Source organism: Peromyscus californicus, unplaced genomic scaffold (assembly GCF_007827085.1).
Source record: "Peromyscus californicus insignis strain IS unplaced genomic scaffold, ASM782708v3 Scaffold_5__1_contigs__length_169319896, whole genome shotgun sequence".
NCBI classification, from domain to species: Eukaryota; Metazoa; Chordata; class Mammalia; order Rodentia; family Cricetidae; genus Peromyscus; species Peromyscus californicus.
In genome coordinates this window covers 141,991,238-142,096,514 of record NW_026294573.1, presented here as the reverse complement: position 1 = coordinate 142,096,514, position 105,277 = coordinate 141,991,238, and the positions used below count along the sequence as shown (strand labels likewise).

Below are 105,277 nucleotides of genomic sequence, written 5' to 3'. Positions count from 1 at the left end.
ACTTCTTGCTGTGTAATTGAAAAGCCAGGAAGATACAACAGAGACAAGAAGGCCAAAGAGCTCAACATTTCAGAAACCAGTTTCTTCACAGAAAAAACAAACAAAAAGCCAACAACAAAACAAGACCACCACCTCCCCACCCCACCCCCCGCAAAAAATATCAAAGACAAAAACTCCCATGTATCTGCCAATTCAACTGTATAACAAACCCCTGCTTGGTACTTTTAATTGATAACTTTATTAACTTAAAAATGTACTAGTACCTGGAAAAATTTAAAGAACACGAGGGGGAATTCATTTAAAAACCTCTGGAAACAATTTTATCTGAAATAATCTTAATTTAGGAATTAAAGACTACACTTTTCAATTTAGAAAAAAAATTTATTTGAAAAAGGCATCTACATTAAAAAACAGTTCTGTCCATTGTATATGTATGTGTTAAAATATCATAGTAAATCCTGTTTTATACCAACTAAATATAATTGATAACAATATTATAATAGCCTAATGTAGGGTAAAATGGGCATGAGACAAACCAATGTGAACCTTTTCAAAAATTGCTGTAATCCAGTGTAGACTCTACATTTCTACATGACACAAGTGTTGTCTCTGAGTCTCCACACTGAGGTCCATGCTCCTATCTCCTCTGTATTTCACAAGAGAAGGAGACTCTAGGAAGGTAAGTCATTGGCCCTCCATCCCAATGTTATGACAAATGGCAGAGCTGTGAGAATTAGAAACCAGGTTACTATGCTTCAAAGCCATGATTTGTAGGAGGCCCAAATGGCAGACTGTCTTAATTCAAATCAGTGAAAAGATAAGCCACAATAAACACAATCTCTGAGACTTCCTGTTCCCAGGTCTGCACTGGCTGGGAACATCACTCAGTCAGAGTATGGGCACTTCAGTCTGGGTTTAAGCTGGTCAAGGGGGCCAGAGAGGTGGCTGAGGGCTCTGAGCACCAACGCAGGCTGCCACATATCAACTGCATCTTGTCCTCACCTCACCTCAGACGACAAAGTGTCTCTTCAACCACTGACAGAACAACGTGAATTGCTTCTTGTGCAGTCTTGTGATGTTCTTAGGGTTGTGGTTTATATGTCTTTAAAGCATTTAAAGGAAAATTAAGGCTTTAGCTTTGGTCTCAGTAATGGATGGGATCAGTTATGCAGTTTCTCTCCAAAGCTTTCTCCACCCATACTAATGGTTAGCAATCAGTCCAACTCTATTCCATGAGAAGGCAGTGGTACCAATTCCTTAGACCATCTCGCTCCATTGGTAGTCATGTAGTCCAGATCTCACTTTAGTTAGAAGCTGACATTTGGTAAACAGAAAAGTGATTTTGTTTAAAAATTTTCACAGTGCAAAAATAGGGCATGTGGGGCTTTAGAAATCATTTATTTGTCCATTACATGGTGTTTGTGCTGAGCTAATTGTACATTTCCCATTACGTAGCCCACCCTCCAAATCACAGGCTTTATACTTCCAATGATCCGCTTATCTATAAAGGTATCTATGAAAAATAAAATAACTAAAAACAGGTAATGGCTGAAAATGTTTCCATTACTCACATAAAAGCTCTCACCTTTGGTGTAGGGCATCGGATGCTGGACCCCACTCGTACTAAATAAGGCAAATGCTTTGTCACTGGGTTCCACGTCCAGCCTCCAATGCTCACTTTTGCTAAAATAAGTAAGTACACACAGTCTATGGTGTAAACTCCATTTCAAAGAGCCTTGTATCCTTCAGTGCTATCTAGTGAGCATTAGTAAACTGATTAGAACACAGATTTGACAACAGTTATCATAGATCAAACAAGTGGCCTTTAGAATCATGATTACTTATGTGACTCTGATAGAGAAAATTAACTTGGAAAAAAAGTGAAAAAACACAATGAGCCCCCACTTTCATCTGGATTGACCAATTGTATGTGTTTCCTTTCCTTCTTTTGGTCATACTTGCTTTTTCGTTCAGATGGTTTGAAAAGTGATGCTGGTGATATTTTCTTTGATGATTTTTGTGATTTCAAGTTTCCAATTTGTCATTTTGAATCTGGCTACTTGGACCCTTTGGAGCAAGCAGGGGTGGGGGGTTCTCAAGAGAGCTGGTTTGACTATCATATTCCTCACCAGAATCAACATGGCAATGGAAGCTCATCCCTCTGCTCTCTGCTCTTCTGCCAAGAAAAGCAGTGAAATTTATTTAAACTCAGAAGGACTAGAACCTTGTCTTACCAGCTTGAAATAAAGAGTGGGTGGGAGAGTGTGTTCCTTTGCCTGTGTGTGTGTGTGTGTGTGTGTGTGTGTGTGTGTGTGTGTGTACATGTATACATTTCATATGCTTACTTGACAGAGAAAAAGTGGACAACATTTCCCTGAACAATTTTGAGAAAAATTTCTGTCTCTGAAATGAGACACTTTTCCATGACCACTAGCTAGGGAAGGGGCTGTCAATCATCCTGGAGTTCAGTCCTGCCCTTGACCACTGGTCACATGGTCAGCCACATTTTTAGTACTTGACATGTCTACTGTCATCTCTCAGTATCATTCCTTGACTCTTCCCACATTCTGAGGTGTTTGGGCTTAGGCACTTTCTGAATCACTGAATTATGTTTGTTTCTGTTGGTATCAAACTTGTACTCCTCAGGAGCATTGAGGCAGGGAGTAGGGCTAATACAGATCAAATTTACCATTAACAGTGTGTGCACGTTCAGCGAGTGATGATAAGTTGGTGCTGGTTTCTTTATGGTATGGAGTACAAGCAAGTCTTTATAACACACATCTCTCCTCTTTGCTATTATTTAGAATCCTATGCATCAAAGCAATAAAATTAATTTTAGTCTTTTTCTCAAAAACTTAACAAAGATGTAGGGAAATGTACACTAGAAGTTTTAAATTATATTTTAATTAATTATTTATTATGCTGGAGTCAAACCTAGGGTCTTATACATGTCAGGCAGGTACTCCATCACATAGTTGTATTGCTAGCCTTGGTATTCATCTTCTTTCCTGGAATGTGTCAGTGGGAAGATGGTTAGGGGAACTATCAGGAACACAGTGACAGCACCAGAGTATATGTACTGAGGCTACCATGGTGTATGACAAGCGCCATTTAGGTATTTCTCAGATAGAGGGTAAGTGTTTCTTACCTGCACTGTGGTCATGGAAAAGTGTCCACCACTCAAAGTCAGCTATCTCTCTGGTCTTAAGTGCCTTTACTTCTTTACATTTTTGGAGGCATTGCAAAGAATTCCAGTTTCTCAGAGACTGTAATCATATTTCATTGCACAGCCCATAAAGGCTCCTATTCATATCAGACACGCATTACGAATTTAAGCACTGAAGACCAGGACAGAATGAACAAATGATTTGTGTGGAGGCGTTCTGTCCTGTTTTTTCTCTGTCGTCCAAGCTCCATCAAGCACAGCACTGCTTGGTGGCGTTACTAGGAAGCCTTTGCTTCTTTCTATTGATCTCCAATCCTAGTAAAATATTGGGAAAGAGTTACACACAGAACTGAGCACGCAGCTGGCAGGTGCCCACAATGCCTGACTAGATGGGTTTACTACTAACTGAAGGCTGGTGGATACACAGAGGGCTCTGTAGTGTGAAGAGATTGCTGGGGGCTTTTGGAGAAAGAGAAGAAGGCTAGAATAGCATTGTTACACCAGTGACCTGCTTTTTCCAGTTAGGCCCCACCTCCCAAAGGTTCTATAATCCCCCAAAATAGTGCTGCCAGCTAGGGACTGAGTGTTCAAACACACCAGCATAACATCGATGTTATAATGTCCCCAATTACCAAATAACCTGTCACTGGAGAAAATTATACTCCATACTAATTTTTTTTTTAGGAATATCTGAACAGTTCTTTTGCATGAAAGCAGAAATGAGACTTCCAAGAAGAATATTCTGGTAATTACATTGCTTTCTAAAGTAGAAAGACCTTCCACAAGACCTGGGCTGAGATGCTCAGGAATGAATGGGAGAGGAATCGTGACCAGTCAGTGCTTGGTCCTGCCACAGGTACACATGCAACAGGTTGACTTAGCCTGAATCCCATTATTCTTCTGTCAAAATGGATTGTCTATACTCACAGCAGTTGGGGGAAAAGTTAAATTGTTGGAACTGGAGATAAAATCAGGAGCATACGTTATAGGACTCATTCTGATCAGGTTCTAGAGATATTCAAATATGTGGGAAACCTTCTACTTTTGGAAATGTATTGGTCATTTATTGTACTTGAACTATTAAATTCTAGGTATGAATTTGATGAGGGCTATACCATGTTCAATTCATTCAGTATTTCTTAAAATACTGAAGAAAGGCCTGTCTTTTTTTTTCCTTTCACAAACACTGAGGGTAAGGGTAGCCAAGCTGTTACCAAAGCTGAGTGTTCCACAGTCACCAAGAATACAGCACAACCAACTGTATTGGACTCTTTGTTACTGTGATAAAATGTCCAACACATGCATGGGAGGAATGCTTTGTTGTGGTTTAGGGTTTCAGAGGTTGCTGTTCAGTCCTTGGCTCCACTCTTCCCAGGACAGCGTAGAGGCAGTAGGAATGTATGTTAGACTCTGCTCACTGCATGGTAGACAGAAAGAGAAGGGACAGGGACCACAGGAGGCCATATATAAACTTAAAGACATGTTCTGGTGACCTACGTACTCCAGCTAATCCCTAAGTACTAAAGTTCCTATTACTTCCCTAGATAGTGTCACCAGCTGAGGGACAAACATTTAAAAACAGAAACGTGGGGACATCTTATATTTGAAGTGTAATATGAGCATAATTCACTACTCCACTACTAGTGAGCCTAGTGCCTGGATGGCTGCTAGGGATAACTTCTGTAAGAACACTCCTGGCACAATTTATAAACTGACTTAGATATTCAACCACACCTGCTAAGCTGTCATGACAAAAGAATTGACTGAAGCCAGGTGGTGGTGGTGCACCCCTTTAATCCCAGCACTTGCAAGGTAGAGGCAGACAGATCTCTGTGAGTTCAAGGCCAGCCTAGTCTATAGAGTGAGTTCCAGGACAGTCAAGGCTACATAGAGAAACCATGGAAAGAGGAGAGAGAGAGAGAGAGAGAGAGAGAGAGAGAGAGAGAGAGAGAGAGAGAGAGAGGGAGAGGGAGAGGGAGAGGGAGAGGGAGAGGGAGAGAGGAGGGAGAGGGAGAGGGAGAGGGAGAGGGAGAGGGAGAGGGAGAGGGAGAGGGAGGAGAGGAGAGAGAGAGAGAAGAGAGAGAGAGAGAGAGAGAGAGAGAGAGAGAGAGAGAGAGAGATAGAGAGAGAGAATTGACTGAAATGATTTGATTTTTGGACATGCACCTTTAGATAATTCAACCTGAAAATCATGAAACATTGGTGAAATAAATTGAAACTAATAAAATAATCCAGATACAGGGGGTGGAAGAATAAATTTCATCAAATTAATGACCATATTACTCAACACAGTGCAATACAGTGCCTTTCCAAAGCCCAACAACAATTTTTACAAGCATAGGAAAAAATCTGAAACTTCACTAAGAACCACTAAAAACCTACTCAATATAATTTTATGAAAAATAATGCAGCTGTAAACATCACATTTTCTGATTTCAAACTGTATCACAATGCTATAATAATTAAAATTACAAGGTACTGGGCATAAAAGTAGACAACAGACCAATAAAACAGAATAAAGAACATAGAAATAAATGTTTGTATATATGGTTAACCAATTTTAAGCAGGGGCACTATAAACACACAATGGAGAAAGGAAAGTCTCTTCAATAAATTATGTCATGAGAAGTGAATATCCACATGTAAAAGTATAAAGGTGCACCCTTGTCTCACATCCTTACATGGAGAACCGCTTAAAATATATTAGAGACTTGGGGCAAGTTCTGAAACTTAGAACTCCTAGAAGCAAACACACGGGAGCTTCTTGGCAATGATTTCTTTTATATGATACCAACACTATAGCCAACAAAAACCAATGCAAGGAAGCAGAACTACAGCAAGTTAAAAAGCTTTCCACTAAGAAAGGGAACAGTCAGGGCTGGAGAGATGCCTCGGTGGTTAAGAGCCCTGACAGCTTGTCCAGAGGTTCCAGGTTCAATTGCCAGCAATTGACAGGGCAATTGCACTAATTAGTTTTAACTGTCAACTTGACATAACCCACATTCTCCTGGGAAAAGTCTTACTGAGGTATTATCTAGATCAGGTTGGCCTGTGGTCACATCTGTAGCATTTGTCTTGATTGTGAGTTGATATAGGAAGACCCAACCTATGTCACGGGCATGTGTAAGAGTAGAGAAGTCCAGCTGAGTACTAAGCAAGCTGGTGAGCGTGCCTGTGTTCACTTCTCTCTGCTCTTGACTGTGGTTATGATGTGAGTGTTTTAAATTCCTGCTATCATGACTTCCCCACATGATGAACTGTAACCTAGAATCTTAAGCTAGAATAAACCTTATGTTTAAAAAAATAAGAAGGATTTAGGTTATTTTCTGTATTTGTATATGTGTAGGTGCCCAGAGAAGCCAGAATAGAGCATTGGATATCATGGAGCGGAGTTGCAGGTGGTTGTGAACCACCAACATGGTGCTAAGGGCAGAACTTGTGTCCTCTGCAAGAGCAACAAATGCTCTTAACCACTGACCCATTTCTCCATCCCATTAGGGCTCTTCTTTCTTCTTCTTCTTCTTCTTCTTCTTCTTCTTCTTCTTCTTCTTCTTCTTCTTCTTCTTCTTCTTCTTCTCTCTCCTCCTCCTCCTCCTCCTCCTCCTCCTCCTCCTCCTCCTCCTCCTCCTCTTCCTTCCTTCTCCTTCTCCTTCTTCTCTTCCTTTTCCTTCTCCCTCTCTCTCTCCTTCTCCTTCTCCATCTTAGGGTATTTTATCATAGAAACAGAAATGAAAGTAGAATAGTAACCTACAGGATAGGAGAAAATATTTATAAACCACATATTTGAGAAAGGGTTAAAACCGAATATTTATCAGAATTTATATGATTCAATCTCAAAATACCTTAAAACCTGGCAAAGCACCTGAACAGATATTTCTCTGAAGAAGATACAGAGATTGCCAATAGATATCTGAAATACTGATCAACACCATTAGCCACTAGAGAAATAAGTTTCAAATTGCAATGAGATATTATAGTATACCTATGAGAATCATTTCTATTTTAAAAAGGTAAGAGATAACAGACATTGGAGAATGTGGAGGAAAGAGGCCCTGCATACCATTGATATGAACGTAAACAATGCATTCACAATAAGCATATCTATATGGATAACAACACAGGAATTCTTCAAGAGTTGAAAATGTACCTACTATATGACATAGCAATGCCACTTTTGGGCATATGTATTCTCACATTCACTACAGTGTTACTCACCATATCCAAGGTACGGAAATGTTTAAGTTTCCACTGATGGCTAATTAAGGGAAATGTGGTCCATACATGAAATGGAATATTGTTGGGTCACTAATGGGACATTCTACTATTTGGTACAACATCAACAAAACTGAAGGACATTATGCGATGTGCAGTTAGGCAGCTTTAGGAAGACAACATATGCATGATTTATACTTGAAAACTAAAAAGTCTAACTCATAGCAGCAGTGAGTAGAAAAGTGATAACCAGGGGCCAAGGAGAGGTGGAATCAAGAAATGTGAACCAAAGGGCATGAAGTAAGATTCTGGGTAATGATTAGAAAAAGCAAGCACAGGGATCTCTCCCAGGGACTTTGGCTTATATGGTGGTAGTGGGGCCTTTAGAAGTTAATAGAAAATGACAACCTAAGTACCCAACACCTATAGCACTCATGCAACCAGAATAACCCACATTGTGTAGCTGAGTTAATCTCATATTATTTTAACCTGATCCTCAGAAATGAAGAGCATGAGCATGAAGTATGCTGCTTTGATACTCTATTCTCAGTTCATGCAGTCCACCATTTGTTCAGGAAAGAGTTGAGGGCCAGTGAGTGGGCAGGACATACAGCCTTAGTATTGGCAGAAGCATTTCATAGAGGTGTACTCAGTCCCTGCTGCAGTACTCACAGTCTAGTCTGATCAATTAACACGCATAGAAGTAGCTAATTCTAACTCCTTGTGTAAGTAGAGCTGAGTCTTAAATATGCTGTTCCTTTGTGGGTGTACTGGATGTTTCAATGGGCAGATTGTTGGTAGAAACTGCTCTTTGAGAAGTGACTAAAGACGACTCCTTCCATCCTGCAGTCAGACCTAGAGGGACCTGTTCTTTGAAAGCCAGCTCCTCTCAGGGACAGCTAATTGCCATTTAAATGACTACTCACAAAATGTCATGGCTGTTTTTGTTTTGAAGATGTTTGTTTTACTCATCTACTCTCTTTAGCCCTTATCAACCTCTGCTTACCATAGTGATTCTGAAAAACAACCCTGGGACTCAGTGCTCCAAACTAAAACCTCTCACTGGATGTCTTCCAATGCTGTCTCACGGTGTTTGAAAATTTGGCACAAGATCTAGAGAGTCCCTAGTAGTTTACACAGTGTTCACATTTGTTATCTTTGTGAAATGGTGTAACCACTGCTATATCATTGGTAAATCAAAAGCTTTTAAATCTAAAGTCACTTAAGGACACTGTGAAAGATGACTGATTGGTAGGAATGTACAAAACTAAAACTAGAGCCTAGTCCAAATGTGCCGTGATTGAAACACAAACACACACACACACACACAAAAGCATTCTGTATTCATAGAAGAGCAGAGATAAAGCATTATTATCCCAGTGTTAGATGACAAATTAAAAGTGAAGCAGGACAAAGGACTTGGAGAAGTAGAGCACAATAACAAAAAGATCAAGTAGCTCCTTTTTATTCAGAGATGTACTTCTAAGACCATCTACACTTGTAATATCACTCAAATACCGATTCCTCTCTAAAACACATCTTCCACAAAGAGCTAAGATAAGATGCTGATTTGTAGTGGCCAGGTGCCTTCAAGGCTTGGACCCAATTCATGTACATAAACCTCTTAACTGCCACTACCACAAATTACTATACTATGTAATGGGTGCTGAGGACCTTTCTGAGTAATAAGAACTGTGTACAATCAATATGAAAAGAAAGATTCTATGGAGTTGTTCCATACATGTGAGACAAGGGCTTAGAGGAAGAAAGAAAGAAAGAAAGAAAGAAAGAAAGAAAGAAAGAAAGAAAGAAAGAAAGAAAGAAAGAAAGAAAGAAAGAAAGAAAGGGAAAGGAAGGAAGGAAGGAAGGAAGGAAGGAAGGAAGGAAGGAAGGAAGGAAGGAAAAGTCAGGTTGGTGGTTGTAGAGATTGCTCAGTGGTTAAGAACACTCACTGTTCTTCTAGAGGACCCAGGTTTGATTCTTAGCACCCACAAGGCAGCTCTCAACTATTGGTAACTCCAGTTCTAGGGAATTCAACACCCTTTCTGGACTTCCCAGGCACAAGGGGCATGTACCTGGTGGACATATATTCATGTAAGCAAAATACTCATACACATTTTTAAGAAAAGCAACCCAGGGGAATGACTCACAGAATTTTCAAGCTTTTATTTAGGAATACTTCAGCATTCCTATGTTAAAATTTAACAGAAAATATTCAGGTTAAATGTACAAGGTCATATTATACTCCCTCAGAACTTCTAAGATACATTAAAAAACAATAATGAATTCACTTGAATAGTTTGATAACTATAGGGGAAAATCAATGTTTTTTATTTATTTTTCTCATTTTGTTAGTTATTTGAGAGTTTCATGGTATAGTTAGATTATATTCACCTTCCTCTTCAGTACCTCCTAGATCCCCACCCACTCAAAATTTTATCTTAAAAAAATCCTATCAAGTCAAAACTATGCTGCCCATATTACTCTTGGATGTGTGACCTTCCTCTGGAATATGTTGCTCTACCAGGGGTTAAACTGTTAAAGAAAGCTCACACTCCATCTTCTAGCAGCAATCAATTGTCAATAGCTCCTCAGCTAGCAGTAGATCTTCATCATCTCCCCTCTCCTTGCTAGGATTTGGTTTGGCTTGGGTTTGCAAAGGTCCTGTGCATGTTATAACTACAGCTATCAGTTCATATGTACATCTGCCCAGCTCTAGCTCCAAAGTACTGTTTCTTTGTAGTTACCCACTTCCTCTGGTTCTTAAAATCTTTCTACTCCCCTCTTCTGAAATGATTTCTGAGCCTTCAGAGAAGGTGGTGTGATGTCGATTTCTCATTTAGGGCTGAACACTCTACAGTCTACCATTCTCTGCATGCTGACCAGCATAGGTCTATTAATTAACATCAACTGAATATAGAAGCCTATCTGACAATAGTCGAGAGATGCATTGGTCTATAGGTATAATGGCAAGTCATTGTGAGTGGATTTAATGCATGTCCATGCAGCAGAATAATAGCAGGGTTCCCCCTAGTGCTTGTGACCACATGTTCTTATACTAATAATCATGACAGACAGGGTTGCAATTCCATGGGAAGGGCTGTAGATCCAATCACAGAATGGTTGGTCATTCCCATAACATTGTGCCACTACTGCACCGGTGGGAATATCTTTCCTGGCCAGTCATTATTGGAGTTTGAAGGCTCATGTCTGTGTAAGATTAAGGATTGCTTTTCTCTTTCAGTAACATGCATAGCACTTTCTAGCACCATGAAAGTAGGGATGAAGCCTCTAGATTCTTTGTACAAGCTTGATTTCTCCATGTTCTATGACTCAAGTATGAGGGATCTTCAGGAATATGATTTTACTGTCAAGTTCCAGAGGCTAACTGTCTTAAGTTATTTTTCTATTGCTATGAGAAAGCACCATGACCAAGGCAGCTTACAAAAGAAAGCATTGGGCTTATGGTTTCTGGGGGTTAGAGGCCATGATGGTGGTAAAGGCATGGTGGTAAGAATGACTGAGAGTTCACATCTTGATTTGCAAGCAGGAGCCATAGAGACATTGAGAATGGAGCAAGATTTTTGAAACCTCAAAGTCGCCCGCAGTGACACATCTCCTCCAATAAGGCCATCCTTCTAATCTTTCCTAAGAGTTTGACCAAGTATTCGACCAAGGAAACAAGTATTTAAACAAATGAATCTATGGGGTCATTCTCATTCAAACCACCATAGTAACCAAGAGCACCGCCTTAATAATTTCACCAATAGACAATAGCCTATGATGTTTGGCACTATGTGATCTCAGTGGCTAACAACTCCAAGAGGTAACCTTTTCCTGACACAGGGCTTATTGTTAGCCTATGGTATCTAGTAGGAGCATTAATACCTCATAATAAGGTAAGTTCATTTTAACTCTTTTTACACATGTGCATGTATATATTTTAAGAAACATCTACAGTGGTAGGTTTTGTACGACTTTTGTGAAAGATATTTAGTGTTATTTATCCTTTTCTATTGTGATGACCAGTCTTGGTTATCAACTTAACTATATTTGCAATCAATTAAAATCCAAACTGCTGGGTGCTCTTGTGAGTTTTTTTTAATTAAAATTATTATTATTTATTTATTTTTTTAAAATTTATTTATTTTTCTATTATCAGCTTGATACAGTATAAATTCTTATCCTAATAGTGAAATGTTTGATTGAGGCTTGCCCAGTAATTGAGTAAAACCAAAACTTATTATAAGCCACAGTCATCCTAGGGTCTCCCCTGTTCTATAGCCTCCCTGGCTCTGTGGGTTGCAGTCTGATTGTTCTTTGCTTTATATCTAGAATCCACTTATGAGTGAGTACATACCATGTTTGTTCTTTCTGGGTTTGGGTTACCTCACTCAGGATGATATTTTCTAGTTCCATCCATTTGCCTGCAAATTTCATGCTGTCATTGTTTTTCTCTGCTGAGTAGTACTCCATTGTATATATGTATCACATTTTCTTAATCCATTCTTCAGTTGACGGGCATCTAGGTTGTTTCCAGGTTCTGGCTATTACAAATAGTGCTGCTATGAACATAGTTGAGCATGTATCTTTGTGATATGATTGAGCATTCCTTGGGTATATGCCCAAGAGTGGTATGGCTGGGTCCTGAGGTAGATCGATTCCCAATTTTCTGAGAAACCGCCATACTATTTCCATAGTGGTTGTACAAGTTTGTATTCCCACCAACAGTGGAGGAGTGTTCCCCTAGCTCCACATCCTCTCCAACATTGACTGTCATTAGTGTTTTTGATCTTAGCCATTCTGACAGGTGTAAGGTGGTATCTCAGAGTCATTTTGATTTGCATTTCTCTGATGATTAAGGATGTTGAGCATTTCTTTAAATGTCTTTCAGCCATTTGTGATTCTTCTTTTGAGAATTCTCTGTTTAGCTCTTTAGCCCATTTTTAAATTGGATTGTTCAGTATTTTGATGTCTAGTTTCTTGAGTTCTTTATATACTTTGGAGATCAGTCCTCTGTCAGATGTGGGGTTGGTGAAGGTATTTTCCCATTCTGTAATCCATATCTGTCACCATGTACAAAACTCAAGTCCAAGTGTATCAAAGACCTCAACATAAATCCAGTTACACTAAACTTAATAGAAGAGAAAGTAGGAAGTACTCTTGAACGCATTGGCACAGGAGATCACTCCCTAAATATAACACCAGCAGCACAGACACTGAGCACAACAATTAATAAATGGGACCTCTTGAAACTGAGAAGCTTTTGTAGGGTAAAAGACATGGTCAAAAAGACAAAAAGACAGCCTACAGAATGTGAGTTTTTTTTTAAATCAGATTATTTGAAGCAGGAAGACCCACCATAAATCCTGGCCACTCATCTGGTGGCAGCCCAAAGAAAAGGACATGGAAAAAGGGAACTTTGTTTTTTGCCTGCTTATTCTCATTCTTGCTGGCAAGTTCATCTATCCTTTTGCTGCATCCAGGATTAATCCAATTTCTCAATGACTCCAGCACAGATTGAAGATCAGCATATATCCAAAAACCCTCTAGAACCACAATACCAGCCTTGTGTACTGAACAACTTGGGTTTTCAGTCTTTCCATTGTGAAATAGACATTTTGGGACTAACCAGACCACATTCTGTAAGCCACTCTAGTAACTCCCCCTTTAATACATATGTTTATTCTGTCAGCTCTCTTCCTTTAGAGAACCCTGACTAATACACCCAGTCCATCCTCTGCTGAAATCCCCTAGAGGACTCGGTAAGCCTCGCAGAAGTTAGTGTTGTTATTGACAGAGTTTGTCTAATGGAACACATTTCTGAGCATTGTGGAAATGGCATGGGAACTTTCTGTGCTAGCTCATATCATGGGAAATTAATGTTAAACATGTTATCTGTATGAATGGCACTGAAAGAAGAAATAAATGGCTCAATATCAGTAACAATACAATTATAAATGTTAGTTCAGGCAGAGTGGCACTGGTCCCCTCACAGCACAGGCCTCAGTGGAAAGAGGATGCAGGATCAGGTGAGTCATCATTCCTCCATGAGGAGACTTACAGCCCCAAAGCAGCAGCTGTGATCCACTTTTCAGGTCCCACCCTATCCCTGAGGACAAACTAGGGTATAGGGAACCTCTTCACTTTGCCCTTTAGAAAGATTGTATTTGAGAACTGTTCATTTTAGTACAAGGTTACAGAATTCCAATAGAACTAAAGTCAAAGTAAACATGCCACCTCAAGTCATTATTGATTTTAGAGGACAGCTCTCCCTTCTCACTAGAGCCAAAACCTCATGCAACTGCCAGTAAAGAAAACTCATGACTCAGGAAAGAGCACCTCCTAATAATTACATAGTAGTCACTACACCCAGAACTTTCATGATGTCCACTGTTTTTTTTTGTGCCCTATAGATGATGTAATATTACAGACAAGGAGACTGTAGTTTAAAGTGACATAATATGTGATCAAGCAATGCTCTGAACCCAGGAAGGCTGACTTCAAATCACATGGTCTTTACAACAATGTTAATAGCTGAGAAGAAAACAGAGTTCTATAATTATTAGATGATGTTTGCATGTGTGTGCATGGGATGCTTCTTTTCAAACTCTTGACTACATTCTTAGTAATAATAGGTGAGGAGAGAACACTGCTTGAGTAGACCATCACTGCCCTATGTCTTCCCCTTCCCTAGTAAATCCCGGGGCACAGCCTCATAGACAAGAGGGGAAAGGCAAAGGATAGTTAATCCCAGATTTCGGGCCCAGTGCCCCCCTAGAAGCATTCTATCTTTCTTGAAAATGTACTGTTTATTCTGATTGTCTAGAATCACTGTAGGGTCTGATTCCTAAGGAACAGTATTAACAGGCTGAGGAAACTGGAAAACCAAAAGCTACATCTGACTTTTCAGCCAACATTCACGGTGAAAAATGCTGCAAATACCTGATCTGAGGAGCAGTCTGTGGGATACTTGACACACAGAGGCTAAGGGAAGGGAGAATGGTGCTTTTCTTTTTGTCTTGAGCCTTCCTTGAGCAGAGATGGGATAGAGCTGTCAAAACCCAAAGAGCTTTGGAGACTAGACTGATGAGGCCACAGGTGAGAACACAGTGAAGCAATGTATGCACTTATCACTGCCATAAGAGCTCCTTTCAACTGGCAGAAAAAGAAGAAAACAATCTCATTTAAAATCACATGTAAAACACCAGGGAGTAAACTTTACCACGACAGTGAAAGATCTGTTCAATTAAATATTTATGGAAGACAATAAAGAAGACACAATTGTAAGGAAAGATAACATGTTTGTGCATTGAAGAATCAATATTGTAAGAATTATTATACCGCCCAAACTGATTTGGAGATTAAATAGTTCCTACTGAAACTCTATTAACACTTTTCACTTAAATAGAGAAAGAGTCCTAAAATTTATATGGATTCACTAAGCTTCCTAAACAGAAAAAGTGATCTTAAATTAAATAACAAAGTGGGAGACATCCTATTTGCAGGGCTCCAATAAAACTGCAAATCACAACAGCTGAGCACTGGACAGACACTTGTATAGAGCAGCAGAACAGAAGACCGGCCAGAGCCAGAAACACTGACCCCTCTGAAGAAACAAACTTCAGCAAAGGTGCCAATGTGCATTCAAGAAAAGAAATCTCTCTCGCAACCAGTTTATTAAAAATTGGAGATCCACATGTAGAAGAGGGAAACTGGACTCTAATCTTGCCTCACACATAAAAATCAATTCAAAATTGATAAAGATTTAATTAAGGCCTAAAACTAAAAAAGCGACTAGAGGAAAGAATAGGGAAGAAAATTTGGCAATGGCTTTGGTAAGACACACACACACACACACACACACACACACACACACACACACACACACACACACATCTGTAGAAACACATAACAAAAGAGAAAAAAAAAAGAGTCGGGGCAGTGAAGACTGCACTGAATTATAAAGCTCCATACAAGAAAGGACACAATAAGAGTAAAGGGGCACTTTAAAGATGAAAGAAAATATTTGGAAATCATACTTCTGAAAAAGGAGAAATACTCTAAATATTGTCAGGAATGCAAACAACTCAGTAGGAAGAAAATAAAAAATTTTGCTGGACATGGTGGAACATGCTATAATCCTAGTGCTTGGGAGGCATAGAATTTTAAATTTCAGGCTAACCTGGTCTACATAGTGTCAGACAGCACAGGCTACGGAAGAGTTTGTGTAAATAAATGAATGAATGAATAAATAATAAATAAATGAATGAATAAAATGAATAAATAAATAAATCTGACAATAAGGAACCCAAGCAGAAAATGGACAATGTTCCTGAAATACAGATTTCTCAAAGAAGACCTACAACAGGCCAGATATATGGACAAGTGCTCAGTAGCAACTTTCATCAAGGAAACACCACCAAACTACATATAAGAATGGTCCTCTCAAAAAGCAAATGGTAAATTTTGGTGAGTATGTTGAGAAAAGGGACTATTGTGTATTGTTGGGAAGATAAGGTAAACTAATAGAGCTGTTACAGAAAACTGTATGGAGGGTGTTGAAAACTTAGGACAGTTCTCTGGCCCAGCAATCTGCCTTCTGGGTATCTATCCAAAGGAAATGTGATCAGTATGTCAAGGAGACAGCTGCACTCCTATATTCATTTTACCATTGTTTACATTATCAAAGACATGGAGATAATGTGAATGCCCATCAACAGATGAATAGGCAAAGGTAGTGTGGCATGCATATATAATAGAAGTCTGAAAAAAAAAGGGCTTTATGCTCAGTTGACTAAGCCAAGAATAGAAAGATTAGCATTACATGATCTCACTTTAGGCTGGTCCATGATTGGGGCCCTGGCTACTCTAGTACAAACCTGCTTGCCAACTGCTGACTCTCTCTGCCCTGTAGTCACCTATTCTGGGCACAATACCCAGAAGCTCCCACCCACAGGGTCTATTCACCTCATACTTAAGTTACCCCAGTCAGTGGCTTGATTCCAATGCTGACAAAGTGAGTTTGTGTTAGCTATAGCTCCTCAAAGACCAAGATGCTTGCTCGTGTTGTTTTGGAATCTCTTGTTATTATCTACAAAACTTTGAACATCACAAGCAAAGGTGAACCTAAAATCAACTGATTAACCTCGAATTACTGGCCTTCATATTAACTGACATAAACTAGACTGAAGATGAGAATAAATATTAGCTGTACATTAAAGTAGATAAAAGACTGCCAGAGGGTGTGAGAGACTATTTTTAACATTAATATTTATCTTGGATACACATGTAAATATTAATTTGTTCAGAATAATTATTTCTTTCCATTCAAGTGCCCACAATTCGCCACAGAATAGCTCATGCTAACCCTGAACTCTTTGCTTTGCCAGCCAGCTTGCTCTGCCATCTGTAACTTCTGAGTGATGGGATCACAATCAGGTGGTCAGGCCCACACAGATTTTTTTGCAGATTCTGGGAATCTAAATTCCAGTCCTTATGCACGTATGCAAGCACTTCATCTATCAAGTAATCTCCGAATCCCCAAATTGGTGCTTTTAAAGCCATATAAAAAGGGGGAATGGGTCCACAACAAAGGGAAATAGTATTGTGCTGATATTTGGGTACACTTAATTCCAAAATAAAATAAGACAATTTCCTGCTGTGCTAGCTACCACAATGTCTGTATCTTAGATCCAATTTTGTGACTCACTCTCAGAATGCACCCCAGCTTTTAGAATTGTTCACTGAGGTCTAAATGTTTAAGAGTGATGCAAAGTTAAGAGGAAACAAAGTTGTAGCAGACTAAAGGTGATATTTTTATGGAGCAGCATAGTTAAGTTTCCTGTCTCCTCTTGCATGGGTATTGCTGTGACTCCTTTGAACAGAAGTGAGGCAATTTTGTAAAATTTTAGGTTATGGAAGAAACCTCATGATCATAAAGATCTCATTTTCTGAGTACAGAGTCAAGTTCACTCATATGCTCAGTTGTGTCTCAAAATGGTACTACTAAACACCAAGAAGTTTGTTTGCACTTCAAAACTGAAGATTGAAAGACAGATTTCAAACATTTCTAGAATGGAAACACTGTACATAGAACTAACTTAAGTTAACCACAGAAAAGTAATTTAATCAAAGAAAAGGCACCACATGCCATTTAATTAAAGACATAGAAGAATAAGTAAAATATATTGTCTATAGTTGTTTTATCTCTTGATGTATTGGTCACAATTCTCATGAAATCTCAAAACATTATAACATTGAAATCAGCTTTAAGAGGTCAAATCAACATCCTTTCTGTTTTAAGAGACAAATGTAGGCTTTCTAGCTCATACACTATAATGGTTGAATATTGATAGGAGTATGGGGAAATGTCTCTGAGATCATGGTAATTGCTAGTAAGTGACTTAATTATTTTTAACAACGTTCCAAGTTATTTCAAAATGCTAATCCATTAAGAAGTAAATAGTTTGAAAAAAGAAAAAAAAGATGAAAATAGGAGGACTTGGGAAGAAGGGGTTTGTTCAGTAGGAGTGAAGGGGGATGAGAGGATAATGGGAGAGGAATATGATCATAGTACCTTATATATGTATGAAATTGTTAAAGAATAAGTAAACAAAAAAACCCAAGAGAAATGTCTCCTATTTTGCAGATAGTAGAGGACAAATTAAAGGACCAAATGCAGTAGACAGCAGACACATGGACATTGACTATGCTGTTCAAGATTTCACAGAGGAAAAGGGTTTGCCTGAGGTTTCACTGATAGCTAACCATGGACTAAACACCAGGACTTGGGTTATACTTATATTCTTTCCCCAATTCATGCCATTTTTGCCTACTGCATTGTTTCTACTGAAGCTTTCATGAAATACAGACATTAAGAAGTAAATAAGTTCAAGTATGTAATTTGATGAGCTAAGCTTAGGTTGCTGATCTAGTGAAATTTAACCCAGAAACTGGTTTAAGCATCTGGCCAAGGAACATGCTGTTCTTCTTGGTTGCTCAACTGATTCTAGCCACAAAGAAGTTCAAGGAAGAGCAACATGAATGCTTTCATACTCTGGCCTCCATTTCATATTGGTATATGTTTTTCTGGTGACAGCTAAGTTCTACAGAAGGTTTGAAAAATAAATCCCAAAGAAATCATTGGTTGTACGCAGATAGGTTGTTGACTGAACTGACAATACCATTTTCCCCTTTGTTGTAATCACTTCTTAGAAATTCTTCATACAACAGGCTTATAAATGGGTGAATTCATGACTCATATCTATCAGAACAAAGAAATATCCGAAGTAAGGTGTGCATGTGGGTACTAGACAGTGTAGAGATGCCAAGAGTTTGGTAACAAAAGAGCCAGCTGTGGCATTTCCAAAGTCAATATAGCACTGTGTCACATACAGACCCAGACCCAAGATCAAGGCCATTTACTGATAAGAGTAGACCTTGAACTGGGTTTAACAAGAGCATTGGCCCAGGACTAAACTTACATGTAGCTTTGATCCTTTGGGTACTCAATGTTTATATTAAGATAATTTTATATTCTTAGGCTTACAAGCTCTAATCAGATGAAATGCCAAACCAAACCAAAGAACCCAGTAATGCTACAGATACATCTTAAGAAGAAGAAAAAAACCACTATGACCTGGTGGAGCAAATGCTATTTACTTCAACTTCTAAAAACGGCAAATTGCTTTCTACAGAATTGCCCATGTGCCATCATTCCTACTGGGGATATCAATGTATTTGGTTAAGGGCTTAGTTTATTAGTAGGGATAGAAAAGAATAAATTGATCTAATATTGATTTTGGAATTCTTAGAAGCATGTAACTTCTAAACTGGGATTTTTAAACTCAGACATGATGGCAGAGGTCTGGGAGTATGGTAAGGAGTAAGGTAGACAAAGTGATATCCCTAGGCATGGCCTGAAAGGATTTTAAAAGTACAAATGTCTTGAGCATTACTGCAGTTGTTTCTACTGATACAGTGCTTCTCCTTTCCTTGTAGCCTACCTTTAGCAAAGGTAGATACCGAGAAAAAAAAGGAAAATGTTGTTTATTTCCAAGGCTTTGTTTTTTCAGAGAGAGAGAGTGCATGTGAAAACCACAGAAATTGCCAAGTTCAGTATCTGTGTAAATCAAGTATGAGTATGAACCATATATTAAGGACAGCAAGATAGTGTTACATAAATCAAATTGGTCAATGATGCTCATGAAAATGAAGTCAGCTGGAAATGTTGGAGAATGCTGGGAAAGGCTCGGGACTCCTCAAGACATGGAGTGGGATTCAGGTTCTATCTTATGAAGGAATTAAAGGGAAGGGAACTGGAGCCACATCTGGCCTACCAGGTCCATTTCTCTCTCTCCTCCTCCTTCTTTCCTATCACCCTACCACCACTGTACCATGGGGGATGAGTGTGGTTAACAAATGTACAGCCATCTCCATATTATTTCCTCACTCTCAGAATATACTATTAGCTGCTGTTCATCTTGCAATCGAGGACAGAGTTTTGAGTCACTTTTCCAGAGACACACAAGAAGTACCAGCAATGGGAATTATTGGTCTTTCTCAATCTGAACAATGTTTATTCTACCAGGCTACCCAGAACTGAGATGAACAATTGCACTGGGAGTTAGGGGGACCCCTAATTACTTATCTAAAAGCTGATAGACATGTATTAGTGACTGTAAATATTGATCACTACTTTCAGATTGCTAAAAAAATAAGTAGAATTACTTTTTCTGTATCATTTTATTTTCTGTCAATATTGGTTCTTCAACAGAATTTTCTTGGATGAGTTTGGATATTAGTTACTTTTTTATTGCTATGGTAAAATATCATGACCAAAAGCAACTTATAGAAGAACATTTTAGTTTGGATTATAGTTCCCGAGGGAGAGTCCATGATGGCAGGGGAGGGATGATGGTAGGTAGCTGGTGCAGGAGGCTGAGAGGTCACATCTCAACCATACACAAGAAGCAGAATGAGACAAGGGTGTGGGGTAGAGCTATAAAACTTTAAATCCTGTCAAAGGTAGTGACATCTCCTCCAGCAAAGCACCTTCTAAAGGTTCCATAACCTCTCCAAACAGAGTCCCCGGGGGACCAAGTGCTCAAATACCTGATCCTGTAGGGAGCATCCCTTACTCAAACCATAAATTTGTTAAACAAAACAGAATGTTTTTGTATTTTTCAGCAGAAATTAGAGGAACCTGAAATAAATTACAATGGAATATGGAGAAATATCCATTATTAACAAGTGAGTGGCGAGGCAGCAGAGCCACAGCTATGCAGTTCCAGAGCTGAGTTATTTGGAAACAAAGCCAGTTAGATGGCAGGTACTACCAAAGATTAGACTTTTCTGTAAGAAGGAAGAGTTTATTTGGACCTATGGTTACAGAGGGACGAGAATCTATTATGGCCAGGAGGCATAGCAGCAAAGTTGCAGGCATGGTGGCAGGAGAATAGACCAGATTAAAAAAAAATGATTATCCTCTCACCCATTATACCCCAACTGCAGTTTCCCTGCCTCCCTCCCCGAGTCTCTCCTCCCATCTCCCCTATCCCTCAGATCCATGTCCCCTCTGTTTCCCCTCAGAAAACAGCAGCCTTCCCAGGGACATCCACCAAACACAGCATGACAAGCTACAACAAGACCAGGCACATCCTATCACATCAAGGCTGGACGAAGCAATCCAGTAGGAGAAGGGTTACACAAGCAGGCTAAAGAGTCAGAGACAGCCCTGGCTCCCACTGTCAGGAGTCTCACAAGAACTCCAAGATACTCAGCCGTAACACATATGCAGAGGACATGGGTCAGACCCACACAGGCTCCCTGATTCCTGTGAGCCCTCATGAATCCCGGTCAGTTGATTCTGTGTGCTGTTTTCTCATGGTGTTCCTGACCCCTCTGATTCCTCTGGCCTAGAGATAAAGTGTATTTTTTTCTTTTTGGACTTTTCAAGACAAGGTTTCCCTGTGTAGCCCTGGCTGTCCTGGAACTCACTCTGTAGACCAGTCTGGCCTTAAACTCACAAAGATTGGCCTGCCTCTGCCTCCTGAGTACTTGGATTAAAGATGTGCACCACCACCACCACCTGGCTAAGAAGACCAGATCTTAACTACACCACATATTCCTGAAATATTGAAGATTAAAGATCATGATGATTTTGGATTTAATAATGATTTAAATTTAAAGATGTTGCTAAGGCTGTTTCTGACAACAGACAGTTGTGGAACCCTAATGTCTAGACTGGATAGCTGAGGCAATTCACGTGTTTATACAGGGCACCTTTGGGGGAAACTTGGGCCCAGAAGCTACTGCGAAGCAAGACAAAGAAAATTTGAAGACATCAGAGATGTAGGCACACACAAGGGCATATTTTACCCTTGGTTTTAAGAAGTCAAATGCTAAGGGGTTATGAAGAGTTAGTAAGAAAAAAACTTATTGTCTTAAAAAGTTACAAAGTGAGAAAGTATTAGAAATTATTGAATTTTTAAATGCCTTTGAGAAATGTGTAATTATATAATAGATTCCTACATCTCTGATGTCTTCAAATTTTCTTTGTCTTGCTTCTCAGTAGCTTCTGGACCCAAGTTTCCCCCAAAGGTGCCCTGTATAAACACGTGAATTGCCTCAGCTATCCAGTCTAGACATCAGGGTTCCACTCCTGTTGTCAGAAACAGCCATATGTAACATGTAATAGGAATGTTTAATATCACAAACAGATAAAGGATAATTTTGCCAGTTTACAGAGATGGGGAGAGAGAGAGAGAGAAAACACAAGAACCAAAAGTGGAAATAAAAATGAACTAAACTGAAACTGTAACATATCAAGGAACAAATTAGAAGTAAGAGCAGGAGAAAGTAGATGAATTAATGGGTGGGGCATTAGTGGGAAAGGCCAGCAGTTGTTAGTTCTTATTTCTCAGAAAGTTAACTTTCTGCAAGGTAGGACAGTAAGATGAGGTACAAAGAGTTTGCAAGTCCTACAGAGGTCACCAGCTAGGAAGTAAGCCAAGGTATCAAGTCCTTGCCTGTATCCAAAGCTTAGACTCTACTACCACCATTTTGCATTAATAAAAGGTAACTATTTTGCTTGCTTGTTTCTGTTTTTTGAGACAGGTTCTCTCTGTGTAGCTCTGGCTGTCCTGGAACTTGCTCTGTAGACCAGGCTGGCCTTTAACTCAAGAGATCTGCCTGCCTCTGCCTCCTGAGCACTGTGTGCCACCACAGCTCAGCAACAGTCAACATTTAAAAGAACACTTTTGTTACTTTAATTTTTGTTACACTTTTTTGTGTATGTTGAGATGGAGAGTGCTCTTAGAATGATGTGCTTGTGGCAGTCAGAGGACAACTCATGAAGTCAGTTTTCTCCTTCTGCCAGATGTGTCCCAGAGATCAAACAGTTTGTCAGGCTTGGTGGCAGGGGCTTTTACCCATTTCACCACCTCACTAGTCTGAAATTTTTACTGTACAGTTCAAAGAAACAAATTTTGGGGTGTAGGAGAGCTGTCTCAGCAGTTAAGAGGATGGTGCTTCTTTCCAGCATCCATAGCAAATGGCTTAGAACTGCCTGTAACTGCCACTCCAGGGGATCCAACACCTTTTTCTGGCTCCTGTAGGCACTGAAACACACACACACACACACACACACACACACACACACACACACACACACACACACACACACACTAAAAAACTGAAAAGGTATCTTTTAAAAAACTTTCTACATAGCCAAAATATCACTTCACAAAATTATTTGTGGTTTTCAACATACCTTGTCCATATTCAAATTGCAGAGAAGCTTCTTAAGTCAAGTAAGGTAAACAGCTCCAATAGCTCCAGGAAGACCCTGAAACTGATCAGATTCATTAGCCCCCTCCCTCCCTAGAGTAAACAGTAAAAGCTTCTGAGAATCACTCTGAGACAAGATGCAAAGAGGATTCTGAGATTAGAGCAGCTGTCTAGAAGAGGTTTAGACAAACTGAGGCACCTGGAAGGGACACACTCCAACCTGTTGAGCTGCCTGCAGGCCGTGCAGCGTGCTTCAGGATTCCAGCATTTGTGAGCTGTCACCTATGCTGGGGTGGGCTTTGTGTTGCTTCTGTCTTTGAGTCATTTCTGCTCCTGTAAATAACCACTCACCCAAGTTCCTGTCAGTAACCCCAATAAAACTCATTGTTCACCAAGTTGGACTTTGATGATATATGTACTTCGGTCTGTCATGGGGTCCTTATTTGGGTTCTAGATGTGCGTGTTGTGTTTCCCCAGAAAATGTTTTTTCACATAAATATGTGTGGTTTTTTTTTCACTTATGTGTACATATATAAGGCATATGTGGAAGATAAGTGAATTTTGTTTTATGTTTGGAGACATACACACACAATCTTTCTTCCATTTTCATGTGCTATATGTATATATTTTTACAATTTACATTCTGCATATTAGAAAGAACACATGACATTTGTCTTCCTGAGTGTTTCTAATGTTCTATAACATGCTATCCATCAGTTCCATTATTGTCTTGCAGATGATGTCATTTCACTCCTCTTTATGGCTGCAAGTTTCGAGTTGGATGTGGGGGCACACAGCTGCAATCCCAGGGCTACACAGCAAGACTTTGCCAAAAGCAAGCAAGCAAGCAAGCAGGTGATGTATACATACAACAGGCTGCGCAGTACAGCAGGAAGTGGGCAATAGCTGTTCATCACACCATTAGACTTGCTCAGTGAATTATAGTAATAATGACTTTATTTTTCACTGTACAATTTTATCTTCATTTTTCCTTGCCATTGTCTAGTGATAAGAATGTAATATTTTTTATATTAATTGGGCAAATCACACCAAATTTATTTCCCTATCAATCCATCACATAGTAATTTTAATACCGACTAATAATCACTGCCTCAATTTCCTTTAGGGGCTTCAAAATGGTGATTTTATGATTTCATCTATTATTTATATCATATTTTTATAGTCACCTGTGGATTCTAACATACTTTAACCCATTGAGGTTCAGAAAAACTGTAGTGGTTCTGAAAATTTTTCATTGACTATATATATGAATGCTACTCTTTACCAGATATCCCACACATGTAACCAGACTCTCTCTCTCTCTCTCTCTCTCTCTCTCTCTCTCTCTCTCTCTCTCTCTCTCTCTCTCTCTCTCTCTCTCTCTGTGGTTAGGGACTGAACTCAGGCCTTTGTATGTGCTAAAAAGGCACTTTACCATTATGGTACATCTCCCCATTAAAATGTTTTCAATAAGACTTGTCAAATTTTCTTACCAGAAAACTAGCTTACAAGGAAGAGAACAGTACAAGCTGTATTTTCCTAAATTCACTTATTAGTTCTCTCATTTGTTTATCTTTAAATCCATCATAGCATCATTGGGCACATTTTGAATGCTTATGAAATAAGTTTATGAAATAGAAGCAGAAGCAAAGGACTGAGTTTTAATCTTCCAGCTTCAATAAAACTGTATGTTTTAGTGCATTGTGACGTCTTGACAGACACACATAGCTGCAATGATTACCGCAGTCAAGGAAATTAGTATACCAACTTACACAAGCTCTGTGGTGAAAACACTGAGACCCACTCACAAGTTTTCAAGTATATGCTTAGTACTACACTGCTCTTCAGAGCTCATTCATCTAACTCAGTCTGTGCAGATGATCTCCCTTTCATAGCCTGACTTCTAATAACTGTTCTATTGTTACAATGAACTCATGTTCTTCATTCCTACACATATAACATCATGTATGTAGTATTTGTCTTTGGCTTATTTCCCTTAGCATGGTATCTCTCAGTTTTGAACATGTTATCACAAATGTCAAGGGTTCCTTCTATCTAAAGGCTAATAGTCTGTCACATGTATACATCAACTTATCTGTTAGTCTCTTGTAGGACACTTAGGTTGATAATTTATCTTGGCTATTAGAAACACACTGAATTAAACAAGGGATGACTATACTTTAAGGTAGTGTTCTATTTCCTTTGGCCAAATACTGGGTAATGGCAGCTGAGGATACTCTTTTCTACAATGGCTGTACAAAACAATGGTGTTGATAGCCTCATTCTGAAGAGAAGAAAATTGGAACTTAAGAGCTGATGGCAACAATTAATCTTGTTTATTAACTTCACCAGGATGAGATGCCCAGGAAACTGGTAAAGCACATTCCTGAATATGTCTGTGAGGGAATTTGCAGAGACAACTGGCATGTGGGTTAATGAAGTGACCCACTCTAAAGGCATCGTCCAATAAGTTCCTAGAAGGCTGGATGGAATAAAACGTCACCGAATCCTTCCAGAGTGGGCATATTTTCTCTACTGCCACTGCCCACAGACATGACAGTCTAGAGTTATCCTTTGAATGGAGATGTACACTTACTCCTCAGGCGGCCTCGAGTCCTTCAGCATTGGTCTATGGCTGCATCACTGGTTTCTCTTGTTCTGAGAATTCCTGCTTCCATGAATGAGCACCTACTAGGTTCACTGGTTTTCTAGGCTATAGAAAGCCCCAGTAGTACTATTCAGTTTATGATTTTGTAAGCCAGTTTAATAAATCTAAATGTGTGTGTGCATACTCATGTTAATTGTGTTCTCTGAAGGACCCTAATAGATTGGTGGTATGAGGAATTTAGGATATTCAACTCCTATGCCAATCCTCACTGATTTTCCAATTCTCCCACTCAAGTCTGTTACTGGCCTTGGTGATTATAATTTGCATCATTATTTCGTTTTGAGAGACACAGATCAAAGTAACTGACCATGGTGAGAACTGATGACTGCAATGGTGAAAGAGAATCAAGAACTGAAATTCAAGAAACAAGAAGGGATATAGTATCAATTTGAAAAGGAAACAATACTAAATTTTATGGTGGTTCATTTAAATGGATAATGTATTGAGGAAACTGAACACAGTGAGGCAAATTACATGATTTCCAGGGAGAATGGTTTGTAAGCAATTCACTCAAGTGATGTTCACACTGAAAAGAACCCAGGGCACACCGCAGTGACAGCAGCAATGTTCTTATAAACTATTATTACATTACTGAAATGTTAATCACATTTGGCTATCACATCACTAGGGAGAACAAGGACAATGCAAGTGACAAATGGCATTGCTAAATGAGTATTTGTCACTGGGTTAATCCTAGTAACTAACAAGTACTTTTGATCCCATCTGTATAATACAGTAGCTAAGGGAATGATACTGATGAAATTCTTTCCTAGTATCTACACACCCCCTGGTGGAGAAAATAAGTAACCACATACCCATAATGCTTTACTATCAGCAGTGCCTGAACAAGGGCCTAGAATAAGACCCTTGGTCCTAAGGACTCATTGCCAGATGATATTGAAAACTGTGACCATTGCTTCACTCATTGTTGCCTCAGGCAACTCCTCTCCTACACATATTGGCAGTAGACATGCAGTTTTTGTCTCATGTCTTGTGCTGTCATTTTGTGAAAGTGAAACACAGTAAACACTTTTAAAAATGTGGGGATGATGCGTGTATGGTACGTGCATGTGTGTGCTGCCATGCTAGAATGTGGAGATCAGAGGACAAACTCAATGTTGGTCCCATCTTACTTGAGACTGGTTCTCTGTGCTGTTCATGGCTATGTAGCCCAGGCTAGCTGGCCCATGAGTTTCAGGAATCCTCCATCTTGGCCCTCCAAACTTGTCAGAGGAGTTGCAAGATGAGACACAAGAGACCTTGCCCAGCTTTAGGTGGGTTTTAGAGATTTGAACTTACAGTTGCATGGCAAGCACTTGACCAACTGAGCTACTTTTACCACCTAAGTTTTCTTTTCAACTCCTCAACCACACCTTTTTTTAATATAAAAAATTGCTAAGTTGGAAAAAAACAAAATAAACATTGAGGAAAAATATAACAAAAATTTGAAATGCACTAGAATAGCACACATGAATTAACAGAACCAAATTACAGTGAATCTAGCAGTTATCGTATTTGCTCAAACAGTAATATAACAAAATAAAAGTTTGGCATTTCTATTAGGTACACTGTAGACTAGTACTAAGAAATGAAAGCTAAGCGTGGTAGCACACACCTGTAATGCCAGTATTCTAGAGGCAGAGGGGGGAGGACTTCAAATTCAAGATCAGCTTGAGCCACACAGTGAGTTCAAGGCTGGACTGGGCTACATTATCACCTACAAAAAGAGGTGGAGGCTCTGAGCACAAGGCACGGCACTTTGGCATGCAAAGAACCTCAGAGGAAGCTGCAAGGTCCAAGAAGCAGGCTCAAGCTAAGTCTCTGGTTCCTGATTCACCTTCCTCCTTCCAGATCTGGTTCCAGAGGGGTGCTGGCTTACACAAGGAGAGCCACCTGAACCCCTAGGCCTTGCTGAACTTCCTGCTTCTGCGATGACCATTTGTCCAGTCCTGTTAGCACATCTGTCCATTCCTCATGGAACCTAAGCATAAAGACCCGTGGGAGGCTGGGTCTTCTTCGTATTTACAAAGTCCTGTCATAGAAAACTTCCAGGAAACATGCTCTGTCTTTTGCTTTAGGAGTCAGCTGTGAGTCTTGTGTTGGGGATAACTCATCTTTCCATCTCCAGTTACCCTAAATTGTAGAGCAATGGACAAACCACACCCAGGATAGGGTAACTGCTGACACCCACTTAGTGTTTCTAAAAGTCATTTAGCTTTTCTCCCATGAAAATCTTAGGGATATTTATTTACCTTACCTTTCAGGGTGCTCAGAAAGGCTATATGAAATAATGTATGGAGAAAGGATTTTAAGTTACTATTATTTGAAGATACATCTCCATTTAAAAATTAGATGCACTTGGTGCTTTTAGCATACACCAGTTTGCATAATTGAGCTATTCAGAATATACTTACTGGTAATCTTTAGAGATTCACTCATCTAACACATATTTGTCAGTTGGACTGGCTCCAACGTGAGCCTAATTTTATATGTGGAACTGTTGTTGACAGAGGGCATGCCTGTCACACAGCTTTGTAACCCTCAGTGAGTGGCTTATTAGAGCCAACTATGCCATCTTGTCCCTGCTGTTGGCACAGCTCTGCCCACATCTGGCTCCTCTCCTTACACATCTTAGGATGAAGAACTTACCGTTCTAAGCAAAGTTTCCAGGAACCTAAAGGCCCAGGGAAGCCATATTTAGAAGTATAGGAAGGGCTTGTGATAGAGCTCGGTGACAGCACATGCCCAGCATGCACCAGGTGACTGACTGCACATGATCAGCATGTGCCAGGTTAGGGTTTAATTCCCAGTTCTGAAAACAGAGAACAGGGCACCCCAAAATGCTTTCAATAGGCAGAAGAAAGAATGAGTGGAAGTGAAAATTTCTAAGTTGGAGATTTGGAGTTATATGATCAAAACAAAACACCCCAACTTACACATCAATGGGGGTTGGATGTTCAGGCATGTACAGAGTAAAGGCAGGCATCTAATATTATTTGCAGTATAAAGAATGAACATACTTACTTCTCCATATATTTAAGTCATTAAGTAAAACTTAGCTTTGAAGAATCATTCATAAAAGTGAAGTTGAGACTTACTTGCACACATGAAATAAAAATGCAAAAACTAATCAACTTTTAGGAATGTAAACATCTCTTATCATTTTTACTAACAGAGTAAGATGGGCTCTCTTAATTCAAACATTAATTTAAGAGGAGCAAAAAAATAATTTGTGACTGGTCTGGTGGTCCCCTGCAACTGAGTGCAAGTCCAGTGATCTCAGAGCAAGCACTCACCGAGTAGGTACAGGTCCTACCTGGAACTGCATGAGCACAAAGCCATTTTCATTATACCAAAACCAGATTAAAACACAAATAAAAACAAAAAGGGATCCAGATACCTGTGGCTATAGCTGTGTTAAAACTGATTTATTTCAAGTACTGTAGAGCAAATACTTCTTGCAATTAGGAGCTATAGTGCTTGTTTTTTATCAAATATACTTAAAATGCATGTCTATAAATAAAAAGGAATCTATGGAGATTATTATCTACATTGGGATATCAAAGCAGACTTTCACCACATCATCTTTCTCAAAATAATTTCAAGAACACCGAATCCATGCATGTTTGCAGACTTCTTTATCTGGTTATAAAGGTTATTTGGAAATCAGTTAACTCCAGGTCATTTCTGCTGCCTCTGCTTGCGTGGGAGATTGCACAATAGTGTTAACTCAGAGAACAAAAACAATATATAATGAAAGTGAGAAGTTTATAAGTGCAGCCAATTAAGAGTGGAGTCAAAGTCAACAGCTCCTCAAGCTGGATTATCTAAGAGGTCTGAGTGCCATATGATAAGCCTTTACTATCAGCTAATTTTCTGCAGCTTTTTAATTTAAATCATTATTAAATATATTTTAATGCACACTCAATTTACTATGCTTGAATTTTCTTAACTCCTCTTTCATATTTCAGGGTAATCAATAGTTATGTGAAATTAATAAAGTGAATAGATACTACCTTAGCACTGAGGTCTGTATAAAGATATAAACTTAAGTATCAGACTATATGACAGTGACTAGTGCCCCTTTGGTGGCTTTTGAGTAAACAAACACAAGCCATTAAACAGGTTGAGGACTTTCCACTGGATCTGGCTGCAGAGAGCAGAACTTAGTTTATGAACAGAAGGTTTTAATTAACCGACCACCAGGGAGAACAAAGACAAAGAAGTACAGATAGAAACAATCGATAGGAACCTCACAAGTAGCACACTCTCTTATCCTTGAAGGGGAATGTATTGTACAGACCATTTCCCTCTGTTCTTAGTGTATCTCAAGTCAGAGTTACTCTCAGACACAATGCCTTTTTCAGACTAGGTTGTTGGCAGGATCTCCGTATCTCCACATTCTGGAATCACAGTACACACCAACTAGGACTCAGAAATACCCAGGCATTCATGTTCTTAGTTGCCATTAGCTGGGCTTTTTTCATCCATTACCATGGAGAAACCATTGGGTACTTTACTCAAACTATGGTACATATGCAACTAGTCCTGGAAATGAACCAAGATGGCATGTCCAGGATCTTTTCTCCTTCAAAACCTAATAAAACTAACAAACATTTGCTATTACTGGTATTCTTGGTAACATTCTGAATCTGTTTAGAAATATAAATGCATGCATCCATTAACTCATTACTTAGCCATCCAGAGCCACTCTTATGTAAGGTACTACCACAGGATCTAGGGATCTAGTGGATCAAAATCCTTGCATTGTTTGAAATGCTGGGGAATGGCAGCAGTATTAGCAGATGAGAACAGAAGTTCAATTACTAAGACTATCTTGAACAGCTCTTGTAAAAGGGTAAAGAAGCTATGGAGATAGGGATGTCAGGCTGAGGCATGAAAGGAGGATTCACTGAAGAAACTGTATTTATTAAGTAAGCTGAGGCCAGGATAAGCCATACAATACAATGACATTAACTACAACATGCCTGTAAGCCCTCAATAAGTGATAAACCCACACATCTCTAAGATATATATTCCTTATTGAAAATCAATGGCATATATCTTAACATTAAAGAATACAAGATCAGATCAGTTTGAGTTGCTATATAGTACTTGTCTGCACAATATTTCAAATACTACCATCTAATTATAAATATCTATGTTTTCAAGGGGTATTCCTAGACTCAATGTTATTATGCATTTTTATAAACACATGAAAACACTGTATTTGCATACAACTTTATTATATGAATAAAAATACCTCATGCTACAGAATGTTGAACTTAACATTAATCTACAGAAAATATGAACATTTAAGAATTACTTCTCTTACAACGTTCAACTTCAGTAAAAATTTCAGGCTACTGAAAGCTGGTCATCCATTTGCTCTCAACTATGCTCACAATACGATGCTCAAGTCGACCATTTCCTGAAACTCTGTACTGTTTTTTTTTTTGCCACTTTTTAATTAACATATATTGTCATATAACACTAAAAATGAGTTATTATTCTTGATCTTAAAATAAAAGTGGCAAAGTTAGCAAGGAAATAAGACTTTGTCATAGAGGTAAAAATCAAAACTAAAATGAGGAAGATGTTAAATATGAAAACCACACCAATGAACCTTTTGTAATAAGTGTTCTGAAAGACACATTCAAATGTACACTGTGTAGAGAAGGAAAGCACAAACCCCAAGTCAGTCACAAAATACAGGGACATTTAGTTGTCTTTCTGAATGCTCAATACTCAGATACACTACAAGCCAATGCAAACTGCAGGGGAGAAAGGAAGGAGGGTAGAGACTGTTCAACACAGGGGTAGCTGACACCCACCTTTAATCTCCTGGTCCCTTTTTGAGTTTCAAATTAGAATACAATATCTTAACTTGCCAACAGGAAAGGACAGTGTTGATAATTCTGTGCAAGGTCTTTATGTCCATGTACTGAATTACTGGTCATTTATTTGGTCTTGCAGTACAGGGAGTGTTATGATACAACCAGTGGTGACTCACTTGATTTCCTGATGTCTCCCCTTTCAGGAGTCCCCTCTGAAATCAACTGCAGCATCAAGGGAGCTCCTAAGGTGGCTGTGGAGTAAAGTGATTCTGAGTCTTTCTGCTTCCTATGTAAGCATTTATCTAAGGAAAAGAGGTCATCAAGTTCAAACTGTCTAAAGAGCCATCTCCCCATGGCCCCCATGTCACAGCTCTGCATTCTCTAATAGGCAAAACTGCAAAGCTACATGTTATTAGCTGTAGGCCACATAGGTCATTGTACTGGGCTATAAAACACGCACGCGTTTACATATGTATTCTTTTATAAACTCTTTAATTGAAATTAGAGTACACTAAATATTTTACAGATTTATAAAAATTTCTTCAGCTTTCAGCACTATTAGCCAAATATGTACGTGTCAACATGGATACAAACTCTTAAGGGGAAAACTGAATGTACCTTATTATAATAAACTTTATGTTTTCAGAAATACACAGGGGGAAAACAGTCAGGAGGGACCTGAATCTGTTCATGTGGAAGGATAAAAACAGAAACAACCACAGGAAACGGAGACAACACTGTCTTAGCTCAGGCCCTTCTCTGCCCCCAAACAAGGGGCAATTAAATCCTGTGAAGACTCACGTTCAAAGTAACCCAGTCAACCACTGAAATCAAACTGCACATCAAGGATAATTTTAAAAACCTGGTCAACAAGTTTGAATGAAAACACTATTAGCAGGCAGATACTGCCAACTTTTTTTATTACATAATCATTTGGAACAACTGTCCGCAGACACTTGTCTAAGAGGGTGTCATTCTGCTGTCTTGCTTTGTGATGATACATCTGAAAAGTTACAGTACTATAGTATAAATAAATGGGTTCTCAATAAAGCCTATACTGCAGTATCTGTATAAGGACTTGTCATCGTGTGGGCATTCAGTTCTTGTCCTCACACACACTTCTGTCTTTTGGAAGACTATTATACACAAAAATGGCAGTCATTAGCATTTGCATTTGTAGGTACTTAACACAACTGATAAAAAAGCCAAGAGAAAAATTCAAATTATTTTACAAGGGTTGGATTTTTTTTCCCTGTTTTTAAAACAGGTTAATGCCCTTTTATTTACAGTGAATAAGGTATTACTAGTCCTTTTTGTGTGTATGTGTTGTGTGGACACACACACACATGAGTATGCAAGCCCATATGTGTGCCTAGAGGCCTGAAGTTGACATTCTTTATTGAAGCGCGTGCGCGGGGGGGGGGGGGGGGGGGGGGGGGGGGTTCTTGCTGAACCTGGAGCTATCCTGTTTAGTTAGTCTGGTTAGTCCTGTGTTGCAGAGCTCTGCCACATGCTGAGTCTAGAGGAAGCCACTATGCCTGCCAGGCTTTCCATGGATCCTCACCCCTGCTCCATCTGCTGATTTCATCCCTCCAGTCACTGTCTGGTTCATCAGAAAGCTAGATTATCTGTTTTTATTTGTTGGTTTTTTTAAGGCAGTCTTACACTATAGCCCAGGCTGGCCTCTAGGTCACAGTGCTCTTTCCTTAGGTCTGAAGTGGTGGTAACGGGCATGTGTGCCCACAGCTGGCTTTGGTAATCCTTTTGAACTGCAGCTGTTACCCACATTGTGTTTAACATGGGAAAAGGAGTAGGGCTGGGAATGTACTGTGAGGGAAAAGATTCTGAAGTCTTTTTTTCTATGTGATTGAGAAAAATTCTCCATAGAGATCTTGTAGTAACACTTCCAGTATTCAAAATCTTCGCTCTTAGGTGACTCTGGCCTTTAATCCTAGCACTCAGGAGGCAGAGGCAGGCAGATCTTTGTGAGTTTAAGGCCAGCCTGGTCTACATAATGAATGCCAGACCAAACAGGAATATACAGTGAGACCCTGTCTCAAAAAACAAACAAACAAATCCTAGCTCACTTCCTTGCAATAACCAGAGACCTCTAGGTCCCCTACAGCACATTCTAGCCAACCAGGAGGGAGTGGGGTCTGCTGCTGGGACAATCCCAGCTTTGGATTACATATAGGCTCAGTGCAGAGGCTAAGGCAGTTTTGAGGACAGTGACAGAAGGGCCAGCCTGCCTTATTCAGACTATTAGCAGGACAGGCTAGTGCTGGAGAGGATCTGAAGGGAGTTAAGACTTGCTAGGGAAAACATAAATCAGCAGAGAATGTCTACGTGGTTATGAGCAGTCTTTAGAAAATGATGACATTGAAGGCCCTGCTGCTGAGGGCTCAGAGAATGAGGAAGCCATTATTGGAAAACTGAAGCTTAGCTGAGTTGTACAGTTACGTGCAAAGCAGAATTTGTACATGATAAGCTTAAGAGTAAGCTGAAATTTTCAGGTAAACTTTAACCTGTTTTCCTCTTCCTAGTTATAGTGAGTTTTACAGTAAACAGAAACCATGTGAAAAGGTGACATATAAGAAGAAACCAGGGCTTTAGTGGAAGGGATTCTCGGTCTACCTAAACAACAAGCACTTAAGAAAGGTATTTTAAAAGTGACAACACTGTGGAGAAAGCTGGATGTACAGAACCGAGGTGTGGGTGTACAACCCTTAGATAACACGAGAGAGGGAACAAAAGGTCTGAAGGGCTGGGAGCGGCTCAGTAGCTAAAGTGCCTGCCATGCTGAGTGGAGTTAGGGAATCCCTGGAGTAGGCTGCCAGATCAGCTGTACTGGTGAGCTCTGGGTTTACTGAGACCCTGCCTGACTGAATAAAGTGGAAAGAGATTGAGGAAGATTCCCAACATCAACTTCAGGCTTCTCCCAAACACACATCCAGATACACACAAGCATGCACACCACACATGTAATAAAATGGTTTGCATATTCAGTCACACAAAAGGCTCTTGAAGAGATTATGGGTACGACACAGTTCTGTTTTCTCTGAAAAACTAAAAATTAGTGTTCTGTTTTCTCTGAAAAACTAAAAATTAGTGATGGGATTATTTCTGTTAGTAGAAAGATGCTTGGAAGAGCTTCCTGTTTAATGGAGCCAATCTCCATGACACACAGGAGATCCTTAAGTTTCTTGACAGATTGTTGCCATTGTAAAATGAAAGGTACACAGCACAACACGAGAAGAAGAAACAAGCTGTGTGGCTTCTGTGAGAGGAAGATGACCGACACAGTCAACACTCAGAAGACTAAGTTATGAGAGCCACACATTAATGTTGGGCCTTAGATGTTGATGGGATGTCTGGTTGGATTTGCATGCTCCTTGGTAACAGTGGCTCCATTTTTCACTGTTTCCTGTCTTTTACACATCAATGTTCATAGCTTATTCTATAGCTGTCCTGACATTTACCTGTGAGCAAATAATTAGCTTTTAGTGTCATAGGCCGAGATGAAATCTTTACTTAATTTAGCTAATCTTAATGAGATTTGGGACTTCCGAACCAATGAAATGCAGATAAGGTTTTGGACTTTGAGTCGGTTCGATACATTGAGATTTCTGAGCACCTCTGGATGGACGGGGTGAATTATTTGGTAGATGAATCTCTGAGATATTGTGGGCTGTTACCACAGCAACCTTTTCAATGCCCCCAATCCCATGAAGGTGTAACTGAAATGGAAAGAGCAGCTCTGAAGGATGATTAAGGTCACTATAAGTTAACATTTGGCGGCGACCATGGGTTCGTCTGTACATCCTCTCTCGTCTTCTATGTCCTCAAAAGCAGAGAACGGTGTCACTACAGGAGGCTCAAAGGAGGCAAGTGCTGGCTGTCAGATGAGGGAGAGCACCACGGGCAAGGAGCAGAGGTGGCCTCTGGAGGCTCAACAGCCAGAGTTTGTCTAGGGTCCCTCCAACACCCTGATTGTAGCACAGAGGAACTCATTTTCAATTTTTGACCTACATACTTTTAAGATAATAAAATCTGTGCTACTTCAGTCACAAATTCTGTATTTTCTTACATCAACAACAGAAAGTTACCTGGAAATGGTGACTAAGGATAGAATGGTGTCTGAGGGGAAACATGCTTTTCTGTTGTGAATCATTTAAGACATGCCTGGATAAGGAAAACATAAACATCTTGCTGGTAATTTTTGCTCCAGTCTCTCAGACAGAGTTCATACACTGAAAATACCCTCTGTGTTGCATACCTTCAATAGTGTTCCTATGTGTAATAGATCCCTCATTAAAATGTTGAATGAACAAATGAAAGTGGTCCAGGCAGGCTCTGGAAGGGATTATAATTTCTTGATTTTAAAGTGCTGTCTCTCATGTCTTCTCAAGAGCAGATGACTTTTACATCTATTAAAATTTAGTTTATGATACTTGTAATTTTACAAAATACAAGGCCAAAATATATTCTCTGATACTAACATAGTTCAAACAATATGTAAAAAGAATATGCAAAATCTTAGTTATTGTATGATCAAACAGTGTCAAACTCAGAGCAGACATTCTGGTATATATTACAGAAAGGGATCTTTACTAGCTACTGTTCATTGCTGCATTAAAAAACTTGAGTGCAAATTTTACCAAATGCATTTATCAAAAAAGAGTTCTTTTTACTTCATCTGCAAACGTTATTACATTGACACTGAGCACACAGTAAGTTGGTTGACCTAGATGTTTACAGCTATCAATTGAAGCCAACCCTGCAACTAAAAATTCAAACATCAAGATCTATCTGTAGTCTAAATTTATCTAGACAAATACTGGAAGATAGATCAACAGCAAAAACAGAATTTATCTGAATAATAAAAATAATTCAGTTGTTTTTATGCTGGAAGTATTTTTACTAATATGCACATTACCTATTCCTACATGGGTTGGAGCAATACTATTTTAGCTGTTGGAGTATCACGGTATTAAGAATATCTGCTTCTTGTAGGGTCAGACTTTCATCTGTTAGCTCTTTACTTGGAAACGAAGTCACAAGAATAAAGTCAGTTGTTGCAAATTCAGGACGTGATTGTATTATAAAGTCTCGGACATCCAGAATCCTGAAGGAATAAGTAAAAATAGTTTGTTGTAGCAAGGGCATATTTCCATGCAAACTTTTAGCTAAAATCATTCTCACAATAAAAATTATATAACCTAACTTTTGTTTAAAGGTACTATAATTTCTTTAAGTTACATTGTTTTGATGGGAAAGTTCATCAGATTTTGAAAGAAAAGTAATAATTTTGGAGTATACATTTGTAATAAAAACCATATTTATGTGAATTATATACAAAATAAGTATAAATAATATTATTATATTAAAAGTACAAGTCTGATTGTTTTCAAAGTAAAAACTGTTGGCAATCTAAGGCTCTAAGACACTGGGCAGGATAAGCCTAACACTATAAATCACACACACACACACATACACACACACACACACACACACACACACACACACACACACACACACACACGCATGCAGCAGTTCAGCTTTCTACGGCGCCACATTGGGGGCCAAAATGTTGTTGGTTTTTTACTCTCTTGGGGGGCCCAACCACCCAGCTCCCAAATAAATCACACATAAAGACTTATTCTTAATTATAAATGCCCAGCCTTAGCTTGGCTTGTTTCTTGCCAGCTTTTCTTAACCTAAAATAGCCCATCTACCTTTTGCCTCTGGGCTTTTACCTTTCCTTACTTCTGTATACCTTTCTTTCTTACTCCGTTCTGCTTATATAGCTGGGTGGCTGGCCCCTTGCGTCCTCCTCCTCTTGCTCTCCTTTTCCTCCCAGATTTCTCCTTCTATATATTCTCCCTGCCTGCCAGCCCTGCCTATCCCTTCTCCTCCCTCACTATTGGCTGTTCAGTTCTTTATTAGACAATCAGGTGTTTTAGACAAGCACAGTAACACAGCTTCACTGAGTTAAACAAATACAACATAAACAAATGCAACACATACATCTATGCATCATTAAACAAATGTTCCACAGCAAAAACAAATGTAACACGTCTTAAAATAATATTCTACCACACCCACACACACCCCCACACATACCCATACATATAAAAGCTAAGTGTGGTGGTATAGCCCTGTAATTCCACCTGTTGGAAGGCTAAGTCAAGATCACTGATTTTGAGGCTAGCCTAGGCTACATAGTTACACAGCAAAATCCTACCATTAAAAACAGTAACAAAAAAAGAATTTAAAAAATTATTTACATATACCTAGTAACTTAACTAAGATAAATGCACAGCAGGGTCTTATAACCAGTGAAAAATAAAAGCACTACTATGTGCAGGGAAAGTATTTATATTCAAATGAGTATTAAAGAGAATGAAACAGCCTATTCGAGATACTGTACCAACAATATAAACTACTTACACCACGCGTTTACATTACGAAGTTGCTAAACAGAAAGGTCTCATTTGAATTTCATAAACTTTTTGTTTGTTTGAGATAATGTCTTGTTATGTAGTTCAGATTTACTTCAAACTTGTACTTGCTTTGAGCTTCCAAATGATGGGATGGCAGGATGTACCACCATCCTAGCATACAATGATCAATTTTTTAACTGAGAAAGTCCCAATAGGATCTAACTATCTTGAATCTGAGTCCACTTGATATAGTTTTAGTTACAATGCAAAACTACAGCTCCTATCTTTGAGTTGTCTAAACTTAGACAAATAGGATAATTTACAATGATTATTACCATCTATTTCATTTATTGTAGGTAGTTACCATCCTTTTAAATATTCTTCTGTCTAAAGCTTACTTTGAAATGTAAAGAACTCCATCTATTCCTTATGCTTTGTGCAGTATATGAGCAACAGTATATGAATACAAAGACCCCTGGCTGGCTGGTGCAGCAGCTCACCTGTGTGTGCTGTTGAATCTCTGTATCAGACGACTTCCATCTGCCAATCTGATCTGAATTTTTGTGGTGGGCACTGAATCATCAATAAGAACAGCTGCATTAAGTATTGATTTATCCTCTTCTTCTGGGGAGGAAGGAGTACTGACGATTTCAGGTGTAAGGCTAAGAAAGAAGATTTAAGAATCAACACAAACTGAGTATGCAGGACACAGGACACACTGAAAGTAGCTAAGCCTCAGCTCTGCAGTGAGCTGTGCTGTGGTCGGTCAGAGGACTTCCCTAGCAAGACCACAGCTTACTTTTAGTTTTCTCTACTTCTTCTGGCCTCTCTAATTACATTAAAATTTGTCTGTGCTTAAGACTCCTACTAATAAGAGATCCCAGATCTCTCAGAAACCTAGCTGCATTTTCTCCAACTTCATCTCTAAACTTTCCTCACACTGTTTACCACACAGCTCAGGGAGAAATGAGAAACCAGAGACTTAATGTCAGCATGCCCAAGAGTATAAAGAAAAAATATTTCAAATCCCAACTATGTTCTAACTGGATGCACTTGAGGAAAAACCTCAACCTTGTCTAATTCTGTAAGACTGTGTTCTGTAATGCATTTATTAACCCATGAAGTCCTTCAGCATAACGTCTAGAACAAAGAAGTCAAAAGCTATTTTTGCTTATATAATCAAAACTGAACTGTTACTTTAAAACATTGGTAATACTATTTAAAAAACATCTGACTTAAGTAGATATTGCTTTGCAAAAGAGAAACAGCTCCAAGTTATTAGTGAGAAATGAATTCATTTCTCACATAAATTCACACTAGAGCTTACTAGACAAAACACCTTACCATTTGATCTTGTTTACTAGTGACCTGATTGGTTTAATAGTTTCTAATATCATCAGGATGACCAGACATAAACTAAAAGTTATTGTGAAAAAAGAACTCCTTCAAGAGCAAAACAAACTTCACCAAATCTGAAAATCTAACAATTCCTTAGCATCTTAAGGGAGTTTTTACATCTTTGTTTATAAATCTCTTAAATACTAAGATTTTAGAACCTCGTGTATTACTTCATAAAGCTCCTGCTATGAGCACTATGCTTCCATCCAAACTTAAGTTATATGTCAAGATGGTAAAGTTAACTGATCTTTACTGTCAACACTTGCCCCACTTTCTCCTGCTTCCAGATTTACAATCAATCTGAGAAAATATATGATAAAAATACACAAAAGGAAAACACAGTAAATTACTAGATACTGAAGGAAATTCTTTCTCAGGTTCCATGCTACAATCTTAAGCAGTTGCACTGTCAAGCGAGGGCACAGGGGAGAGGGATGAAGATCAGATGAAGAGGTGCCCGAAGACAGGATGGTCTTTCTCCTCACCAGCAACCATGCACACACACCATCAACAGCACCACACATTCATTTCACTCACTTGTCCTGTGACCCCGAGTCAGCCATCCCCACTGGCCTGAGTCCTTGTCTGCTGGGGGAGAACTGCTCTGTTGTACAGATTAACCCCATCAGGCACAAAGGCACTTAGGTTTCTACACTACCTAAAGCAGTGACCTACTGAGAAACGACAAAACTGACTTAGTTCTTTTCTATGACATAGAGCTACTGCATAAAGGTGTTTCCATCATCTAATATCTTCTAAGAAGAACTCTGAGCCGGCAGGAAAGCTTCTTCCCAAACAAGAATGAAGTATGAAGAGGAAGGGAACTCAGTAGAAAGCGTGCTTGTACGAAGCTTGAGTGTAAAAATGTATTCTTTACAAATTGGAATGGATGACTTTCAGAATAGGTGTGGCAGCCATATCAGTGGAACAGCTCTGAGTCAGAGGTGAACCAGAACCCCTTCACATGCTAAGTTCAGTACTAGTGAGCAGGCACTGTGGTGTTATCACTAATTCAGCGCTCACTTCAAAGTTACTTTCCTTTGCTGTTGACAGCTTCCCCACTCGCCCTCCTGTTGAGGCAGTGTCTCACTCTGTAGCTCAGGTTGGCCTTGAACTGATCCTTCTGCCTCAGCCTCATGACTGCTGGACTACAACAATGCACAGCCAACTGCCCCCTTAGTCAACCATCACACTACCGGGACAGTTTTTAAAAGATTGTTCTGTGTACAAGTGTTTTGCCTACATTTATGCATATGCACTATGAGCAGGCCTTGTGCCTGTGCAGGTCAGGGAAGGCATCGGTTCCTTTGAATCTAGAGTTATAGATGGTTGTGCTCTGCCCTAAATGGGTACTGGGAACCAAACCAAGTCCTCTATAAGAGCAGCACATACTCTTAATCACTGAGCCATCTCTGCAGCCCTCTATAGTGACATTTTCATATACTGTTTTTATTTTAAGGTTAATTAAAATCAATTTATTTTTAAAGAGAGAAATTAAGATACAAAGAGACTTTTAAGAAAGCAGGAAGAACCCTGTCTCGAAAAACCAAAAAAAAAAAAAAAAAAAAAAAAAAGAAAGCAGGAAGAAAGGATTTGAACTGAGATTCCCTCAGACATCTGAAAGTAACATGAAAATAATTACCATCAGCTGGAGAAATTCTTTGAAGCCAAAGCAAAGCAATGTGCTTAAGCATGTGACATAGGCATAGAATGAGGGCTGAGCGAGGAAGGGAGGGAGCATCTGGGGTCGGTCCTACAGGATCTAGGGGGCCCACCACTGCCTGCTCCACAGGCTGACACTGTAAGCAGTTCCAGCTGCATGAGGCAGAAGATCCAGGGGCTGTAGAGAGGCAAGGGCTAACGGAGCAGGAGGACTGGCAGGTAACAGAAGGCAGGCCAGAGGCGCTGCTTGGCATCAGACAAGAGCATCCTGAAGACTAGGGACGAACTCGAAACCCATCTCAGATTCAGGGACAGATGACCGAGTGGCAATCAGAATCTTCTCAACTAAACAGCACACAAACAGACACAGAGATTATCTACTCAAGGTGCATCATTTCTCATTATACAAAATGCCCCTGGCAAATGTCACCTCTAGTCCTTCCTGCCAGCAAAAGACTGACATTTTCTACGTCTTTTTGGGCTCAAATCCAGCTCAATTCAAGCTATTCTACCATTTGTAAATGTACAGCTGTCACCCATGACTTCCTTATTTCCATTTACTGGTGTATCACAAGAAAACTCAGATAACTTCTGCCTGTACACCCTTTGTAATTAGACTACTGTCTATGGACAAAAATGGATTCTTTTCTTCTTTGTACCTGTGTTAAGCTCTTGGAAAATGAGAACTGTTAAGCTTCTATATCAATAGTCAATAGTTTTTTAGTTTCAATTTTCCTTTTTTTTTCCCCCTAAGTTTTGGTGCCAGGGATCAAACTTAATACAGTTCTTAATGTAAGTGTCTAATGTAAAATGTGATGAGCAATTCTTCACTTTAGAAAATGTAATATTTGGTTAAATATGAGTTTATGTGTACTGAGTCACATCATATTAACATGCTGGTGTTAATTTTCTGTATATTAAAACTGAACAAATTCCTTTTTCCACATTGAGGCATGGTCAAGCTCTCAAGGTCAGGCTAGCAACAGGGTGAGTAAACCACTGAGACTGGACGCAGACTGGGTAGAAGGCTGAGGGTAACCTTGCAATTCTGCTCTTCCTGCCTCTATCTCCTTAGTGCTAGGATTACAGGTGTGGACCACCAGGTCAGGTTTGTAGTGCTGGAGACTGAACCTAAGGGCTGCTTACAATCCACAGAAAACGACCAACTGAAGCACACTGGCCCTGCTGCCGCATCTCAGTGTTTGTTCATGGCAGACACATCCACAAAAGGTGTGAGGTAACATATCCACTGCTTTTTCCAATCAGCAACACTTTACAGTTTCTCTTTTGAAGCTGTGTAATTGGAAACAGAAATGAAAGAACACACACACAAAGAACAGAAAAACGCATGGAACGAGAACAGGAGAACAAAGGGAGCTCGTAGGAGAGGGGGAGGGCGGTGTGTGCAGGGGATATGTACAAAGCAACGCAAAGCATCATGCATTATACAGTTCCATGAAAACGGCCAAAACTGAACCAGAGAACAAGGCACAGTGGTCAAAAGCACACACCCCAGAGTGCGTGGGTTGGAATTGGTTCCAGTCATTCTCTAGCTCAACCATATCTTGGGCAAATTACTATTATTTCAAAACTGAGTAAAGATTTATTTTCATTTTTCATTATACAGATGTGTGTCTGTGTGGCTAAGTGTGCACATGTGCAGGTGCCCACGGATGCCTGGAACTGGAGTTACAAGTAGGTGCGCGCTGCATGGGATGGGTGTGGGGAACCAAACTCGGTCCTCTGCAAGAGCAGTGTCTGTTTAAAGAGCTGTTATAAAAGGAGCTATTGAGTGCACAGAGGACTGATCTCTGGGTACTTGCTACTAATATTATTATCCAAATTCCTAATTCCAGTAGGAAGGTCTTTATAGCTCATATTTCAGTTTTTACTTCACAAGTCATTTTTATTTCTTATTCTCAAAGAAATATCATTTTGAGCAAAAAGGTGTTTTTCTCACTAGAGGAATTTTACCTTCCAAGTTTTTGCCCTTCTCCACTAAAAGCCTTAAATCGCAATCTGGGTTTTATATACTCTTGGTCTTGATGATCCTCCATATCCAGATTCACTTGGCTGCCATGGACCAGTCGCTGAAGCTCCAGGGGAATCTCTCTTAAAAGGAGGGAGAGAAGGTTTTAGTTAAGATTGTTTAAAAGTACACTACTTCATTGGGGTGACTATAATTAAATCACGAGCTACATGCTAACAAAAATTTCCATGGTGGTTTTGGGGTCCACATAGATTATTCTTTCTTCAAGTTACGTCACACTTTTTTAAGTCTGACTTTACTTTAAATGTATGAGTGTTTTGTCTCTATGTATGTCTATGTACCATGTGCATGCCTGGTGCCCTTGGAGGATAAATATGGCCCTGTGACTGGAGTTACACATAGTTGTAAAGCACCATGTGAATGCTGGTCCCCTGAAAAAGCAGCCAGTGCTGAGTCATCTCATCTAGCTAGTCACACTGTTCTTTAGTGATTCTTAACATAGAAATGTTTTGGATGTCACAACGACCTTCGAGTATCTTTAGAAAGTCAAATTATAAGACAGCAATTGATGTTTAAATTAGCACAAGAGAATTCTTATATGAGTTAAAAGTTAATTCAAATACTTTTGTTTCTTTCTTGAAATAGGGTCTCACATTGTGACTCAGGCTAGGCTGGAATGCAGTGTATAGATCAGGCTAGTTACAAACTCACAGCAATCCTCCTGCTTTAGACTCTCAAGTACTGGAAGTCTGCACGTGTTTATTTCTAATAATAAATTAGAAGTTGTGTAAACTGATGCCAAGGTGTTTCAGTGTCAGATGACTGGTGACACTCCATGTTTCAGCATGAGGGGCGGGGCTGTGAGACATGGCCATGGCGGAGTTATCTTTTTTAAATTAAAAATTGTTTTAGGTCACAGAAGAACAGATGAGTGACCTGGTTGCCAGCTGAACTGCCTCACTCCCTAGATTCTATTCCCAAAGAACCATCCCACATCACACACCCTCCCAGCCTGTTGCCTTTCCCACTTCCAGGCCCTGTCCCCAACCCCAGCAGACTCCCTCTGCTTATGCACAGGCCACACCAGTCAGAAGAACAGAGACCCCCTGTTGCAACAAAAGCCAAGCTGGCCACCAGAAGGTCAGCCCCCAACTTTGCCAGAGACTCTCTACTAGATCAGAGGTCACGCCAGCCACAAGAAATCCAGGCTACAAAGACCAGAAGACTAAAGAGGAACAGAATACAAGAGAAGGAAGAGAGAATCTCAGGCACAGAAAATACGATAGAATAGATTCATCAGTTGAAAATGTTACATCTAAAAAACTAATGCCAAACATCCAGGAAATCTGGGACACTATGAAAAGACCAAACCTGAGAATAATAGGAATAGAAAGAGAAGAATCGCAGCTTGAAAACCCAGAAGATATATTTAACAAAATCATAGAAGAAAATTTTCCTAACCTAAAGAAGGACATGCTTATAAATGTACAAGAAGCATACAAATAGATTTGATCAGAAAAAAAGTCCCCTTGACACATAATAATCAAAACACTAAACATACAGAATACAGAATATTAAAAGCTGCAAAGGAAAAAGACCAAGTAACAAATAAACACAGACCTATTAGAATTATACCGGACTTCTCAATAGAGACTCTAAAATTCAGAAGGGCCTGAATAGATGTCCTGCAGACTCTAAGAGACCATGGATACCAGCCCAGACTAATATAGCCAGTAAAACTTTCAATCACTATAGATGGAGAAACCAAGATATTTCATGACAAAGCCAAATTTAAACAATATCTATCCACAAATCCATCCCTACAGAACGTACTAGAAGGAAAATTCCAACCCAAGGAAGTTAATTACAACTATAAACGCACAGGCAATAAATAATTTCACATCAGCAAAACCCCAAAACAGGGAAACACACATGTACAATACTACTACCACTGCCAACAAAATAATAGGAATTAACAATCACTGGTCTTTAATATCTCTCAATATCAATGGGCTCAATTCCCTAATAGAAAGACACAGGTTAACAGAATGGATACAAAAACAGGATCCATTCTGCTGCTACTTACAAGAAACACACCTCAACATCAAATACCGACATCACCTCAGTGTAAAGGGCCAGAAAAAGATTTTCCAAGCAAATGGACCAAAGAAGCAAAATGGTGTAGCTCTTCTAATATCTAATAGAATAAATTTCAAACCAAAATTAATCAAAGGAGATGGAAAAGGATATTTCATACTCATCAAAGGAAAAAATCCATCAAGATGATGCTTCAATTCTTAATATTTATGCCCCAAATGCAAGTCACCCATATTTGTAAAAGAATTATTACTAAAGCTTAAAACACATTGAACCTCACACATTAATCATGGAGACATCAATACCCCACTCTCACTAATGGACAGTATATCCAGAGAGAAACTAAACCAAGAAATAATGAAGCCAACAAACCTATGATTCAAATGGACCAAACAGATATCTGCAGAACATTTCACACAAACACAAAAGAATATACCTTCTTCTCAGCATCTCAAGGAACATTCTCCAAAATGTACTACATACTCAGTCACAAAACAAGTCTCAAAAGGTACAAGAAAATTTAAATAATCCCCTGTATTCTAGCAGGACACTAAGGATTAAAGCTGGATATCAACAACAACAGAAAGCCTACAAATGCAAAGAAACTGAACAACTCCCTACTGAACAACTATTGTGTCAAGGCAGAATTAAAGAAATAAATGAAAGACTTCCTAGAATTCAATGAAAATGAATGCAAAACTTACCTAAACTTATGGGACAAAATGAAAGTGGGGCTAAGAGGAAAGTTCTTATCACTAACTGCTTTCATAAAGAGATTGCAGAGATCTCATACTAGCAACCTAACAGCATACCTGAAAGCTCTAGAACAAAAAGAAGCAGACACACTCAAGAGGAGTAGACTGGCATGAAACAATCAAACTTAGGGCTGAAGTCAATAAAATAGAAACAAAGAGAACCAAACAAAGAATCAATGAAACAAAAAGTTGGTTCTTAGAGAAAATCAACAAGATAAACAAACCCTTATCCAAACTAACTAAAAGACAAAGAACATCCAAACTAACAAAATCAGAAATGAAAAGGGAGACATAACAACAGACATTGAGGAAATGCAAAGAATCATCAGGTCATACTTCAAAAACCCATACTCCACAAAATTGGAAAATCTAAAAGAAATGAAGCATTTTCTCAATAGATACTACTTACCAAAGTTAAATCAAGATCAGATAAACTATTTAAATAGACCTACAGCCCCTAAGGAAATAGAAGTAGTCATTACAAGTCTCCTGACCAAAAAAGGCCCAAGGCCAAACAGTTTTAGCACAGAATTCTACCAGACTTCTAAAGAAGAGCTAATACTCCTCAAATTATTACCCAAAATCGAAACAAAAGGAACATCGCCAATTCATTTTATGAGGCCGCCGTCACCCTGATACCCAAGCCACTCAAAGATTCAACAAAGAAAGAGAATTACAGACCAATTTTCCTCATGAATATTGATGCAAAAATACTCAATAAAATACGCATAAACACAATCCAAGTACATCAAAAAGATCATCCACCATGATCAAGTAGGCTTGATGCAGGGATAGTTCAACATATGAAAATCTGTCAATGTGCCCAACAGATAAACAAGATGCAGGGATGATTCAACATATGAAAATCTGTCAATGTAATCCACCATATAAACAAGATGCAAGGATGGTTCAACATATGAAAATCTGCCAATGTATTCCATCATAAAAACAAGATGCAGGGATGGTTCAACATATGAAAATCTGTCAATGTAATCCACCATATAAACAAGATGCAAGGATGGTTCAACATATGAAAATCTGCCAATGTATTCCATCATAAAAACAAGATGCAGGGATGGTTCAACATATGAAAATCTGTCAATGTAATCCACCATATAAACAAGATGCAAGGATGGTTCAACATATGAAAATCTGCCAATGTATTCCATCATAAAAACAAGATGCAGGGATGGTTCAACATATGAAAATCTGTCAATGTAATCCACCATATAAACAAGCTGAAAGAAATACACACACACACACACACACACACAATCATCTCACGGGATGCTGAAAAAGCCTATGACAAAATCCAACACTCCATCATGATAAAAGTCTTGGAGAGATTAGGGATACAAGGGACACACCTAAACATAAAAAAAGGCAATTTACAGCAAGCCTGTAGCCAACATCAAATTAAATGGAAACTCAAAACAATTCCACTAAAATCAGGAACAAGACAAGGTTGTCCACTCTCTCAATATATATTCAATATAGTATTTGAAGTTGTAGCTAGAGCAATAAGACAACTAAAGGAGATCAAGGAGATAAAAACTGGAATGGAGTAAGTCAAAGTATTACTATTTGTAGATGATATGATGGTATACATAAGTGACCCCAAAATTTCTACCAGGGAGCTCCTACAGCTGATAAACACCTTTAGTGAAGAGGCTGGAAACAAGATTATCTTAAATAAAAAAATCAGTAGCATTCCTATACACAAATGTCAAATGGACTGAGAAAGAAATCAGGGAAAACAACACTCTTCACAATAGCCAGAAATAATATAAACTATCTTGGGGTAACTCTAACCAAGCAAGCGAAAGACCTGTATGATAAAAACTTCAAGTCTTTGAAGTAGGAAATTAAAGAAGATATCAGAAGGTAGAAAGATCTCCCATGCTCATGGATCGGTAGGATTAGCACAGTAAAAAACGATCATCTTACCAAAAGCAATCTACAGATTCAATGCAATCCCCATTAAAATCCTAACACAATTCTTTACTGACTTTGAAAGAACAATACTCAACTTCATATGGAAAAACAAAAAATCCAGGATAGCTGAAACTATTCTACACAATAAATGAACTTCTGCAGGTATCATCATCTCTGATTTCAAACTGTACTACAGAGCAATGGTAATAAAAACAGCATGGCACTGGCATGAAAGTAGACACATTGACCAATGCAATCAAATCAAAGATCCAGATGTAAATCCACATACTTATGGATATCTGATTTTTGATAAAGAAGCCATATGTAACAGAAAAAAGACAGCATCTTCAACAAAGGGTGCTAGTCTAACTGGATGTCAGCATTGTGTGCACTGGCACAGGAGACAACTTCCTGAACAGAACACCAATAGCGTAGGCAAGGAACTAAGATCAACAATTGATAAATGGGACTTCATGAAACTGAAAAGTTTCTGTAAGGCAAAGGACACCATTAATAGGACAAAAAGGCAGCCTACAGAATGGAAGAAGATTTTCACCAATTCCATATCTGACAGAGGGATGATCTCCAAAATATATAAAGAACTCAAGAAACTAGACATTAACTAAATAATCCAATTAAATGGGGTACAGATCTAAACAGAATTCTCAACAGATGAAACTCAAATAGCCAAGAAACACTTAAAGAAATGTTCAACATCCTTAGTCATCAGAGAAATGTAAATCAAAACGACTGAGATTATCTTACACCTGGCAGGATAGCTAAGATCAAAAACATAAGTGACAGCTCAAAAGTGTCCAGGATCTGGAGCAAGCACTCGCCCCCATTGCTGATAGAGTGTAAACTTGCACAGTCACTTTGGGGATTAATATGGTGGTTTCTTAGAAAACTGGGAATTGAGCTACCTCAAGAACTCAGCCATACCACTCCTGGGCACATACCCAAAAGACATTCCATCCTATCACAAGGGCACTTGCTCACCTATGTTCATAGCAGCTTTACTCATAATTGCCAGAAACTGCAAACAACAGAATGTTTTAGATGTTCCCCAACTGAAGAATGAATACAGAAACTTGATTCATGTGGTACATTTACACAATGGAGTATTACTCATCTGATACAAACAATGACATTATGAAATTTGCAGGCAAATGGATGGAACTGAAAGACAAACATAGTACATACTCACTTATAAGTGGATATTAGCTGTAAAGTAAAGGATAACCATGCTATAATCCATAGACCCAGAGAGGCTAAGTAACAAGGAGGGCTCAAGAGGGGACGCAAGGATCTCCCTAAGGAGAAATAGGACAGCTTTTGCAGGTGGACTGGGGACCAGTAGAAGTTTAGAACAGGAGGATCAACTGTGAGGAGGTGATACTGAGAGAAATAAGTGGAATTGGGGAAAATTTTGGCAGTGAGATGGAAACCTAGTGAAATGGAAACCCCATGCGATCTACAAGAGTAACCCTAGCAAAGATTCTTAGTAATGGGGGACACAGAGCCTGAACCAGCCATCTTCTGCAACCAGGCAAGGCCTCAAATGGCGGGATTGAGACACCAACCCAGCCACAAAAACCTTCAATCTGCAGGTTGTCTGCCTACAGAGTATACTAGGATCAGAGCCTAGCAGTATTGTCATCAAACAGACCATGAGACATCATCCAGCAACTGAATGGGGGCAGATACAAAGTCCTACAGCCAACATTAGGCACAGCCAACATTAGGCACAGTCAGGGGAGTCCTTTGGAGTAGGGGAAGGAAGGATAGCAGGAACCAGAGGGGTGAGGGACCCCAAGAGAACATGGCCCACAGAATCAATTGACCAGGACTCATGGTGCCTCACTGAGTCTCCTGGTCAAATTTCATTAAAAGGGCTCTACCTTCAATTTCTCTGTGGGCTTTTCCTGCTTTGTAACCTCACAACTCACCATCAACCTTATGCTTTTAGTTGCATTTCTACTTAGGAAAAACTCTACAGCAGGAGTGGGGTATTGATATAATAGGCCTGACCATGCAGCACTTTGTTGAGTACTGTAGTGGAACTTAGTGGACCATCCTAGTAGGAACATGGTTGACAGTAAAGCTGAGCACAATGTGGACTATGGAAGCTCAGCTCAAGAGATTTCAGAGAACAACAGTGGTAACTGGGCTAGAACTATCCTGGCAAAGAATATGGCTGGTTTTTGCCTTAGTCCTAAGAATCTGCCTGAGGCTAAGTTGAACAGTTTTGAACTAATCTGGTTGCCAGAGAAGATTTCAAGAGAGCCTAGTATTGACTGTCAAGTGGTTATTAGTGGTCACTCTTATGTAGGTCTACAATGAAGAAGGGCAAGCAGGGCAAAAAGAAAGATAAGATGTACAGTTTGAGAAGAAAGAAAGCAGCGGGAAATTTAATGTTGGAGTCATGCTTTGTGCTGAAGGAGATAAGGAGAAGGGAATAAAGGGAGTGGCACCCTCAGGGAAACTCCACCCAGCTAATCCTGCAGCCTGTGAACAGAAAAGTCCTACAGTGCCACCTGTTCCTAATGAGCAACAACAAATCAAAACTTATGTACACGTAATTCAAGGGAGGAGCTAGATTCCATCCCAGGCAGGCAGCAAAATCTGGCAGCTCTGGCCACAGGGTTCTGGCTCTACAGTTGTAAAGGATACAGGAGAACAGGGTTTAAAAGGAGTTGTTGAGTTGGGCGGTGGTGGCACATGCCTTTAATACCAGCACTCGGGAGGCAGAGGCAGGAAGTTCTCTGTGAGTTCAAGACCAGCCTGGTCTACAGAGCGAGATCCAGGACAGACACCAAAACTACACAAGAGAAACGCTGTCTCAAAAAAACCAAAAAAAAAAAGGAGTTGCTGAGGACAGGTGTGTGGCAGGGGTGTCCCCACATGGAGACCCAGAGAGGCCAACTGGTGAAGCTGTGAAAGTGAAGCTTGGATTATTTTGGAGATCCCAAGATGTTGGAGATGCCAAACCATGGGATATCTGCCAAAGAGAGCTGCAGACAGGGAGAGGAATGAGCCTAAGAGAGAGAAGTGTGTTGTAGTCAACAACGCTGGAAGTATTCAAATCGGAATACTCAGTCCCCAGTTGGTAGAACTTTTGAGAAGGATCAGAATTCATGGCTTTGGAGGAGGTACGTCACTGGGGGTAGGCTTTGAGGTTTTAAAGCTCACACCATTCCTAGCTGGCTCTCTGCCTCATGCCTGTGGATCAGTTCTCAGCTACTGCTTGAGTGGTTCCTATGCCTGCCTGCCTACAGCCATGCTTTCAGTCATAATGAATATGGACTCACCCTCCAAAACTGTATACTCCCATTACATGCTTTCTTTTATAAGTTGCCCCGGTCATGGTACCTTGTCAACAGTAAGCAGGACAGAGGCTTAATGGATAGGCAGATAGAGCTATTCCATTTATTATCATATTTCTTCTTGGAGCAAAGTCCATAGTGTCATGACATTTAAGAGGTACAATCATCCAATGTCCTTTCTCCACAAAGATCCACCTCCCCAAAGTCACTTGTGGGATATGTCATAGCAATTTATTCTTGAAAGCTAGTAGTGTATACAGAACAGTTAAAAGAGAAACAGGGCCTGGGGAGACAAGCTACTTTGTCAAATAGTTGCCACACAAGCATGACGACATGAGCTCAATCTCAAGAGAACCCGTGTAACAAGGCTGGATGTGGTACTATACGCTGGTATTCCAGCAGTGGGCCACAGATCCCTGGGGCTCAGTGACCAGCCAGCCTAGCCTATTTAATAAGTTCTAGGCAAGTGAGAGAATACTACTGAGATTGACCTATGACCTCCACATGCACATGTACATATATGCAGTAACAGGAACATACATGGACATACTCAAAATAGTTCTATTCAACATAATAAAGAGAACACAAATAATTCATCTTACCCTCTCTTAACAGATTCCAAAAACTGAGCATTTGTTGGGTCATTGTAAGGTCTCAATTCTCCATCATCTAAACTAAAACCATTGCTCCACAGCTTCAGCAAAACTTGAACCTTTTGGAGACAGGGCAAAAAAAAAAAAAAAGAATTCATCTCCAAACAATTTTAAGTTTCAATGTTGTCTCTCCTAACTTACTACCTGATTAACTTACCTTAAAATAGAGATATTTGTTTTAGTCAAAGCTAAACATGTGTGTCCATGTGTTTACTTAACAGGTTTATTTTTAGCTTAAAACACTTAAAATAGCTGCAAATATCAAAGTCCCATGGGTGGAGGTTGGCTCTGAGCAATCACTCAGAGCTCACTGAGAAAACAGAAGCAACGAGAAGACAGACTCCATTTGGTACCTGTAATTCAGACCTTTCATCCACACTCTAAATCTCTCTAGTTCTACAGCTTAAATATTCACACCAAGGGGCAAGGGAGACCTTCTAAGATACTGTTAATATCTAAAATAAATCTGTAATTTTAGTACTTCCAAATGCAACAGAAATAATGATTTCACATGTTTTTATAATTTAATTCATGTTGTATTATAAAAATATACAATTCTAAAGAAAAAATTTTAAGAATTATACATTCTGCTGGGCAGTGGTAGCATACGCCTTTAATCCCAGCATTCAAGAGGCAGAGGCAGGCAGATCTCTGTGAGTCTGAGGCCAGTCTGGTCTACAGTGTGAGTTCTAGGACTGCCAGGGCTACACAGAGAAACCGTGTCTTGAAAAAACAAACCAACAAAAAAACCCTAAAAATTACACATTCTAATATAGCAGTAGAAATATTGTGACTGAAAACACACAGGTTCTTTAACTCATACTTCAAAAACTACTAAGGGAGACTGTATTTATAGTGTCAACAATTAATTCAGAAAGGGGAGAAAACTATGAATTAGAGGTGAATGCTTGAACATTTTGATGACTATACCTACATCTTGCAGCTGATTTTCTCCATAGATGTACTCTGAACGCTTACAGAAGGAACTGCCCAATCTGTATCCTCCTCCTGTAAATGACTGAAATACACGATAAATGGGTTAAGAGTTCACTATGGCTTAAAGTCAAAACATTATTTGTATACTTGATATTTCAAAACTAGACAAATAATTATTGGCCAGATTCATAGTGACTAGGAAAATAAAATAACCTTAAGTTATAAATAAGTGTATGTGAGAAATTAAATGTGTTTTCATATAAATATTAGCAACTCAAAATGTGAAATAACTTAGTCTGATCCCCAGAAGCCACATGGTAGGAGAGAATAGGCTCCTACAAGCTGTCCTCTGACTGCCACATGTGGGTTGTGGATATGTTTGTACATGAGCACAAACATAAAATAAATAATTATAACAACAAAGAATTCTGTATGTGTTTTACAGGCTTTTAAATGTTTTTGATGTTTCTAATTGAAACAGAAATTACATCACTTTCCCCCCTCCAGGCCCTCCCACACACCCCACTCTCAAGTTGATAGCCTCTTTTTATTATTGTTACATACATGCATGTTATATAAATCCATATCTCATTCTGAATGTTTTTGTTGGTGGTGTGTATATGGCTTCAAGGCTGATCACTCCGTATTGGATAACCAATAAGAGACTCATCCCTGGGAGAGGTAATTCTCCTTTTCCCAGCAATCAATAGTTGCCTGTCGTTTTTAGGGGTGTGACCACATGCAATTTCCCCTTCCATGTTAACATGTCCACTGAAACTGCCACTGTTCCAGTCCTGTTCACACAGCCATTTCTAGGAGACTGTTTCACAGCTGGCTTCCTGGTGTTCTGGCTCTTACAGTCTTTCTGCCCCCTCTTCTGAGATATTCTCTGAGCCATAGATGCAGGAGCTGTGGTGCAGATGTATCTGTTGGGGATGAGCTTCCCCATGACCTGTTGATCTCTACACTGTGGCCATTTGTGGTTTCTTGTGATGGCCTCCATTTTAAGCTGTTTTCTTAGCTACAGTAAGTCAGCTATGATCACACTTTGGATCCTGCTATACTGAATACATAGTCTTCAGGTAGGATAATCTGAGGAGAAATGGCTTTTCTCTTAATTACTGCATCACAAATGTGCTTTAAATTACAACCTTGCTTTGTTTTACATACTAAATCAATTCCATGCCCAATTTTTTTTTTTTTTTTTTTTTTACAGAACTGGAGAACTTGGAAATGTTCAAATGACCTCAAGGCTTGACAGAAGGAAGTTTTCTAGCTGTTGCCAAATAAAGACTAAAACTGAAGTTTCATGGAGAACAGTCATTCCCAACAATGGGTGCCAAGATCGGAAGGGCTTTACCAAGACACACGTCCAAGCACCTCTAACGTCCCAGACAGTTAAGACAGCACTGACCTTGGCTTTGTCATCACTTGAAGATCTTGTAGCTTCACTTAGAGGGACGGCCCCATGTTCCCTTGCCTCTTTGAAAAGTTCATTCACAATTTTCCCAGTTGGAGGTTGAACTATATGTAATCCACCATATTCCTGTTCACCTGAATAAAGTCTTTAAACATCACAGCTCATAAGTAAAAACTCAGAATAGACATAAACTACTCCATAATAAGAAGCTACACAGTCATATGAAATAACTCTTATTTATTAAGAAGTACCTGAGTTCTTCAGAGACATGTAACTTTAAGAGGGAACTCAGGCAAATATTAAGATAGGGATAGTTTGTATCCCTTCTGAGTTTGTGGAGATTCTGACAATTTCAGGAAGCAACATGACAACTGGAGTCCTTGTTTCCTCCCTCAGCCCTGGGTGACTGCTTAGGGATTCCTATTTTCACAGAGCAAGCTCTTCTCCTGTGGTGGGGAAGCACTGCCGACACCCAGGGGCTACTTTTGCCCTGCCCCATATGGCTATACAATGAATGTTTATTCTTCGGAGAAAGACCTACTGCATTACAAGTCCCAGTGTAAATAACTTCATATATTCCCTATGCAGTAACTAGATCTGTAGTAACTAAGTCTCTAACTTCCTAACAGCTACAAAACATAAATTTCTATTCACCTAAGATTAATATTCTAATCTTTCATGACTGACGTTTCTGCCCAGGATATCAGAACATTTAATCAATGGAGTATCACAGAGACTTCCAGTATAAGGTGATAGAGTTCACTTTTTATTTTCCCACACCTTCTACCCTAGTTCCCAATTCAAACTAACTCACAGAGGAACAGTGAAAACTACAACAGCCCTGGAGAAGAGACAGAGGTTCCCTTCAAGGTTTTCTCCTAAACTGGCAAATGAGATACAGAGGAACTGGCAGTTCTCATCTCCTGCAAGTGAAAGAAAATCTACCTGGACACAAGTGTGTACAGCAGCAGAATGCCACTACTGGTGTGGAGAGGGGCACCACTCGGTCAGTGTCACTGAGTACACTAGAACCCACAAAGCCTTCTTTCCATGCTTACAGCGCATACTGGGGGCGGTGAGTGTGTGTGTGTGTGTGTGTGTGTGTGTGTGTGTGTGCAGTGAGCAGGGAACAGAGGGCCTGCCTGTCTCTGAGATAAGCAGTGTTGGAGAGGAGGAACCGGACAGCACATGGCCTCAGGTAATTGTGACAAACAGAAAAGCAGAGCAAAGCTTCCTCCATTTTTGCCCCCCATATAGCTTCTTCCCTCCCCGTCTCATATCAACAAGCTGGCAAAGTAAATGATCCTGCCTCTTTGTCTTGGTGACAACGAACTGAGAAAACTGGTCACAGGAAAAGATTTACCAGATTGTTATCATGCAGCACTGTATTTTCTTCAAGCAGCCCCACTGTCTGAACTTTTATATTCAGAGCCGAAATCCATCTGGAACTAATGACTGCATGTTACATAAGGGAGAGGCCAGTACTAATGTCTTCCCTTGACTATGCCATGAAACTCCCCCTCCTCGATGCTCTGCAGTGGCATCTTTGTCAGAGCCAAACAGCCATCTCCAAGGGTGCAAGACTCAGGGTGCTGGTCTTGGCTCACTGATCAGTCTCTTAGGCCTCCGCAGCTTTGGTATAAGTCTCCATATTGAGTACTTTACATCCTGAGCTGGATGGGTGCTTCATGAATTCTCTAGCCGTTCCTTGTGGAGACAGAGGACCAAGAGTATCTACAGCTGGTGCAGTAACATTTCCCACTTAACATCCTTTTCTCCCATTGCTGTAATTTTATATTTATTTTCTAAAAGGATATAGGGTTTTTTTCTTAAAAGATACAGTTTTTCCTAAAAGGATTAACAATCAATATTGAAGGCCAAATATATTTTCATTCAATTCTTATAACTAAACGATCCTCATTTTCCAGATGAGAAAACAAACTAGGGGAGGTCAATGAAAAAGACACACACACACACACACACACACACACACACACACGCCGGGTGTGGCGGGGGAGCCTCTGCGAGGTATCTCTGCTTAGAGGCAGCAGTCTTGTAGCTGTAGCTCTTTTTCACTGAATGAACTTTAATGCACACTAGTATTTCAGTGACTTCTAAATGAATGCAACACACTAACGGGAGCCAACTGCAAAAGGAACATCTAAGTCTCCTCACTCAAAATACACTAAGGAGCCAAGCATTTAATCCAGCACAAGGCCCTCATAGGAGTCGAGACTTGTGTGACAGCACGGGTGATGTATCCATGAGGCTCAACCCGGCTGCACTTCCACGTCCCCAACATCTCTAATTTGCCACTCATCTGTACTGGTCCTTAGCTTCTCCTTCTGTGTTCTCCTGTCCCTTTGTCTGCGCCTCTTCGTCCCGACCTTCAGGGAGGACTTAGATTGTAGTCATTGTTTAAGGCCTATGCTAGGCATATTGTACAGCCCATCTCTTTTAATTCTCAAAACAATGCTACATGATCTGTGGAGGACATGGCCTACATTTTGCTTCTTGTATACAGCCTCTCATGAGTCAATTTGTTAAAGAAGCTGTCAAACTATCCTGAAGGTTTTTCTACAGATTACACACTTCTTCTTGTACGCTAAACACATAGACCACACTATGTCTAATATTTTTGATAATGAAAATACATTGGTGTTTTATTTAGCTTCTACTGACCAAAAACAAACTGGGGGAGAAAAGGGTTTACTCCATTATACAGGTTATCAATTACTGAGGGGAGTAATGGCAGGAACCTGGGGGTGGGAACTGAAGCTGAGACATGGAGAAATGCTACTCACTAATTTGCTCTCTATGGTTTGATCATCATACTTTCTTATACACCCTAAGACCACCTGCCAGGGGTGGCACCTCCCACATGGGCTGGACCATCCCACATAATTCATTAATCAAGAAAATGCCCCCGCAGACATGCCTATAGGCCAGTCAGATGGAGTCAATCTCTCAATTGAGAGTCCTCTTTCCAGGAGACTGAAGCTTGTGTCAAGCTCACAAAAACTAACCAGTACAGTTGGCTTAAAAAGTCAGTATGCCAGGTGTGGTGGTGCTAGCAGTCTCTGGAAATATCAACATTTGGGAAGCTGAGGCTGGAGGATTGCCTGTTTGAGGGTAGCCTGATTGACAGTGAGTTCTAGGCCTGCCTAGGCTATATATGATACCCTGAAAATCACAAGAACAAAATGACAAGCAACATATAACTTTTGATTTCTAATACTGCCCTAGGAGGACATGACAATTAGCAGCTGCCTATATAAAGTAAAAGTGGAACAGCAAACAGAGCAAATGTTCTCACTGAATGTAAAGTAGGGAAGTATAAATTGTTGTATGAAGTGAAAATAGTATCATGCTTAGAAAAAAGATTGCTAATGATCTCTGTATGCACTGTACCTTAAGTGATTAAAATGTCTCAGTAGTTTGTAAAGAAACTCATCCTTTTGAGTGGTAAATGGTTCTTGAGGTCAAACTTGAGCAAAAAGTCTTTACTAACTATACTACTGGTTGGAAAGGTACAACTCAGGAGTTGGAAGTATACAGTTAATGTGTATGGGATACTAAGTTTAATCCATGACATGTCCAAACAAAACAAACAAAAGAGCATTATCAAACTAAAACTACAAACAACAAAATTTTTCAGAGTGCATAAGTAAATTCATCCCCTAGAAAAAGGAGTTCTAGGGATTGAACCCAAGGCCTTGCATATGCTAGGCAAAACTCTACCACTGAGCCACATCCACAGACCTTAGTATTTTGAGGCAGCTCAAACTGGCTTGAATCTCCTTGGCAGCCTGGGACCACCTTGAACTCTTAATCACAGAATTAATTCGTGAAGCACAGGGAAAATATTTACATATCAATCTTGTAAGAATTCAAATATTAGGTTTATTGCACTAAAAGCAAAATTAAGTCATTCTCATGTGCTCAAGCTAGGGAGCCAAAGACTAAACTTAGGTACAGAAACACATTAAATACTTTAAAAAATTGGGAGAGTGGAGGAATATATACATTAAGGAGGCAATGAAAATATTACACACATCTACATACACTCATATATCTAACAAATAAGAGTTAAGTCAAAGGATAGTATATTCAAACCATGCCGAGATACCAACCTGCTGATTACAAAGACAAACTGTACCTGACAATGGAGTGATGTGGTGGTCAGCACCTTAACCAAGTGAGCATATCACCAAGAGTGGGAAAACTTGGAATTATATGGCTCCTGATGTGATATAATAAAAAGCAGACAGTATCACTTATCTAGTACTCTTGACAAAATGTTTAACAAGAATCTAATTATGAGGAAACAGTAATCTAGAATGTGGGACATTTTGAGACATCTGGTGTATACTTTTTAAAAAAGTGAATGTAATAAATTTTAGATTATGTAGGTAAGCTAAAAACAGATTTAAAAAGAAGAAGAAGAAGAGAGCATGCCCTGCATCCAAAACTCAACACAGGAAAAATCAAATGCAATGAGCAGTCTCTAGTTGGCTCCCAAAATTCCCAAAGGTTGCTGGAAGCAGTGACATCATGGCACCACTGTTAACTTTCAAGCTATACTTTGTTACATAGGTAATATACTTTATTCTTAGGTGATGCACAATGAAATATCTAGAAGTGAGTGTCATGATGGCTATAATCTGTTGTCAGCATGCGTGAGTGAGGGCAATGCCGTGTGACACCTTAACAACCAGGGAATAAAAGTGAAACATTTAGTGTTTACTTATTTTACTAGCCTTTACATTTTCTATGGGCTTTAAAATTTGTAAAAGAAAATATAGGGGAGAAACTATAAAGCTTTTCCTTATCATTCAAGTACAGGAAGATATATATCATTATTGTCTCCCCTACAAAAGAATGTGAAGTGACAAAACCTAACAACCAGGGAGTTTTTCTACTTCTGATAAAACTACATTTTTTGAGAATGAGAGATAATAAGAAAATTGAAGTTTGCTTTCTAATGTAATACCAGAAAAATCAATAATATTCACGATACAATATATGTGATCCTTATCTTCTAGTCCTCTAGTCTGTTCTTTTTATAGCTCAAAGATTTTAATGATAACAAACACATCCCGGGAAATCATCTGTTAGAGTAGGCATCACAGTACAGAAGCACACACAGAAACTTCAGAATTTACAGATTCTTCAGTGGGGACCAAAGACTCACAGAGGCCCCGTGGACGGTGGTGAGAAACCCACTGGCCTCAACTGATAAGACTGCACATGGATGCTATTTTGGAAGGAGAGGACCTAGACATTTCATCAGAGCTCAATGAGCCTCATGAAAAAAATATTCAAGAGCCATCATGCCTGAGAAAACAGGATTCAAGATACAATTTCACAAGGTGACTATGATAATATCAGACACCAAGGTAATTCTTTAGAAGTTTCTTTTCGCTGACTATAAAAACTTTAGAATAGTATCTCTATATCTATCTATTCAAAAACTTTTAATTTAAAAAATCCTCAGGGTCACTTAAAATAAGTCCAGGCTCGTGTGCTATGCAGGGTGGACGACTGGAAGCCACACTCACCGATGGGGCAGTGTTCGCGGACTCTTACAGGCTGCAGCTGTAGGTCTGTCAGGCTTGGAAGACTTGCATTTCACTTCCTCTTCATACAGTCCTGCCAAGGCCAACTACACATAAGGACGGATGGGCTTGTTATCCAGTTAGCAATGGAAACAGACTTCTAGACAGCTGAGTAACAGACATTAACTTGAAACTGAGTATTAATAATTCCCTATGAAAAAATGAAGACTGCTGCCTCAAAAGATGTTGTCTTCCCAAAACAACCTAACTCATGAGGTCTCATAGTATTCAATTAATCAAACTGCCTTATGACAGAAAAAAACTGTTACCATAATTTTTTAATTAACTATTCAATAATTTCAAAAACTGAGTTTGGCAACACACTATTTTCGCATTTGGACCTGTGTAACTTTCTTCCAGGTTTTAAAGAATTTTTGAAGACAGTTCAAGCTACTGCCAATTTCTCTAAATCGGTCTCACAATATAATTTCACTTAGCCGTTTTCAAAACCCAAGTACATAAAACAAGTTCAAAAGTATTGCTTAAAAGTCTATCAGACATAAATTTCATCAAGTTCTGGGAAAAGAGCTAAAAAAAATAAGACGATGAATTAAATATAGGTTTTAACCATTTACAAAGCAATACTGCAAAATCACACATTGCAGATATATAGCTGGGTGCCTTTTAAATAAAGTAAAAATATATTTGTCCTTGAAATAGAATTTAAAATATTAGTCTAATATTACAGGTTCTCCCCCCCTCTACTTTAGCTATTTTGGGCAATAATTTAAAATTTTTGAGCCATGCAATAGTGGCACATGCCTTTAATCCCAGTGCTTGGGAGCCAGAAGCAGGAGGATGTCTGTGATTCTGAGGCCATCCTGGTCTACACAGTGAGTTCCAGGACAGCCAGGGCTGTGTAGTGAGAGATCCTGTCTCAAAAAACAAGCAAAACAAAACGAATTTCCTTACTGCTCCTAGTGGCTATTCAAGCGGGCTCCCACCCTCTTTACAATCTAACAAACCCTCTCCCCCACCAAGCAACTATCTCTGCATATTCTTTCCTCAGAAGGAAAAGGAGAATAAGCAACTGAGGCACAAATTAGCCAGTCTTTCTCCAGGGCTGGGAACTGGACACAGGCAGAGTTACATGTTAGACAAGCACTCTTAACACCCAGCTACATCCCCTGGCTAACCAAGACTAGATAGACCTTTAAATAAACACATTGAAAATACACACTCAAGACACCTAGAAACCATTTTTTTTCTTTCCTAATTGTTTTTATTCCCCCTTCATCCTATCTCTCACAGATGCATCAACTTGTGAATTTCTAAAAAGGCAATTTCCCTAGAAATGCAAATCAATGGCTCTGACCTCTTAAGAACTGAATTAAAATTTTTTACATAGATCCTATTTTTTGGAAATCAAAATATAATTCCATCATCTCCCCCTTCTTCTCCCTCCCATGTTCATACACCCCTTGTTCTCTCTCAGCTGGATCCAAACTTTAACTTAGGCACGCACTTTGTAAGTTTGGTGGACTGCTGACCATCATTGAGTTTAGTTTTTACATCTTTAAATGCCTATCAAAACTCTTGTCAAGATCAGGTCCATCCCATCACTCTTGTCTCTCATCCTTTACTACCCTACTTAACAAAGCTGCAGTCTAGAGAACAGGGCGCCTCAACTGAGAAAATGCCTCCATAAGATGGAGCATTTTCTTAAATAGTGATTGATGGGGGAGGGCCCAGTGCATTGTGGGTGGCGCCATCCCTGGACTGGTGGTCTTGGATTCTATAAGCAAGCAAGCTCGGAAGCCATGAAGAGCAAGCCAGTAAGCAGCACTCCTCCAAGGCTTCAGGTCTCTGCCCTGTTTGAGTTCCTATCCTGACTTCCTTTGATGATGAACAGTGATGTGGAAGCACAAGCCAAATAAAACCCTTTCCCTCCCCAAGTTGCTCTGGTCATGATGTTTCATCACAGCAATAGTAACCTTGACTAAGACAACTAGTTAAGTGGCTTCAGAGTCACCTGTTACCAACCAATGCTCAATTAATACCACTATAACTTTACATTGGTTTGGGCTATTAAGGCTAGTTTACAAGCCTGTTTCAAATCTGTGGTCTTTCACAAAATTTAATACCATACAACACTATCCACCACTACTTATGGATTTGATGTCCTATATATCTCCAAATTCCCCAAACTTCAGCACAAAGTCGTAACAGCAAGTGGTCAGTATGTTTGGTTAAAGAATGAAGACCAGCTATTAAAAATGCTCTGTGAAGGTTTGAGAAATCAGGCTCATTCATTCTTAACTATAACCCCTAACATATGTTTAATTGTTGAATTTTATCAATGATCTCATGAGGAGATAGAAAAATGCCTAAAATGAGTACGTATTGTTAGCGACTGATAAAACAGCATTTAGTGGACAAGTGTTCAGCTGACGAATGTCAGCGTCATAACATTACCGAGTTTTATTTCTGTTACACTGTTTTATGGACTGCCTCTTACAAGTAGGCTCTAACCACAGACTGAATTGTTTTAAGCTCTCTCCTGCAAAAAACGCAGCTTTTTGATAAGAAACAAAGAAAAAGAAACCGTTTTTGATGTGTAAGTCTTCAAATCTGAAAGAGCATCCAGGAGAACAAACCAACATGCATTATTTTTAAGTTACTTTTTAAGCGATGGCCATAGCAACTCTCCAGAAGGCAGGCAGCATCAATCGGGAGCCACCCAGACAGCCCCGCAAAACGATATTCTAAACAGCTGCTTGGCGCACGGCGCGTGGCGAAGGGATCCAGGTCCTGGCGCCCGAGGTTCGGGCACCGGTTTCCACGCCCGCCACCCTGCAAAGCGCCTCCCGGGGAGACCCTGGTTATCATCTCCTCGGGCAGGGTCCGGGCAAGGCGAGGTACAAAGGGGCTCTGACCCGCGTCCGCCACGCCCACGCCTCCCGCCCGCCGCCGCCGCCGCCGCGCTCCGTGCCTGCGCACCTGTAAGTCCCGCGCACTCGGGGGCCGTGGCCTCGAGGACCCCCTCTCCTGCTCCTCCGGCTCCGCGCGACCGCCCTCCGCCATCTTCCGCCCGCTCTCGGGGCCCGCCCCCGACTCGCGACTTCCGGGGCTGGTTGCTTAGCGACCGGGGAGGGGCGGACCCACTTGGTGTCCACCCCTTCGGGAGGGGATGGAGCCGTGTGGCCATTACGTTAGTCCTTGCTACTCTCGCGGTGGGGTTCCGTTCCTCCAGACCCTCCAGCCTTTTAGTTTCCGAACATCTGTCTGCAGTCTCTCGGCCACCCGCTGGGAGATACTGTAGTTGTCCTAGAGCGCAGCATTGACTTCCAGGTTCATTTAACTCAACAGATGAATGTTGCAACTTTCAAGTCTTGGTCGAATCTCTCATTTTCTCTTACCAAGGACTGGATGGTGCATCCGTCTCTCCGCCTGGATCTGAATTGAGGATGAGGGACACAGTAAAGCAATGAAAATGGAGACTCTTAAGCCATCTCCCCACCCCCACCCCCACCTCCCTACCCCGCCGGGATTGATTTAACTCTTTCCTGTCTTATCCCAGGCACTTAAATCTCCCAAGGATTGCCAAGGTTGAAAAAAGAAGTCCAGGCCTTTATGAAACTTGAAAGGTAGCGAGGGAAAGATGTAACAGATAACAGAATAAATCTGTAAATAAGGTTTGCAAAGAGTATTATGCGAGGCCTGTATGTGAATGGAGAATACTGGGTTGGTACCTGCTGTGCGCCCCATGCTGGGTGCCAGCCTGTGGTGTGCTGCTTTGACATGTTCTTGAAAAAACAGCAAATTTTACCAGCTAGAGAAGTTGAAACTGAGGGTTCTATAACAGACCTTTTAGAATTAAACCCACGTCTTAGCCCCCTTTTGCATAATTGCCACTAGTATGTAAATACAGCCACATAGGCCTTCAGGTTCCTATGAAGACATTAATATGAAAAAAAATTTTTTTTCAATAAAATTTGTGCCATTTCTTCCTGTGAATATATTTAACTCGGTTTCCTTCTCAGGCCCAGCTGAGACTCGGAGGGTAAAGGAAGACCTTCCTCCCCCAGTTTAATGTATCCACATATATTGCCAAGTGTGCACGAAGTGCTGGAGCAAGGCAAACGATTGTAAATTCACCTTTTAGTAACTAGCAATATGGACTGCCAAACCTTTCATTGCTGTCCTGATATTCTTAATACCCGTTTTGCCTTAAACGTCCCCATTACTTCTTTGACAAGAAATTGTTGTACCCAGAGTCCCCCAAAGACCACCAAGAGACTGAATCCCATGCAAAAGCAAAGAGTCTTTGTATTGTGAGTTAACTCGGGACTCTCCGTCTGTCTGACACAGCAGCAGAGCAGGAGAGTCCCTGAGTAGCAGTGGGGCAGAGTTTTTAGAGCAAAGGGGGCTTGGGGTCCATGGACTACATAGGAACAGACTCAGGACTGGTTTATGGGAGTGGCAATCATGTTAGTAACTTTTAATTGGCTAGGGTTATTTGGGGCTTACAGTTACCATTTTGGAGCAGGCTTGGACAAGTCCCAGGCTTTGTCCTTGAGCTGCCACGGAGGCTGGCTGGCCTAGTACGTACTGACTGTGGGGGCTGACTCAGTGGCCCAGGCTCTGTCCTTGACCCATGCATGTAGCTCTAAGTTGGTGAGGGGTCCCAGACAGTAAACAGCTGGTTGAACCTTGAGTGGTCAGAGTATATGCAGAAAGGGAGGTACTGCAAGGACTATGTCTTTTGTTCATGGCCCTCCCAGAAACTGCTTGTTCAAGTCTTAGGAAACTGAAATTTCAGCCTGACCTCTGAGAGAGTGAGCAGCCTGCTGTGGTGTCTAAGCTTGGTCCTTTCAAAATGACCCAGAGAGCCAATACCTTTTTATGTGGAACCTTGATGAAGTTAATTCCCACAGACCTTCGACCAGGAAGGACCACAAATAAAGAAAGGCACAGATGTGTTCTAAGACACAGATATTGGAAATAAAGCGTGTCAGCAAAATACTATATGACTGTTTAGAAACGGCAAAGCATGATTTTAATCTAGGAGAGACCTAGATTAGAGATATAAGCATAAGTTGGATTATAAAGGAATGTATTTTTAGGATCTATATGAAGGAATCTGTGAATAGAAGTAGAGATCCATAACTAGGACAGAGACTTGATTGTCTTCACAGCACCTTTTCCATTCTTGGTGAGTCAAGAAACACAATAGTAAGATGAATCAGTGGAGATCCTCATCTGTAGTTTTTTGTTGTTGGTGCTTTTGTTTTTTAACTCTTACTCTTTGGGGTCCTGCTACCCAGCTCCCAAATAAATACACAGAGACTTATTCTTATGAATCCCCTGCCTTAGCTTGGTTTATTTCTACCCAACTTTTTTTTTAACTTAAATTATCTTATTTACCTTTTGCCTCTGGGCTTTTACCTTTCTCTTTTTTTTTTTTTTTAAATAAAGATCCCTTCAGTCTTTTTTAATTTATTTGTTCTACCTGCATGTATGCCTGCAGGCCAGAAGAGGGCACCAGATTACAGATGGTTGTGAGCCACCATGTGGTTGCTGGGAATGGAACTCAGGACCTCTGGAAGAGCAGTCAGTGCTCTTAACCTCTGAGCCATCTCTCCAGGCCTTACCTTTCTCTTTTCGATATATCTTTCTTTCCTTCTTACTCTGTGCCCCCTCCAGCTCTTCTTCTTCTCTCTGCCTACCAGTCCCACCTATTTCTCTCTCCTCCCTAGCTATTAGCTGTTCAGCTCTTTATTAGACCAATTAGGTGCTTTAGATAGGCAAAGTAACACAGCTTTACCAAGTTAAACAAATGCACCATAAAAGGATGAGACGCATCTTTATACCATTAAACAAATATTTCATAGCATAAAAGATAAAAGAATATAACATACTTTAACTAATATTCCACAATACTCATCAGGCACAGACAACTCCAACTTAATAACTTAAATAAAATTCATTATGTGTGTAATTTTACTTATGCTGAACATCACCAAGGTCAGGATCAGAAATGGCTTTGTTTCATCTACTGAAAGATTTTTATCTTGTTTCTAAACCATTTGACAGAATAGAGTATGTTTACCCTTGGTAATTATCATGACTCACAGACATCATTTATATCTTCTACAATAGCTGTCTGGATTAGGTATTGTCTTCATATTATAGATGTAAGTGGAAAGCAGAGAAATAAGATGGATTTTTATGTCACTAAGCTAATAAGCACCAGAACTAAGTTTTAAATTCAGGTACAGTATTCTCAAAAGTCCATGCCTTTTTTTTGTTGTTGTTGTTGTTTGTTTTTTTGACACCACCACCACTATAAGGATTCGGTCCTTAATTACGTCATCAGACTGCTACGGCGTCCCAGCCTAAAAAGCGAGTGGGCCCTCTGTGCATCCCTCTCTTTCCTTTCCACCCCTTCCTTCTTCTCTCCCTCTCTCTCTCTCCCCTTCTTCTCTTTCTGCTCTCTCCTTCCATCTGCCTCTCTCTCTCTCTCTCTCTCTCCCCCCCCCCTTTCCTAATAAAGCTCTAAAAAGGTAACCATGGCTGTGATTCTTTCTACCAGTACTCTCCTCTGCAGGCATGGCCACCGTGGGTGGCGGCCAGCCATGAGCAGTGAGCCGTTTAACCAACATTGGTGCCGCTGGACCCCCACACAGCTGCCATCACCACAGTGAGTCTGCCGTTCTCATGGCTGTAGTCTGAGCTATATTCTTTGCAATGGACACCCTGGGGGTTGTCCTTGGGCTGTACTGGCAATGGCAGGCACATTTTCGCTCCTGATGAGGAAGTAATGGTGTCTAGGGTTCAACGGTGGACCAACTGCAGTAAAGCTGAGCCCTCACCTTCCCTTGACGAAGAGGAATGGTGACTTGAGCTGATTCTTGGGACGCCCAAGATTGTTGTCTGATCCCGGTTTGTTATTTTAATTTTTTATTTTCCTCTCAGCTACAGCCATGGGACAAAGGGGCGGATACATTGGCGGATAGGGGCGGGCACCGGTAAACCTGGCTGCTTAACAGAGTCGCGGGAACTTCTGCCAGCGAGCCGGCAAATAAGAGTTACTTTATCTCCAAGCTTTCTGCTAAAGCTCTAAACCCTTCTCCTTCCCCACTTCTGCATCTGCCACATGCAACCTTTTCTGTCTGACTTCCACCGACAGTGGGCAGGCTCAAATGGGCGGGTTTGGGCGGTCTCCATGACTCGCCCTAACTCACCTTAACTCTACCCATTCATTCTCAAACTGCCTTGAGAAACACAGACGGGTCTGGAAGCGGCTAAGATCCATACAAATAAGTTTACAGTAGTCAGGATGGCTCTTAAGCCAAAAATCAGCTTATAGCCTCAGACAAGTCTTCCAAAAGGATCAGTTTATAGTCTGCCTACTGGCAGATCTTCCAAAAGCTGTCCTTAAGCCAATCATCAGGAAAAAAAAAAATCAGGACATGGAGTAAAATCCATCTCTTGTTCCCCAGACCTCCCTGACTAAAACTTATGCATCTGGAGAACAAGGCTCCTGACCCCACAGGCAAAAGAGTCATCTGTGGCATTTAAGGTGTACCGGGAAAGAGATAAAAGCCCAAAAACAAAATTGCCAAATGCTGGCACTCGCTGACTCCCAAAAGCTGTTGTGTCCCTGTTTTAAGTGAGGTAAAGGCCACGAGCTAGCAAATGCTCTGCCAGGCCATCAACAACCTTGTTAAAAGTGCTGCCTAGAAAGTTAACAAGTCAGCTGACTGCCCCAGGCGCCAAGATGCATGGGTACATCAAGCTAAGACCTCCAACAGACCTAGGCTTGGCTACAGACATGGCAGGGAACCCAGAACGCAGCAGGGAAGCAATCCGTTTCTTTCCTTCTGTACACCAGAGCCACTGACTCAGTCCTGGGAGTTTTGGGATGCCACCTCTCCTTTATTGTTGGGTACAGAGGACAGCCTTACCACCTCACCAGATTTAATTGCACTTTCAGAGTTACTTAATGAAAAAAGATTTCCACCTAAAATAAGAGCTCATTGCTTCACTCCAGATCCGATCCACTGCCTGTGTTTCTCACGTACATACAGACAGGGCCCTGATCTTTGCCTTGTCCCTAATTCCAAAAAAAATAAATTGTCATACACAATACACCACAGGATTCTTCCCAGTATCCTGTTCTAACTCACTGTTCAGCTAATGATACAGGACCACCACAGAACCGGAGTCCAGAGATCATCAAGTAAGAAACTGTAACAGCTAAAAGGTATTTACACCCCCAGACCCAAAAGTGTCTGGGCACTATAAAAAGACTTTAATACAAACATCTATTACTGTGAGATGCTTTTAACAATTGATCACCTGTCTCCTGGATGCCAAACTAATAAAAGAAACAGGTGCTTTAAAATAATCTGTCTCTGATAAAGCTTAACATATTTCAAAATCCATAGGGACAGGCCAGATCTACCTAAGATAAATGTCAACATAAAATAATAATGATTCTTTTATCTCTCTAAGTTTTTTTTCTGTGTCACCAGCATCTTGTCAAACAAAAAGTTCCCAGCCACAGCCAAGAGGGATACATGTCTCCAGAGCAAACAGATGACAGACAACATTCCACAATGCCTGTCTACCTCAGAAAACTCCCCTTCTCCATTCCCCCCAGAGCCAACCGACATGCAAAAGTCTGCTGGAAGCAGTTTTTGAGAGGAACGATGCCCCTATTCCCATCTACATGCTTTTTATAATAAGCAAAAGTCTGGGATGTAAGGATTCAGTCCTTAATTACGTCATCAGCCTGCTACGGCGTCCCAGCCTAAAAAGCGGGTGGGCCCTCTGTGCGTCCCTCTCTTTCCTTTCTGCCCCTTCCTTCTTCTCTCCCTCTCTCTCTCCCCTTCTCTTTCTGCTCTCTCCTTCCATCTGCCTCTCTCTCTCTCTCTCTCTCTCTCTCTCTCTCTCTCTCTCTCTCTCTCCCCCCCACCTCTCTCCCAATAAAGCTCTAAAAAGGTAACCATGGCTGTGATTCTTCTGACCAGAACTCTCCACTGGCATGGCCGGGGCAGGTGGCAGCCAGCCACGAGCAGTGCGCCATTTAACCAACCAACCACCACCACCACCTGGAGCTGTTTTGTAATGCCTGGCAAGATTGCATCATGTTACTTCCCAAGGACATCTTGCCACCTTCCTTACCATCCTTTTGGCCATCCTTCAACAACATCCAGGGCCTAAACAACAATATTCCCTTGAGTTCTGCTTTGACATCTCTTATTCTCTTGCTATATATACTTTTACTATTCAACATCATCCATTTTTATACCTATCATGAATATACAGCTGATTCTCATTACCCACAGTTGTGTTCCATGAACTTGCCAAGAACACTAAATTATTGAATACTGAATTATTGCTGTTGAGAGAGATGCAAGGTTATGTCCTTGAAGCCTCTGTTTACATTTATCAGCTAATTGGTGCATAACCTTGCTCTATGTCTGTTTTTGTGTAAATACACCTTATTTAATAGATACTATGGCTTCATTAATATTGAGCTCATAGCCCCAGCACTATAATTCTTTCTTGAAGGAAGCTTGCCTAACATGTTTTCTCTTTAAGGTACATCTGCTTAGGAACACTAGGCAGCACTTCAGCTCTGCGCTAGCAGGCAGCTTTAAATAGATCCCAAAGGAAAAGCACAGACCATGAAAGATGTGGCATTAAGTACACTGCAAAAAGGATTACTTATTTATCATGTAAGATCTGGAAAAGGAATAGCATCACCTTGTTTGACCTTTGGAAATAAGTTCATCCAGAAGCTCAAATGTTTGCTTCCCTGGGCATGTCTGTGTTTTGGGGTGAGCAACAACTTCTAATACATATGTAATTCCACATATATACACTGTGCAAATAATATGGATTGACTGTATCTTGAATTTCCCAGTCTATTTTTCCCAGTTCTTACTATTACTCCAGACCTACATTCTAATTGCTTTTTCAAATTGTATTTCCATTTGTATGTCTGAAAAACATTTCTGCCTCAACCCCAAATCTTCTGTTTTCTCCCCCAAACTGCTACTTTTTCATTCTGTTCCTTATGGTATCATCATCTAGCTTGTATTGTATATTAGTCATCTGGAGGTCATTGAGGCTTTTCAAGGATAAGGTCAAATTTTCCAGTGCTGATGTGGGCTGGAGCAGTCAGGACTAGAACAAGGACTCTTGAAGTAGACGTTGTGGCCAACAACAGAAGTTTCAATGTTTTTCCTAGCTGAAGCGTAGCTCCAGGCAGTGTTTTAAGCAGTGGAGTTGTCAGGAGAAAGCATGTATAGTTGACAGCTTCTCACCCAAGGTATGTGGGCACCATGAAAAAGACTGACAGGTGTCAGTCAGAAGGTGAGGTTTTAAGAATATGTAGGACTTGCTTAGAGAAGGGTGATGTGTGGCTTGAATGGGGGACCCAAGGAGTGGAGAGATGGGCTGAAAATGACCAAGAGAGACCATAAATACAATGCTAAGGAGTATGGTTTTTATTTCTACACAAATATTTAGAAGTATCAAAGGGTTTGGTAGGTAAAATCTAATCATCTAATCTCTCTGCATTTTAGCAATAATACTTGGTGTATTGACCAGATCAGCAGAGGGTAAGGTGGAAAGTCCGAGTAGTGCCAGAAGCATTCTGAGGCACCTTCTGGGTGGAGGCAGTGAGGCCATGAACCAAGTCGGCTTATGATGGGATGGAGGCGAGAAGTGGATTCAGGGCTTCATGCAGTTGGACCAAGTTTATTCCTGAAATATTCTTTGTTAATATAGTGTATGTCTTTGGCACAAATCTTAAGTTTTGATGTCTTGTTTTTAAAACAGTTAAACCTGACTGCATGCTTATCTAACACTGACTCATGGAACTTTGAGACAGGGTCTCATTAAGTTGCATAGCTTGGTCTTGAACTCCTAGGCTTGAACAATCCAAGCTAGTCCCAGGATTGAATTACAGGTGCCTATCATCATGCCTGGCTTCTACATTACAACTCTTGATTGGCAATTTCAACACATGAGTCATATGACAGTGTTTACGTTAGCTACTGTGAAATTTGTAAACCTTTGGTGTCATGTTTTCTGGCATCTTTGCTGTATATCGAACATTTTTAAAGGATATTATTGAGTCTTTGGATTCTGTCCTCTTTCTTGGAAAAAGACTGCCATTTTCTATCAGTTAGTTCTAAGACATATCTACTTGTATTAAATTTGGTCCTGTAGCTCGTTGTGGGTTTCTGTGGAAAATCAAGAGTGGTAAACAGGTACCTCTAATTTTCATGGGTTGAATTCCAGGTCTGCCTCCAGAAGGGAAAAGATGCAGATCTCTCTCTCTACCTTTTGTTGGTTTCTGTCTGGTTCTTTGAATGATAGGAATAGTTGAGGGTTTGTGAATAGTCATTCTTTCCTATAGGATTTGGAACTCCTTCTTTTAACTAGGCTTTCTCTTAATTTCCATTCACTCTCAGCCACAGACTCTACATAGGAATCCTGAGTCCAACAAGAATGCTGCTTCCTCCTCAGGCTCTCTTTGTTATGTGCAGTGGAGTGAGGGAAGCTGTGGGAAGCCAGTGAGTTTACATCCTCCCAGTGTGTCCTCTTCTTTTGGAGCTTATGTTTCTCCAGATACCTGTCTGCATATGACTGTTCTTTGGTCCTGAGTTTATAACTGTTATTAGGAGATTGGTGTTATGTAACCTGTTCTGATGTCACTGGATCTTCAACTTCAAATTTGCTAAGATTGTTTGATTTTGCATTTATGTTAATATATAGTAGTAGCCCATTCTTATACTTTTTTATGAATTCTTGTTTAATTTTAGCATCAGGTTTATTCTGGCTTTGTTAGATATGTGGGGAGGACCCTTGTATTCTTTTTTATTTTTTCTCCTTTTAAATTTATATTTTGTTGATCTAACTTTGTATGTTAGTGAGTTCTCTGTTATTATAATAAATACCCAAAGGCAAGAAGATAAAATAAAAAGACTTGGGTGGGTGAGATAGCTCAGCCATAGGTAAAATCATTTGCTGCTAACCCTGGACCCACCCGGTGGAAGGATAGGACCAACTCCTGCCAGTTGCCCTTTGGCATCCATAGGGGCTTGGTGACAAGCACCTCACTCCCACACAAATATATAAATACACGTGACTTCACAATTTAGTAGATTTACCATCTGTTCCCATTTGGCCCTGTTTCTTTGGGATATGCCCGCACATTTGTAGCTAAAGAACACGATGGAACAAAATTATTTACGTTGTGGCCAAGAGGCAAATACAAGGAAGGACAGGGGCCTACCTTTCAGGTCCCTTCCCATTACCTGTTCCACACCTCTGGATAGCACTGGCTGGAGCACCAAGCCCTTTTAACACAGGGCTTTGTGGGCCATTCCAGATCCAATAGTAAGTGGGTAGCCTGCCTTATGATCATGTATTATAGTCATAAACCACACTGATACTACTTTCCATTGTTGATTCTGGTTAATTCTCCCCCTAGCCTTGCTACATATCCAAGGCTGGCCTGGAGTTCATATTATCCTTATCCTCCAGAGTTCTTGTGTTATAGGCATGCACTATCATGCCTGACTTGGCCAGGGTGTTAAACATCCCATTTGTTTTTAAAGAAGTATCATTTGACATTATCTTCTCTATTGTTTGTGTCTATGTTTTTCATACTTAAAGGCTTCATTTAAAAAAATCTCTCACTGTTTATTATCAAAGTTACAAGATTGTTTGCATACCAATAGACTGGATATAAACAGGAAAGTTTCATTAAGGAAAGATTGGTTTACTGTAATTTGATCTTTTACCCAGAATTGCTGCCAATTATTTGTAGTAGGACAGGCCCATAGAGTCAAAAAAATTGGTTCAAACCAGTTGCCAAGGCATGCACATAACATACTTCCTTATGAGCCAACCTGAAGTCTGCCTGAGAGCCTAGCAACAGGTGCTGTCAGAGATCCTGATTGTGCCAGCCAATGAGTGATGACCATGCAATGCCACCAGATTGGGACACAGTCTGGGTGCTGGGGGGAGGGTGTATAAGGCCTCCCCCATTATTGAATAAACAAATTTGTTGTTTGTCTTCAACTAACTCCTGGTGTCTGTGCCATTGACACTGTGCCTTATCACTCCCTCCCCCGAGGGAGCCATTAGGATCCAAGCTACATCTGGCACTTGAATGTGGGGCTTCTGCTACTTTCTCTTTGCCAGCACAGGTTCTGATGTCTCCCTCCCTTTACTCATGGTGCTTGACAGTGCCTCCCAAGACAGTGTGTTTTGGTGAGAAAGCCCCTCAGTGTTGTGTTCTTTCAGTCCCTTAGGCAGGTAAGCACTGGGACCCCCATTTCTTTCCTTCCTTTGTGTTGTCTGTCATGCTTGTCTGCCTGTCCTATTAGGGAGGCACATTATTTTTTTCTGTTTTGGTTCACAAGGTGCCTCCACATAAGAATTAACTCCCCAGGAGGTGGAACCAAGGCCCGGCTCCCAAATGCCCTCCTTCATCCAGAGACACTATGTGGGCATATAGCCGTGACCTAAAAAAACATGAAAGTCCCCTATTAAGCACAAGACATAGGGGTCTGATACAAATTCCACCCCTGTTGACTGTCTTCTCTCTGTTGTTTGCTTGCTGTTTCCCTCTAAAAGATGGGTAATCTTTTCATCACCCCCACCACTCCCATGTCAGATATCTCTATGATATCCAATGATGAGGAGACAGTTTGGGCCTTGTGAAATCTGTCAGGGAGAACATAGCTGTCAGTTTGGGCCCTGCAAAATCTTTCAAGGAGAAGGCAGCTGTCAGTTTGAGACCCAAGAAATCTGTCAAGGAGAAGGCAGCTGTCATTAAGTCATGCACTGCCCCCACTCCTCTGCTCCACCACCACCACAGGAGGCTATACCTCCTCCGAGGCATTCTTGAGGTGATCTAACCCAGCACCTGCCTGCCTCAGGAGGTGGCTACCCTCCTGAAGCACTGGGTGTCTTAAAATCCTCACAGACTGTGCCAATGTCAGTCTGTAGGCCTATAGAAGCCTCCCCAGCCAACATGGGCCCAAATGTCAATGCTCAGCCCTGGATTCCCACCCTCATAGGCTGATCTCCCCCTCATCTGGAAGGCAGCCAATGAGTCAGGCCCAGATTCCCCCTACTTTCAGCAGGTCCTTGCTCAATTGTCCATTCAGTTACAAACTTATTTCAATTGGTACCATTTGCTTAAAGCTGTGTTGGAGCCTGAAGTCTTTCTCAGGTGAAGATCAGCCTATGAGGATCAGGCAGAAGCCTAGGCCTGGACAAATATCTTACTTAATGTCCCAGTGGCCTATGATATGCTCACAGGGCATGGGGGAATATGTCCATCCTGTGTACCAGGCACAGATTGGCTTGAATGCCTATTTTCAACAGGTCTCAGACCTGGCCTTCAAGGCCCTAGAAGGGGCTCAGCCTGGCCTACAAGCACTGGGCATCTCTGCCAAGGAACACACCTCTGCCCCTGGTTAGATGGAGAGATCCTATCTCCCTCCAATGGCAGCCGCCAGCCCCCCTGCTAACCCAGGGGAGAGGGTATGCTTATGTTTTTCCTCAGAGTGCCACTAATGTAGGGAAAAGGGACTGGCTAAAGAAACCCACCCTGATCCTGGAGCCCAGGACTAGGGAAAGATGGCTCAGATCAGGGCAGAAAGAATCACAGTTTTGCTGTGTCAGATCAGAGTCAGATCTGTAGTCAGATCAGAGCCATCTCTGCCTCTTGCCAATGGACCTGTGAAACCAACCAATCACAGATCAGGACAGTAGAACCCTGGGCCCCAAGTCAACCCCTGGTTGACTCCACCCCCAAGACATCATGTGTAAACCTCCCTGCCTGGTCAGTTAGAAAAAAGGCTGTTCTCTCCACCCTGGTAGAGTCAGCTACTCTCCTGGACTCCTCCTTCCCAAATAAATCTCTTTCTCAAAAGAGTTTTGGGTGTGAAGATCTTCATTCACTGGCATAGAGAAGATCCTTGCTGAGACATCCCCCAGTGCAGAATACAAGGGAGAGCTAAAAGAGCAGAGCAAGGAGGAGCTAAACAGATCTTTGCTGAGACATCCCTCAGTGAACAGAGCAAGAGAGAGCTGAAAAGTAACACTTTTCTCTGGAGGAGATTGCTACATTTCTGCAGGGGTTTCCCCTCTTGCAGAGTGAAGCAAAAGAAGCAACATCTTAGGCTGGAGAAATAGAACTCTGCTAGGAAGCCCCCTTAAGTGGAGGCTGAGCAAAGCTCAGCTGTAGCGGCTCTCCATGAGAGGAACAGGATTGCTACATCCTTCAGGGAGACCATCCCCCATTAGTTCCAGGCCTGACTTTCCTGAGAAGTCAGAAAAATTTCCTTTCCAGGGTTGAGCTGCTTCTTTGCAGTTCCAGCCATCAGAGCTGTGCTAAACAGCTCGAGGTGTCCAGGACACTTTCAGGGCAGAGCTGTTGTTCTGAGCAGCTTAAGGTGTCTGGGATACCTTGTCCTCCAGGGCTCCTTACAGCTTCAGCTCTCAGAGTTGTCCTAAGCAGCTCAAGGTATTGCCTGACCTCCAGGTAGTCAGGACACCTTTCCCAGAGTTGTTGCAACAATTTTTCTTACATTGTTGGTGCCCAAACCTGGGACCAAACCCACAGAGTTGCAACCAGTTTACTTACAGCTACACCAATATGGGTCCTAGCAAGAGATGTGCACCTGGCCACAGATCATTCTGCTTCCACCAAGAAGTAAATAACCTAGGATGGGTAATGTATATAGTCCCCTTTCTTGCTCTCATTGCCCCCCTAAAGGCTGAAGACTTGTGGAGCCTCACTTTTCCTCATTTTGTATGATGCCTTTTGAGTAATGTTAGTTTAGCAGGCTAGGAGCTAGCTAAATATATTAAGGGCCTATGGTCAGCTAATGTTAGTTTAGCAGGCCAGGATCTAGCTAAAGTATATGTAGCTAGCTAAGTTTCTATATTATCCATTTCAGCTAACACACGAAATTTTCCAATTAAATCAGACAAGGGCAGAGGTTATGGCCTTTGACTCTTTATTTTGGAAAAGGTTTGGCATGTTATCAAGAGGCTGTTTGATCCCTCCTGGACTTTCACTTATGTTTTGATCGATGGGGTGGTGTTTTAAATCTTTCTCTTTTTTAAGTGTCTCCTACAGCACATCTAGCAACAATGGGTGACCACTCAGACGACTCTACAGGTGTTAATGGCTCTTAGACAGCCAACTCACAGCCCTCCACAGGAGGTTATGCATGCCTGGCTTTCTGAAATTCAAAAGGCTACCGTCTAACCTTCCCCACCTGGGGTGACTCCCTAGGGATGGATGCTCTTCGAGGGCTGGTAGTCAATGACAGGTAAGAGCTTGTTTGGCAAGCCAATCTAAGACAGGCACCATCCAGTTGAAGACTCCCCCTGAGGCGGGGTCAACAAGGCTGGAGCAAAGAATTCTGACTCCCACTGAGTTCCCACATAATAAAATAAAAGGGTGGATATGTAGTAGGACAGACCCATAGGGTTGAGGAAATTTGTTTAAACCAGTTGCCAAAGCATGCACATAACATACTTCCTTATAAGCCAACCTGCAGAGCCTGAGGGCCTAGCAACAGGCACTGTCAGAGTTCCTGGTCACTGTCAGAGTTTTTGATTGTGTCCAGCCAATGAGGGACAACCACACAATGCCACCAGATTGAAACACAGATTGGGTGCTGGGAGGAGGGTATATAAGGCCTTCCCCATTATTGAATGAGTGAGTTTGTTGTTTGTCTTCAACTGACTCCCAGTGTCTGTGCCATTGATACTGCACCTTCTCACTCCCTCCCCCAAGGGAGCTGTTAGGATCCAGCAACCATTATTGATAACAGGATTTCTCTTTTACTTTCTTAAGTCTAATTTTCTTGAAAATTCAATCAGTGTTTCCACTCTCTTGACTAAGGTTCAGCCATAGCCACATTAAGAAACACCTCACTTGTTAATCAGAAATACAAACTGTGGCATGTGTTTCCGTTTTCTTCTTCAAGCACAGGTTTCAGCTGCATTGTATCTGCAAGAAGACAAAGGCTTGTGGTGGGCCTGCTGTGTCTTTGCTGTCTCAGCTAAGGTTTAATAATGACAGTGGAGCAAAGCAGTGGTGGAGTGCAGTCACACCTGCCTAACTGCCCAATCTCTCATGAAATCTTCCTCCTTGGCTTGAAGGAGCCTTGTGGTTCTGTTGCCTCCACTGAACATGATGGAAGCAAGGGTGACACACTCTAGTAAGTCCCACCTCAAGGTGATTCCATCCTGGCCAGGCCTATTTAGTCTGCTGAGGGAGGGACAAGACTAGCATGAAGAAAATTGTCTGTAGCTCAGATGTTCACTCAGCCACTGTAGAGGGGTTTCCAGCATTAGCTCAATTCTGTGAATCACCACTTGATTCTTTTTTTCTCCATCTATAAGAGTGACTGTGAAAAGGCCAAACTTTTGTAAGGGGATTTCCTAGTGTATACAGCTGTCCATCTGCAGCTACAGGATGAAACAGCTTCTGAATGTGAGATCATTCATTTATGGTCTGATATATTCTAAAAGGGACAGAATGAAATCCATTTTCTTCTGAAGGATATTTATTTGTTTCTGGTTCATGTTCCCAAACTGGTCAAATCTATCTGGTGTGCCAGCAGAGGTAATTCATAGAAATTCTGAAGTGCATGGCACAGAACATAGGATGGCTTTGTAGTATTTAATAAGTGTCCCTGCTATTCATTTTGCAGCCCCACACAGAGCTGCCTGTTCTCTTTCTTCTGCATTTTACTAGTTGCTTGATTTTTATGTTTTACAGCATCAGCTACTTTCATACATATCATAAAATGAGCTTTAACTGTGCACTTAGATGGACAATGTAGAATGTTCCTTCCTGGAAAACTCTTGAAGTATACTGATGGTCCAAAGAAGAGCTGAACTTGATACTAGAAGATCAAAGAGCAAAACAATCAGATAATGCCATTTTGAGGGTGTGCCCCCATATCCAAACCATATATCTTCTTGTCTCATAGCCTTTTAAAGGTGTCTTTTCATCTTGTCAGTTACAAACATCAAATAACTGAGTCTTGGCAAGAGCAAATAGCATGGTTCTGTCCCCTTTCTGTTATACCATCTTGATATAGAGCCAAGCAAGTAGAATTCATACAAACTTCACATCTTGAAGTACAGTTTTGTCATCTGTCATTCTCTTAGTGGGTAAAGCAGAATGTAAGAGCTAAGTTCTCCCTTCAACCAAGCCAAATGTAGTAAGGAACTGTATAGTGTATTTATTATTTTATTAAGTTTTGCTTTTTCTTTTACCTTCCTTGGGTTTAATTTTGTTTTTCTATTTTATTTAGATAAAGGTTTAAATGATTGAGTTTTAGCTGTTCTTTATCCTGTATGTGCTAAGGCCATATATTTCCCTCTCTGAATGGACCAGCTTCAAATCTAATGTAAAAGAGGGAAAAAATGGATTTTATTTCAGCCATTATTTATTCCATGTCAAATACAACCACCTTACATTCTAAAAATATGAGACTAAACTCAAATATGAGTAAATGAATGGAGACAAGCCAACAGCTGTACTATGTAGAATGGAGACTAGAACTCATAGCCATATATACCATGAGAAAATGTCTGCTCTGCACCAGGTATTCTCAAAATTGAGAAAAGTTCATTTGACTTCTCAAAGGAGATCTTGTCATGTAGAATCTCTTCTGTGGGGACTTTTGGAAGTCAGGAGATGGTGGCATTAGGATCTACTTTGCTGAGGTCAGTGTGGGGCCTTAGGATCTACCTTTATGTTCTATCCTGAATACCCACATGAAACATTCAGGACCAGGGGCAGATAGCTGCTGTCACTTACATTCTGGCAACTGTGCAAGGACTTGTTTCTGGTTGGAAAATAGCAATGGAGAAAGAAGAAGGGTCATGTGTACTCTCCAGGTGGGATGGGATGGAAATAACTTGGGTCCTTGCTCTAATCACTCAAAGGGAATTCATTTCTTCCAGATCATGTAGCTCTTGTGTAACTTGAAGATGTAACCAGGGTCCTGGACTTTGTTTCCCCTGAAAACACAAACATATCCCATAATAACTCCATAGTCTCTCTAGAATTCTCCTACTGTTGGAACTTTTTTTTTCAGAGCTGAGGACCGAGCACAGGGCCTTGCGCTTGTTAGGCAAGCACTTTACCACTGAGCTAAATCCCTAACCCCAACTGTTGGAACTTTTAAACCAGTGTGGATCCTCCTCATGGATCATTGGCCACAGGTCCATGAGGGAGGAGGAGCAGAAGCATTTAGCAGAGTTCAGACAGCTGTGAGTATGACAGAAATAGCCTTCAGGGAGTCAGCTTCAGTGAGACAGCTCAGATTTATTTCAGGCTGAGGGGACTCTATAGGATGGGGACAGCAGCTAGAGCATTACCTAATTTGTGTTTGGCAGCATGGTCCTATAATACAGCTGGAACACAATACCTAATTATCATGTGGATGGCAGGGGGAGCATTTGTACTTTGACTATGTCAAAGGTCATACTTAAGATAATTCAGGCATCCAAGCTCAGGGACAGCTTCTAAATAAGGCCAGGCAGAGAGCAGCAAGCCTACTGCCATTGGGAAAGGGAGTCCTCCATTTTGCACAGAGTTCAGAGAACTGTCTGGACATGGTGGACTGCAACCTTAGGCAGCATGGTTCTCCAATAAGTCAGAATTCAAAATACTTGTCAAAATTCATTCAGGGAGCCTCAACTCTGTAAAAATGAGAAAATTCTTCACTCCTCCCTCCAAATGTTACAGAAGCATATAACTAAGCTCTTACCTTGGCCTTTTACTTGTTCAAAGGTTTATTTCAAAGTATCTATTTTCATGTCATTTGAATTGCTTCTTGGTTCTATTCCCTGTATCTAATATTTTCTTCTTAAAGGATCTACAATAAGCATGAACAATCTTTTATGTATGCTGGATCTAAATTTTCATTATTGACATAAAATAGTACAAGAATAAAATTACCTTATGCTGTGGGATGGTCTTTCTACATGCTGTGAATATGTGTTGCTACTATTGGTTAATAAAGAAGCTGTTTTGGCCTAGGGAAAGGCCTAAGAGCCAGATGGGAAATCCAAGAGAGATACAGGGATAAGAGGGCAGAGTCAGGGCAGACACGACTCAGCCACCCATGGAAGAACACGATGCCAGTAGACCGTTAATGCCATGGCCACGTGGTAAAACATAGATGAATAGAAATGGGTGAATTTAAGATGAAAGAGCTATCTGGCAGGAAGCCTGAGCCATAGACCAAACAGTTTGTAATTAATATTAAGCCTCTGAGTGATTATTTTATAAGCTGCTGTGGCACAAGAAAACCTCTGGCTACAACCTCAACTAGGATTTTAGGGTTTTATGGTTTAGCACATCCATGATGAAATCATAAATACCTTCAGAGCTGGCCAGGTAAATGATTTTATTGACTAATAAATAAAGCCTTTGCTCTTCTCAATGGGGTTGTGCACTCAAAACACCAATCAATTCCCATTACCAAAGATGAGGTATATCTCAGTTTATAAACTTGGCACTATAAGGTATTAAATATAATAGTAAGAACTATTAATGCATGTGGTGCTATATTGTATACCCTAATAAACTTATCTGGGGATCAGAGGACAGAGCCAGCCACTAGATTAGCCATAGAGGCCAGACAGTGATGGCACACACCCTTAATTCAATCACTTGGGAGGCAGAGATCCATTTGGATCTCTGTGAGTTCAAGGCCACCCTGGGAACAGAGTCAGGCAGTGGCACATGCCTTTAATCCCAGCACTTGAGATCTCATGCCTTTGCTTGGAAAGCACACATGCGTTTAATCCCAGGAAGTGGCATGACTGGGTGGAGAATGGTATATAAGACCTGAAGAGACAGGAACTAAGCAGCAGTTCAACTCAGGGGTGAGGACTCAGAGGCTTTCAGTCTGAGGATTCATGGAAACAGGATCAGCTGAGGAGTTGGTGAGATGAGCTTGGCTGTGGCTTGTTCTGCTTCTCTGATCTTTCAGCGTTCACCCCACTATCTGGCTTCAGGTTTTCTATTAATAAGACCTTTTAAGATTCGTGTTACAAATGCACTGTAAGAAAATTTATGTGCATATGGTCTCAAAAATTCTGATTTACTTTCACCTTTTTACTTGAAGGAAGCATGATGCAGTTTCTCTTTGGCATATCCAAATGACCAGCATCATCACTCTTGCATATTGTTAAGTAAAACGAAGGTGACTTGAACACAAACATTGTTCTGATAACTGAGATGGCTACTTAGGGACTAACTGGTGGTGCAGAGGGCAGTGTGCAGCATGAATAAGCTGGAAAAGAACTGATTCTGATCACAGACAGGACAGCAGAACAGTGTGAAGTTTCATCTACAATTTAACAGCAATGAATTATTTCTCAAAATTTCCTCTTAATATTTTAGGTTACAGTTGACCAAAGGTAATTAAAACTGTAGACAGTAAAACACTGATGGGGGGTACTGTAAACCCCCAATTGATACCACTGCCTCCTTTTCTGCTTGTTGTATTCCTTTTGGCTATTGGCTATTCCTTTTATAAGAAATGTGTTAGTAGATTCACCTGTAGAAGCAACAATTAAATCTGCTGTAATATTGAACATTAGGTCATGTGGATTTTTATGCCTTCATGTAAGATAAGACAGCACTGAAGATCATTGCTAGATTCATTTACATATACAGTTAGCATGTTTAGGTATCAGGGAGGCCATGCTAGTGTAATTTTCATTTGACGATCTCAGTGGCTTGGGAACAGTGGAGAGAGTGACATGATGGGAGGCTCTCCCATGTTATTCTTGCTTAAAGATGAGACTGATGCCACTTGTATCCTCTGAACCAGCAGAGGGTTTCTGCCTGCAAGTGACGCAGGCTACTACCACCCACATTTCCTTGAGCAAAGTATACAGCCATTGTGCTTCTGAGTACCTGGGGGGGCTGAAAAAAATGTAGCAACATTGAACATTTCTGGATTCATAGCAACAAAAGTTAATTCAAAACTGAGTGCATAATGAGTCTGAGGTGTTTCTGGTGGTTCCGTCCCATGTGAAGTCATGCAGCATCACTGCAGCCTTGGTTCTGATCCACTTGTGCCTGTTGCATTGCCATGCAGTACCAAGCAATGCCTTCTCAAATGTTTCAGCTCTGAGTCGAGACTCTTGTCTCAAGTGTTATGAATAACATGCAACTGCTGTATCCACACGAAATTTCCTGTTCTTGTCAAACATAATGACATAAACATGGAAGGAAGACAAAGGCTTACGATTTTCTGATTATCATTCATCAATATGTAATATCAGAATATTAGTATATTTTTGGATTGTATTATATTTAGAATGTTTGATTTAAAAAAAGTTGCAGTTTGAGAGGAGTGGGTTGAGAGGGACAGAGAGAAGGATGAGAAGGAAGGGGAGGAGAGGAGAGAGGGAAAATTTGGTTGGGATATAAAACAAACAAACAAATAAATAAATAAAATTGCTGTTTGAGTTACTGACTTGAATCTCATAAAAAAACTATGTCCATCAGGACAGAATTTCCAACAACTTCTGAAATGGGCCCCAAAACACTTTTGTATCTTATATTCCATATTTACACGAAGTAGTATTCTTAGTATTGACAATGATAAAATCTGAATAGTGATCAATTTTTTAAAATGTTGAAAATGTTCTATGCCCTGCAATATCAAATGTTCAATGAAAATTTAGTTTATATAAAACAACTGTATCTATCTATATGAATTTGCCTTTCTTTTTAATTAATAAAATGATATGTATGCCAAAGAATTGCTTCAAATAAATTTGTTTATGATTTATTATCAATAAAATTTTTGGTTTTATCCCTATTTTATGTACCTATTTCCTGGAATTGTGTAAAAAATTTGAAAGTGAAAGGGTTATGAGTAGAAAAAGTTTAAGAAGTCCTAAGTAGCCGCCTGGTGACTGAAGACAGAACTGATATCAGCAGTTTCAGAGTTGTGCAAGCATCGAGTCAATCCTATGCAGGGACTTTGCATCACCTAATTTGGTTTTTCAGAGACATTACCCACTTTTGCTTACTTTCCAGGTCTCAGTTGTGCAATGTATCACCTTCTTTGTCTTAGGTAGAAAGTGTTTAGACAGAGAAAAATAAGCACATGTAAGAAGATAAAAATAAAGGAAGGGTAACAGCAGCCATGTGAACTGGAGTAATGTATTGCTGTGCACCTGTGTCTAAATATAGAGCCAGTGAGGAATGCACAGGCAGTTGAAAGTCTCTCTGAAAGCTAGCCAGGCACAGAGCAATGAAGGCTAGGGTTCCAGCTTCACATGGCACTGGGCAGAATGGCCCGGGAAGATCTGTTTTAGAAGAGAGTTGGGTCCTGTCTCTGGGGTTTCCACCACACCTTTTGGTCAGGCTCTGCTGTCTTTCGAGCCTACACACAGTCCCCACACCTCAGAACTTCACACTGGCATCCCCAGGGTAGCCTGAGGTTGGACTGCGGTTCTGAAGTTTTCAGCTCCAGGGAATCAGTGTGGTCTGTGGAGGTACAAGCCTTGAACCTCTGCCAGTGATCGTCATGTCCTGTGTCAGTTTTGTTCTGAGAAAGATTGGGAAAGACTCACCTGCAACATCATTTTCACCTTTTCTCAGTTCCTACACACAGTGTGGAACAGTGGTATTTGCACTTCACTGATTATTTACAGATTACTCAGCAAAGGACCATGGCATTTCATATGTAACACTGGGCTTCTCTAGACTTGAGCTGTTTCAGCAAGTCCTCCCTGGGGCTATATTACTAGCTGCTAATACAAATCACCACACACACTGGATTACGTCACTGATGTTTATTGTCTCATAGTTTTAGAAACTGAAAAGCCAAGATGGCCAATGGGTTCTGGCAAGGGTTATCTTCCTGAGTTTTGATAGCTGCTTTCTTGCTGTGTCCTTACATTGTGGGGTTGGGGAGAGATGATTGTGATATTCTGGGGCCTGTCCTAATAGAGATACCAATGCTGTGAACAGGATAGAATTACCTCCCAAATCTCTACTTCCTAATGTTATCTTAGGGACTAGAGCTATATATTCTAAATTTGTGAGTTACCAGTACAATGCAGTACAGTCCATAGCAGTTCCCCAAATCCTGTGGGATACAGAATTCAGACATCATTTTCAATATTAGGATCCACAAATTTTCTCTACTGAATATTTGCAAGGTCCCAGGAAAGGCTCAGCATCCAGACTCACAGTGTGTACTGGAATACCCCCATTCAACATTCATTTTCTCTCTGGTATGTACCATGCTAGGCTGTCCCAGGGTGAGGATAGAATTTCTCTCTCCTTAACTCTCAAACTTAAGTCCCTATCTGTTAGTGTTGAATCCAAAATGTCCTCTACAAGTTCATGCACTTGGACACTCTGTCTACAACTGGTCGAGTTATTCTGAGAGCTAGAGCTTCCGAGTTATCAGGCCTAGATAGCTGACATAGGCTGGTAGGGCTGGGTCCTGAGCTGCTCCTTTTCTCTGCTTCCTGATTTGCTAAAATGTGAACAATCTGTATCTCAAACTCCCACTACCAAGGACTCCCTTGTTCCTGCTACCATGCCTTCCCCACCCCCATGGACGGATCCTTCTTCCCCAAGTTGCTTCTGTCAGGTATATTTTTTTCAGGACAAGAAAACTAGCTTATACACCATCTCTTGTTACACTATCTCTTGTTACATCATCTCTTGTTAATCAGAGTAAACATTTAAGAACAATAATTAACAAGTTATCTTTGGGGCTTCTCCTACAGCAGGCTGTTACTAATCTATTATTATTATTATTATTATCTTTTGAAGTGGTTTCTCACTATATTGCCCAGAAAAGCCTTGAACAGCTGGCCTTTAGTGGCCATGTCAGCTTATGGACATGTGACATTATGTCTGGCTTGGCTATTTCTCTCTTTTTAAAAAAGATTTATAATTTTACATATCAACCATCGTTTCCCCTCCCTACTCTTCTCCCGTTCCCTCCCCTCAACTCCTTTCTACCTCCCCTACCTCCCCCTATCCACTCCTCAGAAGGAGTAAAGCCTCCCATGGGATCAACAAAGCATGGCATATCATGCTGAGGCAGGAACAAGCTCCTCCCCTTTGCATCAAGGCTGTGGGAAGCATCCCACCATAGGGAAGAGGCTCTAAAAATTGATGATTTCTCTTTAAAAATTCTGCAGAAGAGGTTTTGGTGAATACAAATATGATCAGCTGAGTGTGTGTGTGTGTGTGTGTGTATGAAAAGATCTTGTAAGATTACTTCTTAGTTGTTAAAAGTATTTCTTGACTTGTGATTGAACTCCCACATTTAAAAAAAAAAAAAGGAAAAAGCCTGTGCAGTGTGACACATTTCCACTAGAGGGCACACCAGCATCAACTCACAGGGTACACCATCATCAGCACACTGCCTTTAGCTCTCATGTGAGACTCCAGCCTCAGCACTGAACTCCTAACCTTCTATTACACATGAAGTCTCCAGGAAGTGTTATATAAAATATACAGTAAGGGTCAACTATCTTACTGTGTTATATATAGAATTGTAAAGTTGATTTGATTAATGAATTTTAACTATCTTATCAGTATTATACATAGAATTTTAAAGTTGAATTTAATTAACAAAATGATGAACTGCTAATGTGAAATTTGCAGGTGTTGTTTATTCATCTCATAATACTTTAAGGTTTAAAAAGCAATTTTAAAGCATCCAGTATAATTGTGTTTTTATTCTATTTATTGATTTAGTGAAAAATGTTAATCCGTCATTCCTCAAGTCTTTTTTCTAGGAGCCTTTGTTTTCCCCTGTTCTTCCCTCAGCCCCCTTTCTCTCTCCTTTTCCCTCTGCTTAGAACAAGCATGTCTTCAGCCACAGTCAGCACAGTGAGGTCTCTGCCTCTGAATATGCTCTCCCTTATACCTAAATAAAAACTTCAACCCCTTTGGAGCAGTCATGTCCTCCTTTTACTATTTTTTCATGCATTTGGTGGTTGATTACTGACAGCAATTATTATAAAGCAAGTTCCTTTAAAGAAATCAATAGTAAAAAGTTACTTTGAAACAGTTTTGTGAGTTGATATCAGTGTGGAGTCTGCCAGCAAGGTAAACTGTCCCTGTCTGTTTATCTCAGCAGGAGTCCCAGCAGCTGTAGAAAAGCAAGGCCTGAGGCCTGATTTAAATGAACTAACAAGGCAGCTGCAGCCTTGGTGAAGGAGCTGGTATGCTGTTGCTGCTGAAGCATACAGTTAGCCAGTCAATATCGTGAGAGATCTGATGGATACATGCTGTGGATATCATTCTGTATAAATAAAACACTGATTGGCCATTGGCCAGGCAGGAAGTATAGGCGCGACAAGGAGAGAAGAGAATTCTGGGAAGTGGAAGGCTGAGTGGGAGAGACTGCCAGCCACCACCATAACAAGCCGCACATGAAGATGCCGGTAAGCCAGGAGCCATGTGGCAAGGTATAGATGTATAGAAATGGGTTAATTTAAGATATAAGAACAGTTAGCAAGAAGCCTGCCACGGCCATACAGTTTGTAAGCAATATAAGTCTCTGTGTTGACTTGGTTGGGTCTGAGTGGCTGTGAGACTGGCGGGTGAGAGAGAGTTGTCCTGACTGTGGGCCAGGCAGGAAAACTCCAGCTATAGATACATTATAGCAGGATGTATAATCCAAATGGCCTATGTGTCAGCTAAGATGGCAGTGACTTACCATACTTGGTGGTTATCCTAGGCTCCCAGCATTCTGATGGCCTTATTGGGGCAGTTTGTCTTCAGCTGTCATGCAGGACAGCATTTGATCTTCAGCTACCACAAGAGCAGCATGGCCTTTGGCAGTCAGACCCAGAAGGTCTGAGAGATTTTCCTGTGGAGAAGTATGAGACAGAGTAGGGCAGTCAACCCAATGGTATCAGCTTGGGCAGAGCCCTGGTGGCAGGAGAGGCATGGGGCAGTTTTTCCCAATGGTTAACATTACCACAATCCAGGTGGCTTAGTTGGTGCCCTGTAGGGCGTTTACCCACCAACCCCACAGCTCCCCAGAGTTTTCTTGAGTGCAAGCAGCAGGAAATATTACATAGAAGGATTTATTGCGGAGATAAACAGATAGAAAATAAAGAATAGCCTCGAGAGGGCCTGGAACCTTTTCCAATGCCCCAACTGTCTCTGCCCCAGGGTTTTTATAGAGACGCCAAGGGGTGGAGCAAAAGACCTCCTCCCCTAGCACAGCCAAGTGCAGACCATCTCAGACACCTGCACTCAGGCCTGTGGTCCTAATCATCCTCTATGTGGACCTGCTGGGTAAAGCCATGAGGAACCTGAGAACGAGCTCCCACAGTGCCCCATTGTTTTCTTTGGAGACTTTAAGGTTGCTTCTAGGATCTGGCATTTTTGTCTATTATAGGAAGCTTTTTTATCTATCTACCTACCTACCTATCTATCTATCTGTCTATCTACCTACCTATTTATTTTGAGGGGTTTTCTGTGTAGTCCTGACTGTTCTTAAACACAGAGATTCACCTGCCTCTGCCTCCCAAGTACTGGGATTAAAGGAGTCATCATCTTAGTAATTAAACATTTTAAGTACCATATTCAGCAGATCTCTGAAGAGTTTGAGGACCATCTATTTATTAAGTATACCTGATTTTAAATAAACTTTATTTGTTTTAATTACTTGCTTTAGGCTTAACTTTGAAAACATATACAGGAGGCTGCAGCAGGCTGCAAGAATATATTATAGAGATTCAGCTGCCCTCTCCCTGGCTCGATACCTCCTTTTCTCATCTGCTAAAACCATGCATTTAATATTCCATAGGTGCACCAAAGAGAAAAAGTTTCCTCTTTAAAATTCCTCATCTTTAAAACTCCTCAACTACATGTTCTAACATTAATACATATATTTGTTCCCAGCAGAAATTCTAATCATTTAAAGAGTTACAGGTTGTCATCCTCTGGACCACAGACATGCTGTCTAGCTGCAGGTCTGCATCCCATCTCCAGCCCACATGGATATGCTGCCCAGCTCAACCCTGCACACTGCCCTCCATCCCAAGAGACAAGAAATTCTGCTACACATGTCTTACAGAGCCTGAAACAGCCTGCTCTTCCTGGGTTTCCACTGCATTCCAGCCTTCAAGACCCTTAGCTTTGCCCCCATATCAGCAGGAAGTAACCATGAATGATTTCTACAGCCCCTTTGTTACTGACCTCTCTTTCTGTGCTGAACTCTCCAGTCCAGGGGCTGGACTGCCCTTAAAAAACATTTTATTATTAATTGTATAAATTCTGTCCTTGATCTTGAAATGTATATATTATCAGATAGTCCCCTCATGTACTTTTCACAATAGTTATATATGTAAGTCTTGCTATGTATACCCTGACATAGGTTATTACTGTCCTCTCATAGATAATGGTTTAATATTGCATTGATTACAAATTTAAATTAGATAAATTTCAGCTGCAGCCTTGATCCCACAGATTCTTGTGACTAATTCAGGTAATTTTATCTAATAATACCTCCCTAAAATATAGTTTAAGCAAATTTATAACACTGCCAGAGATTAATAGATAGTGTCAATGTTCCAAACTAGCCATTTCTTTTTGATAAGTCAGAATCATAGTATTTAGTTATTCCTCTGCCCACTTCTTGGGACAGAGATAGTCTAATAATATGTAAATATACCTATTAGATGGTTAGACTAATTCTCAGCTTACCATCGATATAGATTATTGATCACAAATATACTTTATAGATTATAAATATATATTGTTGATACAAATACTGATCATATATCAATATTAACTAATCATTACCATTTTCCAGTCATCTCTAAACTTAATATTTATCCCCACCTTTCGCTGACCCAGAGAGAATTAAATATCCTTTTTTTAACTGTACAAGAAAAGGGGAATTGTAGCAGACTGCAAGAATATATTATAGAGATTCAGCTGTATATTAAAGCTGTACCTAGAAAAGTCAAGGAATTTCTCTAGAGGAAGCCATTTGTCAAGGAATATTTGATGTTATTCAGTTTTTAATATATCAGCTGTCTTCTGCTATGAAATTCTTGTGTGTTAATATACTACTAGACCATATGGCAAACAGCATAAACAGTCAGACCTTCTGTTGATCCACTAGGTAACACCCCTGCAGGGCCTAGGAGACAGGTGGGCTGTAGATGCATAGCTTTGTTTCTTGTGCAAATGGAAAGCTTAGACCATCTCCTTCCTTCAGGCCTAGTAGCATTGCAGAGCTATTGACTCAGGACAATAGGGCTTTTTGCATAATCAGGAGCAGTAAAGACTGGAGCAGAATTCCTGGCCAAAACAGAGCCATGGCCAAAGAGAAAGGAAGAAGGCAGAGCTTCTGGAGATGGTAAGTCAGAATGACTCAGGCTGAGGAATGAGGAACAAGGAAGAGTTTTTTGTAAATTGTAGGTGAATCAGGTCAGGAGAGGAGAAGAGGGAGGAATGACGGAGGATGAAGAACAGGGGATGAAGATGAGGTCAAAAGCATAAGAGCTTACCTATTGCTAGTGCTATGAGGGGACAGAAAAAGAAGGGACACAGAGGAACTGAGAGTCAGGATGGAACTGAAGCTGTATAGATAGAATTTTGTGACAGATTCACAACATGCCCCCATGGTTGGGCATGTACAGTGGACCTAGACAATTCCGCCTAGCCAGTTCCAGGTCAAAATAGTCATTTCCGGGCCAAGGCGTCTCGCGTGACCAGGACCCTGTGGCTTTGCATGGTTGTGTAAGAGCGCACAACACAACCATGTGAGCTATGCACATGCACGCCACCCAGCCTTTGTAAGCCGGGGCCATATTCCCGGCTTCCCTCTTCTTCTCCACGCACGTGTCTCTTCCGAAGGCCTGAGCACACCTGTCTGTCTCTCTTATCTCAATAAAACTCTTGTTAGTGGATTCTGTCGTGTTTTGTGACATTTCCTCACAGGGTAAGAGCATGGTCAAATAACTAACATTTTGTCCTAGAGAAATAAAGTGATGGACCAAAGAGCATGGTGTACCTAGATTCTTTTCTCTCAGAAAACCCCCTGCCGGATGTAGTGTCTTCCCTAGGACCCTGGGAGGGATTTTCTCAGAGCAGGTCTCAGGGAAAATTCCAACAGGAGGCAAAATAAAGCTTGGTATTAAATGAATTACATTACAGTTTACAAATTTGTGAAGATATTTTGTTTGTACTTTTAACAAATAAAGTTTGCCTGAAGATCAGAGGGCAGAGACAGCCACAGAGTTAACCATAGAGGTCAGGCAGTGGTGGCATACACCTTTAATCCTAGCACTCAAGAGGCAGAGGCAAAGATCCGTCTGGATTTCTGTAAGTTCAAGGCCACCCTATATTACATGAGATTAATCCCATCTAAAAGAGAAACAGGGTAGAATATGCCAGTGAGGATGTCTCTGTAACAGGTACTAGCAAGGCTCAGAGGGGCTGGCCTGATAGCATCACTTTGATATGTTAATAGGCACCCCAGTTAACCAGTTTGTCCCAGGTTTGAGACCTAACTAACATGTCTCATGGTAAATTATTGAAAAAAAAAAAAGGTTTAAAGTTTAAGTTCTGAGAGTCTAAGAAAGTAATTAAGACACATAAATGTAAATTGAAAGGTCTGAGGATGTGAAAGCTTTAGTAAGTTATGAGGGTCAAAGAAGATGTTTTAAGGTATATAAAAATAATCAGTGGAGCTCTGATAAGCTATTAATCTAGCCTGGTAAAGCACAGATTACATCATACTCACAAGCTCAAAGTTTAAATTCTCCTTTGGTTGTCTTCTAAGTATAGACTTAAAAATGCTTCTCATTATGCTAAAAACTTCTCTAAATGTAAACAAATTCTTGTAAGCTTCAGGGAGTCATGATACTTGAATCCACTTCCTTCAGGTCAAGGTCTCCAAATTAGCACTTCTGTCAATCAACAGCTTAGGTTTCCCAGCCTCCTGCCAATTCCTGAGGGTGGGATCTCTCTACATTTCCACTGGTCCTGGGACTCCCCTCACCCATCTCCCAGGACATGGAAGAGTATACCCAAGATAAAAATTCCTCTAAGCTCCTTAACTTTACCTTCTGTCCAAAGTCTGTATCTGTTACATCAGATTTCCAATCAACTGAAGACTGCAAACTGCTCCAAACATGCCAGCCCTAGATGCTTCTGACTGAATTTCCAGCTTGAGCTTCTGCATCCCAAAGTGGTTCAAAGTGGCTAGCCCCAGGTGGTCCAGCCTCACAGACTGCTTCAAAGCAGCCTGCACTTCCCTAGCCCCAGGTGGTTCTAAAGGATCCAGGCAGTGAGCAAAACAGCCTGTATACCTCTCTTCTCAGCCTTGACCAGCATTTCAACCTTCCTGCTCCCCTTTCCCCAACAACACCCCTATTTCAGACAGAAGTAATTATCACCCGTTAACATCAACAAAAAGACACCTAACTGAGGTTCCTATTAACATATCAAAGTAGATGCTGTCCACCAGCTTCTCTCACAGTAGCTAGTATCTGTTATGGAATAATCTTGGCTGGCATAACCTGTCTCCTACCCCAAACTCTCCAGCCCAGGGACTAGACTGGGTTTTCCTTCCCTTAGCTTCTCTGTGTTCCACTGTAAGCTCTGCTTCAGTCCCCCTCCCTCTCCAAAGCCTGCCCCTTTCAGAAAGTCCACCAAATAGCCTGCCAGTGGCTCTTCCCCCAGAGCTGCTCAAGATTTTGCCTACAGGGTATTTAAACTCTGGTCTATAGACCTGCCCAGATTTCTCCTCCTCCATTACCCCAGATGACCAGAGAATGCTTTGCTCAGATTAAACTTGGTCCTTTACCTTTAAATTCAGCTCCATTGGCTTACTGCATCAACAGAGAAACCTAATACCAGAAATTCAAGACACTTATCTGCTGCCAAGCCCAGGTAGAGCTGGGCCTCCCCTGCCTGTCACTGACCACTTGGGCACATTGCCTACTGGTAACCCAGCAATGCAGGAAGCCACTCTCCCTTCCACTCCACCCCCACCACACTGACCTACTTTTGCTTGGTAAGTCACCTATTTCCAAAGCAAAAGCCTACAAGGGATCCAGGATCTCTTCTGACTCTTTTGACCCCTTCTGAGTCAAAGGCTTCTGGGTTACCTTCTGGGTCGTTGAGTACCAAGTATCTGTGGCCCACTTCCAGGGCAGGAACAGCCCTTGCCCCTTGGGGTTCCCTTGTGTGGGAGATGCCTATAACAGACACAGTCTCCACACCATTCCTGGCCATAGGTTTATAGAACCAGACAGATGTGGTTCTTTGGTCTCCAGAAAAAGGATTGTGAATGGGTACTTGTGGGTCCAAGTTCAATCTGAACCACTCAGATACCTCCCTTATCTTCTGCTCCTTCCTGGCTTTCCCTCACCTTGCAGTCGAATTGCAGACCCACTCTGCCATCTCTCATTTTCCACCTGCAATCCTGCAGCTCGTTTTCACTCTCAACTTCCTCACTCCAAAAAAGTCTTTTATTCTTATGGTTTCTTATACTGCCAACTCTTATATCAGGATTTTTAAGTTGGTCATTGAACGTGGTTTCCATGGAAAGTTTCGTTTCTCTTTCTGTTAAAAAAAATCCCATCTATTTTGTGTGTATGGATGGAAATGTGGCCACTGCATGCTTGTTTCTGACTGGTCTTGGACACCTGAGTGTACATGTTATGTGTATCTTGGTAACAACTAGCTGCCTGAGCTCAGAATTTGCCTCTGGGCTTTGCTGAATCTGATGTGATGACAGAAAAAGTTATTTTATGCTGTTCTGCCTTATTGAAAAAAAAAGGAGCTAAAGAATTGGGCATGGTTAAAAAATCTGAAACAAAAAGTTAGCTTAAAACTGGTAACTCCAAATTGGAACTGCTCTGGTAAACAACATGTGGTCTGCTACCACCTTAATTAAGTACATCATGTGGGCAGTCACCATTTTGACTAAGGTTGGAGAAGAGGGAGGTCATATGACTTTATTGCCATTTTAAATAAAGGTGACCACATGAAGTGTGTCCACCAAGAGACAACAGGTCTCCAAAATATTTTGGATTAGGATAGGTTTCTGTTTGATAATTCCTGTACTGTTCTAAAAACAAGGTTTATGAAAGTTAGGATTTAAAACAATGCTGGTTTGCTGAGATATTAAAGCTGCACCTCCATGCATTCATGTATAGGGATGTATCTTGCTGGCAGCCAGATTTTGTAATGTAGGAGCAATCCCCTTGGTATTGATTTTAGAAAGACTAAATTGTTTACGCTGTGAATGCTGGGTTTTGCCTTCTAGAGATAGTAAATTGCTTATACCTAACAGATAATGACTCCTGATCCTCAAATGCTTCAGAGATCTGAGAATATGGCATTTTAAAAAAGGCTTCTCATAAGAGAGACATTCCAGATCCTGGCAGCATCCCCTATCCCCTCCAAGGAAGATGGATGGCCTCAGAAGAATTTCCACCTGTAGCTTACTCTAATTGTAGCAAAGCTAGCCACGGAGCATAAAATTGCCTTGCACCATAATTGCTGCTAAGACCTGCCTAGACTGTGGACAAGCAGGACACTGGGGAATTGATTGCCTCACTTTACCAAGACAAGATAGGCCAGTCTCCCCCAAATTCCTACTCTATAGGAAAGTCTGTCAGATCTTCTGGACCTGGCAGCTGAAGATTGATACCCAATGACCATGGAGAAACCTGGGATAGCTGCCTAGGTAGCTGGAAAGCTGTGTCACTTTTGCTTACTCAAGAGAAATTTATCCTTCACAGATTTGATGGTATTTGATGACTAGGATACTGATAGAGTTACCAGTTTAACAATTCTTCTCCTGATCCCCCATCTCAGGCTATAACTGCCTTGGAAGCTCATTAGTTCACTAGTCAAGTTTCTTGTTAAAAATACAGATAGGTTTGCCTGGTTCTAGGCTTCACAATAAAGGATAAACAGATTTCAGATGTAACTTCCCACTTAAGGTACATAAAGATGTTTCAGACTTCTGTCCCCTTTTAGAGTTTTAGCATTGATAAATGCAGTTCTGATAAACTGATAGAGCACTGACTATGAACAGTTTTCAGAAGAACTTAAATTTCTGTAGATTTTACTGGTTCCAGCTTTTCAGACTGCATAGAGGCTTTTTCAGCATTACCATATTGTCTCCAGCCACATTATGGCAAAACTCTGCTGAAATGCCAACTCCCCCCACCTCCAAAACAGGTTAGCATTAAAGATGATGTGGAAGTATGCATGTGTGTTCAACTCTGTTCCTCCTCCCCTGCTCCTCAGCCTCCTTCCCTCCTTCTCCTTCACTTGATCAACCTCTTTTGTTCAGTAAATTTCCTCTGGTTGTCTTCTAGGTATAGACTTAAAGGTATGTTTCATTGGACCAAAACCATGCCCTAGAAAAAATGTTCATGTCTTTTAACTCAAAGACATAACCTTTGCTATGACACCAAGGTATTAATCTGTTCCTGTTGTTTTACAGGCACCTGAAGGTTTCTGGGGAAAGAGTTCTGCTACTGTATCAAGAAATCTGGCCTGGTGGAAACTAATATCAGTCTTCAGAGCCCCTCTTTGACCCCACCCATCTTCAAGACTATATTTTACAGGTCCACTCTTCCTGCCAGATATGTGCCAAGGCCAACACAGGGGACCCTCCAGATATCCCAGCCCCTGCATGAGCTCTGAGAACACCAACCAAGGACACCAACCAGGCAAAGACTGGCAGGTTGACTTTACCCACATTCCCACTCATAAAAAGCTCCATTTATCTCTTAACTCTTATTGACATCCTTTCAGAATGAATGGAGGCACTCCTTACCTCCTGGGAAACAGCAGGTATGATGGCTCAGGTACTCCTGGAATACACCATCCTTTGATTTGGCATGCCATCCTCCCAAACTCCTGGGACATCAGTGCTGGTACCATCTCCCCAGGCTCAAGTAGGCACCAGGATAGATGGTCTACCTACTGGGACCCTCTACCCTCTGGTTTTCCAAATTGTCTCAATGAAGGACCTATATGCTCTTCTGCCTTGATCATTCATCTTTGTCAGTACAACCCGGGTACATCTCCATTCTATTCTTACTGGCAATCTCCATTCTCCCCACGGCTAGTCCCATTCATAGGGCTGATGATAACTTATTTTTTTTCTCCTAGCAAATTGCCTTCTCCACTTCCTCAAGAAATAGATCCCTGCAGCCTCCAGGATGGTGATTAACAGAATGTTTCTTCACTCACACCTCCCATTGAGTGTAAGCCCACGAACTCCCAACTCCCTTTCCCCACATCATCCCATGCCAACAGGAAGTAGCCAGACTTGAACCAGCATCCATATATCCAAGAAGGTTGGGATGTTCTTCTGGAAGCTCTGCCTGAACTCTCCCTCCTCCCTCTCCAAACCCTGCCCCTTTCAGAAAGCCCTCCAAATGGTGGCTCCTACCCCAGAGCTGCTCAAGACTGTGCCTAAACCATATTTAAGCTCCAGTTCACAGACCTGCCATGTGTTTTCTCCTCCTCCCCTTCCCCAAGATCACCTGGGAGTGCTTTGCTCAGATTAAACCTGGTCCTTTACCTTTGAATTCAGCTGGATTTGGCTTACTGTATAGGTGGGAAAACCTAGTACTGGGGATTCAAAATACCTATCACTCTGATTCCTATATAACTCAACCATTTGTCTACACAGGTCTCTTGGCCTCTTTGCCTTTTGGCTGTGTCACTCTTGATTCCTGCTTTCCTGGTTTCTTGACTCCTGGTTCTTCCATTTTCCTTACTACCCTCTCCTCAGTTGGCCCTGTTCAATCTGCTAGTCATGTTCACTCTGGAATTTTTCAGATCCCTCTGTCTCTTTCAGTGCTTTCCCTGATATCTATAATAAAACCCCTAACCTCTTAGGAACAGTAATGTTCTCCTTTTATTTCTTTTTTTTTTTTTTTCATTCACAGGGATCCTTCTTGCTTGCAAAAGCAAGCTTTGAAGCAGAAAGAACACTTCTCAGAGCCTGTCATCATAAATATGGACAAAAATAAAGGCTATCTTTGAATGTATTCTCAACATCTCAACAAAGATGTCTCACACTTGGCTCAATTTTATTCTTGACTCTTAATGAAATACCTGACCTTTGAAATTGGGTGAGATTGATTTAAGCCTCTTGCTATCTGATTTTAGCCAAGGAAAAAGCAGGTAGAAGGTAAACCTGATTTAATATCATTTCTGTACATGCTTATTCTCTTTTTATACCAAAGAAAAATAGAAACCTTTTTACTGTGTCTCTTAGGCTTTTGCCTCCACTTCTTCCCAGGTAACAAATTACTGCAATACAAAAAGAGGGTTATTGTCTATAGTTTTTCTGTCTTAGGGTTTCATTGTTGACCAAAAGCAAGTTGGGGAGTGTGGTAGTTTGAATGTAATTGACCCCCATAATCTCATAAGGAGTAGTACTATTAGGAAATGTGGCTTTGTTGAAGTAGGTGTGGCCTTGTTGGAGGAATTGTGTCATGTGGGGGTGGACTTTGAGGTTTTCTATGCTCAGGATACTGTCCAGTGTCTCAGTCAACTTCCTGTTGTCTGCAAGATATAGGACTCTCAGCGACTATGCCAGCATCACATCTGCTTGTATGTTGCTATGGTCCTTGCCATGATGATAATAGATGGAACCTCTGAAACTGTAAGTGAGCCACCCCAATTTAATGTTTTCCTTATAAGAATTGGCATGGTCATGGTGTCTCTTCACAGCAATAAACACCCTAAATAAGACAAAATTTGGTACCAGGGACTGGGGTATTGTTATGATAGGTCCAACCATGGTTTTGTTTGGAGAAATTTCGACTTTGGAACTTTGAGTTATGAATGCAATGGAATGCTTTAAGCACTGCTTAATGGGCCATACTAGTAGGAGCATTGAAGACACAGATGCTAAGAGTTATTTGAACTTTTGGGTGCTCATTCAAGATGTTTCAGAAGAGAATTTTAGTATGTTGCCTAGAGATTGTTCTTGTGATATTTTTGTAAAGAAAGTGGCTGCCTTTTGCCCTAGTCTGAAGCTAAAGTGAAGAGTTTTTTATTATTTCCATTGAGAGAAGAAATATCAGAATAGCCTAGTGTAGATTCTATCATGTGGTTACTAGTGTTCATGCTTATAAAATGTATAATGAAAAGGAGCAAGCTGAGCAGGGTAAGTTACAAAATGTACATTTTGAAGAGAATAAGAGCATCAGAAAGTGGAATGGAGCTAACTCTCATGTTCAAGGAGATAAATGGATTAAGAAATGGAATTTAAGGTATGGTAACCTCAGGGCAAGATCCCAGCCACCTAGGTTTCCAATTTGTGAAAAGGAACTAAAGAAAAGCTTAGAGCTGGGTGTGGTGGGGCACACCTTTACTCCTAGCACTGGGAAAGTAGAGACTGATAGATCTCTGAGTTTGAGGCCAGCCTGGTCTACAGAGCAAGTTTCAGGACAGGAAGCTTAGACAGTGAAGGACAGGAAGCTGGTGAAGATGAAATTGAAAGAAGGGGTCATGTTCCAGCCCCAGTAAGCAGCAGAACTTGGTGGCTTCAGCCACATGGCTCTGGCTTTAGAGTTAAGGATGGAAGAAATGGGTTATGGAAGTTGTATTCATGCCTAAAGAAAGCACCTGAGACTAGGTATGTGGTGGGATGTCCCTGAATGGAGGCCTAGTAGAGAGATAATTGTGTGAAGCTGTGAAGTTGAAGCCTGGATTGCCTTGGAGAACCCAAGATGTTAGAGATGCCAGAGTTGTGGGATACCTGCAGAGGAGAGCTGCTATCAAGGAGTGGAAACAGCCTAAGAGAAAGAAGTGTGTGGGAGTCAACAAGGCTGAAAGGAGTTGGAGAGTGACTTTGAACATCAGACATGAAGATGCAGAGTTTGGAGTTTGCCCAGGTAGTTTTCTGTTTTGTTTTGGTCCAGTATTTCCTCACTATGCTCCCTTCCCTGCATTTTGGAATGGTAAAGTGTATACTGTGCCATTATATGTTGCAAGTATGTGATCTGCTTTTTTATTTTTATTTTACAGAGGATTACAGTTAAGAGATTGAGTTAATCTCAGAAGAGACTTTGAACTTTTAAACTGTTGATCCAGTATTACCTCACCATGTTCCCTTTCCTACATTTTGGAATGGAAATGTATATCCTGTGCTATTATATGTTGGAAATATGTGATCTGTTTTTTTTTTTTTTGTATTTGGATTTCACAGGGGATTACAGTTAAGAAATTGCATGAATCTCAGAAAAGACTTTGAACTTTGGACTTTAAATCATTGTTGAGACTGTGATAGACTCTGGGAACTTTTGAAGTTGGACTAAATGCATTTTGCATTATGATATTATTATAAGCTTTTAGGGTCAGGGAGTAGAATGTGGTAGTTTGAAATTGCCCCCCATAATCTCATAGGGAGTGGCACTAAGGTATGACTTTGTTGGAGTGGGAATGGTCTTGGTGGAGGAAGTGTGTCATTGTGGGGGTGGGCTTTGAGGTTCCCTATGCTTAAGATACAGCCCAGTGTCTCAGTCAACTTCCTGTTGCCTACAAGATGTAAGACTCTCAGCTGCTCCAGCACCACATATGCCTGCTAGCGGCCATGTTCCCCACCATGATGATAATGGACTGAACCTCTTAAAGTGTAAGTGAGCCACCTCAATTAAATGTTTCCTTAATAAGATTGCTATGGTCATGCTATCTTTATACAGCAATAGAAACCCTAACTAAGACAGGGATGAAGAATTTTGCTTACACTTCCACAGCATAGTTCATCTTTGAAAGAAGTCAGGGTAGGAACTCAAGACAGGAATCTTGAGGAAGGAACTGAAGCAGAGGCCATAGATGAGTGCTGCTTACTGCCTTGGTCAGCTTGCTTTCTTATACTACAGAAACATCTTCCCAGGGATGGCACCACCCGCAGTGGCCTGGACCCCTCTCACATCAATCACTAATTTAAAAATGCCCCACAGGCTTGCCTACATGCGTAGCTAGAGTTTTCCTGCCTGGCCCACAGTCAGGGCAAATCTCTCTCACCTGCCAGTTGCACAGCCGCTCAGACCCAACCAAGTAAACACAGAGACTTATGTTGGTTACAAACTGTATGGCCGTGGCAGGCTTCTTGCTAACTGTTCTTATCTCTTAAATTAATCCATTTCATTTCAATAAATCTATACCTTGCCACATGGCTCATGGCTTACCGGCATCTTCACATGCTGTTTGTCATCGTGGCGGCTGGCAGTGTCTCTCTGACTCAGCCTTCCACTTCCCAGCTTTATTCTCCTCCTTGTCCCGCCTATACTTCCTGCCTGGCCACTGGCCAATCAGTGATTTATTTATTGACCAATCAGCAACACACTTGACATACAGAACATCCCACAGCACTTCCCCTTTTCTTTTCTTTTTTTTCTTTTCAAAAAGGAAGGTTTTAACCTTAACAAAGTAAAATTACATATAATTTGGGAATTTGGGCATAGCTTCTCTTACTACTTCCTGCTGGAGGGGGGCGCTGTATCTTATGGGGACACAAAGAAAATTTTAGGATTATGGAATAGTCCGTGAGGCTGTATTGTCTGAGCCAGTTGCCTTCAAACCATTGTCGATGTTGGATCATCTGGGCCATGGTGTCATCGGAGACCTTTCAGGGGGTCTTGGCGGGTCAAACCTGATGTATCTTAAACTGGAACAAATACATGGCCTCTGGCTTTCTGTGGGAACAAAAGCAGAGTCTCCTTTCCAAAGCAACATATCCTTACATCCAAGTTTTGAAGTATCAAGGTATCTTTAAAATATACATATTGGCATAACTCAACAGCTTTTATAATCAAATGTTTTTCTGCAGTTAAAAATCCCAAAGACAACACAATCCAGATTCTCTGTGTAATATTCATCTTTACATGGCTTATTTTTTATATTAATTTTACTGTCTCTTTAAAGACTTTATTTTTTAAAACTATGTATTTGTTTCTATAACTGTATATATCACCTTTTTTGTCTCTTACAAGCCTACTTATATTTTACACACATTGTAAACTATTACATCTGAATCTGTCTTATTGTGAATCTATTGCTTTAAACTGCAGCAGCTGTGGTTGCTGGCTCCGCCCACCTCAGCTTCCCAACATGGTGGTGGTGCGTTTACCACCAGCTCTGGGAGCTATCATGGGTCTATGCTTTTATCCAAGCAGCATGTAGCCCAGAAACCTCTTTTTTTGTTTTGTACTAGCAAAGGCTAAATCCACCATGCAGCTTAATGTGCCACTTGCCGAGGCCTCATTTCCGCCATACTTCAGGTCAAGCGCACACGCTAGGAACCCACCAGTAGCTCAAACCGGCAGGTGCCACTCATTTGAGAGAGACAATTAGGAACTTTTTTTAGCTCCATTTTAGAATCTTTTTTTATTAGTTTTTAGGTGGAAACTCTTGCTACCATGTTGGATGCCATTTGTAGCTAGAGTTTTCCTGCCTGGCCCACAGTCAGGACAAATCTCTCTCACCTGCCAGTCCCACAGCCGCTCAGACCCAACCAAGTAAACACAGAGACTTATATTGGTTACAAACTGTATGGCCCTGGCAGGCTTCTTGCTAACTGTTCTTATCTCTTAAATTAATCCATTTCTATAAATCTATACCTTGCCACATGGCTCGTGGCTTACCGGCATCTTCACATGCTGTTTGTCATCATGGTGGCTGGCAGTGTCTCTCTGACTCAGCCTTCCATTTCCTGGCTTTATTCTCCTCCTTGTTCTGCCTATACTTCCTGCCTGGCCACTGGCCAATCAGTGATTTATTTATTGACCAATCAGCAACACACTTGACATACAGACCATCCCACAGCATACATGTTGTGGAATATTATTTTAACTAGGCAAAGGTGTGTTATATTTGTTTATGCTGAGGAATATTACTTTAGCTATGTGAAGGAGTTTTACGTTTGTTTCTGCTGCCTTTGTTAATGATGTAAAGATTTGTTACATTTGTTTGTTCTAAATTTGTTTAATTGTGTAAAGATGTGTTGCATTTGTTTTACCTTGCCTGCCTAAGGCACCTAATTGGTCTAATAAAAAGCTGAATGACCAATAGCTAGGCAGTAGAAGGATAAGCAGAGCTGGTAGACAGGGAGAATAAATAGGAGGAGGAATCTTGTCTTAAGAAAAGAAAAGAGAATGAGAGAGACATCTGGGGCAAGCCATCCAGGCAGCCACCAGCTGGCTAGATGGAGTAGGATATACAGAACGAAAGAAAGGTAAAAAGCCCTGAGGCAAACATAGATGAAGAGAAATAGGTTAAGTTATAAGAGCTATCAAGAAATGAGCCTCAGTTAAGGTTGAGCATTCATAAGTAATAAGTCTCTGTGCCCTGACTTGGGAGCTGGTTGGTGACCCAAAAGAAAAAGCCTGCTATACCTACAGACCAATTTTATGGAAATATTTTTTGAATTGTGGTTCCCTCTTCTCAGATGACTCTAGCTTGAGTTAAGTTGACCAAAGCAAAAACAAAACAAACAAGTAAAACTGAACAGCACATCTCTAGCCATCAGCAAAGCTTCTGAAGACTGCCTTCACCAGGCACAACCCCTGAGAGTGATGACTTCAAACAAGCAAGTGATAGGCATGTGCCTTTACCTGAGGTCTTAGGGTCAACGGTAAGTGGATGGTTTGGGAAGTGCCAGACACAGTGTTGGCACTATTGAGAATCCATTTTCAAACTTCAAATACTGTGAGATGTTCTCTAGGGAGATCAGGGGTTAATAAATAGTTTATCTCTGGAAAAATCTTTAGAGTTCTTCACTTTAAGGATACTTAAATACCAAGTCCATCAAACACTTAAGATAAGTAGGAAAATTGCTATTTGTTCTTTATTTCAGGAAATTGTTCTAAAGAATATTTTCCATTAGTCTTATAAATAAAATTCTACATAATGTTTATCATACTTAAAACAATCAATATACACATATTTTAAGGAATACAACTGGTGTATAAGAAATATAACAAATAATTTTGCATTATTAACATCGCCTCCCTTTGTTTCACTTCTTTACTGTTTGTGCTGCGTCGTCCAGAGGCTGACATCCCATGTGAAGCGTGCGGTGCACTGGGAGGCTTTGCCCCAGCGTTCTCGTCACTGTGTCTGCCACTGCATCATCGCCACTGCTCTACATCGCGCTTTTTATCTTCATGACTCTTTCTCTGTATCCAAGCAAGTGACTCTGTGTGTGTTCTAATTTGAAGATAGATTTTTTTTTTCTGTTCTAGAGATCAAGTTCAATACCCTGCACATACTAGGCAAGCATTCCATGACTAAATGGAATCACTGGCCCCTGGGTTTTTGGAGGAAAGGGTCTTACAAAGTTGCCCCAGCTGCCTTAGAAATTACTGTGTAGCTCAGGATAGGCAGGAATTTAGTCTTTTTTCATCTACCTTCCAAATTCTAGGATCATAGCATGCAATTCACATATGATTGGAAAAAATTCAAAGAATAAGGAATTAACATATATCAGAGAATTAATACCACCAAGGTTTAAAAGGATTCCAAATGGCAGATACAGAGAGCAGCTGCTTCCTAAGCCCGAGGGAGACTACCCTTTCCCCACTTCCCCAAGTGTTACTGAAGAGGATAGATCCATAGCCCTCCAGCTAATGGAGAAGTTCAGAGGTGCTGATGAGGCTTGCCAGCAGCTGCCTTGAGTGGTCCGGCAGCACTGGCCTAGTCACTGGAAAGTTGCTGCAGGGAGTGACGTAGTGTAGAAACTGACTGGACTGCAGCAGAACTTTCTTAATAGTACCTGTCTGGGTTAGGTTTTTTCGACTTGACACAAACAAGCTAGAGTTATCTGGAAAGAGAAACCTCAACTGAGAAAATGCCTTCATCAGATTGGCCATAGGCCTGTCTGTAAAGGTATTTCCTTGATTATTTATTGATGTGGGAGGGCCCAGCTCACCATGAGTGGTGCCACCTCTGAGCAGGTAGTCATGAGGGTTATAAGAATGCAGGCTAAGCAAGCAAAGAGGAGCAAGCCAGCAAATAGCATTCCTCCATGTTCCCTGCTTCACTTTCTAACCCCAGGTTCCCAACTTGAGTTCCTGTCCTGACTGCCCTCAGTCACAGACTCTTACCTGGAAGATGAAACTCAAAAGCAACTTGGGGAGAAAGAATTTATTTGGGCTTATGGTTTCAGGGGAAAAAGTCCCACATGGCAGGGACTGGCAACAGTAGGAACTGATGAGAGCTTACATCTCAAAGCCCAAGCAGGATGCAAAGAGAGAGAGAGCACTGGGAATGGCATGAGGCTTTTGGCTCCTCAAAGCTTGTTCTCAGTTACATACTCTCTCCAAAAGGCCATAAATCACAAACCCATCCAAATAGCCCCAGAAGCTGGGGACCAAAACTAGACATCGGAGCCTATGGGGGCCGATCTCATCCAAACCGCTACATCATCTGAATGCCATTTGTTAACAACTTGATTCAGCGGATTTTAAAATTCAAAATGTGTCCAAGTAGCTGGAACAAGAATTAAAAAACGGCTTTCAAGACAGTCTTGAGAGTTCCCCTCAGTGACCACACCTGAACAAAGATGAACATTTCTGAGGTGTCAGGAATTCTTTCCAGAGGACAAGTGGCCATGTGAATACATTGAGTCTTGTGCTATGCAACAAGTTGCATGTATTTAAAAATCTTGAACTTTTGAACTCAGGAGAAAGAGAAGAAATGGATCTGGGAGATCAAAGAATAACTCTACATTGTAACTATGGTTTTATAACAAAACAGTTAAAATGCTGAAGCTGACATGGGTCCTTAAAAATGCCCTGATAGTGCACTTGTCAATCAACAGTGAATTAGCTCCAGATGCACACTTGAGGGCCAGCTTGTGATGTGAGATGGACCCTGTAGTAACTTCTCCTCCTGCATGGTGTTTTGTCACTCAGGAGTCCCCTCATGCTTCTGTGCAGCACTGTGCTCTTCTTGTTTCTGAAGTGTTTGTGGGATTCACCCTAGTGAGGTCAGTAGCACCTTCCATTCCTGTTCACTCACAGCTTTCCAGCCTGCTTCTGAAAACGTCAGTGCACACCACATGTTTCACATCACATACTCTTAGCTGATTCCAAGCCATAGCCACTGAAGCAAGACCTTTCTGATGTATATCTGCCTGTGTTGTGAGATTCTGCAGAACTTTAAACCAACATGCTTTGGTTTGTGTTTCTTGGAGGCAGCCTTTTCTGTACAGGTATTCTAAGGAGGCTGTGAATTGAGGTATGCATTCTTGTTCTTCTACTCTCAGCCCCCTAAAATCAGCTATACTTCCCAAAATTCTACTTAAATCATTGGAACATGGGATTTTACAATTCTGAGTGAAGCCAGCAGTTTATATTGATTGATTACGGCAAGTCGCTGCCAGCTCATCTTTGGGCATTTCCTAGTCTATACATCATCTCCCCTGGCTGAGATCTGTACCTTGTTCATGGAGCTTGAGCAGTGAGCACAGTTCAGTGGACTGGCACCTGTGGCCAAGTCCAGTTACTCTGGTTTCCTTTCTTTTAGAAGATGGAGTTAGATTCAAATGTATCAGATAGAAATGTGTCAGTGACAGGACTGGAAACATACAAGGTATAAGGCAGCCATTTTCTGGTCAAGGAATTCAAAGAACTCCCAGGTAGAAAGAAGTGAAATAGATCTAGAGGCCTGGAGAGAGAGAAGCAAGGGTACCTTTGGGTTTCAGTCAGACTCTGAGTTCACATCCTTGCCTGCCTCGCAACTGTGTGATAACATCTCTCCTAGTACCAGTCATGTTTGCATTCTTCACTTTCTTTGGATTCTCAGGACCTCCTGACTTACAAACTCCCACCTAGATAAGATCCCCAGAGCAGATAGTACATCGCCAAGGCTCTAGCTCTATGTGGAAGAAGCCATTTTGATTGAAAGTCCCTTGCCAATTTTTCCACATCCTAAACCACTATGTTCCTCTAGTTTGTCTCTGCTTCCAGGACAGACACTCGAATTGCCCTTGTAATAAGTCTTTCCCAATAATTACATGGAGACTTATTAATTATGAAAGCTCAGCCTATAGCTTAGGTTAGTTCCCAACTAGTTTTTAGAACTTAAATTAACCCACTTCTATTAATCTATATGCTACCTTGTGGCTGTTACTGCTCCTCCTGCATGTCTTGCTTCATCTCCATCTCTTGAAGTCTCTTCTGTGTGCCTAGATTCTCTTCCTACTTCCTCTCTCTCTGCCCAGAAGTAAGTACTGCTTATACTGCATGTCTAGCTATTGGGCTTTTGCCTTCTTTTTTTTTTTTTAATTTCTTTTAGATGATTTTATACTTTTCTGTGATCATTGTTTA

The 105,277-nt window shown here is 40.8% G+C and overlaps 1 protein-coding gene and 1 pseudogene across 3 annotated transcripts; both read right to left on the bottom strand.

The window, feature by feature from the left end:
- Nucleotides 1-6,804: 6,804 nt before the first annotated feature.
- Nucleotides 6,805-63,283, bottom strand: Ubxn2b (UBX domain protein 2B). Of its 3 annotated transcripts, XM_052716036.1 has the most exons (9): nt 62,849-63,277; nt 59,852-59,955; nt 54,285-54,435; nt 52,869-52,952; nt 51,884-51,993; nt 43,153-43,290; nt 38,619-38,780; nt 36,612-36,800; nt 6,805-6,913 (listed from the first exon to the last, which is right to left on the bottom strand). In XM_052716036.1, exons 1-8 carry the CDS (start codon nt 62,930-62,932, stop codon nt 36,638-36,640), a joined length of 996 nt encoding a protein of 331 aa, XP_052571996.1. In that variant the 5' UTR covers nt 62,933-63,277; the 3' UTR covers nt 6,805-6,913; nt 36,612-36,637. The 3 variants fall into 3 exon arrangements, with proteins under 3 accessions (XP_052571996.1, XP_052571995.1, XP_052571997.1); XM_052716035.1 differs by lacking the exon at nt 6,805-6,913 and having other exon boundaries at nt 30,747-36,800; nt 62,849-63,276; XM_052716037.1 differs by lacking the exons at nt 6,805-6,913; nt 43,153-43,290 and having other exon boundaries at nt 30,747-36,800; nt 62,849-63,283.
- Nucleotides 63,284-77,169: 13,886 nt separating this feature from the next.
- LOC128097797 (autophagy protein 5-like) lies at nt 77,170-78,077 on the bottom strand (annotated as a pseudogene).
- Between the last annotated feature and the right edge of the window lie 27,200 nt (nt 78,078-105,277).

Coding starts and splice junctions, on each gene's coding strand:
- Ubxn2b (XM_052716036.1), bottom strand. CDS start 62,932: ATGGCGGAGGGCGGTCGCGCGGAGCCGGAGGAGCAGGAGAGGGGGTCC. Junction 54,436..59,851: donor CCGCGAACACTGCCCCATCG/GTGAGTGTGGCT, acceptor TGATGTTTAAAG/ACTTTATTCAGGTGAACAGG. Junction 51,994..52,868: donor GAGAAAATCAGCTGCAAGAT/GTAGGTATAGTC, acceptor TGTCTCCAAAAG/GTTCAAGTTTTGCTGAAGCT.